At 42.0% G+C, this 143,698-nt stretch overlaps 7 protein-coding genes across 13 annotated transcripts; 3 read left to right on the forward strand and 4 right to left on the reverse strand.

Annotated features, from left to right (window-relative positions):
• Positions 1-3,510: 3,510 nt before the first annotated feature.
• On the reverse strand, positions 3,511-26,499 carry znfx1 (zinc finger, NFX1-type containing 1). 4 transcript variants are annotated; one of them, XM_041225287.1, is made up of 14 exons: positions 26,484-26,499; positions 21,298-21,452; positions 19,277-20,813; positions 16,842-17,080; positions 16,094-16,225; positions 15,488-15,636; positions 15,083-15,226; positions 14,615-14,723; positions 13,343-13,587; positions 12,802-12,941; positions 12,307-12,607; positions 8,991-9,101; positions 8,500-8,595; positions 3,511-8,004 (listed from the first exon to the last, which is right to left on the reverse strand). In XM_041225287.1, the coding sequence occupies exons 2-14, from the start codon at positions 21,368-21,370 to the stop codon at positions 5,545-5,547; spliced, it is 5,736 nt and encodes a 1,911-aa protein (XP_041081221.1). In that variant the 5' UTR covers positions 21,371-21,452; positions 26,484-26,499; the 3' UTR covers positions 3,511-5,544. The 4 variants fall into 4 exon arrangements, with proteins under 4 accessions (XP_041081221.1, XP_041081218.1, XP_041081217.1 ...); XM_041225284.1 differs by lacking the exon at positions 26,484-26,499 and adding an exon at positions 23,919-24,185; XM_041225283.1 differs by lacking the exon at positions 26,484-26,499 and adding an exon at positions 23,899-24,185.
• Positions 26,500-26,594: 95 nt separating this feature from the next.
• ddx27 (DEAD (Asp-Glu-Ala-Asp) box polypeptide 27) lies at positions 26,595-45,343 on the forward strand. 2 transcript variants are annotated; one of them, XM_041225289.1, is made up of 20 exons: positions 26,595-26,969; positions 29,087-29,233; positions 30,176-30,235; positions 30,346-30,565; positions 30,678-30,724; positions 31,586-31,672; positions 32,148-32,253; positions 32,921-33,094; positions 35,016-35,166; positions 36,367-36,466; positions 37,233-37,374; positions 37,598-37,751; positions 37,882-37,963; positions 38,812-38,989; positions 39,616-39,722; positions 40,965-41,061; positions 41,430-41,521; positions 41,954-42,074; positions 42,798-42,894; positions 45,265-45,343. In XM_041225289.1, exons 1-20 carry the CDS (start codon positions 26,883-26,885, stop codon positions 45,341-45,343), a joined length of 2,328 nt encoding a protein of 775 aa, XP_041081223.1. In that variant the 5' UTR covers positions 26,595-26,882. The 2 variants fall into 2 exon arrangements, with proteins under 2 accessions (XP_041081223.1, XP_041081222.1); XM_041225288.1 differs by lacking the exon at positions 45,265-45,343 and having other exon boundaries at positions 42,798-42,979.
• A 4,274-nt stretch (positions 45,344-49,617) lies between these two features.
• LOC121298269 (small nuclear ribonucleoprotein-associated protein B') lies at positions 49,618-54,882 on the reverse strand. Its single transcript, XM_041225300.1, has 7 exons — positions 54,766-54,882; positions 53,532-53,683; positions 53,046-53,157; positions 52,294-52,446; positions 51,297-51,426; positions 50,648-50,773; positions 49,618-49,850 (listed from the first exon to the last, which is right to left on the reverse strand). Exons 1-7 carry the CDS (start codon positions 54,766-54,768, stop codon positions 49,813-49,815), a joined length of 714 nt encoding a protein of 237 aa, XP_041081234.1. The 5' UTR covers positions 54,769-54,882; the 3' UTR covers positions 49,618-49,812.
• A 3,016-nt stretch (positions 54,883-57,898) lies between these two features.
• On the reverse strand, positions 57,899-101,778 carry LOC121298070 (engulfment and cell motility protein 2-like). Of its 2 annotated transcripts, XM_041224853.1 has the most exons (23): positions 101,696-101,778; positions 97,569-97,624; positions 81,985-82,106; positions 80,967-81,007; positions 77,778-77,850; positions 77,368-77,418; positions 75,511-75,680; positions 74,977-75,076; positions 72,569-72,720; positions 72,043-72,121; positions 71,141-71,176; positions 70,212-70,262; positions 69,235-69,357; positions 68,360-68,485; positions 67,177-67,281; positions 66,843-66,951; positions 66,424-66,560; positions 65,117-65,280; positions 64,525-64,637; positions 63,717-63,824; positions 63,099-63,181; positions 62,647-62,724; positions 57,899-60,097 (listed from the first exon to the last, which is right to left on the reverse strand). In XM_041224853.1, exons 3-23 carry the CDS (start codon positions 82,060-82,062, stop codon positions 59,897-59,899), a joined length of 2,178 nt encoding a protein of 725 aa, XP_041080787.1. In that variant the 5' UTR covers positions 82,063-82,106; positions 97,569-97,624; positions 101,696-101,778; the 3' UTR covers positions 57,899-59,896. The 2 variants fall into 2 exon arrangements, with proteins under 2 accessions (XP_041080787.1, XP_041080788.1); XM_041224854.1 differs by lacking the exon at positions 71,141-71,176.
• A 3,028-nt stretch (positions 101,779-104,806) lies between these two features.
• Positions 104,807-108,010, reverse strand: LOC121298079 (heat shock 70 kDa protein-like). Its single transcript, XM_041224881.1, has 2 exons — positions 107,907-108,010; positions 104,807-106,936 (listed from the first exon to the last, which is right to left on the reverse strand). Exon 2 carries the CDS (start codon positions 106,907-106,909, stop codon positions 104,972-104,974), a length of 1,938 nt encoding a protein of 645 aa, XP_041080815.1. The 5' UTR covers positions 106,910-106,936; positions 107,907-108,010; the 3' UTR covers positions 104,807-104,971.
• A 2,558-nt stretch (positions 108,011-110,568) lies between these two features.
• LOC121298099 (heat shock 70 kDa protein) lies at positions 110,569-114,008 on the forward strand. 2 transcript variants are annotated; one of them, XM_041224907.1, is made up of 2 exons: positions 110,569-110,672; positions 111,360-114,008. In XM_041224907.1, exon 2 carries the CDS (start codon positions 111,387-111,389, stop codon positions 113,310-113,312), a length of 1,926 nt encoding a protein of 641 aa, XP_041080841.1. In that variant the 5' UTR covers positions 110,569-110,672; positions 111,360-111,386; the 3' UTR covers positions 113,313-114,008. The 2 variants fall into 2 exon arrangements, with proteins under 2 accessions (XP_041080841.1, XP_041080842.1); XM_041224908.1 differs by having other exon boundaries at positions 110,585-110,676.
• Positions 114,009-125,248: 11,240 nt separating this feature from the next.
• On the forward strand, positions 125,249-131,409 carry LOC121298011 (protein SYS1 homolog). Its single transcript, XM_041224696.1, has 4 exons — positions 125,249-125,444; positions 126,470-126,763; positions 128,337-128,404; positions 128,696-131,409. Exons 2-4 carry the CDS (start codon positions 126,602-126,604, stop codon positions 128,934-128,936), a joined length of 471 nt encoding a protein of 156 aa, XP_041080630.1. The 5' UTR covers positions 125,249-125,444; positions 126,470-126,601; the 3' UTR covers positions 128,937-131,409.
• The last annotated feature ends 12,289 nt before the right edge of the window (positions 131,410-143,698 follow it).

Genomic DNA, 143,698 nt, shown 5'->3' on the forward strand with positions numbered 1-143,698 from the left:
TTTTTTTGTTTCTCGTTCAATTGTAATTCCTGTACTCACAATGTACCATCTATGAGAAGATTTAGTTTTGGTTTCTCTTGCAGAGAAATTAAAAACAGGAAGTTACTGTGAGAAAAGAAATAACCAAGTAGGATATATTGTAGTTTTTACAGAAATCAAGCTGATATTCTGAGGTCATTTTTGGTGCCGAAAAACATCTACGTCACACTCTTGGATTTAACTGCCACACCAGCATTGCCCCGCCCCTTAACAACCAATACACACTCCTGATTCGCTGGCACAGTACTCCCCTGACCTTCCAATATTTCCAGAGCTTTGTGGAGATGTTATAGTAATAAAATAATGACTTGCATCGCATTATTGAGATGTTTGGTGATGAAACAAGTGATCAGGAAAGTATCTACGTCTATAAAGAGGTATGTGAAAAATACAGCGAACAAGGGGTGGGGCTTGGCTGGAGATGGACTGGCCTTTTGCGATTCAATACCTTTTAACTTGCTTTACTCTGGAACAAAAATATTTAAAACAGTGCGTGTGAAAATAAATTTGAACTGACACGCCTGACAAGCCCTGAATAAATGGACTGCTAGGGGTTCATTTCTGCATCATCCCAGCTGCTACACCTTAAAACTCATTGTTTTGATCTACTACGCTCGACCTAGTAGGGGAGTGGTTTGAGCTATGTCAACGCACTGACGCGTTAAGGCCGGCCCAGGGCCTGCGTTGGGTTCACACAGGCAGATAGGCCGGCCCTGAGGCGGCACTGGTACTTTAGGCCGCATCAAAAAGCTGGTCTAAATTTCACCCGGCCCAGGGACGCCTTTTCATTTTTCGAGCGTTCACACATGAGATAAGGCAGCCCTGAGCCGGCCTAAACCGCAAATGTGAACGGGGTGTATGATGTCAAATGATGTAACTTTTTAACTCTGCTAGCTACACTACACTACACATACTGTATAGAGACAGAGAGTAGATGGGGCTCCATCTGCCACTGGGATTAACTTGAAAACGATTTGAAATCAGAGTTGTTCATTTCCATCAGCAGCAGATTGAGATCAAATCCATTTAAACTGGGACCCAGTTAGGTGGTCTGGCAGAACTCGATCTTGTGCTGATGGTGATCCAATATTTCTGGATTCTGTTGCTCCAGTGTTGAGTTATTATTAAGAACTCAACATTGGACTAAAAGAAGCAAGGTTCACTCAGAGTGCAAGCACCAAACAATAGTAATGGAAATACAAGTAACGAACCCTTTACAATGGAATGATAATGCTTTCTGTGAGCTGGCATCACTGCCTGTCGGAGTCCCTTCATTTATTTATTAACGTGATCAATGCACCTGATAAAGTGTTCCTTTATCACTTTACAACACCTTCATTCCTCATGGAATTCCCTCACCAGCTTTGCCTCGTAAAAGTAAGGATTTTCAATTGGTAGAATCTCAAGGTTCATCATTAGGACTGGTGGAAAATCTATCCGATCAATCCCTATTCACAGTGCATGGATTTGTAAAAAATGGGAATATATTTAAATATTGATTATGCATTTCTCAAATACACAAGTAACTCAAACATAATGCCATCTCAGCCTATTGAATTGCATGGACTGGCAAGGGCGGGATGAGAACCGTAAACCTCATGATTGATTGTCAGATGTCTTACCATTAAATTAAATGTATACAGAATCTAAAGTAAAACACGTAAAAAGTATGTAATATATAACATCTATATATTCTTCAAAGTGCATCTGCTACACCAGTGTGGTTATTCACCTAGTCCGCTGCAACACTGCCCCTAGTGGGTGTAAAAATACACATCATATATCACAGAGAGCACATGTGATACTTCTTAAATCTACTAACCTTTCAACCCATCCAGCCCCAACTACTCTCTAGGCGTGGTCACATGATCAGAATGAAATGAAGACAAGCTCAAAGCAGACAGACGGAAACCAACCACTCACAATTGCAAACACAATCAAATACTGTAAATGTTAAAATAAATTAAAATGACATTTGAAGCACTTTACACTTCAACATCAATTGAGTAATTCGTTCTGTCTAAATTATGTCTTGCAATTTGGTAATGTTCCTGTTTTTTTTTTTTTTTTTTTTTTTATTGTACATGATGCATTGTTTGTGAAAACAGTATAAAAACATAAAATGCCATTAGCCATTTCTGTCCTGAGGTTAGCTGTTTGGAGGATTGCTGCTTGGAGGATGGCTGACACCTCTGGGTTAGTGTTTTTACATTCTCCTTGTCCAATGGTGCCATCTAGTGTTAAATTATGAGAATAGCAGACAAGCAACATGTAAGGATGCGAAAAAATGCACAAAACTCGAAATCACTTGTAATTGTGGGGTTCTGTATTTTTGGATTAAATTAATACAACATTTTATTTAAAAAAAAAAAAAAAAAAAAAAGTTTTAATCTGGTCAAACTAGGTTCTGTTTTACGCTTAACAATTAAACGGCAGAAGCTTTACATTTGAATTTGACTTCTATTTAGTATACCTTTTCACAAATACAAAAGACATTTTCTGGACATTTGCAATCCTTCCGAGTGCTTTTTATTGCAATGTTTAAGGTGCTTTGGCTGGAAGTTTAGGAACTGCTTTTCAACTGTAGTTGCCTACCACATATATAGGTAATGCAGGATCAGCCAAGGATAAGAGTGAGCCTCACTTCCTCCCAATCAGCCGTGAGGAGTCTTTTCAGAAGCATGTTTTGCAGGAATAGTTTGTAAGCTTGGCAATTGAGGCAGCAATTTCATCAGACGATCACACGGAGCACACACAACAGGATATTAAACAGGTCAGATACTGAACTGTTTAAACACTGCAAAGCCCATTTTAGCTGCAGACTCATTTTTAAAGGATGTCAAAGTTTAATTTTATGAAAGAAGCAAGCAGAGGTATGCAAAGCTTGTATTGTTTAATTAACAGTACAATGCAGTTAGCAGTCATTAAACAGACATTGCAAGATTAGCACTAGGGGAGCAGAGTCATCTATGCTCGTGTATTTTTCTTGATAGTTTCACCTTCTGTTTCAGTCCCATGCTGGCGACTTTTTTACAGCAACCTTATGACCTCAATAGAGCTCTCAGAATCGTGTCTAACCTCCCAGTACATCTGGTACACCAAGGTGTAACCATTAATCTGCCCTCCCCCATAGTGTAAACAGCCCATTTGTTCAGCATGGTACTTCTTACATCCAGTGGGGCCAGTGTTGCAGGGGGACAGATTAAGAGTTGCACTCCAGTGTAGCAGCTGAATTTAAAGAGTAGTTTTAGTGCCTGTTGGAGACCACAGGGTGCCAAGTTTAAACACTTCCTGTCTTTTCTTTATAATACATCCTGCTCAGATGTACTTGGAGATTAGATATGATGCTGAGAGCTCTATATTTGACTGAATAAGAAAATGATACTATTTAAGTTAAGGTAAAGGAATACTTTGGTTATGGATATTTCACCTCCACATCAAGTTGCTCTATAAATAAATGTTCAGCAAAGTTTTTTTTTTCTTTTTTTTACTTTTATTGAAATTGTTACATCTGTCCACATACAGTAGTTAAGTGCACCATAGAATATATAAATGTACTGTGCGTGAGGAAGGATATTAAATAATGTCAAAATTGACATCGTTTGGCAAAAAAACAACAACTTTTAAACATTTACTGCTTTGGCAATAGACAAAAAGGCAGTTAGTTTTATAAATTACTATTTTAAGGTACAAACACATTTATGTTGTCAATAACCTTAGATTGCAGAGTTTTGTAGCACAATCCAGTATGTGTACTGTTTGAATCAATAGTGCTATAGCCATAAATATGTATTTAAAATAAATTAAAATATTGTGCTTGCTGAGATAAAGCCATATCATTTCCAAGGGCTGCAGGCAGTCCAATACCACACTACAGTACTGCAGAAACAATAGCACTATAAACCCTCTTAGGAGCATGCTTATCTAGAGAGCAGAATCTCAGAATGTTACCTACAGATCTTAATGCCATTGAACTCTTCTTCCATGGCATTATTGCTGAAGAGATGGCATATGTTTTTAATGCCCCCCTTTATATTTGCGATCAGTCTGAGTGGTTTTATTTAAATGATTTCCATGCTGTGCTTGTGGTGCTTTCAAGATTAGCTCAGGAGCTGCTCCTCGGTTCTCCTTGCCTGCTATAGGTGTATGCCAAAGAGCCAGTGCCATCTAGTGATCTGACACTTTGGCTCAAGTTTCATTTTGTTTTGCTGGCAATACACTGCAGTGCTCTAGATGCCGCTGGCTATTACTTCTGTTAAGAAGACACTTTGCACTATGCACACGTCTATGGCAGGCAAGTACAACTGAAAAGCAGCTCCTAAACTGATAGTCAAAGCCAACTAAATATGTAAGTAATTTGTAAATCTCAGAATGACTGCAAACATCATGCAGATGTAAGGGTACAGCATTTGAAGCTGTATATTTTGACACTGAATGCATGATTTGCTCATTATCCTTGTAGGTGTGTTTTGTGTGATTCTGTATTGTTGTCTGCACATCATTATTTGCTAACATGCTTGAATCAGACTAGCAATGGGGAAACCCCAGCAGGATTGCTATTTAAAGGGCAGTGATATTTCAATTCACTGCTGCATAGATAATTGTAATAGAGCCCTAGTATTAATCTCACAGCTCAGGCACTGACAATGAGAAATGGACTGATATCCACATTACACTTGTAAAACCACTGCACATGTGCACAGCATTTTAGAATTTTAAGACAGAGTCCATCTGATTGGCTTTCTGTAGATAAGAAGTAGGCAGGGCAGCCCAACAGTGTGATCCGATTGGAGGAAAGTGCCACTGGTTATTAACTGAAACACACAAGTTCCTTCACAAATAAAAACTTATGTTTAATTTTAAATAAAAGCAAAATCATTATTATCTAAAACCATGTGTTTAAATAATGCAATTATTGTATCTTCTTTTGACAAATACGCACAAGTTAAAACAAGAAAGTAATTTTTCTAGAAATATATTAAAATGTGTTTGTATAAATGTTCTTGTTACTTTTCTTCTTCATTAGTGGTTGATTTCATTTTTATTAGAGGGCACACCGCTTACAGAAATGTTCCACTAAATACTTACTTAATTTCAATTACCATCAGTTGTTTGGTCTCAAATGTTCCTACATGAAAGCCATTTTATGAGAAACTTACTTTACTATAGTTTACATGCTTTACCAGACCTGGGATTGAAAATGCTTACCCTGCTTATATTGTAATACCATGTATTTGAAGGCTTTCATGAATAAGTTTTCTTGACTTCTTGCTTTTTAATAATAAAGTTTTCATATGAATGACTATACTAACAGAAACTAAAATACAGAAACTTTTGTCACTGAATTATAATTCCTTCAGTATTTCATTTTTTTTTTTTTTTTGGCAATTGCAGTACATTAAAGAAAATGCAGTGCCAGCAAATCGAAGGTTATTCCTGTTAGGTCAGATCTAGTGGAATTATTTATCTAGCTCTGCACTTTAATATTTGTATTATGTCCCTGATTTAATCATCCCAAGCGACTCCCAAGCCTCCGAAGTTCAGGAGGTTGTTGGCTTCAGACCAGGCTGCATGTTGTGCCCCGTCCATTTCTGATGCCACCTGATTACCGCTGACCAGCGTATGGTTGGTACCTCCTATGGCTTCATTGCATTCTGGGCAGGGCCGTCTCTCCATAGCACCACCACAATCTCCTATGGCGTACACATGATTGTTGGGGCATTTGTACCAGTGCCCCTTTGGGAAATTCATTGCTTTGATGATCATCACTCTTTCGGCTTCTGAAATTCCCAGCCCGCTGCGAGGCAGTGCAGACTCTAGCTCCTTCAGCTTCTCCCCGACCCTCTGCTCATCCTGTTTCGTGAATCTCTCTGTGCCCTCCAGGATGCCCCGGAGCCCTACTAGCTCTGCCCTCACCTCGGGGCCCAGCTGCTTGTACGATGCTTTCTTGCACCGCATGTTGAAATCAGCCAGGAAGGTCAGCCGCTGGATCTCGCTTTGAAGATCAGACAGCTGCTGCTCAGAGAACCTCAGGTGAGGCTGGTCAAGCCACTCCAGGACCTCCCCTACCCGAACCCTGAACCGCCTGTACGCCTCCTCTTCCATGTCTCTCTCACCCCCTATCAGCTTTGCCAGGCGCTCATAGAAGACCATCTTGTTCTCAAGGATCCCTAAGGCCCTGAGTGAAAGTTCAGAGTTCCCCAGCCCTGATTTCAGGTTCTCGTTCTCCTTGGGCAGGTGTAGATGGATGGCCACCTTCTCCTTCAACTGCCTTTTAAGCATCTTCTGCTTATTCTCAATCTCCAGAGGGGATCCTAAGATCCGGGCTTTCACCTTCTCGATCTCTTCCAGGCTGCGGTTGATGGAGGTCCCGTATCGCTGGTTTCTGCGGATGGGCGTCCGGCACTTCGGGCAGACCTTGAGCTTGATCACCACATCTTCATCCTCGTTGCCCCCTAGGCTCATGTAGTGGTCCATGGCCGTAACCTCCAGCAGATGCCCGCATTCCTCCAGTTGCACATAGCGGGCATCTGGCTCATCTTCAGTGCCAAAGAAGATCTCAGTGACTTCCTCTTGGTGGCAGACACGACACCTAGTCGGGCAGGGTTCGCCACACAATCCAATGCAGGCGTGCCCGCACTTCAAGGGCTTGTCGCAGGGCTGGTTACATGGAGGTCTGTCACAGGGCTCGTGGCACAGTTTCCCACAGCGCAGATGGCGGCAGCGCCACTGGCAGGGCTCCATGCAGGGTGGGCAGAGCTCGCCGCAGGTTTTCTTGCAGGCGCTGTGCATGCAGCGGTTCTGGCACGGCAGGCTGCAAGGAGGGCACTCACTGGTGCAAGGCTCCTTGCACTTGTGGGAGCAGATGAGTGAGCGTCCGCAGGGCTGGCAGCAACCCTTGTGGAAGCGACCCTGGCTGCAGCTGTGGCACGTGCCAGGGCAGGGGTGACTGCACATTAGCTGAGTGTCGCACTTCAGCTTGCACGCCGGCTGTTGTTCGCCCAAGCCTGAGGCCTTGTTCTTATAGTGGCACTCCTCCTCTTGCACATGTCCGCACTGTAAAGTCATCCTGACCTGAGCTGGGCAGCGATCTGTACAGGTCTCTCCACAGACATTGCCACACGGATGCCCACAGCCCAGTGTTTTCAGGCAGGGCTCCTGGCAGATGAAATCCAGGGGGTCTATGTGGCAGGGAACCTTCTGATTGTGCCCACAGTAGGGGATCTCTTTCTCCACCAGCACCTTGCAGTCCTTGCACTTCTTGAAGCAGAGCCCTGGGCAACGGTGGCCCTGATTGCACAGCACTTTCTGGCAGGGCTTCAGGCACTGGAAGGCCTTGTGGTCGGCGTCGTACGGGTGACAGGCTCGGGTGCAGACGTGGCCACAGCTCAAGCGGAACTCGCAGGGCCGGCTGCAGCCTCCTTCAGGGGCCTGCTGGAAGTCCTGGGCTTGGGAGACCAAGGCCCGTGTGTCTGGGTGGTTCTGACAGCTCAGCATCAAGGCACGTCCCACCTGGCCCTTCTCCCTTAAAGTGTGGAGGATGTTGCTCCACAGCTGGACTTTCCCAAACAAAGCCATGTTGCCTATGCAGTAGAGGCCCTTCTTGGCGCGAGACAGAGCTACACAGACCCGGTTGGCGATCTGAAGGAAGCCCACTTTGCCGTGGCTGTTGCTACGGACCAGGGAGAGCAGGATAATGTCATTCTCCTCGCCTTGGTACTTATCGACTACGTGTACCTTCACCCCCTGGAACTGCTGCTGGGGCAGGAGCTTGCGCAGGCAGTACAGCTGCCCGGTATAAGTGGTGAGGATGGTGATCTGGGAGGGTTTGTAGCCCTGGCAGATGAGGTAGAGGCACAGGGCCACCACAAACTGGGCCTCGTGTTTGTTCTGGTGGCTTCGTCCATCCTGGATCTCCTGTTCGAGGACGTCATGCTCAACAAAGAAGAGGTTCGACGAAACCCCCTGTAGAATGAAATCATAAAGCAATCAGAAATCCTCACCTCATGGTGGACAGGAACACATGCAGTGTTGCTGAACGAGTCAGTTACTGATTTGACCCTGGGGTCATGGTAGCTTCTGAGTGCATGCTAATAACAAACAGTTTCAACTTCTGAAAATAACTCAAAACATATCAATATAGTTTCACTATTTGTTTCTTAACTTACAACTTAATACAAATAGTTACACCAGAAATCCTCCTCAATAACTTGGCACTAGGTGGGAAATTCCCACCAATCTTAAATGTGAGTTTGTTTCAGGAACCACAGAGTCAGGTCAGGATTAAGGTGTGTGCTCTCTCACTGGTAGAGCAATAGTATTGTTCACAAGAAATACATTCTCCACCAATTTCGTTAAGATCCACTGAATATAGCAGAATGAGGTGACTCGGAACTCAGTTGTCAATAAAATCTGCATCTCTTGTTCAAGAAGGATTTCAAACCAGTTAATGTGACTGACCTTGATGTTCTCGTACTCCAGGACAGAGGGGTGGTTCTCCAGCTCCGAGTAGATGTGGGGTGTCAGGAGACAGGCGATCTCGGGGCGCATGCGGTGCTGAGGGAAAACGGTGTCAGGTTACCATTAGAGACAATTCCCACAGTAAAAGCATAGCAAGGTGTAATAAAGCACAGTGAAAGCATGGTACAGCAGAGGTTGGCACTGTAAAGCACAGAGAGGTATGGTAAAGTATACTAAAAAACATTGCAAGCCTTGGTAAATCTTGGCAAATGTGTAGCAATAAACTTTTAAAAGGGGAACGGTAATGCTAATAACAACTGATGCACACAATACATACTGCTACTGTCCAGCATTGGTCAATTCACCAAGCCAAGCAAACGTGCATGGCAGGCTCCCTCACCCCACCACCAGCAAGAAAGCAAGACGTCTTTTTATTTTCACCTTTTCGCTGCCTCTGGTATTTCAAACAGGAAGGACTTGCTCGGACTCACCTGGTAGTTGAGCCTGACGTAGGGGAAGCCTACGTTGACCAGCCTCTCAAACAGGGACACTTCCAGGTTAAAGTTCTTGGCCAGCTCATAGACTGTGGCGCTGGGACGGAGCTTCACAAAATCAAAAATTTATCAGATTATAATCCAGTGCAACGTTAAAGGTCTACAGTAGGTTAGGCATCTATGTAAAAATTTGGAGGAAATGAACATTCACGGCATGTTGATGCTGATTTAAGCATTAGGGGAAACTATACATAATATACAAAACCGAATTATAATCCGGCAAGAAACATAAATAATTCCTTTAAAACAAAAGTCCAAGGATCTTAGTACACAAATCTGTGTACCAAATCAATTCTTTTGATGAGGAATTAGCGCAATAAAAGCTACTGCAATTTGCTGCTGTGGGTTCTGTTAAATCGTCTTTAACGATTTCCCATTTTTTTCTAGTTATGTGAATAACAATGGGATAAACATCCATACCCAAACTCAAGAGTAAACAGCTCACATCTCAGGCTACTGCAATTGTGAATTGATTTCCCAGATGATGCACTGCATTGTCTCCCAGAATGCACACTTGTAATTGTATTCATCTTGTTGCTGTAATCAACGCGCTGCGTTTGTGTGCCTATCTGCTTTACATGAGGCCGTGCATTATTTTAGAAACGCATTTCAATAAATAAATGCATTCAATAAATGAGCATTTCATTACTCAAGTGAATATTCAGTTTACCAGGAGTAGCAGAGCACATCTTCTGCAATTACTGGACTTGTCAGTGTGTATGTATCAATCTTCTGCAATTATTGGACTTGTCAGTGTGTGTGTGTGTCTGTGTGTATATCAACACAGGTGTGTATGGGAGTCATTGCTCCTCAGCATTGAGAATGTGCATGGTTTTATTTTCTCTGTTTGTGACTTTGTGTGTCAGTGTCTCAGTGTGTGTTTCTGTGTCTCACAGTACATTTCATTGTGTCAGTGTCACAATGTGGGTGTGTGTGTATTTCAGTGTGTCAGTGCATCTCAGTGTGTGTCAGTGTATCTCACTATGTCTCTGTGTGTCAGTGTATCTCACTGTATCTCAGTGTGTGTCAGTGTATCTCACTGTATCTCAGTGTGTGTCAGTGTATCTCACTGTGTCTCAGTGTGTCTCAGTGTGTCTCACTGTGTCTCAGTGTATCTCACTGTGTTTCAGTGTGTCTCAGTGTCTGTATCTCAGTGTGTGTATCTCAGTGTATCTCACTGTATCTCACTGTGTCTCAGTGTGTCTCAGTGTGTCTCAGTGTATCTCAGTGTATCTCACTATGTCTCAGTGTGTGTCAGTGTATCTCACTGTATCTCAGTGTGTGTCAGTGTATCTCACTGTATCTCAGTGTGTGTCAGTGTATCTCACTGTGTCTCAGTGTGTGTCAGTGTGTCTCAGTGTGTCAGTGTGTGTCAGTGTGTCTTAGTGTGTCAGTGTATCTGTCTGTGTCAGTGTGTCTCAGTGTGCGTGTGTGTGTGTATCTCACTGTGCTTCTGTGAATCTCAGTGTGTGTATCTCAGTGTGTGTATCTCAGTGTATCTCACTCTGTGTCAGTGTGTCTCAGTGTATCTCACTGTATCTCACTGTGTCTCAGTGTGTGTCAGTGTATCTCACTGTGTCTCAGTGTATCTCACTGTGTCTCAGTGTGTGTCAGTGTGTCTCAGTGTGTCAGTGTATCTCAGTGTGCGTGTATTTCACTGTGCGTCAGTGAATCTCAGTGTGTGTATCTCGGTGTGTGTCAGTGTATCTCAGTGTGTGTATCTCAGTGTATCTCACTGTGTCAGTGTGTGTCAGTGTATCTCACTGTATCTCACTGTGTCTCACTGTGTGTCAGTGTATCTCAGTGTATCTCACTGTGTCTCAGTGTGTGTCAGTGTGTCTCAGTGTATCTCACTGTGTCTCGGTGTATACTCACTGTGTCTCAGTGTATCTCACTGTGTCTCAGTGTATCTCACTGTGTCTCAGTGCATCTCACTGTGTCTCAGTGTGTCTCGGTGTATCTCACTGTGTCTCAGTGTATCTCAGTGTATCTCAGTGTATCTCAGTGTATGTCAGTGTATGTCGCTGTGTGTCAGTGTATCTGTGTATCTCGGTGTATCTCACTGTATCTCACTGTGTCTCAGTGTATCTCACTGTGTCTCAGTGTGTGTCAGTGTATCTCAGTGTATCTCACTCTGTGTCAGTGTGTGTCAGTGTATCTCACTGTATCTCACTATGTCTCGGTGTACCTCACTGTATCTCAGTGTATCTCACTGTGTCTCAGTGTGTGTCAGTGTATCTCACTGTATGTCAGTGTGTGTCAGTGCATCTCACTGTATCAGTGTGTGTCAGTGTATCTCATTGTATCTCTGTGCGTGTCAGTGTATCTCACTGTGTTTCAGTGTGTGTCAGTGTGTCTGTTTGTGTCAGTGTATCTCAGTGTGCGTGTGTGTGTGTGTATCTCACTGTGCGTCAGTGAATCTCAGCGTGTGTATCTCAGTGTGTGTCAGTGTATCTCAGTGTGTGTATCTCAGTGTATCTCACTCTGTGTCAGTGTGTGTCAGTGTATCTCACTGTATCTCACTGTGTCTCGGTGTATCTCACTGTGTCTCAGTGTATCTCACTGTGTCTCAGTGTGTGTCAGTGTATCTCACTGTGTCTCAGCGTATCTCACTGTGTGTCAGTGTATCTCACTGTGTCTCAGTGTATCTCAGTGTATCTCAGTGTGTGTCAGTGTATCTCAGTGTGTGTATCTCAGTGTATCTCACTCTGTGTCAGTGTGTGTCAGTGTATCTCACTGTATCTCACTGTGTCTCGGTGTATCTCACTGTGTCTCAGTGTATCTCACTGTGTCTCAGTGTGTGTCAGTGTATCTCACTGTGTCTCACTGTGTCTCACTGTGTGTCAGTGTATCTCACTGTGTCTCAGTGTGTCTCAGTGTGTGTCAGTGTATCTCAGTGTGTGTATCTCAGTGTATCTCACTCTGTGTCAGTGTGTGTCAGTGTATCTCACTGTATCTCACTGTGTCTCAGTGTATCTCACTGTGTCTCAGTGTATCTCACTGTGTCTCAGTGTGTGTCAGTGTATCTCACTGTATCTCACTGTGTCTCAGTGTGTGTCAGTGCATCTCACTGTGTCTCAGTGTATCTCACTGTGTGTCAGTGTATCTCACTGTGTCTCAGTGTGTGTCAGTGTATCTCACTGTATCTCACTGTGTCTCAGTGTGTGTCAGTGTATCTCACTGTGTCTCAGTGTGTGTGTGTGTGTATCTCACTGTGTCTCAGTGTGTGTCATTGTGTGCCACTGTGTCTCACCTGCTGGTGGTCTCCTATGAGTATAAGGTGCTGACAGGCTCTGCTCAGGGTAGTGATGGTGTGTGCCTCCAGCACCTCGGCTGCCTCTTCCACGATGACAAGGCGCGGCCGCACCTCCTGCAGCACACGCCGGAACTTGGCGGCCCCGGTGGTTGTCATGCCAATGACGCGGGCCTCCTTGAGGATACACAGGTCCTCCCGAAGCCGGATCTCTGCCAGCCGATCCGCTGCGTTCTGATAGGCCTGCTCCGACTGCAGGGCCCTGCGGCGCATCTCAATCTGGTAACGCAGGAGCCATAGCCTGCCCGGGGGAGAACAGCACACAGTCTGGCACAGGGCATGAACTTACAAGCTTGAACACTGAGAAAGGAGGCTACTGTCTTACTGGTGGGAATGGAGGGCACACAAGATAAGCATGGGAAGAGCATGGTGAAATACCAGTGCAGATATACACTGAGCTCTGAGCTCCAACTACAGCACACCCTGCAGTCTGACCTGTAAAGTCTCCAGCGGTCTCTCAGCTCCAGTCTCCAGATGTCCCGCGTGTCCTTCTCTTCTTCCTCGCTCATCACTGAGCTTTTCCCCAGCTCCTTCTTCACACGCTTCTTCATCTTCTGCTTCTGCTTTTTCTGCATCTGTGAATCCATCACAAGAGAAACCCGTGTGACGGAGGTACAGACACAACACCACAGAAAATACACTGCCCAAACTCCTTTACATCTCCTCTCTCCCCTCACTTTCTCCCCCCACATCCTAACCCTCCACTGCTTCTCTACTTGCTCTGTACATCCTAACCCTCCTCTCCTTGCCTCACTCCTCTCCTTCTCCCCCTCCTCCTCTCCCTCTCCATCTCCTCACCCCTCAGGACCACCCAGACCTCCCTTCCCTCTCCCTCTCGCTCCTCACCCTCCCCCCTCTCTCCTCAGTACCTCCCAGTCCTCCTTTCCCTGCCTCTCTCCTCTCCCTCTCTCTCACCTCAGTACCTCCCAGCCCTCCTTTCCCTGCCTCTCCCCTCCCCCTCTTCTCCCTGCAGTACCTGCCAGCCCTCCTCGCTCCGTCCATCTCTCTCTTCCTTGCTGTTAATACTCATAGCGAGCAGTAGCCCCTCGAGGTCCCTGACGGCTCTGTCCGCCTTCCTCTTCCTGGAGTCGTGACCCCGAGGCTCCACCCCCTCAATGACACGCTCGGCCTCCATCAGAGCCGCCTCCTCCTCCACCTCCACCAGCTCCTCCTCCTCCTCCTCTTCCTCATCCTCCTCTTCTTCAGCTTCATTCTCCCCCTCTGAGAGAGTGAGAGAGAGGGTTTACTTTTCTCTTTTTCACTGCAGAGCCCTAAACTGATGTCACACGCAATGACAATGTTGCTGTTTAGATGATGCAGCATTAAGAGGCTCTGTATTTTAATTGAGAATAGCAGATCCAGAGGTATATAACTGAAATGCAATGACGGGCTGATTGCACAAAGAGGAGAAGAACGTTTCTCAGATAGTGTTTGTTAAAAAAGGTAAAGTTATCGATTTCTCACGCTTGCAAGGCAATATGAAAATGTTGAGGAGTAATCCTTGTCAGCATCCCAAGGTTGTACTATTCCCTCCTCCCATTCACCACACTATCGTTGTTCGCCTTCCACGAGTGTACTGACTGACGCAACTTAATGAAGAAAATCATTAGCCCAGCCGCACTGTGTTGTGAGATAAGAGTTTCAGTTTGGTTCTCACTTGGCTCGACAAGCAGCCAGTGAAAATACTGCAGACATTTCAAACCAGTGGACGCACACACAGAGAGTCCTTATAATCGCGTAATAAGTACACAGTACCTGGAAATATAAACATATGTGTCTATAGGAGGCTTGGAGTGTATGAAAGTCTTGTCAAAATCAATTACCATACAGAACATGACAGACAGACAGACAAATATGATCAGAGTATAATGATCCTCAGTTTTTTCACCAAAAAAATACAAACTCAATTTGTTAACCCTTTTGTCCTGTCTTTATAAAGTAAGTATAAGAGAACTGTGAAGTGATTTCCAAAACGCACCCACTTGCCCACTCTCTGCATTAATTCTGTGGGAATTCAGATACGGACAATACCTGCCAGGTTCCTAAACCCAGACTGATAATCTTTTTACAAGACGCTGTCATTGTTACATTCATATATAACAATCATATGAATTGCTTTGCCTGTGCTTTTTATTGAGTTATATACTGGACTGAGCAAGTTTGTGCTGCTAGTATTCATAGCAAGTGACTAAATATTCCTCAGTAGTTTGTCAGGAATTCAGAATTGGGGCTTCTGTCTTTTGCATACCTGCCTGTAGGGGGTCTCCTCCTCTCCTCTGGAATTCAGAATTCCCCAGTCCCAGCCACTCTAGAATCAGAGATTGCTTCTGTCCGTACATCAGGAAGCCATCTGAAAACTGCAGACACACAGATGACACCAAGGCAAACATCAAACGTCTTTCCAAATAATTGGAAACATATGGATCAGACTTCTATTTTATTCAATACTGTATTACAACTAACTGAATTTGAATTGAGAACAACTGCAGAAATTTAAGCCAAAATGTTTACTGATTTTAAAATATGTTAGGCTAGAAAAGTCAACGGCAAAGAGGGTCCAATGTTGCAGATATCCACGATAATGAAAGCTGGGGTTTAAATACTCCTGTGTGGTCATTCCATTCAAGGATGATTCTCCAGTGCTGTAATATGCTCTTAAAAAAACCCAGCTTTGGGTTCCAGCCACACAGACACACAGGCAGGCTCCCGCACTCACAGGCTGGTGGCAGAGGCCGCTCCAGTGTTCCTGGTGGATGAAGCGCTCTAGGTATTGCTCGTGCAGGACCCCTCGCAGCGTGCACTCCAAGTGCCCCGCTTCCTCCTCAATTCGCTGCCCTGCCTGGGCCAGCTCGCTCGTTATCTGAGGGCGAGAGAGAGAGAAGGTTGTGAGTGAGGAGGAGATGGAGAGGATGGGAGAGTAAGAGGGGAGAAGAGAGGGTGGGTGTGTGTGTGTGGGGGGGGGGTGGCAGGGTGGAGTGTGTGTGTGTAGGTTTGCAGGGTAGGGTGTGTGTTACTCTGGGTAACACTTGGTGTGAGTGGCAGGGTGGGGTGTGTGTGTTACTCTTGGTAATGTTTCGTGTGGGTGGCATGGTGGGGGTGGTAGGGTGAGGGGTGGGCTCACCTCGAAGTAGGCTCGGCGGAGGTGGTTCGGAAGGGTCTTGCGGAAGTTACTGCCCCCCCTCAGCTCTCTCAGAGTGAAGCGTTTGAGGATCTCACTGTTGCTGCGACCGCCCACTCGCACAATCCCAGAGTCCAGGAAAGTGTGGATACCTAAGGAATGGAAACAAAACCACAATAACAACATTAACAACAGCGATTATCACAGTTATTATTAGGATTGTGCAGATATTTCCAAATAATTCCCTTTAACATGTTAATGCGGGCAGGCATTAAATGAAGCCAAAGAAAACCTTTTAAAAATGTGTTAATTTCACACAGAAGAAAAACTGCCTTTCTCACCATTGTCCTCATCTATAGAACTGAGTACCAATCAATGGCAATCTGACTGAATTATCTACCGGGATTGTACAATGGGAGATGTGTTTGTTTGTTTTGTTTAATCAGAGGGACTACAATCCCAAAACCATACCTGTATTTATGGCACTTGGAAACAAAACATACAATAACCAAAGTTCAAAAACCAATGCAATATGCTCTAACCAGAACATTGGTTTGAACTGTCCTGGTATTACCGCACTGACTGCTATTGACCACTGGAGGCACTCACCCTCTAGGAACTGGTCGAGCGCGTGGTTGGTGTAGCAGACCACCAGCACTGGAACCCTGTTGAGACCAGGCTGCCACACTCCCATGTTCATCAGGAGCGCCTGGGCAATCTTCAACCCTACGTACGTCTTTCCTGTCAGAACAGCAAGACACAGAACATTCAACAATCAGCAATTATATCCCAGCATGCAATGTTCCACATACAACTGTCTTTAAAGTGACTGTAGCGAACAAAAGAATGCCATCACTACATGACTCCTGTCATAACCAACCAGCTGCTTCCCCTAATAACTGAGTACATCAGTGTGCATCTCTGTGCCTCACTGCCAGTGTGTGTGCATAGTTTGTGTTTCTGTGTCTGTGTCAGTATATATTTAGATTTATTTTGCCAATAACAGTTAATTAGAAAATTTGTTAAACTGGTAAGGTTAAAAAATAAATAAGATACTTAAGCAAAACGTACATGCACACAGATGCACAATTTCCAATTGAAGTAACAAAAAGTAATCTCATACTTTTGGACGTGAAAAGTAATCTCATTACTTCTAACTCGTTACTGAAACTATTTACTTAACAACCCTCAGTGTCAGTGTGTGTGTGCCTGGTTATATCTATGTATGTGCGTGTGTGTGTATATATGTGTGTGTGTCAGTGTGTGTGTTTGTCAGTGTTTATATGTGTGTCATTGTGTATATATATGTGTGTGTGTGTGTGTGTGTCAGTATATATGCTGGACGGCCCTCTCTTACCTGTGCCAGGCGGGCCCTGGATGATAGCCAGCTCCTTGGTGAGTGCCAGCTTCAGGGCCCTCAGCTGAGACTCATCCACACCCAACTCCTCTTTGCTGGGCCAGGCATTGGGGTCCAGCACATTGCAGGGAGCCTGCAGTCCTCCGGGGGGTGCTGCAATGGCAGACAGGTCATAGGCACCAGGCCCAGCACGCAGGTAGGCTGGCTCTGCCACATCCTTCTGGCACTGCACAATGTACCTGCGGCAGGGGAGCAAATACAACCCCTAATAAACCATTTATAAAATACAACCCCTAATAAACCATTTTTAAAATGCAACCCCTAATAAACCATTTTTAAAATACAACCCCTAATAAACCATTTTTAAAATGGATTTTATTCACGCATCAGAGCGACTTCAACAATAAGTGAAAATCCACAATAAATATTCAACAACCTTTTATATAAAAATAGTGTTTGTATCATCTACATTTTGGTGTTAAACATTTTCAAGTTTAAAGGAAATTGTCTAATTTCAGCAATGCAGCCATTAGGAATCTTTTGAGAAGCAGACCCAGAGGTCAAGAGAAAGGACATTTTTGTTGGAAGTTAGTAAGTCTGGCAAATAGCAATCTTAGCAGAAAAACATCAGAGAATGAGACCCACAACAGGATATTACATTCCTCTGAAACATACTCTGAAAATGCCCATTGCTTTCCCCACGTCATTTAACATTTTAAACTTCTTTTTCCAACGGCTCTTTGTTACCTGACGCAATGCTAATATAAAAACCATCTTCGAAATCCTAACATCGAAACATACAAAACATTAAGGGTATCGTGCACAATGGCTTCATTTTCCCTCCTTGAAGAAGTGTTCTGTAGCTGACCATTGTGAAATGCTGTGTCAGTAACAAGGACACCAGTGCAGCCAGCTCCCACTGAAGAATTATTTATCCCGGTCTTGCCCTCTTTGTACCCTCAGATCTGTGTTTTCTTTAGTGCTTAATCATTGTGAAAACATTGCACAGGTGTATCATTGATAAAGGTACTATACTGAGCACCAAAAGAAACTTATCACTACTATAACACATTTATTAAAAAAAAAAGGTATATAAATGATGGACATTGACAAAATGTTTCTGGTTTCTTTTTAGTCACTCAATCATTCATCCCTGACCATGACGCATTTGACTGACTGTGACTGAAGCAAATGCACTTAATCACCTAATTAGTGAGACAGTTGATTGGACACTGGATATGGAGTGATTTCAGCTACTGAATTGCAAGCTTGAATAAAAGCAATAAAGAAAATCACACAAATAAAAACAATATGCCACAACTGTCAAGAGAGCAGCGCCTTTGTGCAATTGGCATGTTGGAGGCTGGACTAGGGTACTGTGGCGTACTGTGGCTCGCCACATCCAGCAATTTCAAACCTGGCGAGATGGTATAACCAGACACACTCTGTCAATGACAGGCCACGAATTGGGAGACCAAGAGTCACAACACCTGCCCAAGATCGACTGATCATTTTGCAGCATCTTCGTGATGTCAGTTGTTAATCAGCACGTTAAAAAGTCACTGTACCTGCTCTAAAACAGATTCACATCCAGTGAATTTTATCCAAATATAAGTGATCACTTTCTTTTGGTACTCAAATATAAGTGATACGTTTCTTTTGATGGTCAAATATAAGTGATAAGTTTATTTTGATGCTCAGTACATACTCAGTAATAGGGATCCTTAATGAATCTGGCTTTCAAGCATCACCGTCTGCTAAAATAACAGTTATAAACACTCATTACACTGTTCTGTATGCTGTATATTGTGCTACTTGTATGTCAAATCTCAATGCTGTACAGGAACTGCCAAGTTAACTACCTAATCTTCAGCCTTCATTAAACGGGGTGGAGATTAGTTGCAAAGTGATACTATAAGAATCCCTGTGGACGCCCGTTACATTTTGACATTCAGGACATTTCAGCATGTTGATGATAAACATTTAAACAGTCACTGTAGTGCTATCAAACTGTTATGAGTGTATATAGTGTGTATCTGGTATCTCTAGTGTATAGGAGTGTGTATCTGGTATCTCTAGCGTATAGGAGTGTGTATCTGTTATCTCTAGTGTATAGGAATGTGTATCTGGTATCTCTAATGTATAGGAGTCTGTATCTGGTATCTCTAGTGTATAAGAGTGTGTATCTGGTATCTCTAGTGTATAAGAGTGTGTATCTGGTATCTAGTGTATAGGAGTGTGTATCTGGTATCTCTAGTGTATAGGAGTGTGTATCTGGTATCTAGTGTATAGGAGAGTGTATCTGGTATCTCTAGTGTATAGGAGTCTGTATCTGGTATCTCTAGTGTATAGGAGTGTGTATCTGGTATCTCTAGTGTATAAGAGTGTGTATCTGGTATCTCTAGTGTATATGAGTCTGTATCTGGTATCTCTACCTCTGGAAGGGTAGGTCCTCTTCTTCCTCCTCTTGCAGACCCTCCAGCACGTGCCGATAGGCCTCAAAGTAGGCCGTGGTCTCCACCATGAGGAAGGCGTGCGAGGCCTGCACCTCGGCCAGGGCAGGGCGACTCTCCTGCGTGAAGGTGAGCAACACAATCCCCTTCTTGAGCTCCGCTGGGTCTCTGTCCGCCACTGTGGCAAAAAGGAACGTCTCAAAGTTATCCCGGGACAAGCAGACCAGAGACCCATAAATAAGACGCTTAGAATTCTCCCAGCGGACGAACTTGAGGGGCTGGGTGTCAAAATGCACCTTGTAGGCCGTGCCCGAGTGGGTGCAGGTTGGGGTCAGCAAGTGGGTATCGAAATACACCCGGATATCGTCAAAGCGCTTCTTCCTAAGGTTTCCTTCCGGTCCTTCTGCCGGTGAGAGGTAGGTCTGCAAGATCTCCCGGATTCCCTCCCGCAGTGGCCTGACGAAGTCCTCCCTGAGCAGGCGGAAGTGTGTGTCCAGGTAGACTTGTGTGCTGGGGTAGCTGCGAGAGACGATGTTGGGCCTCAGAAAGGGCTTGTCGTTCAGGTGGATCTCTTCCCATTTGGGGTAGATGGGCATGGTCTTGTAGCCTGCTTCCCCAGCAGGTGCATCTTCCTCGGGTCCCAGGAAAGTGTAGGTGTCGCTGCGCAGGGTCCCGTCTCTCCGCTTCTCCTGTAGATGGGTCACAAGCTCATTGATCTTCTCCAGGTCCTGTTGGGTCTGATCTGTGATGGCCACTCCCAAAGCTCGAAGTGCATTGACTGCGGGCTGCAAGATCGTCACTAGCATGGAGACCACCTGGATAGAGCTGGCTGGGAAGATGCTGACCAGGTCCGATAACAGTGTGATGATGTTGTCCAGGTGTTCAGGGTATTGGTGTCTACGAGCAGGGATAGGATCCATCACCATGCCCATAATGTATTGAGGTAGGACCGTCTTGAGGAACCCAGAATCCTTCAGAGCCCTCACCAGGTGCTGCACGATCTGCCTGTCGAGACGGGACCCCACTGCCTTACTGAGAACCTTGCAGAGCAGCTGGACCATGTTATGCCTCATCTCCGGCTCCTCTAGGAGCTCCCGTAACCCCGCGCTGGAGGACAGAGTGATGGCCACTTCTGAGGGCTCCTTCCCAGCCAGTTCTTCTAGCGCGTGGTACCCCAGTTTCCAGACTCGCGGGGCTCCTCCATCACCAGCAGCACGCCCTCCTCTGGGACCCTCCTGCCGTCCAGCCTGGGTCCTGCCTCCTCTCTCTCTCCTCCAGGCTCCGTCTTCATTCCTCCCCTCAAACCCACCTCCCGCACCCGGGTTTCTTCCTTCAGCATTCCCCCTGTTTCCTCGGTTCCCCCGGTTTCCTCCCCCCCTGCCCTGGTGCTCAGGCTGCAGACCCCCTCCTCCTCCTCGTCCTCCTCCACCTCCTCCTCCTCCTCCTCCTCGTCCTCGTCCTCGTCCTCCTCCTCCTCTTGGGTTGTTGTGATACCCATCCCTCCGTGGGGCCCCCGCACCTGACAAAATCCAATCAAAAGAGGAACCAGTTGGGTTTTTAATACCTATAAAACATGCAAACTGTATCTCTCCAGAAACTATACAGCCAGTGCAGTCCCCAGCCTTGATTGGCACACAGGACTTAAACTAGAAAGCTTCCAAATACATGACTAGCCCTGCATTCTACAAGCTAGTGCCTTCACAAGGTAAGCAACTGGGAACGACCTGATTTATAATATGCTGATAATATGGTCAGTAGACTGTCCTCTCCTTTTATCTCTGTGGAAAAACTCTCCTCGCCCAGCCCTAAGTAGAAAACTCATATGCGACAGACAGGACTTAAAATGACCTTTTAAACAACCTATTACTCTTACATGTCACTTGTGTGTTGTATTATTATTATTATTATTATTATTATTATTATTATTATTAGAATTTTGAATGCTTGAATTAGGTCGCCACTAGTCTTCCCAGTTGGTAACATTCTGTTGAATTGCGACTTACCTCTCCTGTGGTCTGCATTTCCTCTGCCTCTCCCCCTCGCCCCGCCTCTCCTGTTAGGATCGTTTCCATCCATTTCAAGACTGTCCCTTACGATGATCACCACAGATAAATCCACTTGGAGATGCTTCCTAAGTGTAGATCACCCCAGACAGTCACTAGAGAGAGAGAGAGAGAGAGAGAGAGAGAGAGAGAGAGAGACTCGAAGGTAGCTGTAGTGCACCGCTAGACATGTATTTACACTTGGACCGTTCAGTCAGTTTGAAATGTCTGAAGCACCAGACAGACACTGTTGCTAGCAAAAAAAAAGGAAACTTGATCCTAGATGGCAGATCACTAGATGGCACTGGCTCTTACTTCTATAGACACGTTAACAGATCTAGCCTATATTACATATGTCTATGGCAGGCAACTGGAATTGGAAAGCACATTAACACAATAACAAAAAACACAACATTTGGGTACAGAACCACTTAGAATGACAGCAAACATCATAAAAAGGTAACTGGACAGTAAAAAAAAACACTAGAAAATGAAAGTTCTACTGAAAACAATACTTTGATTACAAGTATTCAAAGGAAATATAAAACAAGGGGTTTTATCTTCAAAAATGGGTTAAAAATACGTTGTTATATTTGGCAACAGTTCTATTCGGTTCAACTCGTTTTCCTAGCACCCCCTACGTTTCCTGTAACTAACACATTAGTTTAACTTTCCAGTTACAAGACTTTGCATCACTTCTATACTCAAACCACGTCTCTGTGTTTTAAAAAGGAACAGAAACAATGGTAGCCATTGTGTTGTTTTTTTTTTAAGAGAATATAATTCGACCTGAAAGATTTCACTACTGGAAATGCCTCTGCACTCTTCTAATATTGAGTCAATATTTATTATTTTATTATTTTATTTTATAGTTGCAATGCACAAGTTAATAACAGATTGTTTTTGTTGTGTTTGCTTTGATGTATTATGTTTACAATATCATATAGAGAGCAGTAAAATCTACCCACTGAGTGAAGTGAGAATCAGCTTGTATCTGACACAAGCCTTTATTATAGATTTAAATATGTTTAAAGTCGATCATGTACCGTTTAATGCATATTAAATTATAGTACTGTGGTAGTACCAGCTTCTAGGAACAATGTTAAAAGCTCCTGACTGCAGACTTCAACAACCCAACCAAACTGTCCGGAGTACTAACCAAACCTACAACGGCACTGCACAACAGAACCATGCTTTTTGTTACAGGTATTTGCACAAGCGAACACTGCTCTCCTATTGATCTCTGTGGAGGTTCAGTCTTTGTTATTACTCAGTAACGAAACAGCAAATAAAGCACTCAGTAAGTTTTGATTTACTTTACATTTGTGTAATACTAAAAATAAAATTTTAAAAAAATGTATAATGTTGGATACATTAACTTTTCAGGAGATCAAATAACTAATAAGAAATTGAAATTTTGCCAAATGTGTGGTGGGGCCTATAAACATATTTAACAACCTAAGGCATGACTAAGAACATTAGTTACAGTAAATACTGGAGCCTACTAGGCAACTGTTGCCAGGCGTGTCATCATTCCGTGACTTAACTTGTTCTGTATTAAATTACAACAAAGCAATAAACAGCACACTCACACACAAGGACGTTATTATTATTATTATTATTATTATTATTATTATTATTATTATTATTATTATATTATTATTTAGGGTTATAATAAAATATATTATTGTATGTTATTATGTGGCTTTGAGTACAGTAACTATAGTGTGAATTCCGATCATGTCGTTGATATTAGTTTGAAAATAAGTTATGTGAACTATATTACATTATTTTAGTTCTGCTATGTATTTTGTAGAATCTTTTCTACTCTCTAAATAACCGCCAAGACGAATTGTCGGATTGTTTTGACTAACAAATAAATAAATAAATAAAGTTTTTAGCTACAGGTGACATTTTGGTACAGGTAGCAGGTTTTGACAAAGTAGCAAAATCTGACGCTTATACATGTCATATTTCGCTAAGGTAGCAAATTTAGATAAAGTAGCAAACATTGACGTTACACCAGTACTGTGCATGTATTGCAAAGTGTAACATATTTGGCCTACTGTTTACATACAAGTACAATATACAAAGCACGCCATTGAATGAAAAAGGTTTCATTATTTACAGTATGCACCGGAATCTACCTGTGTATTTATTATCCCTATTTTGTATTATTTTGCCGATTCTCGTTTGCAAAGATGCTTTGTTACTACAAGCTAACCCCCTTGCCTGCGTTGCTATACAAACTGAAAGAAAATCATTGGCTAGCATTTCTAAGAACTTTAGCAGACGGTGCCATTGTGATTATACAGATCACTTCCGCGGAATTAACCATTAACCGATAATAACACTGCCCGTGCACCTGTGATACACGACAGACACGGCGTGACACAATACAGAACCCACTACAAAAAATACAATTCAAAAGAAACACGATCTTACCCCGTTTAATAAACTGTACATTACGTGTCAATCAGCTTGGTGTGGAGTGTATGCGATTTCAGCACCCGACGAAGGCGGAAGTACAGCTGAACTAGACAATACACAAACCGTACTTACGTGATTTAACAGTAACTCACAGTCATGTTGATTTCCACGCGTTTTTATTTTTTTCTGGAAGTTCAGGTACCACAATCTGTCTCCAGCGTCCAAGGAATATGATAAAATAGTTCGTTATATGTAATTAGAACTACACAATAGAGGTTACAGCGCTGTATACATTATGTATTATATTTTTTTAAATACTCTGTATCTCTGTGTCCAGGCAGTGTATTTTCCCAAATCACTGAGTTTACCTTCTAGTACCAGAGTTTTATAAGCTGGTAGTCCTGCCCCTTATCTCCGATTGCTCTGTCTCTTCGTCAGTTTCGGTTTTCTTTTTCAAGAATTGCGTCAGACTAAGCTATACCGTTACTTTCCGTTTCAAATGGACGAATTTATTGTTTGTTGCGTTTTTCTTTTTTTTTCCGTTTTTATCTGCATGGCGTCTTAATATTATTACCGTCACTTTGTTTTGTGTTATAGCTGTCAAAAACATACATGTTTTTAAAACAAAGTTCATGCTCTTTTGTGAAATGTAACTGGAATTCAAACACATAGTACTGTCAAAATAAAAATAAAAAACTATACTAAAATACTAAATCACAAGGTAAATAAGGTTAATACCTCGTAAACGAAACCCCTCGATAAACTGAAAAATTCTGAAAAACATTATATTGTGTGCCTGCCTGCAGCTGTCTGTAATTAATAGTTTTTATTTACAACCTATTTGTTCTAGCCTAAAAATAATAATAATAATAATAATAATAATAATAATAAAATAAATTTAGATAATAATAATAATAATAATAATAATAATAATAATAATAATAAATAATAATAATAATAGATTATAGTTATTTGTGGAGTTTCATGTTTTGGCTTTTTTTTTTTAAATACCACAAGATGGCGATTGCGTTCACAAATTGTGATCGCTCTGACTCAAGTGAAAATCCCAGCGGTCCCTCATGGACATTTCAGAAGTTTTTGTCGTTAACTGGAACGCATTGAGCGCACAGACAGACAGACAGACAGACCAGACACACACACAGACACACACAAAACCGTATCAGTGTTTTAAAGTTATATCGCACATACCAAATTAATTTAAAATGATACAGTAAAGGTATGGTACACTTGTTGAATTTATTTCCGAGTTCATAATAATAATAATAATAATATAATAATAATAATAATAATAATAATAATCCAACAAATTGGAATTCCTTTTTCTAAACCTTAAGAGATGTCAAGTGGCGCACTTTAAAATCAACTTCTGCACTGTAACAGATTTATAGATGCACATATTTTGGTGATAAAAAAAAATTTAAAAAAAATGTATAACAAATATTAAAGGTTGATGTTGTTTCCTGGCAGCTAATCACTTCCTGTGCTGTAGGTCTGATTCACAAAATAAACAAATAAATAAATAAATAAACAAACTACAACAGGTCCAAAAGGCTACGTCACAGTGAGGTACAGTACTAGTGGACGAGGCTGAAGTAGAAGATTTGTGTACAGATTGCATTTGGAAAATCTACATATTTCTAAACAAAGCAAAAAAAAAAAAAAAAAAAAAAAGCGATGAAACGAGAGATCTTGATGTGATTAGTACAGCTAGCCATTCACCCTATGCAATTGTATAACCCTCGGCAACCTATAAAATTGAACATTGTCTCGTCCTTGCCTAGTGCAACAGCCAGTGACTATCATTTTGTCATAAAAGCAAACTAAACTTTAGGTCTGAAACCAAGTGAGTCAGAGATACGCCTGCCCACCAGCTCGAGACACATGATAGGGATCACGTGACTCGAAACGTCATTGGAAAACTCCCTATAGTCGTAGTGTATTAGTGGTGGTGTTGTTGTAACCTCAGCTAATTGGGGTTTATTTCACTTTCTTGTCAGGATAGTGGCAATGTTTGTTTTCTTAAAATTGTGTGTGCTTGGTTCGTATTCTATGTATATACATATGCCCACCGCCCCCGTGAATGAAATCCAACCGAATAATTGAATATAACTGCGTAATGCTGTGGTTTAACTGAAGCGCAGGCGGGTCCCTTATAAATGTTTACCATAAAAACTGTGAATGATACAATGAAGCACTGTGAGAAAGCGTGGTGCATAGGTAAGCATTGTAAAACCTATAGAGGAATGGTAAAGCATAGTTAAAACCATGGCAACCCATGATAAACTACAGTGAATGCATAGCAGTATAACCATGGGACTAGCATGGGAAAATTGCCGTGCAGATTTACCGTGATACACTCAAGGGATAGTGAGAAGATGTGACAACAAAGGCTAATATATATATATATATATAGAGAGAGAGAGAGAGAGAGAGAGAGAGAGAGAGAGAGAGAGAGAGAGGGGGGGGGGGGTAAATTTAATTTAATACTGCACAAAAACGTCATTATTAAGGGTTTCTCACGGCAATTAAAGAGGTCTGTTTTTGTTGAAGAAAAAATAATGAGCACAAAGTTGTATAACATGGTTTGAGTCTTACATAGATTAGTTTATTATCCAGTATTGTAAGAATGTGTTACATAGTATTTTCCTCAAATATGACAGCGTTATTAATATTCATTATAATTATTTCATACTTACAAACATTGGCATCGCTGCACTAGAAATTTTGGGGTTGTTGTGACCCATTTTGACGAGCGGAACCGTTTGTTCGATGCTTGTGTTTCCGTATAGTTGGAAGGGACGGTAGCGAATAGTACCTACTTCCGGTGTGGTGGACACACGTGTGTAATAAGAAGCATGCAAAGTTGTCCGTCAGAGGACTTCAAATGTGGAACTGAAACGAAATCCATTATAGAACCGGGTCAGTGAGCTGCAGAAACCCTTGCACTGTGGAAAAGTAGAGAATCTACAAGTCTGTAGACTGAATCTAGTGGAATCTGAGACCTGGGCGAGGGCGGTACTCAGCCAGAGAGAAGCACTGAAAAGCAGGGAGAAAGGTCGTAACATCTCGCTGTTGTATCACAGCCCAGAAACATCATGTTTTCTGATTTGGATCTTATCGGAACCATCCGGGATGAAGACGCGGTTCCGGAGGAGCCCGATTCAGAGTCGGATGACGAGGATGTAGGTTTGCTCCGCTTTGTTTTATTTTTCACGGGACCGTGGTTATATTGCAGAATTATTAGGCTTCGCTTCAGTTTTAAGTTTGCACCTTTTTTTTTTTCAAAATGATAATTAAATAAACATTTGTTAAAACTATTTACAATTCAGAATGTTAGGACAATGGCTGCTTTGTGTATACGTCCAAACAAAATACTTGTTTTTCTTGGAACGGTGTGGTGTTTTTTGTTGGGGGGGGGGTCGGTTGTGTAGGTAGGACCAAAATATTAAAAATGATAGGTAATTAACGTTAAAATAAGTGTTATGTTCTTAACGACACTGATTAAAACCATGGTCAACATAGAACATGCATGAAACTAAATTACAAAAATATCATAATTTGTTAACAAGTGACCCCCCCGTAATGTTTAATGCTGATAAACAAAGGAATTCCACAAGTATCATTACCACGAAAAAGGAAGTCACCATGACCCGCATCCTTGAAGAAGCGTCTTAAGCTGCCATAGCGGCATCAAAACAGGACAGGCACTTTGTATGAAATATAGCCTTCACGGGCGTTAGTTATACCAGCATTGTCAAGCTCAATACATTTAACATACGCATGTCCCAGTAATAATAATAAAACATTGTTTTGTACATGTAAACAATTACAGATAAGCAGGAGTTCGGTAATAGGGCGGTTCTCATATGCGGACCGTCAGAAATGTTGTAATCTGCATTGAGGTTAAGATAATAATTAGATGGAAAACCGTGTCATAGGACTACACGATCTTACGTTTAAGGTTACAATAATGGTTTTGCAGGATTGTATATAAACCAGACACGAAAAATAACAGCAAGAACACCAATTAAGCGTTATTTACTTAAAAAAAAAATACCCTGCAATATGCCTCTCTTATGCTGCTAATGTGGCTCTGTGTTATTTTACACCGGTGTTGGCAAGACGCGAGTTTTTTTTACTCAAAATATTTCCTCAACTGTGGCATTCCACAAGTGATAAAAGTGTGCAAGTGATTTGAATATGATAAACAAACAAGTTACCTTTTTTCTGCTGGTGATTTGTTTAGTTGTAAGCTGAGCTCAGTCTTGCACAATCTCGTCGTGCCTAACCAATGTGATAGCTATTGCTGTGCTATGGCTGCGAGGCAGTCATGGAATTCAGTGACGTATGGGAGTGCCAGGTTATTGTCATGATTTCCTTTTGGAACACTTTAAAGGCCCATTTTCATTCAATATAATTTAGATTTAAATATCTGTTTCATTTTTTCAACAATTTACAGTCCACATTTATCAGTGCAATGTTATTTGCAACACCACTTCAAGCTTGCACTAAACATGTATGAACAATGTAAGTCAGTGGGTAAGGTTCATATTTATTCAACAAGACTTAGTCATTATGCTGGAAATTTCTGGCATCTGTCGTTCTCCATTTTCTATTGATGGTAAATATGTGCATGCATATGTGGCAGGGCCATGTTGGATCTATGCAGAAGTGTAAACGATAAGAATCTTTTAATCTGATCGATTGTACACCAGCTCAGGTCCAAATTGTAAATGTAAATTCACTAAGTAATGTGATAACCAGTGCACTTCATTCAAAGGCCTGATTCATCATGCATGCAATTTTTAAACAGTGCTTTAGATTAAACAGTGGCTGGAAAAATGAGAATACATTTCTAATCCTCTCTAAAATAGTTGAAAACAGGTTTCATGATCTACAACCTTGATTTAATTAATTGAAAAGCTTGAAAAAAAGCCGTAATTGTCAAGTTTTTTTTTAAAATAATGTCCATTATCACTGGTTCCCTCAATTTGCGCTGAAGATCTTTTTGTCTGATTGATTATAAAGTACAAAAGCAGCTTTCTAAATCTTGAGTGTCGTTGGAAAATCTGTGTGTGCCTCACTAAAGTAAAAAAAATCTGAAATACATTTTTATTATTGCAGCATCATAACAATAAAGCACATACAGGTAGTTATTAGGAACCCGGAAGTCTGCAACTTTTCAGTTTAAAGGGTTAACGGCGTCTGTCTTTTGCAATACCTGATTCTGCATGCTTGAAAGTGAAGGCTATGACATGAATGAACACCTCCCAAGATAACTCTTTTCTTCTCAATCCAGGAGCAGCCAATCGTGCTGGGTAAGAAGCGGCGGGCGCTGAAAAGTCGCAGTGCCGAGTTCAACCCAGATTTTGAGTTCGGGGAGCGGGATGGGTTGTACAGTGAGGACTGGGCTATGGCAGACGTCCTGTCACAGCTCAAAAAGAGGGTAAGGGATAGTGCTGGATGAACCAATTATTGGGATTGAGCACTTTACAGAAATCAAGAGCTGGCAATCGGGTGAGGGGCACTGGTGTCCATCAGGCTGATGTAACATGAAAAGAGAGACAAATGAATAAACGGCTGCGTGGATTTGTTTTGATCGCTGCTTTTCTTTGACTCTGTGGAGAACAGCAATCCACACAAATCCAAGCAGCTGTTTCTCCAGTTGTTTCACTTTGAAAATGAGTTCAATCAACTGTTCTGCGGAGAGCTCAAGTCGCATAATCGCTTGGTGCTGCTCTAATAAGTGATGGAGGTTCGCTTTTCAACCTGGAAACCCTGCTTCCCTGTATAGGCATTTCATAGAGGTCCTGCAAGAATCGAGGATCGAAAATCTATTAGTTGAAGCGTTTGTAGCTAACAAAGTAATCCCATATGTCTTAACTGTTTTTCAGCTGACCACATAGCAGTTTTGAAAGAAACACGTTCTATCAAACGTCTTTTCATTTAAAAGCATGTCCGATGGTTAAAGAAAGCTCTGTTTCTAGGCCTTATTCTCAGGATATCGGTTACATTTGCACTTCCTGGGTCATCTCAGGATTGTCTGGAAGTATGTGAAATTGCTCAACACTTGTAATTTACACAAATACCTGTTTAAAACATCTGAATTAGAAAATATGCAGTGAAATAAGAAACAATAAAATTAGGAAGGATTGAAAGAAAATACACTAATGATTTGTTTATAAAATGTAGTGGTTTTTTTCTTTGTATTTGGTTTCAAAGTTTGTGATGTTTAGCGTTAAAGTACTTGGCGTAATTTTAAAGTATTTACAAGGTTAAAAATAATATATTTGTGTTTGTTTAAACTTTCTCCCCAGCACTTACCTAGTTACAGTATATGCCATATAAAAAAATAAAGTACATCAAAAATCTCTCCTTTTCTCCACAGAAAGCTCCGACAACGCTGGATGACAAAATCGACAAGATCCGGAAGAAACGCAAAACAGAGGTTAGTCGAGATCTGTTCTCTTGTGGGTTTCCAATCACAGATCAATGGTGGATTGAAATAAACAATTGACATGTCTTTGTTTCACCCTCCTTTCTCTTGGGTCCCTGCAGCAGAAGGAAAGCAAAGAGGGAAAGAAAACAAAGACAGACTCTGGGGAGGAGGTGAAGGAAGAGGAGGAAGAGGGGGGAGAAGAGGAGGAGGAGGAGGAGGAAGAAGAGGGAGAGGGAGAGGGTGTGGAGGAGGAGGAGGACGGCAGTGACAATGACCAAGACGAAGACGAAGAGCTGGATGAGTTCTCCTCGGCCGATGAAGAAGTTCTGACCAAAGCAGGTAGTGTTTCCCATCTGAAAAGAAGGATCACAATTACAATTGCATTGTAAGGTATTGTATCGCTCCTATGCTGGTTGTGATTGTGAAACGTCGGTTTTTCCTACTCCTGCAGACACGCTGAAGGTGAAAGATAGGAAAAGAAAGAAGAAAAAGGAAGAGGTGAGTGCTGTTCAATCTGACGTTAGGCAAAGAAACTGGCCAGTGTGCATGCAAATACTGTGAACTGTTAATGCACATTTCACTCCCTCAGTCATGTGCTTTCCTGGCATCGGAGCAGTAGGTGCTTAGTGATAGTAGGTCGGCAAGGGTGTCCTCTGCGCACCAGCGACCCCTGTAGTCTGGCCGGGTGCCAGAGTGCTTGCCTGTAAGCTGCCTGGAGCTGCATTGTCCTCCAACGCTGTAGCTCTGAGGTGGCTGCATGGTGAGTCTGCAGTGTGAAAAACGGTCGGCTACCACTCCTACTCCTTGCAGGGGACACGCTGCAAAGGGTGGGGAAAAGATAGGGGAAAAAAGGAAAAGGAAGAATAAAAGGGAAGAGGTGTTTTTTGTTTTTTGAGTTGCGGGTTTGTTCAAATCTGGGGACGTTAGGCAAAGAAATGGGTCCACAGTGTTGCATGGCAGTCTCACGCTTCGGAGGACATCTGGTGTGTAGGGGTGAGCTGAGCCTAAAATTAATTGGATATTCTAAATTGGGATAAAATAGTTGGCGACTACTAAATAAAAAAAAAAAAAAAAAAGTAGAGTTAAAGTTATTGTGATGCTTTTTGGCTCATAGTAAGTGAGAAGGTCATCATTGTCCAGCCTTGCCTCGCATTAACAGCTGTCTAGTAGCCCATTTTGCTATAGCTAGTTTTCCCACAATGTGCTCTTGCTGCCACATTGTAGATTCACTAAGACAGTATGTGCAGCAAGAGGAGTGCAAAGCTTCAGGTGGGGTCCCATTAAGTGAATCCAGTGAACTCTGGATATCTAAACGATCCAATGAAAAGTATTGAGAGTGTTTTTTGTCTTTCTCTGTAGGTGCCGGAAGTGTTTTTTGAAGACGCATCACAGTATGATGACAGTCTGAACTTCCAGGATATGAACCTGTCTCGCCCGTTGCTAAAGGTACTGGAACAAACACACAGGCACACACACTGAACCGGGCACATGCGCATTAAAATAAAATAGATTGTGCCGAATCTGAAATCTACTTGGATCTAGGATTATTTGAACTCTGAAGTGTCAGTGATGTCATTTTCATGACAATACATATTTTTTTACCGTTTTAATAATGCATTAATTAAAAATAAACAATAATGCGTCACGTTAATTCCCACAGTTCATCCACATACCTACTGGAAATACAGAACCGTAGCATCCAAAATGTCAACCAATGGAACATTTAGATTGAAATCTTTGGACAGAGAACCTTAATGTGTTTCATGCTCCTCAGGGTAACAGCATTGCAATGGACAGTGTGTTTTTATGCTCCTCGTGGTAGTAGCATTGCAATGGACAGTGTGCGCACTCTAGACTTGAGTGTTTTATCTTTGAACTCTGCTCCTGGTATGAAGGCCTGATCTCTGTGTCGTGTTCCCAGGCAATCACAACGCTGGGATTCAAGCAGCCCACACCCATCCAGAAAGCCTGCATCCCTGTGGGGCTCATGGGGAAGGACATCTGTGCCTGTGCTGCCACTGGGACGGGTGAGTGAGGACAGTAGAACTGCTTCAGTCTGGGACAGTATGCCCGTAGCAGAGCAAACTGGAATATCCCCCAAATAATCCACTGGCATCCCCCCACTTCAAAACCAGTAACACGGCTCTTCTGAAATAATTCCATTAGAGCTACACAAGCCAATGACAGAAATCAGGTGAGAGTCATTGGTGTTGATTGGGCTAATTTCACCTTCCAAGTGAAACAGCTGCTTGTTTGTGGATTGTTGTAAGAAAAGCAGTTCACACATCCAAGCAGTTGTTTCTACACTGGTTTCATTGTGATTGGTAAATCAACACCAAATGACCCTCGCCCGATTGTCCGCACCTGATTTCTGTGCAAAGCTCAATCTGAATAATTTGCATGCATTTTCACTGAGGCTGTGCTGTTTTCGAACAAGTTCATGTTCTAGCAACCAAGTGTTTTCACTGGAAAAATGCGGTATCATGTTGTTGTGTCACTTCATTGGTCATTTGATTTCGTTAGTGTTTCCCTTGAATTCCAGAGCTGCTCTTCAGTTCTAGTTGTCTGCTCGGTGTCTCTTCCCCTGTATTCCGGAGCTGCTCTTCAGTTCTAGTTGTCTGCTCGGTGTCTTTTCGAATGACCTCCTGTCGCTCGTAACGGTCTTGTATAACAAAGTCTCTCTCTGTCTCTCAGGTAAGACAGCTGCCTTCATGCTCCCTGTCCTGGAGCGTCTGATCTACAAGCCCCGGCAGGCTCCAGTGACCCGGGTGCTGGTTCTGGTACCAACTCGTGAACTGGGGATCCAGGTACACACTGTGGCCAGACAGCTAGCCCAGTTCACCAGCATCACAACCTGCTTGACTGTGGGTGAGTTCAGTACCAATGAAGTGGTTCATTAGACTTGTCTATCACTACAAATTTGAGTACTTGATTATTGCTTGTATTTGGTAATTTTGCTGGGATGAATTGGGCTATAATAAAGAAAGCTACTCTAAATACAAACTAATGACACCCTGGGGTATGCAGTAAGAATGGTCTTAACGCACTTTGAAATCTGCCTTGCATCTGAATTCAGCTAAAATGATTGCATAATTTGAACTTTACAGACTTTTTAAATACAGTGGCTCTCAAAAGTATTCACCCCCCTTGGACTTTTCCACATATTATTATTACAATAGGGAATCAAAATGGATTTAATTAGGAGTTTTTGCCACTGATCAGCACAAAAAAAGTTCATAATGTCAAAGTGAAAAATAAAATCTACAAATTGTTCTAAATTAATTACAAATATAAAACAGAAAATAGTTATTGCATAAGTATTCACCCCCTTTACTGTGACACACCTAAATAAGCTCTGGTGCAACCAGTTGTCTTTAGAAGTCACATAATTAGTTTAATGGCGTCCACCTGTGTGCAATTAAGGTGTTTCACATGATTTCATGTTAAATACACCTGTCTCTGGGAGGTTCCAAGGTTGGTTGGTACATTTCCTAACAAAAACTACATCATGAAGACAAAGGAACATTCAGAGCAAATCCAGAATAAGGTTCTTCAAAAGCACCAATTGGTAGGATATAAGAACATTTCCAAGGCATTGAATATCCCCCGGAGCACAGTAAAGTCCACTATTAAGAAATGGAGAGAATATGGCACAACTGTGAATCTGTCTAAAACAGACCGTCCTCAAAAACTGAGTATCCAGGCGAGAATGGCACTAGTTAGGGAGGCCACCAAGAGCCTATTGCAACTCTAAAGGAGTTACAGTCTTCCACAGCTGAGCTGGGAGACACTGTGCATATGGCAACAATAGCCAGGGTGCTTCACAAAACAGGCCTTTATGGGAGAGTGGCAAAAAGAAAGCCATTGTTCAAAAAAACTGACATCAGATCTCGGCTAGAGTTTGCCAGAAGGCATGTGGGAGACTCTGAGACCAAGTGGAAGAAGATTCTATGGTCTGATGAGACCAAAATAGAGCTTTTTGGCCTCAACGCTAAGCGCTATGTTTGGCGCAAGCCTAACACTGCATATCATCCTGAGAACACCATCCTTACCGTGAAGCATGGTGGTGGCAGCATCATGCTATGGGGATGCTTCTCTGTGTCAGGGCCTGGAAAGCTCATGAAGATAGAGGGCAAAATGGTTGCAGCAAAGTACAGAGAAATCCTGGAGGCAAACCTGCTGAAGTCTGCAAGAGACCTGGGACTTTGGAGAAGATTCATTTTCCAGCAGGACAATGACTCCAAACATATAGCCAAAGTCACACTGGAGTGGCTTATAAACAAAAAGGTCAATGTCCTGGAGTGGCCCAGTCAAAGCCCGGACCTCAATCCAATTGAGAATATGTGGAAAGAGTTGAAAACTGCTGTTCACCAAAGGTCCCCATCCAACTTGACAGAGCTTGAGCAATTTTTTGCAAAGAAGAATGGTCATAAATTGCAGTGTCTAGATGTGCAAAGCTGGTAGAGACTTATCCAAATAGACTCATGGCTGTAATTGCTGCCAAAGGTGCCTCTACCAAATATTGACTCAAGGGGGTGAATACTTATACAGTCAGTTATTTTCTGTTTTGTATTTGTAATTAATTTAGAACAATTTGTAGATTTTTTCACTTTGACATTATGGACTTTTTTTGTGTTAATCAGTGCCAAAACTCCTAATTAAACCCATTTTGATTCCATGTTGTAACACAACAAAATGGGGAAAAGTCCAAGGGGGGTGAATACTTTTGAGAGCCACTGTATGAAGTCTTAATGTACTTTTCTATTTCCCCCTCCTCTCCTCCCCTCAGGCGGTCTGGATCTTAAGTCCCAGGAGGCTGCCCTGCGTGCTGGCCCTGATGTATTGATTGCCACCCCAGGTCGGCTAATCGACCATCTCCACAACACACCCTCCTTCGAACTGAGCAGCATCGAGATCCTCATTCTGGACGAGGCAGACAGGTCAGAGAGCGTCATCTTACCTGCCGCGCTGTTCCATTCACTGGATACTTCTGAAACGCTTATGTCATAGAAGCATTTCCATTTGTCAACATGCTTTCTGGTACTACAGTAGATTGAAGAATTCTCTGGTTTGCAAGTCTGTTTTTAGTTAGTCTTGGTCACCTAGAAAGTGATATTATTCCCACCCCTTCAACGCATTCTTTCCTGTCTTTACCAACCAGCTGCCTCCTATTGACTGACATTCTTTGCAGCCACTTGGAGACTTTGACTTTAATCACAGCTTTCTAGGTGCATCTGCTATTTTAACACACCCACCCCTCGTTATATCGCCCCTCGCTATACTGCGGATTCGGATATATTGAGGTCCTGGAGTTGGCTTCCCATTTTTACAGTCTAACTGTGCATGCCTTTGCTGCAATATATATATAAGCACTTAGAATTACTGTTCATTTTATTTCGTACTGCACATCACAAAGGCAAATGTACAAAACGATTAATAACAAAGCATTAATATCATACTATTATACACACACATTGCACAATAACACAAAGCAAATTAAATATCTATGCTGAAGTGGTTTTTATTTTAGCCAATGAGGTGTTCACTTGTGGCAGCAATGCACTAGCAAAAGTCACAGGGGATTGATTTCATCTCCCTAGCAACAAGCCTCCTATGTTGGCAATAGATTCTTTCAATGCAGCGGGTTTATGCATTTAAGAAAGGAGAGGAAGATTCATGAAATGAATTGGAGACTGAAGTAGATGAGAAGCAATTGCCCTCCGCAGTATGAATTACAACGGTGTGCTGTTTTTTTTTTTTAATGAAAAATGAGAAAGTGGGTTGCGTAGAGGATTTATATTGGACCTTGACGCCCCCGATAAAACGAGTGAGTGGTTGTACAGTATTTGTTAGCCTATTTGTTTTTATCGGTCTCTCGCTGTATTGTGGCCCTCAATATAGCAGATTTATATTGAACCCCGACACCCGCAATATATCGAGTGGGTACTGTATTTTGAAAACTATTCAAATTCACTTATTAAAAATCAACCGCAGTTATGGGTTTGCAAAAATGTCAGTCCATCCGATTTTGTGTGCGGTGGTGATGTGTCCCTGAATAGAAAGATATATTATTCAGCTGAGAGCAAGTAGTGTCCTTGCTGCTGTGTCTCCTCTGAGCTAAGTTTCTTGTCATTTTGCAGGATGCTGGATGAGTATTTCGAGGAGCAGATGAAAGAGATCATCCGACTCTGTGCCCACCAGAGACAGACCATGCTGTACTCCGCCACCATGAGTGAAGAGGTGAGGGGGTCCGAGTACTCGGAGATATTACGCCATTCACCAGAACCTCGCTTTACCCTCCCAAAACAAAATATTTCATTTTCCGTCGGACGCTTTCTAAGTGATGCGCATGCCTTTTTTTCTTTCTTCTTGATACTGCTGCAGTTGTTACGATGTTACCACCCCTTCCTGTGACTATACCCCCGTTTCTGTGCCCTGGTTGCAGATACGTCTATAGATTTGTCACCTCTTTGCACTTCTCTGCCACTGTAGCTGAAAGACCTGCTGCAGCCATGAGAACATATGTACAGAGAAAGTAAAAGCTGTTTCAGCATAACATTTGCAATAACCGTTGTGTCAAGAGATCTGATGTTTAATAACTTTTCTGCGGAGTGAATATTTTTGTTTTACTGGGTCACATTTTGGAATCCGTTTTGCTTCTCTTAGTTTAGTTATAAACAGACATTACTTTCTATACATTGTTATGTAAACAGACTACTCCATGAATGTCCATTGATCATCGTGGGGATAGCCATAGTTCTGGTTATTCGTCTCTCCTCCTTTGTGGAATTAGCACTACAGCACACCAGGAATGTGCAGGGTGTATGCTCTATTTATATTTATTAAAGCTGCTGCAAGATTTACATTTAATCCCAGCCTGTCTTGTCTGTTTTACTGCAGGTTACTTTAAGGAGTCCTGCAAAGTTAGCTGCTGCTATTAAATGTTTTGGAAGTAAAGCCCTGTGTTACTGTCTCTCACTCTTTCACTCTCTCCTCACCATTGCAGGTTAAAGACCTGGCCTCTGTGTCACTGAAGCAGCCGGTCCGGATCTTTGTGAACAGCAACACCGACGTGGCGCCGTACCTCCGGCAGGAGTTTGTGCGGGTCAGGCCAGCCCGAGAGGGGGATCGCGAGGCCATTGTCTCGGGTAAGGGGCATGGCTGCATTGTGATCTGATCTCAAAGGTCAGGTCTGGTCAGTACTTCTAGGATTGTGATCTGCTCAGCTCTCAGTAAGCGAAGTAGCAGCAGGGTTAAGCCAGATGAATACTACTTCTGTTTTCCTCTGTAGTTGCTGAGGATGCGTTAAAGACGTGATTGATTTGTCATTGACCTCATTTGGCATGCACTAACGTCTCTCTTCCTCCCCAGCTTTGCTGACCCGCACCTTCCCTGATCATGTGATGCTCTTCACTCAGACCAAGAAGCAGGCTCACCGCATGCACATCCTGCTGGGGCTGATGGGATTGAAGGTGGGGGAGCTCCATGGCAACCTGTCCCAGACTCAGCGACTCGAGTCACTCAGGTACCCCAGCCCCCACCCCCACACAGCCATGCTTCGATGCTGATAAGGAGCAATGGTAGACTAGCCAGCCTTGTACTGTATATAAAGAAACATTGTACTTCATATTGTAAATATATTGTTTCTTCCCCAGGCGATTCAAAGATGAACAGATCGACATTCTCGTGGCCACCGACGTGGCAGCCAGAGGTCTGGATATCGACGGTGTGAAAACGGTGAGAGGCGGGGAGCAGGGCTAGGTCCTTGGTGACTACTTTCCAGTTGTCAGTCGTGTATTCTGTTTAAAAATGATATTGGAGACTACTTTAGCTTAATGATAGCTCAGTGTCTCTTCAGGTAGTCTGTTACTGTGCAAGATTAAAGTAAGACGTGCAAACAGAACTGTCTAAAGCTATCTATTTTAAATGAAAAAGAAATTTCTTTCAAAACTGCAAATGTGAAATGTATAGGATGATTTAATTAGCTAGAACCTTTAAATTTTTGCCATCCCTGTAAAATATATAGATGTATGTAATGTAAAAATAGATGCCAAAAGAACATGCCATGCTGAACAATTGATATTGTGAGTGCACTAATGAACACACCACAGGTATTGCTGCTTATTGATTCTATTGGAGCCCCTCCTGTGTGCTTTTCAGTGACAAGCAGGTTACACTAGGCACAAGGGGAAGCAGTATAGGCGCACTGTTGTCTTATGGAGGCATTTTTTAAAAATAGCTTAATATTGATTATCTAAGAATTGAGGTAACTGCAGTGTGGGTGGGGAGGGGTGGTGGGGGTGGGGTATTAAAGTACAAATCCCAGGTTCTGTTTTTACCAGGTGTCGGAAAGCTAAAGTAGGAACAGGTTCTACTTCTGTCATCACATGGATCGGATTGCACAGGGTCTGGTTCCAGTGTTGATCCTAGTGTTAGGGGGCTGTGTTTTATATGACCTATCTAAGGCCAGTCAAGCTAAACTATTCTAATAATTCAGATTCTTTATTGAGTATTTAAGCCAAGTGAAGGGTGCCAGTACCTGTGTCTGCGACCTGTATGTATAATATTGTTCTGTCTCGGCCCAGGTGATTAACTTCACGATGCCCAATACAGTGAAGCACTATGTGCACAGGGTGGGACGCACAGCCCGCGCAGGGAAGGTAGGCCGATCTGTCTCGCTGGTGGGGGAGCAAGAGAGGAAGATGCTGAAAGATATCGTCAAGCAAGCCAAGACCCCCGTCAAGGCCCGCGTCCTCCCTCAGGGTAAGCCAGATGCAGGCACTACACGGGGGGGGGGGAACACTACACTGAGGAAGAGGAGGCCCTGTGCTGCACAGAGACACAGACACTACACTGAGGGAGAGGGGCCCTGTGCTGCACAGAGACACAGACACTACACTGAGGGAGAGGGGCCCTGTGCTGCACAGAGACACAGACACTACACTGAGGGAGAGGGGCCCTGTGCTGCACAGAGACACAGACACTACACTGAGGGAGAGGGGCCCTGTGCTGCACAGAGACACAGACACTACACTAAGATAAAGGTTAAAGGAGGCTAAAACAAGGCACGCTGCACTTGTGGGTTTCAATTTAAGTCATCCCATTCCTGAAATCAGTCATTCCAGATTTGAATATGTGCTTAGTTAGACACACCACACTCATTCTGCACCAGTACCAATTAAGAGTACCTGGTATGACTCAAAACTAAAGTGTTTCTTTTCTGTGTTTTATCAGAGATGCTACCCCGATGAAGGCAGCAGTAGAATGAGAGAAAGCAGTGTCAGATAGGAATGAAATATAAGGGCTGCAGTTCCAGTCCTGTGATTTTATCCCCCTATCTCTCTCTCTCACTGTCTCTCTCTCTCTCTCTCTCTCTCTCTCTCTCTCAGAGGTGATCCTGAAGTTCCGGGACCGAATTGAGAAGCTTGAGCAGGATATTTACGCAGTGATGCGATTGGAGAGGGAGGAGAGAGAAATGACTCGATCAGAGGCCCAGGTATTGGAGAGAAGTCTTTGAGAGCCACCGTGATTGGAGCCGCCTTCCTTATTTAATAATGTCTCCAACACTTCAGATGCTTAACAATAAAGGTCTTTAGAATGTGCAGTCACAAAGGACCTGCTCACTTTCATCATTCCGATATTGCACATTTAGGGTTGTGTTGTATTGGGGTTGAGTTGCTGATTCCTGGTACCTGTTCACTTCCTTTTCTGTTGGTCAGTCTTACTGCTAATGGTCTGCTAGCCGCAGTGGTCTTCGGGTGCCAGGAGGGGCAGCAGAGGCAGTGTTTCATTTGAAAGATCAGATTTACCTACAAATCTAAATGCTAATGTATTTGTGTGCAGACTGGGCATATTCACGGAACATTTATCACTGTGCTAATTAACACTAGTCTCGTTTCTAAAAAGAAGACAATGTTGATGTGGGTAAGCTTCAAGTGAATAACTCAGAAATGTACTTTAGGTGCAAACAACGGTGCAAACTTAGCCAGGTGGTTTATGATTTATGAATGTATGACTATTCTGAAAGATTGTATGTTTGGGACAGTGTGCCCTCCTTCAACTAGGTGTTGATTTTTCCAATTTGAATTTTACAAATTATGGCATCAGAATGTTTTGGTTACAACAGTGAAACCATCTTCCCTGTCATCCTGTGCAGAGGACACATGACACCATTACAGCAATGTGCAAATGTATTCAAACACCTCAAGATTTGTTATTTTATATCCTTTATATACCTACCTGCATGAAAACCTCAGGGTTTGAGAATTTCAATGTTCGGTCAGTAATAGAAACAGTTGGCACTCGTGTGAAAATGTTAGACCACGTTGTGCTCTAATTAGGCATCTGAAACGACTTCTAAAAAGTCTCCTGCATTTTACCGTATGTGGCTCTGTGTTCCTTTACTTTTAGTATTAGACTATCACTAATTTGCCTATTTTGACAATCTTCCAAGATTCAATTCCAGTGGTTGGATTCCATCCACAATAAATTAAAAGCGAAGCAATGGGGTGTTCTAATAAATTTCACAATACTGTGTAAAGTTAAAAAAAAAAAAAAAAACACAGTATTTTAATGTTTAACAGTAATCCCTGAGTGTATTTACAAGTTCATAAGTTGTTCAGTCACACAGTTTGAGTCCTCAAACTGCACGATAAGAGATGCCCTCCACACAACTCACTCACTGTGTTCCTAGCTCCTGCTGTGTATGTTTCTAATCAGCCTGTGCTTTGGGTTTCAGATCAGCTCTGCTCAGAAGAGGCTGGGGCCGCGGGAGGAGGAGAGCAGGCTGGAGAGGACCTGGTTTCAAAGCAATGAGGAGCGCAAGAGGGACAAGAGTGAGTCGGGTGGGGGGGGTGGGGTGTGTAGAGACTGGGCTGGGCACACACTGAGGGGGTAGAGAATGGGCTGGGCACACACTGAGGGGGTAGAGACTGGGCTGGGCACACACTGAGGGGGTAGAGACTGGGCTGTGCTCACACTGAGGGTCCCAGCAATCTTTCTTATTTAAAACTGAGAGAAACCTGTCAAAGATGGTCTTATTCTCTTTGATTGGTTCTTAATATGTGAATTGCAAATTAATTGCACGTGTCATGTTTAAAGGAAGGGCTTGCCCAGTTGTGATGAAACTTGCCATCACTGTTTTTGTCATTTAGCAGGAGTGATTTATTTTTATTTATTTATTTTTTTGCTTCCTCTCTTCCAGTGGCCAAGGCTCTGCAGGACTTTGATCTGGCCTTGAGAGGGAAAAAGAAGAGACAGAAGTTCCTACAGGACCGCAAGAAGAAAGAGCTGAGTGTGAGTATGCCCCCTACAGGCCTGGCAGACTATTGATGGCTTTAACCATGAGACAACATTGCTCTCCCTCCCTCCCAGTTCTTCGGCTACTGTCACTGGGCCTCACTGCTTACCTCCCAGTCCCTCAGCCCTAAACACTAGGCCTCAGTATGCCCCTCTCTCCCAGGCCCTGTGCTACCACTAGGCCACACCCTCCCTCCTTCCCTACCCAGTACACAGCTTGACTACTTGGCCACACTGTTTCCCTCCCTCATTGTATACCAAGTTATTCCGCGCTAACCATGAGCTCATACTGTTTGACTCTCTCAGAGTCCCTCCACTCTAACTACTGGCTCACACTGCCTACCTCCCAGCCCCTTGTAAAGCAGGGAAGAATGCATTGTAAATGCTGGCTGTATAAGAAGTGATGCCAATGTTGTCTCCCTCTCCCAGGCGGAAGACCGGGCCCAGTTTGAGATGCTCAAGTCTCAGATGTACGCCGAGCGAGCAGCTAAGAGGAGTCGCAAACCCAAGCGAGCTCGCGCCATGCCAGAGGACGAACCAGTGACAAAGGGTGGGTATTAACAGGGCGTCCTGGGATAGATAATGTTGAGGCGTACCCATCATTAAACACCCAATCAGAAAACGCATAAGTACAGTAGAACTGATCTAATGCCCTCCATTAGCCAGTGGACCTCTGGTATCAACCGATCGGTTCGGATGGATCAGTGTTTTAGACCCATTGTGCAGATTATGGGTCTAAAACAGTATGTTCATCTCTTAGCAGAATGGGCCAGACAATAGAAAATAATTACACTGTTTACATGCTGGCTCTGCATGTAAAACAAGCTTCTCAGATTAACCATGTTCAGTAAAAGAAAGCAGTGTAGTTGCTGTACTGTTTAAAATCTGAGACAACTTTTGTGACCTCCATTGTGTGATGAGCGCCTGAAAACACTGCCAGCTTTGTGCTGTGACTGACCACGCTTTTTCATTGGACAAAAACATTCTGCTTCGGTTTGGGTTCTCTCTGGAACTTTAGGTAAGTTTTGGTTTGATTTGGGTAAATCATGACCGTTGCATCCCTAGAACAGGGGTATGGCTTTTTAAAAAGCCCACAATCAACAGAAAGAGTGTGTGAGTGTGAATTACTAGCCAGAAAGAAAGTTTCAGTGAATGGGAGTTAACGCAGGATTATAGATAACCCTGCTCATCGCTCAGCCCTGTCACTCGCACTCCCTGTACACTGCTCCGGGGGGCGCTGCTCATAGAACATGCTGCTGTTTTGCTCTCGCAGGTAAACCAAAGAAAGGCCAGTCTGGGATGAAGAAGTCAGTGTTTGATAAGGAGCTGACCAACACCAGCAAGCGGGCCCTCAAGCAGTATCGTGCAGGGTATGTACACCAGCAGTGTTTAGAAGCAGTTACAATATATAAAGTATCCCAGGAATTTACCCGGGTTTAATTATCTGTAATGGTTTTCACCTAGTTTTGTGTAAATATTTTGGATTCATTTCGGGTGAAAAAAATAAATACCTGTAATTTTAAAAAACCTGGTAAATTCTCTGTAAAAAATAAAGGTAATTATGTGTGTGTGTGTATATATATATATATAATTTTTTTTGTCTGCATTTTTGCATATTTTTGACACTGACTGTTATCAGATCTTCAGCCAAAATCTAATATTGGATAAAAGGGATCCTGAGTGAATAAATAACACAAAATTGATGCTTATTTCATTTATTTATTAAAGAAAGTTATGCAACACCCAATGCCCCTGTGTGAAAAAGTAATCACCCCTTGGATTCAATAACTAGTTAAGCCACCTTTTAACTGCAACCAAACACTTTTTGTAGTTTGTCAGTCTGTCACAGCGCTGTGGAGGAATTTTGGCCCACTCCTTCATGCAGAGCTGCTTCAACTCAGTGACATTTGTGGGTTTTCAAGCATAAACTTCTCATTTCAGGGCCTGGCACAACATGTCAATGGGGTTTAGGTCTGGACTTTGACTAGGCCATTCCAAATCTTTAAATTTCTTGTTTTTAAACCATTCTGATGCAGACATGCTTATGTGTTTCGGATGATTGTCTTGTTGCATGACTCGGTTGCACTTCAGCTTCAGCTCATGGACGTATGGCCTGACATTCTCCTGTAGAATTCTCTGATACAGAGCAGAATTCATGGTTCCTTCAATGATGGCAAGTTGTCCAGGTCCTGATGCAGCAAAGCATCCCCAAATCATGACATTACCACCACCATGCTTGACCGTTGGTATGAGGTTCTTACTGTGGAATGCAGTGTTTGGTTTTCGCCAGACATGACGGAGCCCATGTTGGCCAAAAAGCTCCACTTTTGACTTATCTGTCCATAGAACATTGTTCCAGAACTCTTGAGGATCATCCAGGTGCTTTTTGGCAAACTTGAGATGAGCATTCATGTTCTTCTTAGTGAGCAGTGGTTTCTGCCTTGCTACTCTGCCATGAATCCCATTTTTGCCCAGTGTCTTTCTGATGGTGGAATCATGAACTCTGGCCTTAGCCAAGGCTAGAGGCCTGCAGATGCCTGGATGTTGTTCTAGGGTTCTTTATGACTTCCTGGACGATTTTACGCCTTGCTCTTGGAGAGATTTTGGCAGGATGGCCACTCCTGGGAAGATTCACTACTGTCCCAACCTTTCTCCATTTGGACAGTATGGCTCTGACTGTGGTTTGGTGGAGCCCCAGAGCCTTAGAAATGGCTTTGTAACCCTTTCCAGACTGATAGGCATCAACAACTTTTTTTCCGGAGGTCTTCGGGAATTTCTTTTGATCGTGGCATGATGTGCCTCTAGAACCTGTGTGCTGACAACTTCACTCTGATGGTAAGGGCCAAAGTTAGTCAGGTTTATATTGGGCAGAGCTGGCCCAAATCAGGCCTGATTGTTAACCAAAGTATTCAAACAGCTGACCCTAATTATCCCTGTAATTGGGTTGAGTTAACTAGGGGGGGGGGGGGCATAACTTTTTCACACCTGAAGATTGCATGTTTGATTACCTTCCACACCAAACAAATAAGATGCACCAAACTTTGGTGTCATTTTTTCTTTGACTCCTCTATACTGCTACAACCCACAAAAAGATCTGACCATTAAATGTGAAAAATGTGCAAATATGCAGAAAATCAAACGGGCAAATACTTTCACGGCACTGTGTGTGTGTGTGTGTGTGTGTGTGTGTGTGTATATATATACATATATACAGTATTGTGTATATTAGTGTTATAATACTATTATTATTAGTGTTTTTCTTGCCCAAGAATCTGCCTTTGCAAATAGGCAATTCATTCAGCTGAGACTAGTGCAAGTAGAATATTGTGTACTTTTTTGTCTTCAATATTGGCTAAATATTTTTTTCAAAGAGTTGTTTAGGTAGCTTAATTAACTTTACTGGGAACTTAACCTACATAGAACATAGAACCTGACTATTGACATTTACAGCAACTGAATATTTTATAGCCACATAGATGAGCACTGTAAACTTTTTCATTAGAAGTCTGTCGATGTCTTCAGATGTTGAAGTAGTTTTGGATTCACTGCTTCTGTCAGTCAGGAGTATGCCGCCCCCCCCCCTCTCCATTTGAAGACATTGAAACCTGCTTCCAGTTTGCATTGAATTGATGAAGTGTTTATTTTGTAGTTCTGTGTTCAGCACAATTTGAGTGTTTTTAATAGTTGCAGTACAGTAAGCCTGTTCGTACCCCCACTCGGTTTTCAATCCCCCCCCCCCCCCCCCCCATTGAGGATAAGAAGAGACTTGGGCTGCCAGCGCACAAGAAGGGAGGCCGTTTCAAATCCCAAGCCAAGTAAGTCAACAGGCTTCACCAAGAACATGCTGGGGATTGCATTGCTGTGTTACTGTTACAGGCCACCAGGGCTAGTGCATGGAAAAATGCACTGACCACAATCTCATTCTACTGGCCCTGCACCCACCCCCCACTCCCATTCTACTGGTCCGGTATGTATGTATGTGTGTTTGAGTGATAGCTATATTCACAAACTGAACAGTTGTGTAACTGACACAGTGTTACAATGTAGGACTAGCTACAGGCAGTAGTCATTGGAATTTTAAATGAGTAGTGTTACATACAAATTAAAAAAGAAAGAAAAACTGCATTCATGTTAAATAAGCCAAGAAAATCAGCTAAATATCCTGGATCCGTTCTCAATCGCACCTGGCTTATACAACAAAAACAACTGAAGGAAATACTTCTACAAAATGTGACCCAAGCACAAAACATTTCATTCTTGATAGACTGGATTTTATTCACACTTCTCCAAATCCAGTTTTCTTTCTCGTGATGGAAAACTTTTCTGTTTTAAGTTCATTTTAATAGCTGAAATGCACACTCTTGTCTGATCTTCAGCTTGTTTGTATTTCAGAGAATTTTGTCTTAAATGCCATTTATGCTTCTGCCAATCGTTTTAAATCCATCCTCATTTTTGTTTTAAGGTTCAAGAGAAAATGAAAAAATCAACAGAAGACGTTTTAATGCAACACACATGTGGATTACTAGGAGCATGTTCAACCACACCAGATACATCCTTAAAAGAAAATTCTGAACTCGGATCTAAATCAGACTGTTTAGTGTTTTATACCAAATGTTTAGATGAGTATGTACCAGCTGTATGAGATGCTCGTTGTTTAGCAAGGAAAACTCGAGCTACAGCTCAGTTCTTGGGGGACTCGTTCTCCGGACTTGAAACGTTGTAAAAGAAATTGTATTTAAAAAAAAAAAAAATGTGTGTTTAACGACATTAAAAAAAATACAATTTAAAATGGATTTGATTAATTGATGTACAAATGAAAAAGAACTGTCTTACCCTCTGTGGCTTTAAAATACCAAAATGTTAAAACTTCTCTGTAAACTATGAGCATGTATAGTACCTAGTTAGAGTAAGAACCAGACTTTATTATACATACATGATGTGGCACATCCACCAGGCTAAATACTGAATCAGAGCCATTAGTAACATGGAGAAATGTTTGTCTGGCAATATGCCTCCATACAGCCCTCTGCAAGTTTCATCACAATTGCAGTACTCTACAAGACCCTCACAGCAGAGTTCATGTGTGTACGCAGCACTACAACATGCTTGTCTGGACTTCCTTCTGTTGCCTATTTAGAAACCAACACTGATAATCTGCATGCAGAATAAAATTGAAAATGTGCTAAAGCCTGCTAAATATGAATAATTTAGCTTGACTGGACTTAAAAAGGCTTTGCTGTAAATAATGTGGCATGTAAATCACTGCCCTACATGTTGGTATCAAAATTCAAACCAAAACCACTAGATTTTTTATAAAAGTAAAACCGGTTTCTACTTGAGCTTACTGACATCTGCTAGATATCATTTAAATATCCTTCAGCAGTATTTTTTTTTTTCAAAAGTGCTTCTGGAAGTTGACAATACATCTATACTGCGTCCCCTTGGGGTCTAGTTTACCCTGCTTGTCACTGAAAAGCACACAGGTGGGGCTCTAACAGAATCAGTAAGCAGGCATACCTGTGGTCTGTTCCTTAGTGCACTTGCAATATCATGTTTGTTCAGCATGCCTTGTTCTTTTGGCATCTTAACCAGGTAACTACAGACCAGTAAGCCTGACTTCTATTATATGCAAACTTATGGAAACTATAATAAGATCCAAAATGGAAAATTACCTATATGGTAACAGGGTCCTGGGAGACAGTCAACATGGTTTTAGGAAAGGGAGATCGTGTCTAACTAACTTGCTTGATTTTTTTGAGGATGCAACATCGATAATGGATAATTGCAAAGCATATGACATGGTTTATTTAAATTTCCAGAAAGCTTTTGACAAAGTCTCGCACAAAAGATTAATTCTCAAACTGAACGCAGTTGGAATTCAAGGAAGCACGTGTACATGGATTAGGGAGTGGTTAACATGTAGAAAACAGAAAGTACTTATTAGAGGAAAAACCTCAGAATGGAGTGTGGTAACCAGTGGTGTACCACAGGGATCAGTATTAGGTCCTCTGCTATTCCTAATCTACATTAATGATTTAGATTCTGGTATAGTAAGCAAACTTGTTAAATTTGCAGACGACACAAAAGTAGGAGTGGCAAACACTGTTGCAGCAGCAAAGGTCATTCAAAATGATCTAGACAAGATTCAGAACTGGGCAGACACACGGCAAATTACATTTAATAGAGAAAAGTGTAAGGTACTGCACGCAGGAAATAAAAATGTACATTATAAATATCATATGGGAGATACTGAAATTGGAGAAGGAATCTATGAAAAAGACCTAGGAGTTTTTGTTGACTCAGAAATGTCTTCATCTAGACAATGTGGGGAAGCTATAAAAAAGGCTAACAAGATGCTTGGATACATTGTGAAAAGTGTTGAATTTAAATCAAGGGAAGTAATGTTAAAACTGTACAATGCACTAGTAAGACCTCATCTTGAATATTGTGTGCAGTTCTGGTCACCTCGCTATAAAAAAGAATTATTCCGAGCTTAAAAGGCATGTCATATGCAGACAGGCTAAAAGAATTGAATCTGTTCAGTCTTGAAGAAGACTACGTGGCGACCTAATTCAAGCATTCGAAATTCTAAAAGGTATTGACAGTGTCGACCCAAGGGACTTTTTCAGCCTGAAAAAAGAAACAAGGACCAGCGGTCACAAATGGAGATTAGACAAAGGGGCATTCAGAACAGAAAGTAGGAGGCACTTTTTTACACAGAGAATTGTGAGGGTCTGGAATCAACTCCCCAGTAATGTTGTTGAAGCTGACACCCTGGGATCCTTCAAGAAGCTGCTTGAAGAGATTTGGGGGTCATTAAGCTACTAACAACCAAACGAGCAAGATGGGCCGAATGGCCTCCTTGTTTGTAAAGTTTCTTATGTTCTTTCACATGGCATTAAATAAACAATTCTGGCCTGGTTTTATTCTGTAGCGCTAAGGACTACTTTACCTAAACTAACATGAGGTAGCTCAGGATTAGCATGGCATGGTTAACATGAAATACTTGCAATGGTAACAATATGACTGCAGACACCTTGTTTGTGAGCTGGAGGGGAGGGGGGGAGAGCTGATTGGAAAACTAACACTATCAATAAGTTTGCTTGCATTTATATATTTTGTGATGACTATGTACAAAGCAAGGGTGACTTAATTCCCCAAACTCTCTAGTACCTGCTACTTTCACCATGAAAACACAATGCTGCAACATTAACCGCAAAAGATAAAAGGCGCTAGCGGCCTCGATTTGCTATGGCAAAATACTTTAATACAAATAAACAAATCTACACCAACTATACTTCATTTTGTTACATAGAAGAAAAGTGGCTGACTTGGAAGATTAACCCTTTGCAGTCTTACGTTGGACTAGGTCTGACATTACAATTTTTCCCACGTCATCAAAAAGATGCTAAGCATGGGTCCTTAGTCGTTTTTTCCTCCAGAAAAAGCAGAGAACAGCTTTCAATGGCCAAGTGAGACCCCCCAAAAAAAAAAGCTAGAGGCAGATCTCAGCAATACACAAAGTCCCTTCACCACAGACACGAGATAAATAAGACAACTGCTTCCTCATCCAGTGCTCAGAAGATTGAGGACATTTGCCAAGCTTTTTTATGTTATAGTAATAATGACTTGTACAGCATTATTGGAGGAGTTCTGGTGATAAAACAAGTGATCACAAGATCCAGTGCGGTGTCCTGGTGATATGCAGTGCATTTTAAAACATGTTTTACTGTGAATAAAATTTAAACAGTGCTTGTAAAACAGCATGTGAAAAAAAAGTTAGACCCAACACATCTGACAGGCACTGAATAAATGGACCGCAAATTGTTAAAACATTGAAATAATGGGGGAGCGCTTATTAAGCTAGGTGTCAGTATAGTTGAGACTGGGCACAATAGAGCACACACACTAATCTGGGGCTGGGGATCCTTTGGTAAATGTATTTCCCTATATAGCATGCTGCTTACTGTGTATAGTGGACCACACAAACCTGTGAAAGAAATATAACTGGTAATATCTCAGTGCAAAACAGGACACTTACAAACCATCACAAATGGGGGGGGAGGGGGAACAAAAACAAAAAAACACAGCAATAGGTTAAACAATTTTATTAAAAAATTCAAACAAAACAATCACAATATAAAAATTTCACTATACAGCTGGATGTGGGTAGCCCAGAGGCTGTGAAGCCAGTTCCAGGCACAGGCAAGAATTTGAGTCCAGAGTCTTTAAGGGGAAACATCACCCCCATTTCAGCTCACAACGCATCACTACAGGCCTACTGGAGTTCAGGGTCTGGGGGGACGCATTCCAGGGGGAGGGGGACCTGAGACACAAGAATACAGGTATGAGTGTCAGCAACATGCGTCTGCAGCCAGGACCGTGAATACAAGATTATAACCATCAGCATGTGGTGGATTAGACCAAGATCTACCTCATACATGTGTAAATGAAGTGGAACTTTAGACATGCATAGACCACCAGTCTAATAACTTAAATTCACTCGGCAATCTGCACTACAATGCTATCTCTACTTCACAGTAATTAAGACCTGGGCAATTCAGTTTGGTCATGTTGATAGCAAATTGTGTAACTGCCCTTCAGTAGTTAATCGTTGTCAAATTTACATAGACATGCACAAGTCACATAGCAAAATATAGATGGATCACAGTACTTTGTGCAACATACAGGCAGGTGCCTCCTTATAGATACTTTCAACTTGCGCTGAAGAATGTCCTTACCAAGTTCCATCAAAATCAGATAAACTTTAGGAGCTATATGTGAGATACACTTCCCACACTTTTCTGATATTAAACTTGTAATTCACTGTAAAGTTTGATATTCCTAATCAGTTGTAAGGAGGGGAACGAACCAGCCTCTGCTTTCTCTTTGAAGTTGGACAGAATCCTCCTGCTTTACTCTCGGGTAGTGATCACAACAGACACACCCATGGGAAAGGGGAGCCTGCTTACTCACATCAACCACCCATACCGCTCATTCCAGGAATGGAAATCAGTAGCCCTAGCGTTGCACAAAGGCAGACCTGTACCAACTTTTCATAATCTGAGGGGCAGTCTAGTGAATAAAATGCAGCTGCAGCAGAGTCACACCATGGCTCCTTACCTCTCATTCCAGGGGGTGGGGGTCTCATTCCAGGAGGGAGCATTCCCATGGGAGCACCGCGGCCGGGAAGCATGCCCATCGGGGGACCCATGGGCGGCCTCATTCCTGGGGGAGGACCCATCATTCCTGAGGGACAGCAAGGTGCGGTTAACAGCTAGTATGCACTACAAGGGGCAGGGTCAATAAGGGAATGGACCTGGTCTTTGGCGTACAACCGCATTATACCAAGAGGCCGAGTAATCCTCATCAAACAAAACTAGGCATTAGCGCAACTGAATTCATCACTGATAGAACTAAACCTCAAGTAGCATAGATGCCTGGGTCACTTAACACTGTTCATGCACCTTATTGTAGCTACAGTAATAGTTTAAAAATTATACTGCCTACATTTTAACATGACCAATCCAGAATCCCTGAAGCTTTACTGCACACTGGGCAAGTGATATGGTACAGTCCTGCAACAGGAATAGCTTTTCAAATCTGCCGCTCAACACCAATGCTCTTACCTGTGGAGAGACAGATCCCAATACATCAGAGTGCAGCACTACCCAGATCAGAAAACCTTTAATGATCAACTAAAAACAAAATCACACCATGCCTAGACTACATGAATTGGTTAACTGTCAGTGAAGGCTGATCAAGATCATACCTGGTGGTGGCGCTCCTCTACCCATGGGCGGGGGTCCCCCTCTTCCAGGTGGATACTGGGTGGGGGCTCCAGCGATGCTGGCACCTGCTGCTGCGGCCGCTGCTGCACCCCGACCCTGGGGGGTCATGACCTAAAAGATAACCAGGAGTCAGTACACAAAGCCAAGATACACAGCACCACTGCCAACCATCCTTCAACAGGCTGCAAGGCATTCAGCGAAGGGAGCAATTTAGTCTTTTCAGACAATCCCTTCATTTTGTGGTAACGGTTTGATTGCACTTGCATACACACTATAAATAAGGCAGAGTGTAAGCACTGGTATTAAAAACATGAAGTGTTAACATAAAAGATCTTCATTTGCATATTTAGTTGAGGCGAGCAATAATGTTGCTTTCACAAGGCACTTCGCAATTTCCACTACAATTGGATAAGCAATGGTTTAGATTTATTGCTACCACAATATTTCAGTACTCGGACTTAGGCAATCCAGTTGGGTCATGTTGCTAGTAAATTTTGCGCAAGTTGAGTGAAATAAAGTACAGTACTTTGTGCAACAGACAGGTGCCTCCAGATACTTTCAAACTTATGCCGAAAAAAGTATTTTCCAATTTAAATCAACCGCACGTCAAGTCTGCTAGAACTATGTGACAGACACTTATGCACATCCCCATATTCAGATACTCAACTTGCAATAAACTAAAACAGTTCCCTAGAGAAGTGCAGAAGTAGCTCAGCAAGGATATTCCTAATCAGTTGTAAGGAGGGGAACGAACCAGCCTCTGCTTTCTCTTTGAAGTTGGACAGAATCCTCCTGCTTTACTCTTGGGTAGTGATTGCTGCAGACACACTCATGGGAAAGGGGGACTGCTTACTCGCATCAAACCACCCACACGGTTCATTCCAGTCCCACACAAGCCAGACAAAAGGACATCACAGCACCTCACCACGCATGTATTCCAAGCAGAACCAGACAGTTTCAAAATTCAGACCAGTTTACCTGCTGTGAAGGGCCACCCACTCCCCGCACAGGGCCCGCTAGTCCTGCTGGGGCCTGGGGCATAGGCGCTCCTGCTGGGACTCCTCTGCCAGCAGCCCTGCCCACGCCAGGGCCTCCTGCAACACCAGCCAAGGGTACTCGGGCAATGCCAGTCTGTGGACAGAGAGGAATGGGTTAGAAGACTTTCACAATGTACCAGAAAAGTTGCTTTGACAAAGCATGTGGAACTGAACTAGTATGTACCAGTTTACTAGATAACTTAAAATACCCAGGTAACCAGAGTAATCCTGCTTATGTAGTGCAGCTTTGCAAATGGGAGTCTGGGGTCAACGTTCAGTTGCAAACTGGAATAGTTCTGTCTTGAAGTTTAAATCTTACGTACTTCAAAAAGCAGCATAGTTATATTAAAATTGATACTAGTTTAAGGATTTACATTAACTTAAAATGAGGGTCTTTTGTGCCTGAGGCCTATATACAAAGCTATAGTTCATTTCATGTATAAAACCCATTGGCAGTATTAAATTGTGAATCCCAGCCTGTAAAAAGCAAGAGGTTGATGGATTAAAGGTTCATCACTACAGACCAACAACCTTTGTAATTAGGGCTGTTTGAATTAGTCATACCATCTTTTGACTAACTTAAGACCAGGTTCTCTGAGCATATAAAGGGGTTGTATTCAGGCACTGGAGAATGTGGTGTGTCAATGTATAGTGATAGAGGTGTGCTCGTGTATGAAGCAGGCAGACACTCACATCTTTGGGGGGAGGTCCCTCCACAGTCATGGAAACCAGGTTCTCTCCACGCAGAAGCACCAGGCCCAGCACGCGCTTCTCCTCTCGCTCCGGCTGCTTCGAGTTCTTGGGCCTGCGGGTGAGGGGGAGCGGCATCAACACAAAAACACAACAGGAGCAGTCTCACAATCCTAGATCCATCTTTGATTTTCTACTCCGATCAATCTCTGAGGAGTCATGTTGCAAGAGGCCAGCTGGATCTCACTTTAATCCTGCAAACAGAACTCCTTATCAGATTCAGCTCCATTGAATTAACTGGGAGGGAATGCCCCACACAAGACTAATAGCAGAGAACTTACTCTAATGACCAACATTTAAAATTTAAGTTTGCTTTTTGGCATATGAATAAGCTCTGGGTTATCCAAGACACTCTTGCAACTAGAGTTGTACATGAGATGAGCTATGAGCTAAGTGCAGCCTGTGGCGTTGTGGGGTTTATGGTCTTACTTGATCTTCCTGAACTCGTCACAGTCACACAGGATGAGGTTCATGTGCTTGTCGAAAGCTTTGAAGGTGCCGATGAAGATTCTGCCATCCTGGAGAATGCAGCGCATCCTGAAGTCGATGTGCTGCAGCATCTTGCTGCTCTTCCCCACAGTCTGCCCAGCAAAAGGAACACACCAAGTGATTGAATACCTGTGCTAGCGTCTTCAATTGTTTGGGAAGATCATGGATTACATACAAGCTCAGGCAAGAGAAGAGACTGGATCTCAGAGTAATCCTGCTTAATAATGGAGTTCAGCATTAGGAATCAGCATTATTAGGTGTCATCATTGATCCAGTACACAGATAATACCATATAACATGGTTAAAGAGACTAGGGTGCACAGCAGAAATGTTACATGTGCTCCACAACGGCGTACCTTTATTACAGCTGAACTTTATGTAAAGTGGCCATTTTAAGAGGCTCTTCATAAGCAAACAATGGCTGCTTAACAAGATCTGCACGATAATTTAACGACTCCGTGTTGGAGTCTCATTGTCCAGTGCTGTTCTGGCGCGATTTAAACAACGCGGCTAGACTGCACCGTGTACTAGAATACATCTGGGTATCTCAATTGGCGGAAAGGACAAAAGGCGACCTACCAGTACGCAATGTTTAGCAGAGGGACGATATTACATGCATTTAAAAATGCATGTTAAAAGCTAAACAAGGCTACCTACCTACCGATCTTTGAGAATTCACTGCGCATTTCACCGCTTGCATTACAAACTTACAACCAGTCTACAGACCAATCACAAACAATGCCCTATTCAACAAGAAACCAAAGTTCTCAAGCAAAATCTGCAGTTGCTATGGTAGCGATATCTAGAGATTATTTTCCCATGTGCCAGTCCTACATACATGTTTCAGAAAATAGTAATGTTAAAGTTTGAGTGAATACCGCCGCAAACAACAGCTCTCAGCACGAACTATGGCCCGGATAAAAGGTAAACTTCACGCTAAAAACGCCTACTTATATCTAGGCTGGAGTCCCCTAGACCTCGTCCCCCGCTGTCCAGTCTTCACTGCTATAATCATTCTCCGCGTTGCTCCAGCCACTCCAGACCCCGGTCCACGCAGGGCCCGGTTTCAACAGTCCTGCAAACGGGATTCGGAGCCCCTCTACATCCCCGCAGCTCAAATAGCCGTCGATTCCACGACCCCGACGCTCAGAGAAGACAGATCAGCGGTTCTTACCATGGTTGCGGTTCTGATGTAGCCGATCCGGAACGGATTCTGCCAAACGAAAAAATTGATCCGCGGAGCTAACGCGCCGCCTGGACCTTCTTATAGCGGAAGTGGGTGTGCTGAGAAAGAGTGCCCACATGAAACAAAGCGCACACTGACTCCCGCACACTCAATACAATATCAATATCGGGCGTATTTAAAAATAATATCAAAACTATTAGCATCAGTACAAACAAATGTATCACACAATTCCACACTAACAACACTTTTACTGTATTTGTATAGTGCACGGCAGTCCTTGTTTCCGGGGGGACTATTGTGGTGCGAAGCAGGAAGTTGTTAGCCGGGGTGTGACGTTTGAAACAAAGCAGAGCGAAGTTTAAATAAAATACAAGTTTTGTTTTTAGGTGAATATAACATTACACTCTGCGATAGTAAAATAAAATATATTACTTGTAGAGGCTCAACGGACTTAGCTACCAAGCTCCGACTGCAGCCAAGTGTACCGGTACACTGAAAATAAGAATTAAATTAATATAAATTTCGGAGGTTTCTCGTTTCAACACGTGGGTTAATGCTGAGGGCGAATAGGCCAACATGTCAATCATTCAAAACGATATCAATATTATATTATATTATTACTTCCAGTACGCAGCCTTGTGTACAATAATTTAGTAGAATTGAGTTCAGTTTATGAATTAATAGTAAATGCATCCGGCAGGGGGCGCTATAACCTGTTTATTGGAGTAATCTGTGCTTTTGCTGTATAAATCTACTGCAGACAAGGATCTGACGGTATGATGAAAGGAAAATAACACCCTCGAGGAGTAGGCCTACGTATTGCTTTGCACAGTCTGGCGCATACAAATGAAACCACGATACAGTAAAAGGAGAACATACGTAAATGCCCAAGTGCTCTTTGTACGTTACCAAAATGTGGAGCAAATAAACAATCGAGTTACATATTGAATAATAGAGTAGTACAAGATTTCAGCAGATATTTGCAATGCATTGCCAGTTCTGAGGTGTCGTCCATAATTAGTGCTTTACACTGGTCAGTTTCATCCGGCTCTACTACAAGAACGCTGACCCCATACAACGTGCTGTATCCACCCAGAAAATGTGCTTGCATTATCTGGAACTTCTTTTTTTTTCCTTTTCGGTTAAATACTTTTGTATTCTACGCTGTTCCTCCTCTGTCAGAAAATTGTTTTAAGGATGTTATTTTAAAAGCATAGACAATTTTAAATAGGGAACATGCGTTCAATGTTCCTGTGCAAACGTTGTCTTTGACCACTAGATGTCACTGTTATCCCAATAAAACATTATAATTAGATGACATTGCACTATTTCTAAAGTCTGCACCTAGGGGCTGTGTTACATTTGTGGCTGTGGTCTTTTTTACTATTGGACATCAAAAGGGGCATTTCTCGATTTAAAACAATTGTTTAAAATATCTCAATTTTTTTAAAGTGCAAAAATATTTGAGGATTTTACAGCCCTTCTTACCTCATACAATACATAGAATGTGCTTGGGTGTCAATAGTATCCTATCCAACACAATAACTCAGGGCCTGAGGGTGCATTCACTAATGACTGAGTCAACACCCCCACCTTGACGGTGATTATTAACCCCTCTCCACACTCGCTCAGACCGAGCCCAGGGCGATTTGTCTTTGTTGCGGTTCACCCCGAGGCTCACTGTCCATTTGAATTCAACACCTTCTACACCATTATAACCCCACGGATTAATTTAATCCAAGCTCTGCAGTAGTTAAAAACAAAAGCACTTTTTATACACAATATTCAGCATCTACAGTTTATTAGCTCAAGCTGTAGCATTCGTCTTTAAAATGAATCCTAGATAATGCATTTGTATTGGCAATATATATGTGCTTAAATAAGGAGAAACTTTTCAGTATTCTTTATAAAAACTAATGACTGGTTTCACAGCCCCTCACCCCTATTGTATAGTCCAATACGAATGCTAATCAGGGACTGTGAAACCAACCCCAGGTCTTGATTAGTAAGTGGCAGCACTCTAGTGCACAGCAGTGTATCAGCAACACAAAAGGAAACTGATGGCGCTGGCCTTTATTGATCGAGCTGGTTACATATATATCAGTGGCAAGCAGCCGGAACTGAAGAGCTGTCCCTGCCAAAGTGAAACACAATAGCAGAGTAATTGCTAGAAGAAGAAATCTTATAAAAAAAAGGTTACACTTCAATGAAAGACACAAGCCAGTACAACACAGCATCAACCCTGAATTTATTCAGACAATTCTTAATAGTCTCAGTAAAGCAACGTAAACTATACAGATATGAATCACTTTTATATATGTATATATTTGTATTACAACAGTTCACTCACTATCATCACTAGGGTTACATGTTAGAGTCTACTCAGTAACATAATTAAAATAAGAACTCAAAGTTAAAAATAAAACAATATCCACACTCCGTACCATTGCCCTCCCAAAGAAAAACACACCCTTAGTATCCTGTTCTGCAAACCATGGTCAAATAATAATAATAAAATGGTACTGGAAACGTTAATTTCTGTAACTATACCCCTTGGCAGGTCATTTTTAGTCATCAAAATTTCCATCTTATAAACCCTTGTCCCTTAGAGACAGTTATATTATGGAAAAACTGTTAATAGCAGGTTAGTTTAATGGTGTAATGTATGGAACCCATATTTACAGCAGACTAGTGTAATGTATTGATTGGGTTAACGGGTGTACCCACAAGTGAAAACTGGATGATGCTGTTTAGTAAACTTTTTGATTGCTATCCGAGCAAATCATGTATGTTTATTATTGTTCATTAAAGACTTGGCACCACAGACAGACCTCCTGTGCCCCAAAATTCAAACTGTATAGTCCTTTACAAAAAATACATTTTAATTAGCAACAATACAATGAATACTTCATCACACAAGAGCAACAGCACACTGTTACTTGCAGTGCTTTTTCAATGGCATGTGAAAATGAACGTCACGAAATGTTAAAAGACTCGTGGAGGTTGTTGAATGGGTTTTGACTTTCCACACTTACTATTTAAGTGGGGTCAAATGATACATTCGCCCTGGCATAAGACAGTCACTCGAAATTCTGCCTTTGCACGGAGCTAATTGTTTCGATTTTTAAAAGTCAATAAAGAGTTTAAAATGAAACCCCCCCCCCAGGCTATTGCACAGCCCCTCACTGGCTTGTTATGTGCCAGCACTCGGCATTGGCTAGATAGCAGGAGGCCAGCTTTGCATTAGAGTATGTCTTGGGTGGCATCTGCTTGTCACTGCCCATTTAAAGTGTGTGCTACAGATGGCAGGTATTTTTTGTATTGTATTTGGTCAGGACCTATAGTTTACAGGTTAAGGACACATATTGTCAATGAGACTTCTATGGTTATTTTTAAGCACAGTGGGATCTTGCATGTCAATTCAATTGGACAGAAGTCTTTATCCTCCTTACACTACATGATTGTGTATGTTTTAAAACACATTGCGGTATTGTAACTAATAACATCCTGTGCTGACAATTACAGTAAACCTGACCTACAGAACAGGAAGTCCTTGGGTAACCGGGAGCAACAGCAACTTTTGACTCTATTGTGTTGTATTTAACCAGCATTACAGTAAAACAAAGCAGTACTCGGAGATCACCAGTACGGGGTAATGCTGCCAGTGATAAGAAGTAGGACGAAAATAGATTTAAAAACCTCAGCACTCCTTTCAATCAGGTTTGAACAATACACATACACAGTTAGCGTTACTAATCGTCTGGCTGGTATAAGAAATAGGAACAGGGTTTTGTATTCTGCTGTTCAGACCTCTTATACCTCTTTGAAATAGCATAATTGTTGTGCACGGCAGCTCCAGGTGATTGTATACAATAGCAGTCAAGCTACATTCAAGCAACACCAAGGCTAATCTGGAGCAGTCGTACCAGCTTATAACAGCAACTAAACACAGAAGAAAGAAATTAATACTGCATTTCAATTTGGATCCAAGAAATTCACCAAGTATTTGTTTGTCAATGCAAGTTCACCGCTTGTGCAATAGGGGGTGCCAACTGGTCCTGTCCTGCCAACCTGATCTCTGTGCTCTGTCAGTTGTGTTGCTCCTTCATTAAACCGAGCTAATTTTACACTTCAAACTGCACATTTCCAGTCATACAGTAAAATACAACAGTGATGGCTACTTTTTTTATCCATAGTTCAGCCGCCTTATTTTATTACACTTTACAATCCAGTTTGTTTACATTCCCCAAAGGGAATTTTGTGTCTAGGCACAGAAACATCCACCCCAAATCTTCTCGTCGAGTCAGACAGGCACACGGCTGGTACTACCTGCAGCAGCTGGAGGTTATAAACAACATCTTTTAAGAAGTTATCTTCATTATGTAATTTTTTTTAAAAAAGCACTTGCAATGAATGGCAGTTCATCTTAATAAAAGATTATTAGGAATGAAGGTCTAAGTCATTTAATTTGAAAGCAAAATCATAGTTCTAGTAATTACTGTAAAGTAATCAGGGTGTTTGTAAAATTGATTTCTTCAGATAAATCCCATTATTACAGTAAACATGTCAATCTGATATCCCAAGTAGGCTGGGTTAGTGCCTTCATAGCTCAGCTAGTCTTGAAGCTTTACCTTAGAATCTATGCTTGAGTTTTTATGAGAAACGGAACATCACCTCCTGAAAAACATTACAACCCAAATCTAAATACACACAACGTACAGTACCAGGCACAGGGGAGGCCAGCTTGCTGTCTCCATGACAACAGGGCAAGAGAGATCTGCACACAACAGGACCAGTTGAAAAATTGTACTTTGGAAGAAAAAAAAAAAGGGTTTACTTTTTTTTTTTTCATTAAAAAATGGGACCCTGGCAAGTGAGCTAAAATTCCCTCAAAGTGGGTCCTAAAAAGGGTCCACCCAATCTTCCCTTGCACCCCAGAAGTCTAATTTTGAGAACACCTTTTATTAAGAGACCTTAATAGAGAGTTTCCCTTTTCAAACTGAGCCTGTTAAAAGGTGTTCCCACCACAAGAGTGTGCCCTTTCCAGCGTGAGCCCTGTCTGCCCCCTCCTCAGCCCTAGGGGGCACTCTCTCTCTCTCTCTCTCTCTCTCTCTCTCTCTCAGCCGTAGTGGTAGACAAAGTTGTAGCTGCTGGGCTCTTTGGGGATGGGGGGCGGGGCCTCTGGAATCTGGATGTTCTCCAGGTCGAGGAGGCGGAGTTTCATCTCCATGCTGAGCAGCGTGTCCAGGTCACTGCGGGTCAACTCACTGCCCATCTCCCGTCCAATCAGAGCGCACAGGCCGTCTGTCCAGATACAGTACTGCCAGAGACAGGGGGCAAGCACGAGTTAAGGGAAGGGATCAATCATCATTATTATCCACATTTCGTATGGCACTGTCTCTTACTCCTAGGAAGACAAATGCTGATCTACTGATGTTACATATATCTAGTAAGACAACAAGAGCTGAAGAGCAGCTCCTGAACCATCTTAACACAGACAGAGACACCACAATAAATACACCAAGAATCACGCAAACATCACAAGGGGGCAGCACAAAGAAAGAAGAAAAATATAGCCCTTTACTCCATTCAACTGCAACCAACCCCTAACCCAGTGGTCCTCAAAGTCATGCCCGCGAAGCCAGGCCATCATGCCCGCGGCAGCTGTTTTTAAATTATGGGTCATGAACACATTTCTGGCGGGTTGTAGCATGGTAAAATAAATAAAGCTTTAAACACATTTTCCAACAAAAAGCACCACAGCAGTCTGTTGACAGTGCTGTTCGCTTATGCTGTGCTTGTACGTACTAGATTTTTTTTTTTTCTGAATGTCTTTTGCAATACAATCAACCAATTGAATATCTGCATTGTCTCTGCGGTAGCCCAAGTCATAAGTTAGCTGGGTGGGACATAAACTGTGCCTGCTTCAGGTACAGGTACCAACTGTAAGTTTAACCAATAGGAGAGTCAAATATCTGCCAAGTTTTACCCAGCTGTCCAATCATAAGCAAGCAGAGACCGTTCACGGTATTCTGCATGAAAATTGAAGGCGAATGAGTAGCCAATGGGAAAGTGAAAGATCTGACAGCTGTCCAATCATTTGTGAGCAGAGACGGGTGTTAATATGCCGGGTTAGCACTGAATTTCGCACACTGTTATTGAGAACAATACAGTAATACATTTCACTATTTAGAATTTAATTTTCAATCTCTATTTTTTATTTTATTTCACCAGACAAGGGAAACACTGTAGTATATTTAGTTACGAATTCACTTTCTCTGAATAATTGTACTGGAGATGAGCGATCTTTAAAACAGAGTAGTGATGACAAATTTGTCAAATTGAAACAAAGCGAGACGCTATCTATCCTCTTATTTTAGTTTATTCATGGTTATCTGTGTAAACATGCTATTTAAAAAATATTTGCATTGCATATTTTATGTAAATTATTTAAAGAATAAGAGCAGCACGCACAATTACTGCCTGAGACTTGGCCTTATCAGAGTGAGCCAAGAATAACTCCCACTAAAACTATACTAAAACGTTTAAAATTATATATATATATATATATATATATATATATATATATATATATATATATATATATATATATATATATATATAACACCGTGTAACAATGTTTTTTTTTTTTTTTTTTTTTTTGTTCCGGGGTAGTAAGTGTTATTTCCTAATTGCTTATGCCTCAAAAGTATAGAACATGGCTATTATTCCCCACAAACTTTGCTTTTTTATATTTCAAAATATCACGATTTCCAATGGGAAAACGGGCAAATGTGTGTCTTTTCGTTCACATAAAGTCAGAAAAAAACAACATATGAATCCAAATTAACATATATTTATACTAAAGTAATACAAAAATGACTACAAAAGATTTAGAAGTGAGTAGTTTTTCGAGATTTATGATTATACTGTAAATACAGTATAATCATGAGGTTCTTCTGTTCGAACGCAGTGTTTGGTTTTCGCCAAACATAAAGTTTCTCATTGAGGCCAAAAAGTTCTACCTTTGACTCGTCTGTCCAGAGAACATTGTTCCAAAAGTCTTGTGGATCACCTATGTGCTCTTTGGCGAACTTCAGACAGGCAGCAATGTTCTTTTTAGAGAGCAGTGGTTTCCTCCCGGCTATCCTTCCATGAACAATTCTTGTTCAGTCTTTTTCTGATATTTGAGTCATGAACACTCACATTAGCCAAGGCGAGAGTGGCCTGCAGATCCTTGGATGTTACTCTGGGGTTCTTTGTGACTTTCTTGATGATTTTCCAGTTTGTTCTTGGAGAGATTTTGGTAGGACGACTGCTCCTGGGTAGAGTGACTGTGGTCTGAACTTTCTCATCTGTCTGACAGTGGATTAGTGAAGCCCCAAATCCTTAGAAATGGTTTTGTAACTATTTCTAGACTGATAAGCATACATAACTGTTTTTCTGAGGTCCTCAGAGATTTCTTTTGATCTTGGCATGATGTGTTTCCACACACCTGTATGGTGAAGACCAAACTCACAAAGTTTCTGATCTTTATATAGGGTGGGGCCTCCAAACTCACCCCTGAAGATCTACCCAATTATTTAAACTAATTGTCCCCTTAGTTGAGCTGATAAAAACAGGGGTTCACTTACTTTTTCACATACCCTGAATCTTAATTACTCATTGTTTGTCTAATTCATACATCATTTTGTTTCAAAAGACATGGACTTGGTTAATATAAACCCTATTGGATATTTAAGAACAGTTTTCATTCAAGAAGGCTATCATGGTAAAACTATGGAATTTCCACAGTTATCATTGGGGTTCACAAACTTTTTCTTGGCATTGTATTTGCAATACATTTTACTCTCTGGCCAGCTCTCTCACCTCATATTTGTTTGGTGCCACGAAGTTCAGGGCCTCGTCAGGATCATGAAGGATTGAAAAGGCGAGCTCCAGCACCTCCTGTGTGAGACAGCAAGGAGTCAAAAAGCTCTGCAAAGACATTCAAGACCTTTTTTCACTGAATTTATTCCGTTTCATATGATTTGTTGGATTTGATTCTGAGAGCTCTACTGAAGCCACAGGGGCGTTTTTATAAGTCAGCAGGACACATTACTTCAGATAACTGGGATATTTCAAACCTTTATCAAAACTAGAACCAAACAACTAAGTTGTGTATTCCCAGTTCTCTTAAGGACTGTCAAAGTGTTTTGTGTCTCATGTTGTAGCACTAGCATGATTTTATTTCCCTTTCAAAAAACAGGAGTTAATTAAAGAATGAAGGATGTGTTTTGACAAGAAGATGTGCTGTACTGTATTGAAGGTGTTTTTAGGACCTTGTTCTGCTTGAGGGCGCTCTTCTCTTTCATGTGAGGACAGTCCTTCCCAGTCACCACAGACTTGATATCAGCCACTGGGACTGGGGGGAGAGAGTGAGTGAGGGAGGGAGCGGGAGCAAGAGGGGGAGGGAGGGAGGGAGGGGCGTGTTAAATTAATTCCCCAACACATGTAAGCACTGAAATACTTGGTTCTGTATCCAGCAGACAAAGAATGAATCATGTACTGTACATTTGTTTTTTGTTTTTATATAAACTAAGATCCTTCAAATAAGGCCTTACATTGGGTATTAACTTTTTTTTTCTCCCACCACTTCCCATACAGTTCAAGATTTATATGAACTTATCCTTGCTAAAGGTGGTTGAAGCATTGTAGTTTACTATTAAAATAGAGATTTGTTTTTCAATTACTCCTTCCTTCTCTATCAAGATATACATATTGTATGTCCTCTGTTATATGTATTGCTTTTCAATTGCTCTTATACAGGAATATTGAATTTCCGCTTGGATACTGCACTGTTAAATAGTGCGCAGCTGCCGGATTGAGGAAAGTGAATAATAATAGTGCTGCGGCTCGCCCCCTGGTGGCAGCCTGTGAAGCCCCTCCCTCACACTCACTCTTGTCAGTCAAGGACTCAAAGGGCACCTCCCCCTGTGGCGGCTCCTCCAGATCTCCATAGTGAAGGACCTTGTGGTTCAGAGAGAGGCGGCAGAACCAGAACTTCTCTGTGAAGAGAGGGGGAGGAGGGAGAGAGAAGAGGATAAACCACAGGACTTCACTCCTATCTGGCACACTCTCTCATTCATTATTCTACTGCTGCCTCATGAGGGGAGAGAGAGAGAGAGGGCTGACCTTAGTGTAGGTGGTCTGTATCCATGACTACAGAGATTCTATTCTGTAGGTGTGTCCGTATCCATGACTACAGAGATTCTATTCTGTAGGTGTGTCCGCATGTGTGTCCTGTCACAAAGGAGTGCTAACCCAGTCTTTAAAAGTTCTGACACTTGGTTATTTTTATTTATTTTTTTACCTCAGTTCATTCTAGATGTTACTAATATTACCCTGTGGGTCTGATTGCAGTGAAACCATTGGAGTGATCCACTCCTGCAGGAATTACCTCATAGCATTGTATGTCTGCATATCTTCAACTAAAACAAGTCAAGATTCTCAGCACACGGTACATTTTACAATGCTTGCATATGCTTTCACTAAGTTTTACTGCACTTAGCTTTACTGCTACTATGGGAAACCTGTATAAGGAGATGGAGCAGTAATGAGATAATAAAGATTAGAGGTAAGAAACATGACATAGGTGGGTAAGGCAATCTATGTTTTTTTAAATCCTCTCCATTCACCCTTTAACTTGCTGTGGCTCTCCTCTCTCAGCTCTGCAGCGTGCAGCTGGAGAAGCCTCTGGGGCCCTACCTTGCCGTCGGCGGTTCCCGATCTTGCGGAAGCAGCTCCCCTCGCACAGCCGGTTGAAACGCTGCTGTTTGATCAGCTCTAGGATCTCGGGCTGGATGCGTTCCCGCAGCTCACTGGAGGGACACAGCGGAAACGAGGATAACCATCACAGATCTCATGAACAAGACTGGGGCGATGTCTCATTGCATCACACAGATCTCATGAACAAGACTGTGTCGATGCATCACACAAATCTCATGAACAAGACCAGTGCGATGCCTCATTATATCACAAGTACCCTTATACCAGTCTGCAGAACTCTATCAAATCTTGTTTCAGTTTTTGTAAATAGTTTAAACATTTTGATTTTTTTCTAAATTGAAGAAGCATGTCAAATATTAGCTGTAACGTATACACAGCAGGATGAGTGCAGTGCAGCATTATTTCATTAATTCTTCTTAATCTCCATATACATGTAAATGTTGTGCACATGTAGTCTCATCCACATTGTTTGTTGTAGTCTATCAGAATTAAGTTTAAACATTTCAAATCTAACCCTCCCAGTTTGAATATGACAGCGTCGGAGGCGTTCTGAAGTCAGGGTGTGACTCACATGATGGGAGGAGACTGGAAGTCATCCTGGCTCATTCTCTCTGACTGCCTCAGTCTCAGGACCTCAGAGTAGCTCAGCCCGCGCAGTTTAACCTTGAACTGGTCCAGAGAGTTGGGCTTCATCCCCAGAGCACGAGTGATCTGCTCCCGCACCACCTGCATCACCTGTACAGAGAACACACACACACACACAAACAGATCAATACACAGACACAAACACAAATCAATACACATACACACACAGATCAACAAACACACACAGATCAGTACACACACACACAGATCAACACACACAGATAGTGATCTGCTCCCGCACCACCTGCATCACCTGTACAGAGAACACACACACACAGAGAGATCAATACACACACAAACAGATCAATACACACACACAGATCAATATACACAGACAGAAACACACACAGAGATCAATACACACACAGATCAACAAACACACACAGATCAATACACACACACAGATCAATATACATACACATAGTGATCTGCTCCCACACCACCTGCATCACCTGTACAGAGAACACACACATACAGAGATCAATACACACACAAACAGATCAATACACACACACAGATCAATACACACACACAGAGATCAATACACACAGACACAAACACACACAGAGATCAATACACACACAGATCAACAAACACACACAGATCAATACACACACACATATCAATATACATACACAGTGATCTGCTCCCACACCACCTGCATCACCTGTACAGAGAACACACACATACAGAGATAAATACACACACACACAGATCAATACACACACACAGAGATCAATACACACAGATACAAACACACACACAGATCAACACATACACACAGATCAATATACACACACATAGTGATCTGCTCCCGCACCACCTGCAGAGAGCACACACACACACAGAGATCAACTCACAAAGATCAATACACACACACACACAGATCAACTCAACACAAGCTTCCACAATAGCGACAGCTCATATTCCAGACTTCTCACTGTACTATCGGCTTGACTGATTCGGTTCAATTCTATGTCAACATAACCTTTTTTTTTTTTCTTCAAAATGAGTATTATTTTTTTTTCCATTAAAATTGACAGGACTATTAATATTCATCAGAAAGGTACCCAACCAACCGTTTCCTTTGCTGCACAGTCTCCAGGATTTCAGGTGGCATCAAATCTACAGTGCTGTGGCAGGAGATGGGGACACTACCCAATTCAATGTGTACATAAACGGGCACTCAAGTAGCCTGTCAGTCTGTGATGAAGTCTCCTCTTTCACTCTCACCTTGTTGAAGTCCTCGGCTGTGGCTCTCATCTCTTTCCAGGTTTTGTTGAGCAGCTGGATGCAGACACAGAAGAACTCCTCCCAGGCGCGATCGTGAGTGAAGAACATGGGGTGATAGTCATTGCAGCCCTCGTTAGCTAGGGAGAGAGAGCATGGGGTGATAGTCTTTGCAGCCCTAGTTAGCTAGGGACAGAGAGCATGGGGTGATAGTCATTGTAGCCCTTCTTATTGTGTTTTATGTTTGCTGTGGTGGTGTGAGCCTCTTGCCAGCTCGTCATTGTAAATAAGAATTTGTTCTCAATTGACTCATCTGGATAAATAAAGGTTTTGATTGACTGATGACTTATGGAATTATTCCACTGATAGAAGCCCTTCCTGCAGTAACCTCGCCCCTCTCTCTCTCTCTCTCTGACACTCACGCAGCTCGCCGACTTGCAGGATCTCGCACAGCATTCTTGTCAGCTCGATGGCGCAGCGCCCAAACGGACACTCGTGTTTATCTTCGCGGCTGCTGTTCTCCAGCACGATCTGGGAGGGCAGAAAATAGAAAGAGCCGCTGAATCATGACCTCATGATACGACATATGTATCGTAATGACGGATCACCTATATAGGGCAGAGTTAGTTCTTATTCAGGTCAGCTTGGTTAGCTAGATCCTTTGATAGCAAACTCCTCAGCTAGGTTATCTTGTTGCGAGTGAGCAGCACCGTGAGGTTCAGCCCCAGTTCTCAAGCTGGTTTCCTGGATGCTTACCCGGATGTAGGTGTCCTGGTGTCCCTTGGCCAGGTACAGCATGTTGTCCAGGGCCAGCATGCCTGGGGGAGTCTGGGTGAAATCCATAGCAGGGTTCACATGATTCTGAGGAGGGAGAAGACTCATCAGACTCGCTCCACAGAGCAGCTACAGCACAGACTGCTACTGCTGACGACAAGCAATTGGATTGGTCTAAAAATATAGATAAGATTTGAGTTGCTAAAAAAAAAAAAAAAAAAAAAGAGAGAGACTCAATCATCTGAAAGTACAACAGGGGATATATATTTATAGAGACAGAAGGAGTAATTGAAAAACAACTCAGTTTAATAATAATCTATAATACTCAGCAATGTAACAGATCATAAAAACACTTAAGCTTAAATGTGAAGGACAGCGTGCGGCTCTCCACAAGACATTGTGAAAGAGACATTTGTCTCAACATTTGTCTGCTTGATTTTGACCACCTTCTACCCTGATAAACCACAGCTGTATTATTAGAGCATTTTACAGCACCAAGGATTCACATGTGTTGCAGCAGCCACTCATCTGTGGTTATCCTGAGATTATCTGGTACCAACAAATGTTTGATGAAACCTTTTTTTGGTGGCTTTTAGCTTACAATTGACTGTTTAAAGTATAAATGTGTACATCATTTCTAAAGAACTTAGTTTACTGCCATGTAGATGCGTAACAAAACGTGATCAGTTCTGAAAAAGAAAAAAAATAGGTAAAAGTTTCAGTGTCTTATATTGAAAAAGATCAAGATATGCAGCTGTTTTGAGGGATCGTTCCTTTATTACTAGAGTGTTCTGTAGTGCTGAGTGGAGTTCTCTTTCTTATACTACTAGAGCCCTGCACTGCCTAGTAGAGTTCTCTTTCCTATACTACTAGAGCGCTTTGCAGTGTTGAGTGGAGTACTCTTTCCTATACTACTAGAGCGCTTTGCAGTGTTGAGTGGAGTTCTCTTTCCTATACTACTAGAGCACTCTGCAGTGTTGAGTGGAGTACTCTTTCCTATACTACTAGAGCGCTTTGCAGTGTTGAGTGGAGTACTCTTTCCTATACTACTAGAGCGCTTTGCAGTGTTGAGTGGAGTACTCTTTCCTATACTACCAGTGCCCCAGATGGGGCACATATTTGTAAGCTTCAATCTGGAAGGAGCCCTCGTATTCAGCACACTCACAGTGAAGCCCAGCATCTTGTAGTCCTTTGTGTACATGGTCTTGCGCTTCTCTGCACTGCTGCTGTTGGGGTCAGACTCTGCGTCGAAGACTACCCTGCGCAGCTCGAAGATGATGTCTCTCTGAGTCTGAGGGAACCGAAGAGCGAGATGCTCAATCATCGCAACCATTCAGACTAAAAAACACTTCAAGTTAAACAGTATTGCTTCTGCAAAACATTTGCATAACACCAAGACAGTGGCCTATTCAAATTCTGTAAAAGCAGCATCAAAGTGCCATTGAAGATTGCACTGTTCCCATACGCACGCCCAAACTGCTTTTCACTTGACTTGACACAGAATAACTCCACTACAGCAGGGGGATGTCGTTTTCATATATGAGGCTTGTGAACAATATCAAATTGTTCACATTTTTGTATAGGTTTTTCCCTAAAGTAATGTCACCCTCCACTTAATACATTGCAATGTTCTGGCTATAATATAATGTGATAAAGTCTCTTTGGTTCATCTCACACTCTGGGTAACAGCAATCACTATCAGTTACACAACGGACATTTACCCCACTGAATACCACTTTGCAATTAAAATATAACACACTTTAAATGTAAGTAGGTTGCTGCACAGTATTTAAAATGTTCCAAATATAAAGATTGGTATACAGTCAAATGTGTCAGTTTAAAGATTTCTTATGTTATTAAATATAGCGTGTTGTACATTTACTGTATAGCAGACTGCATATTGAAAATGTTGGTATTAATATCCTTGTTGTTTATGCTCCGGCTCTTTCAAAAGTTTGTGTCATCCATCATTGCTTGCTCAGCTCCTATTGGTCACTCATTTGGCCGGCTTCAGTCTGGTTCGGCCCAGGTCTGGCTTACCTGGTCACTGGGGTCCATCTTGGTCATCATGCGCTCCTCCAGAAGGTTAAAGGTCAGCACCTGCAGCACATACAGCTGGTGTGCCATCTCCGCCTTGATTGGACGATTCCCACGGATGATGTGCTAGAGAGAGAGAGAGAGAGAGAGAGAGAGAGAGAGAGAGAGAGAGAGAGAGAGAGAGAGAGAGAGAGAGAGAGAGAGAAGCAGAAATCTATATTTTGAGATGATTATTGGAGAGGCCAGTGCCCCTGCTTGCCCCCCGTTATGCATGCCCCTGGGGTTTGCAGTGCTTCACTGTCATTGAGATAACGGCACTTGCACGCTATGAGTCTTGATTCTGGTGAAAAGAGCACAGCCTTCAAGTTGAGTTCTAAAGATTTCCTACAAACATATGCAAAATGCTATTGCAAGGGGGCTAGAAGCTGTAATAAATACACTACAAGACACCAAAAGACACACTAAAGGGAGGTCAAGTTGCTGCTAGATAAGATATATGCAACACAGGCTAGACTTGACAAAGTGTTTATAGAAGCAAGAGCTGGCGCCATCTAATGATCTGCCCCTTTGGATCAAGTTTCCTTGTTTTGTTTTTTTTTGTTGTTGGTTGATAATATATTGCTGTGCACTAGATGGCACTGGCTTTTACTTTGGCTTTCTAGCCTAGGTTCCACTTGCTTGAGGCAGGCATCTAGAACAAAAGAAAAGCTCCTGAACTCTGCAACGCACTGCAACACAGAAAATGGATCAAAACACCAATTGCAATATGAAGCATCACAGGTCTTTTTTTTAATAATGGTAATTAAAATAAGTGATTGTGATTAAAAGTTGTGTCACAGAGGTAAAGGTAATTAGGTATTTAACCATTCCAGTACAATCAGAAATCAAAGGGCAAGCACACTGTAACTGTAACTGTGTTCAAAGAGAAGCGCTTTATTCAGCTCGGTCACTTGCGGTTACGCACAGCGTGCCGTACTTACATTCAATATGATGGACCTCAGATGTTTCTGCACAAGAGTGCTGGCCATTTCCTGCAGAGAAAACACAAACACTGGAGTGAGACAACCATGCTGAATGGCATCCTGGGAGATGTAGTTCAGTCACTGTTCCTGTTATCCTCAGAGACAGGTGGACTACTGTATTTGGAGATTGTGTTTTTACTATAGGTATACTGTTTATGAGCTTTTTTTCTCATTAAAAACGTTGTGAAAGTACAGTAAAAACTGCAGAACATTTAGAAAAAATACTTTTCTTCTATATGCAAAAAATAACGTCAAGCACAGGAGCTGCAGTGCTGCCTCCTGCCACCAGAGGGGGCAAATGCTATCTCTGAGCAACAGTGAAGTCTCCGGATCTGACAACAGCATCCAATGTTCACTGTATGTCATAACCATTTCTCCCACTGTGAAAGAAAAAATGCTCTGGGACCAGGGCTTTAATCAGTGGATACGGATCAGTATGCTGCATCTTTCTTTCTATAACAGCATTTATAAGGAAGTATAACAAGACTATTAGTGTAAAAGCTGCATTACCCAAGTACACAAATATCTGACAGCTCAGTAGAACTGAAGGTCAGTGGGTGTCCTCAGATCCCCAAGCCAATCTCCTCTTTACAGCCATCAGCTCCAGATGAGAGCTACAGACCCCTGGAGGACAAAGGGCAGCCTGGCAGGTGACCACAAAAGTCCACACTGGTGGCTGGCCAGTAGGGTCCACTGTAGCCCGTTGAGGAGAAACACTGCCAGCTGGTTTTGCCTCCCTAACCCTTGGCAGCACCACAGCCGATGCATTCCCCAATGAAAATCAGCAGCTTGGCACAGCCAGGAATCAGGTAACAGCTCCTTTTCAAAGCATATGGTGCTCAGTGAGCGCACAGCAGAAGAGTGGTGAATGGAGAAAGGCTACTTACAGTCAGCGGCAGGTCTAGAGGATTAGTGTGCTCCTCCTGCATGTGTTGGGTGTGCAGTGTAGAGACAGAGTTAGTCCGGAGGGCAGGACAGCAATGGAAACAAAGAATGCACACTTATACACAAGCACAGTGATACACACACCCTGCAATGCAATGTGAAGCTGACAGAGCCACTAACACCAAGACTACACTGCCAGGATTGCATACCAGCTGGGAAGCAAGCAGCCTGGAAAGAAAGAACTGCTGTATAACAGAAACAGAACTTCAAGACACAATGTGTGCAGGGTGGGTTTAAAACCATTAAGGTAAGCAGCTTCAATGCCATTCAGACTGCTTTGCTTACACCCGCTGTTGTGTGGTGTTTGCAATCGTTCCGAGCAGTTCAGGGTCCTCTGAATCTGCTTCCACCTGCCTTTGAGCTTGCCCGTAAAACCCTAAGTGCTGGGACCCCTCCTTCATTCCATTCAAATCGTTTGACCTTTCACAGTTCCAGGCCCACCTACTCTACGTTTAAAACAGAGACAGAGGGCGGGGCTACAGAGGTGAACGGTCACATGATTTCAATGGAACGAGGAAGGATTCTCCAGACAAGCTCATAGCAAGCAGATTGATAGAAAAATAAGAACTCAATATTACAAGAGAACTCAGAACTAGTCAGTCAGTGCAAACAATAAACTAGAAATGAGCGTGAGAATGACATGTGATGTCCATTATTTATGTCTTCATAATAGTTTGTTTTAGTGCAACAGTATACTCTGTTTACACTTCTAGCATTATCCGTGTACATGCAGAGACAAGCAGAGACACACAGGACCACAGCGAGACAGAAACACACAGACCCATGCAGAGACACAGACCCACCCACCCCCCCCCCCCCCCCCCCCCAGTGGCAGTGCACTGACCTGTCTCCTGTCCTCTGGTGCTTTGAGGAAGAGTGCGTTGATGAGTGCGATGGCGTAGGTCTGAATCTCCTGGTTTGAGCTGCAATTCCACACAGAGTTACCAAACACAACTGCTGCTAACAGTAATACTTTCAATAAAATGTAATGCTAGCATTGCTTCACACCTTTAGAAGACAGGGGAATTATATAACTAGTCTGGTATAAGTGTAAGTACCACCAATAACTGCAAAAACACTCTGCCGTGCTACATTTAGAAATACTTCAGTTCACTTAAACGTTTACCACGGCATTTTTGCCCAGTATTTTTGCAGTTTTCCCATGTTACACTATGTATTTACCATAGCTTATCCTGGTTTGCCACGTTTATTAATATGCTTGTCCATACCTTGCTATTCTTTACAATGCTTACCTATGGTTTCACATGCTTAATTATGCGTTGCTATGCTTTTATTAGGTAATCTTTTATAAAGAGCTATTGCCCTGTTTGGGTGCAATACCCCTTTCAATGAAACAGAGCAATGCTCACACTTGGAGGTGTCCGATGAGCTGGCCGACCGTGATCTCGTGCGCTACTCTCTGGTACAGGCTCTGACTGTTCAGCACCATGCTCTCCAGGATAGCCAGCGAGCGCTGCAGGATCGACACATCCACCATGGGCTGGTTCACATAGCCAGCGATCTGACAGACAGAGGGGTGATGATAGGCACTGACACCATGGGTTGACACTGTCAGTCTGCAAAACCCTAATAAGTAGGCACACAGTAGCTAAAAGCCCCATCGCTTTCACACTGCCCCGGTCTAGGCACATAGTAAGCCCAAATTCCAGGACCCCAGAGAGCTGGTAGCGTACCACAAGGTCACAAATGTGTGAAGGGGCCTATACAGCCTTGCATGTTAAAAGCTTAACTTTAAATTCTAGATTGCACTGCCAGCCAGTGAACTGATGTCAAGGTGGGGAGAGGTACTGGTGATTATGTACAGTAGAAAGGCATTCAAATTATGGCATTATTTCAACAATAAAACATATACAACTGCACCAGCAGGGAGAGGGTTAAAGTTTCTGAATGCTGGCCTCTCTGCAGAGATGGAGGAGAGCAGCAGCAGGTCTACAGGAAAGGCCCAGGATGATCTAAAGCACTTTTACAAGATTTGTTTTCTTAGACTGCGGTTTGCCAGGTTTTTATTCCATGTGGGTGTTCCTCTTGCATCTGGTTTATTTCTCTTTAATAGTTATTTTCCCACAAAAAAGTCGAGTGAGAAAACGCTGTCAGCTTCAGACTACCTGCTCACTAAATCTCTTGCTACCCCAGAATAGATAATATATGCAAAGAATTTTAATGAGCCGTCTGTCCCACAACTGCAGTGGTACCTCAAATATGATGCACCTACTACCAATGCAGAATGACTGGGTATGAAAAATAGGTTTTTGATTAAAGGTTTTAAAGGACAATACTTCATTGAATGCTGTACCAGTCTTGGCAGTCACAATTCAGCACATTTTTTTGGGGGATAAAATGAAGAGGAAATGTCATTAACAGAAAAATGTTTGAAATGTAGTTTTGTTTGCTTTTCTTTCTTTTTACAGCCTACATATTCAACCACTCTGGAAAGTAAAACTACATTTTATTTTGCAACTGGAGTTTTACTGCCAGTGCCCTTTCTTTCCCGTTCCCCAGATCTGCTTTGATATGAAATGATTTCTAGGTGAAGCAGGGTTAATGCTTTCATTGTGTGTGAGCACAGAGCTGTGTGTTTGTCTCTTCCTGTTCTGAGCGCATAGCCTCTCCATTATTCATCAAAGAGTGTGAGCTGCAGGTCCTCAGCACCCGCAGAGCTGAGGGGATATGAGCACACCCTGTCTATAATGTACTGCTCTTACACTGCATTACTATATAATGCATTCATTATACAAGGGCTACTGTATGTTCCATTGAGACTGATTTCAAACCTTTTTCAATGCAAGTTGGTAACTAGGCAACTGGCACAGTAACCATTTTAAATTGAAAAATTAAACCTGGGGGGCAATTAAAATGGAGCCACTTTGTTTAATATTGATAACAAAACTATAACCGTAATATAAAAAGAGGCTCGGGCACTTCCTGCTGCTGGGGGTTAAGTGGCCTGTGGGAGCTTCAGGAATCTGTGAGGGTTGTAAGCCGCCCCTCCCCTCTCTTCACGCTCTCTTAAAACAAGTAAACATTGCCCCCCCAGACAGAGGCCTTTCAAGCCTGCATTCCGTAACCCCTCTCAGGCTGCGTTCCTGTAACTAGGCCGGGGTCAAGGTTCACAGAGACTGTGGGAAAGCAAGCGGCTGCCAAAAACACTTCCGACCTAAAATTAGAGGACAGACCACTGCGCTGGAGAACTCAGACAGAGAGGACGTTTGTGTTAACTTCTTGGAATAGTTGATTTGAAATCTTTTGTTTTGCTTGGTGATTCACAGCATACTTGAGATATTATCTCATTCTTTTTTTAGGTGTCCAGGGCAGGGTAGCAACCTCCCCACAGAGCTCGACTTAAAATAAATACATTGGAAACACTTCACATATGTTGCACACTTGCATGTACATGTGCATTTGATTACAGATATTATATTTCTAAATCAATTTGACCCCTGTTTTATCATCAAATCTGGAATGTCCAATTCTGAAGTCACAGGACTTTTGATCTATAGGAAATGATGTATAGTTTTTGATTGTGGACTATTGAGATCTCTTTGTATTAGTTCTTGCACTAGTGAGATGTAACAGTGCTGGCCCTGTGAGCACAAAGTGAATAAATTGAATTAAGCTAAGCTAAACCCAATTGCTTTTCAACCGCTGAACCTGAGCAACAGATTTTTACAAAGTTAACCAGCGAGAATGGGATTGGTTAACCCTGCTCACATGATCCCCTGCACTCCCAGCAGAAGAGCCCCATGTGAACCCCACTCACCTGTTTGATGAAGGGCACAGACAGCAGCTCCCAGGACACAATCCCGTGGTCCATCAGCTCCAGGAAAGCAGTCAGAGTGAAGGCCAGCATCTCCCCGAAACTGCAACAAGCCAATCAAAACACGCCGCTGAGAATCGCAGCCATCCATCTGAGCCTACAATGAACAGCTTGGAGCTTTTGTAGAAGCTACGACGGGACAAAACCGTTTCTGGGGATTCAAATAAAATCCTCTTCTTCCTTCAGTTAAATAAGATTAATACAGGTGTCAAACTTCAGCTTATTACTTAGCCCTTTCCTGAACTAAATTATGTTTTTTTTTTTTTTTTTTCAATTGCAATACTTTTAGTAAGGACAGTAATTCATGACATCCATAATTAATACACACTGAATAGTGCTAAACTTATAAACAGCAAAGGAAATGTAATAAATACAGTGACAAACATTTGGTCTCTCTCTCTCTCTCTCTCTATTCTCCAATACACAACAAGACACGGCACGTGCAGATTCTCTGATAAAAAATGAATTGTCACTCACTTGGTGCCACTCTCCACCAGTCTTGCCAGCACAGTGATGCCCTCCATGTTGATGAATTCGGTGGCGAAGGTGATGTCAGCCGACAGCTTGGCCAGTTCCTTCAGAGCCTCCAAGCGGGCATCGATCCCATGGGACTGTATCCTCTCGAGGAGCTGGCGGGCAGCACGGCCCTGCAGGGGGGGGAGCGAGGGGTATGAATACATGCTTTGCCTGTCTCATTGATCCATGTTTACTGTAGATATCATGGTAGCCCTGCAGGACTATTACATAAGCAGTGGCAAGCAGCGCTCCTGGTACGAGTTATGCATGATATTTAAATTGAATGCGTAATAAATACATAGTATTGCTGCACAGCTTGAGTTCACATGTTGTCAATGGTCAATTGTGAATATACTACATTCGATTACTAGAGAATAGATCATAGAAATGTCCGGACAGCTAATTGTAGCATGCCTGGGAATTGTCAAAACTGACCAATAATGTGATAAAAAAAAAATTTAAAAAACGCATGGTTAAATCCATTCACTTCAAAGTACAGTAGTTCAAAGTAGCATTACAGTTAAGATGTAAAGCTGTAATTAACACATACTCCATAAATTTGCATTACAGTATGTCTAGTATTTATTGAAAGCAGTCATGACGTGGCAGTTTGCTCACCCAAAACACATTTTACTCACTTAGTGTCTGAATTGGCAGGTAAATTACTCAATGACCCAAAACCTTCTCTGGGATGCTGGTTACAGCACAGTGTCACAACAAACAGCGAGACACCATCACTGGACCTGCTTTCTGAAACATTTTCATTTGGGTTCTGCTTTTCTGTAGTGTTACCTTTTGAAATCAGGCCTTTGCAAAAACACTCAGAGGTCTGCCATAGTAAACACATAGCAAAGTGTATTAAAAGCATAGTGAAAGCCCTGCAAAGCCCAGTGAGGTATGGTAAAGCATATTAAAAAAGACGGCAAAATGCGGTAAAATATCATAAATGCACAGTATAACCAAGGGAAAGGCAGGGGTACACTTTCAGAAGGGTACTTCCTGGATCTTTTCCAACATATAAGAAAGTATAAAAAAATATACTGTACAGCACGGCAGCTTTAAAATAACAAACCCAAACAAAACATCATTTATTATTAAAACAGGGTCATATTTTTAGGCTGTGAGTCTACAGAGGGTAACATTAAACATGCAGCTTCCACTCTTGTGTCAGACAGATTAAAAGCCTTACATCTCAGCCTTAAAAAATATGCACTTCAGCTGGAGGGCAGGGGTTTGCTAAGCTGTATAAAGCACTTAGCAGATACACGCCAGGTCACTGACTTTAACTATATTTCAGTGGGGCACAGAAGACTATTGCACCAGCTTGCTAGTCGAACCAGTGATGCAAGAATGTTATTGTCATTTAAATTTACACCGTTGGCTGGAACTTTTAAAATTAGAGCCACTGCTACCACATATATAATGACCTATATCCACTGTTCCTACATCTTTGCCAGGCAGGCCTGTTGTTCCCAGTTCCCTATTTTCTTGTAGATATTTCTCCTGACTTTTTTTATGCAGGTAAAGCCTATTTAAACTGTCAGAACACACTCTGTTTCCTGTCCAGGTTCACTTCCTGTGCAGCATATGTTAGGATCCCCAGCATTAAATGTGGGTGTGGTTCAGATGGGACCCTAATGTCTGCTGCGCAGAAAGTGAACTTTGGTGTTTATGCTCAAACTTATAGCGTTGTAGCAGGAGAAATGGGAGTCAAGGTAAAGTCTGGAAAGCACCACCCAACAAGGAATTATGTGAAGAAGAGGTAAGAAAGAGTGTTTGTTGAACATTAGGTAATTATAAGCGTGAAAGTGGACTCACAGGAGATATTGCCAAGCGTAGGATGGTTCCATTCTTGATCTCGCTGCGACTCTGAAAAACAAATTCACAGCAGTGTCACGGAGCGGAGGAGACTTTCTGAAGAGCAGTTTCTGTCCCCTTGGGAGAGGCAAACTCAATTACTATGACACCACAAAATATTTACAGTTACTTAACTGGCCTTAAAGGACACACTGCACTAAAAGTGTAGCTCTGTAAGGCAAACTACCCCCAGTCTATTTTCCTCTCAACCCTAGGAGAGCACAAAGACCAATGCAGTGCTCGCTGTGGGTACCGAGCCAGGATCAGCAACTCGGCACAACCCGGATTCGGACCAGCCAGCCCCTGAACACATGAATCATCCTACTACTGTGGGAAAAAATTAAAAAAAAAAAAAAAAAAAAAAAACTTACCAGCTCTGTGATATACAATTGCGGGCCGTCAGCATAGCGCAGGGCAAACTGCTCCGAACCTGACAGGGACCAACTACAAAAAAACACAAATAGAATGCCATTGAAATTAACCCTGGTTTTACCAAACTGCACCCTTATAACAGTATGCAGCGTTCTTCTGCCCTGTGTTTCCAGTATGGTACAGTTCAGTACATATACATTGAAATATACAGGCGTTGTAATGCATTGTGGTGGTGATTGGGCATGACTAAGGAGGTCACAGAGGTCATGGAAATCATGATTAGGAGAATGGCGAATACAAATCTGTGAGTATGTGTAAATTGTCTGGTTGATGCACGCAGCACTTATGTGCAGCTATGTAGGTCAGCGAATACGAGAAGCAAGCATGTAAATCTGTGACAGCTAAAATGCAAAACAAATTGTGAGTGAGCTGGTTTCTGTAGACAGAAGGACAAATGCATCAGAGAACAGAAATTTACCAGCTTACAAAGGCTTTCTTTACAACATGCTGCTTGTTTCAGAATCGTGGAAAACTATTAAATCCTGGTTCATACAGCTCTTCTGGCAGATGAATGTGATACATCAGGCGAAGACATCTAAAAGCTGTGCAGCTTCACTATTTGCAGTATGGGACGCATTGTGTCACAGGCCTTTATACTGCGCAAAGTGATTGCAGCTTTTGCTCATACTTTCAATACAGACTCCATTTGAGTCACTGGATAAGTTTACATTTGAGATGACGCACGTAATTTATACCTCTATACAAAATCAAAAGCGACAGTACATCTGTGCTCTCAACAAACAGTGAACCCAAAAGGGAGAATTTCAAACATTATTCAGAGACATGCGGGTGTGTGACCGTGAGAGATATTTTAGCTATTTTAGAATGACAGATGAAAGGTTTGACCATCTGTTAAGGCTGTACACCGTTCCAAAAAAGCGGCACGTCACAAGCAGTGTTGCCAAATCTCACGAGAAAAAAAAGCAGCACTGCCTTTCAAAACAAGCCCGAAATAAGGAGGGGAGTGGGGGTGTTCACACAAATTCCATACTTCTTTCCAAGGACGTGCACAAGTATTGACACGCCAATCACCAAAACCACTCCTACTACCAGTTTTAACTGTGAGTCATGTCACCTATATTACAAAAAAACCTGCGACTCTCAAAAAATTAAAGCGATGTCCTCTCTAAAAAAACAAGCCCAATTCCGCCTACTATAAGCAGGTTTGGCAACTGTGGTAGTAAGACTGTAGATTACATAATTCCAAGACCCTCAACTCCGACTAGAAATGATATCAGATTCTGAAGTATGCACTGCAAGTTTTGTACTCAATAGTCACCAAGATTGAAAACACTTAGGGCTGTATTCTAATCACAGCGCAAATGCGAGTGCAAACCCAAACTGAGCTTGCCCTCGATTATGTGGCGCAAAAATGGAGGGGAGACTTAAAAAAAAACCACTGCGCTGAAATGGTATTCTGAAGACACGTCCTGCACCTTTATATACTTATCGCCACATGTCGGCATAAATGTGTCCTACTCAGCATTGATTGGCTGGGTGCTGTCACCACACCACTAAACACGCTTGTGCTGGGTTTTTATTTTGATCAGAATCACACTTTTGGAGAAGCCACGCAATACGGGGCAGACGAGTTTGACTTTAACCACTGTGTCTGCGACTGCACTCGTTTCATCAGAATCAAGCCATTAGTTTTTTATATTACCTGGAAAACAAAAAAACACAAACAGAAATAAGACTCCCATTGCTGAGCAGATTGATCCACTCCTGCTATTACTATGATTTTAATAAGACACCACTGAGCTTGTTACCTATACACTGGGGCTAATTAAAACCTGGAATGGGTTCAAACTGCCTTGCAGTCTGAGTCTTGTTTCCATCCTTGAAAAGTAGAATTCATACACACTTCAGTAAAGAAAGAGACACTCTTCTGTACAGTGAATGCATTGTTTTCTTCGTGTAATATCTTGTTGATTCAGTGATTCTATTATATAAATGAATACAAACACGGTCATTGTTGCCACCCATCCATTTCAAGTTGGAATATTAAAATGTGTCCCAGTGAGACTTCCCCTTTAAATGAAGGGATTTTCAGCACAACTTCGTTCCAAAAATAACAGCCGGCCAAAATTCCTATTCAATAACCACAGAATGGGAAATTCACTTTAAAAAGGACTCCTGCGAAGTACCCCCTGGCCACTGTGCAAAAGAGGCTAGCAGGAACAGAGTCTGGCAGGCAGGCAGTCAGAGGCTCTGCAATCACAGTGTTTATGTAACCAACACACACAGTGCCAGAGACAGCATCCATCTGGCAGCCATTAGCGTGCTTTCACTGGAAGACAATGGGGGGGCAGAGCTGCTTTTGACAGCCGCGCTGCTGCAACGGGGAGCCTTGAAAGGGAATGTAATCAGGGCTGATGAAAATCTCCATTGACGGTATGAAGTGTGTCTGTCTGCATGTCACGCTACGTTCTTTTTAATACTTTAGAGTGCGTAATTATTTTACCTCTGATATCTTCCCCTGTTTAAAATGTTCAATTGCGTATCCTCACCCCAATAATTCCCCAGGTCAGGATTTCGCAGGTCAGGAGAACTAAAGGTCAGTGGGCATCCTCTGATCCCACGACCAAGCCAACTGCCTCTTTACAACTCAGGATCTCAAGGGTGGATGTCAGCGAGCACTGCCTCTGGAGGACAAAGGCAAGCCCACTTAAGATCACCAGGCACCTGGCCAGTAGGGTGAGCTGTAGCACGATAAGGAGAAACTGTCCCTGCTGGTTTCGCCTCCCTAACCAACAGGAGTGCCAGTGGCAATGTGACACTTCCTCTGTAATGGCACAGCCAGGACCTGGCTGTATGACACACCCTGCACACCACACAGCCGTGCTTTTTCAATCCTGTCCTCAACACGCCCCTCCTGAGCCTCTCTCAAGCAGAGACTGTTCTGCTTCTTCCACCATGTTGATTATATGGAGGTCCAGTTTAGACCACCAAGCTAATTTACTACTCATTTAACCTTAGTGTTTTTTCAGAAGTTCATTTAGTTACGCAGTACCCGTATAACTTATGGGTAATCACAAAATGAAAAAGTTTCATTTGCCTTCTGTGCACAGAAATTCACAAGGCAACAGACCTTGTTTGCATTCCAGTTTGTTAATAAGGTTCCTTACCCATCGCAGACCTCCCTGATGATCGAGGAGAGGGGCTTTTTCTGTGAACAAAACAAACAAATACATCTACTTTAACACTGTGTCCCTGGCTGAAGATTACACCTGCCGTGGCGGCAGGGTATAACAGCAAAGACAGAGATGTGTGTGTGTGTGTGTGTGTGCTCCATGTGTCTGTACCTCTGTGCGTGTGTGTGTGTGTGTGTGTGCGCGTGCGCGCTATGTGCCTGTACTCAGTAGATGCATTTCTGTGAAGAAACACATGGTTTTAGTCTGTTTAACACTCTGAGGTACTGATGCAGGTTCACTTCACAGCTTTATATGGCTTGCATTCACAAAGAACAAGCAGACAAGCTGCTTTTCCAGCTGGCCCTGAATATTACTTTACTAATTATTTTTAACAATTTTCTCCTTTTTGATGAACTCCCAGGAACGTATGTATAAAATAAAAAAAAAAAAACTAAAATGAAGAGCCCATGTGAGTCTTACTCTTTGTATATGCCATTGGTTAGCACTGCTTTACACTTGCTGTCTGCTATTTTCTGCATTAACTTGCTAACATGCTGGATGCAGTCAGCCCCTCACACAAACAGTGTTAGGACGGTTCAGGGAAACCCCACTAAAACCCAAATAAAACAAACCCTTTATATCTGGCATCCTACATTTGTACTGTAGTTACTGAAGTAATTAAATACATAGAAATGTCAATAGAAATAGTCAGGGGCTGGAAAACTAGCAGTTATATTGGTTAACTAGCTTCACAGCCTGTATTAGAATGCGTTATTTTTTAATACTGTAGTTATTCATTGATGGATAACTGCAGCTCCTAATAGCAGTGCTGTTTATTTTACTAGAACCCTTTTTCTCATAGAATCTGAGAGGCGAGGGGGGACAGGAAGAGATCTGGGTGAGGAAACCAAGGACACCTGTTAAATGTACAGTGTTGTGGAAAATAAAGAAGTCTGAAAAGTGCCTGAAGAAACTCCCCATCAGGCATCCCATTAAAAATGCATTAACTGACCTGGTCGATCTCAGTGAGCTGAGCGTTGGCTCCTGGCCACTCGATAGCCACCTTCACAATGTCCGATGGGGGGGGCATCGCTGCACGGATATCGTCAGGTAGGGGAGTCACTCACAGCCTACCTGTAGGGGGCAGCAAAGACACACTATCAGACACATCCCAATGTCCTTGTTACAGATACAGAAAGAGAGAAGCTGCAATGTGGAGGGCAGTGGGTTTGAGGAGCTCGCTGCTTAGAGAAAGCACTGGGCTGCAGTGTGAAATGTACAGGGTGTTTGAGTAGCTCAGTGGTTAGAGAAGAAAAGAGCTGGGCTGCAGGGTGGAATGTGTGTTTGAGTAGCTCAGTGGTTAGAGAAAGAAAGCACTGGGTTGCAGTGTGGAAAGTGTGATTGAGTAGCTCAGTGGTTAGAGAAGGAAAGCGCTGGGCTGCAGGATGGAATGTGTGTTTGAGTAGCTCAGTGGTTAGAGAAGGAAAGCGCTGGGTTGGAGGGTGGAATGTGTGTTTGAGTAGCTCAGTGGTTAAAGAAGGAAAGCGCTGGGCTGGAGGGTGGAATGTGTGTTTGAGTAGCTCAGTGGTTAGAGAAGGAAAGCGCTGGGCTGCAGGGTGGAATGTGTGTTTGAGTAGCTCAGTGGTTAGAGAAGGAAAGCGCTGGGTTGCAGGGTGGAATGTGTGTTTGAGTAGCTCAGTTACAGAAGGAAAGCGCTGGGCTGCAGGGTGGAATGTGTGTTTGAGTAGCTCAGTGGTTAAAGAAGGAAAGCGCTGGGCTGCAGGGTGGAATGTGTGTTTGAGTAGCTCAGTGGTTAGAGAAGGAAAGCGCTGGGCTGCAGGTGGAATGTGTGTTTGAGTAGCTCAGTGGTTAGAGAAGGAAAGCGCTGGGCTGGAGGGTGGAATGTGTGTTTGAGTAGCTCAGTGGTTAGAGAAGGAAAGCGCTGGGCTGGAGGGTGGAATGTGTGTTTGAGTAGCTCAGTGGTTAGAGAAGGAAAGCGCTGGGTTGGAGGGTGGAATGTGTGTTTGAGTAGCTCAGTGGTTAGAGAAGGAAAGCGCTGGGCTGCAGGATGGAATGTGCAGTCCTATTTTAGGAGCTTGTTATTTTAAAGTGCCAGGGTTTAAGAGCACAGCTGACAGCCTATGGGGTCTATGGGGCCACAGCAGATTGCTCTGCACTGTTTGAGACACTCTGGTCTGAGACAGTAATGCAGAGCAGATGCCCTCACTGTGACACAGCTGAGCCGAATACATACAGCAACAGACAGGCTGTTCTCACCCAGCATGCCTCTTAACAAGCAGTAACTGAGCCAGATCAAGCACATGCACTTTTTCTGGCTATTTATGCCTTTGTTTCTAAGCCCAAGAAGGCTTCAGCAGAAACGTTACTTTTTTTCAAAACGTTTATTGCAGTTTTAGATTCCTATTTTTTTTTTTTTTTATGTTATGCTACAAAATGAGAAACAAACCATGTGACATTTTGTTTCTCTTCTCAAACAACAAGAATATATTGGAAACGATGCCCAGAGGACACAATGTAAGCAGCACATCAAAGTGAATGTCTTAACATGACCAGAGGTAAATCTCTGTGGCAGGGAAACCATTTATTTTCACAGGACAACACTGGTAATGGAACTTGAGTGAAAGAATCATAGAACACAGCAGTGTAACAACAGTAAGCACGTGATCTGTATCACTGACAGAGCACAAGGTTACAACAATGTGGCAGTGAAACAGTTCACAGAATACAGCTATGTGCAAAAAAAGTCAAGCCTACAATTTTGCATTTAACAAGTTAATGTGTGCTGTTAGATTTCTACGATTTCCATATGAAAATACTCATAATAGTCCCTAATAACTAACACTGAGGAGGAAGCTGAAGCTGAAATTTTTCTTAAAACTAATTAATTAAAAGTAACTGTTGGAAAACCTTCAAGCAAGCTGAGGAGAAACAGATACTGACACAATACTCAAACCCACTGGACTGGAGCCTCTTCAGGTTGTCTTTTGCATTACTGAGACACTGGCACACAGCTCTTCCAGCAGTGTGTGCATTGTTTAGACAGGACGTCTTGGGAGTGCAAGACCACAGGGTGTGCTACACAGGTGAATGCCTGCTGTCAAATGACGCAGCTGTTTCAGAAAGCTTCATTCCCGGAAAAGAAGTACACGGTGCTAAAAGTGTACAGCCTGGACCTGAGGATGACTCCAATGAAGTGTCTTGAGAAAATACACTCTCAATTAGAAGTAGCCGCCACACACGAACATATAAGTGATTAAATCTGAATAAAAAACAGCTGAAGAGCTGTAACGTATTTAATCTGTTCCAATAGATTTAAGCGTTTTGAATGCTTTGGCATTCACATTCTGAGTGCAAGATCAGTGTAGTGATGAGTCTTGTAAGGTAAGTAGTTTAGATTGGTATTGTAATGTTCCCTGGCTATTGCATGGAGGTTGCAATCATTCCAAGTGGTTAGAAGCTCTGTTGCGCCAATATTACGTTTCCATTTCTCTCTAAATCTGTCTTTACCTGGCTCTGAACTTGCTTGACAGGACTGAACAAAATTCCTCATACCTGCGAGCCACTGTACACCACATGGTGACCAGCCCAAGAGCTGAACAAACCAATTATCAGAATCCAGGTGAGGGTCATTAGGGTTGATCGGGCTGATGTGCCATTGAAAATGAAACAAGAGAAGAAACAGCTGCTTGGGTTTGTGTGGATCGCGGTTCTCCACAGAGTCAAAGAAAAGCAGTGAGCAGTGATCATAAACCAAAGCATATATCTTAAGACTGAAAGACAGGTGGATGCAGTTTGTTAATGCTACTACAGAACACTGAAAATAAAACGTTATGCTTGTGGAAAACATGGAACACTGCACGTATTATTTGGGGTAGCACTGAAGGATGTGTAAAATGCGTTCATGTATTTTTGAAGATGACATCATTAGGGGGTCTAAGGTTGTTAGTTTCCCTTTCATTTCCAAAACGTTCGTAATCACGTCCATTAAGCATGATATCTAGGTCCTTACTGGACAATTGTGCTGATAAGATGGGCCATACCGTATGATCGACATCCCGTCTTTGCACATCCAGCATTGCTTGTCTCCGCTCACTCAGTGTGGTGGTGTTTAATGCAGCTGATCAACAGCAAACAGAAAGTGAGCACCTGAAATGGGAACGCCTCTGAAACATGCTTGACAGTTAACAGCTGTATAAAAACAACGTATGTAGTAACTAGAGTATGTGCATGTGAGAGAGGGCTCCACCTCCAGCTCCACCTCCTTCGCTGGGTTTTGTAGAAGGGGAACAGCATCCTCACATCTGCAATTGAACAATTTCTGGAATTTATCCAAAATACATTCAAAGGGTTTTGTTCTCACAATTAGCCTATCCCTGAAGGACTGGGTTTTGCTTCAGCCCCTGTCAGCAGTTCAAAAAAAATCTCAATCTCTCTCTCTCTTAATCTCTCTCTCAACGAGGATAAGGAAAAAACAAAATAATTTTCTTTTTAAATGACTGCACAGGGTTTTATAGGTTGTTTTCTTCTCCGTGTCTATTTTTTATTAAATCCTTCAATATGGAGAAGTTTCAAGTAGTGACTCTTAACATGAACTGTGGCAGGAGTATTAATAAGAGAGCTCAGCTGTTTGATTTTCTGAGTTTAAAAAGAGCGAGTGTTTCTGCAAGAGACCCACACTGACGATATGAATGAGAGCGAGTGGCGGAGCGAGTGGAAAGGGGGTGGGGCTTTCAGCCATTTTATTAATGTGTATGCACCATATGAATATAGAGAAAAAAAATATGTCCTTCCATAAACTAAATCAGGTGTTATCTCAGTGTAATGGTAATCAGATGGTTCTAATGGGGGGTGATTTTAACTGTACTGAGAATTTTATGTTAGATAGGAATCATGAGGAGCCACACCCACAGTCTTCTAAAAAATTGTCAGATATTTTAAAGTTTAAATTATCTGGTTGATGTTTGGAGGGTTTTTAACCCCATACTCCAGCAATATACATGGATTAAAATTAATGCAAATCAGATTTCAAAAGCAAGACTGGATAGGATATACTGCTCTAAACAGCACCTTAAATTAGGTAATAAAAAGTGATATTTTTCCCTACCATGTTTTCAGACTACCATTGTGTGTTGTCTACTGTCTGTTTGCCTGTTGCCGTCCGCTTACCATCTTTCTGGCATTTTAAAACCAGTTTATTGGAAGATGTGGTTTTTAAGAGTTTATTTAAAGCTTGCTGGATCTCTTGGAGACATCAGAAAGGGAGTTTTGATAGTTTGAGACAGTCATGGGATTATGGCAAAATACAAATTAAACTTGTCAGCAGTACACTGCCAATTCAACCAGACTATTAAATAAGACAACTGGAGAGCTTGAGAGAGAGAAGTATTGAGCAAAATATCAGTATGGATAGCAATGAAAACGTCTTGCAGTGTCTAAAGGACAAGAAGGTTCTAAGCTGCTTGCTGGAGGAGAGCGTGCAGGGCGCTCTCATACGATCAAGTTTCCTTCAACTCAGAGATATGGACGCCCCTACAAAGTTATTTTTGAACCTACAGCACAGTGAGGCTACAAATAAGCAGCTGCAGTCTGTACGTCTGGCCAATGGGAAGGAAGTGTACAGCCAAGAGGGAATTAATAGTGAACCTGTATCTTTTTATAGTCAACTCTTCACAGCGGAGCTCTGTGATGAAGAGAAGACCGCCCAACTGCTCAGAGATCTGCCCAAGTTGCCTCCGGAGGAAGGATGCCCCATGGAGGCTCCTTTGACAATAAAATAATTAACAGAGGCTGTGACTCAATTGTCAACAGGGAAGGCTCTCAGAATTGATGGGCTGCAAGGAGAGTTTTATAAGGAAATGTGGCCAGGGATTTGTTTCAAGTGTCTAAAGAAAGTCTTTGAGAGAAGAAATTGCCCCTGAGTTGTCGTAGAGCTGTGGTAACTCTGTTACCCAAAAAAGGGGATCTAAGAGATCTAAAGAACTGGTGCCCTGTCGCTCTTCTCTGTTCCGATTACAACATTTTGTCAAAAGTTTACCAAACAGGTTGAAGGCATACATTGGAATGATTATACAGGGTGACCAGTCATATTGCATTCCAGAAAGGATCATTTTTGATCCGGGATGCTTTACCAGTAAGCAACTTTTTCAATGTAGATCTAGGGGTCATTTCCCTGGATCAACAAAAAGCTTTTTACAGGGTGGATCATACATATCTTTTTAAAAGGATGGAATATTTTGGTTTTAGACCAAAGTTTATCTCTTTTATAAGACTTTTATATAAGAATGTCTTTAGTATTTTAAAAATCAACAACAGTCTGAGCCGTCCTTTCCCTGTACAGAGGGCATTCGGCAAGGCTGTCCACTGTCTGGGATGTTGTACACCTTGTCTATTGAGCCCCTGCTCTGTCGGCTTAGGAGCAGGTTGGCTGTCCTGAAAGTCCCTCTAGTGGCGAGTGCTCCTCCAATCAGACTGTCTGCTTACGCTGATGACGTCACCGTCTTCATTACTTCTCAAGCCGACGTCCTGGTGCTGGAGGACAGCCTGAGTGTTTTCCAGACAGCCTCCTCTGCTACGGTAAACTGGGGAATAATGTAGTACTTTCCTGTCTGGGGAATGGAGTGGGACTGCCCCCCCCCCCCACCTTGCTTCCACAATCACTGTGATGGGAGAGGACAGGATTCAAAGCGTTGGGAGTGCAATTGGGGGATAGCAGTATAGAGGGCTTAACTTGGAAGGTCTGCTTGTTAAATTGAAGAAGAAATGACAACGCTGGAGATGGCTGCTCCCTCAGCTTTCTTATAGGAGGACGGTGCTGATAATAAACAACCTGGTGGCCTCCATGTTGTGGCATAAACTGGTGTTGTCTGAGATACAAAAAGAACTTTTGAATTTCTTTTGGAATGGACACCAATGGCTCCGCCCTGCTGTGTTATATTTACCACCAGGAGAAGGGGGGCAGGGACTGGTTGATGTTCATAGTCGTGTTGCTGCGTTTGGGCTGCAGGCAGCACAGCGGCAGCTGTTCTTTCAGCAGTTGAATTGGAGACACACTGTCTTTTCTTTTCATCACAGTGTGGGAAGGCTGGGGTGAGATTGGCAGCTGTTCCTAGTAAATGTATCCAGAGTAGACATCTCTGGAATCCCAGAGTTCTAAAAGAACGTACCAAAGGCCTGGCAGATGGTTCGAGTGGAGAGGCAGGAGGAACACTTGACTGAAAGCTTGATATTGGAGGAGCCGCTGCTCTTTAACCTGTTTCCCTGTGGAAGGTTTCCAGTCAGGAGTGCTTTGCTCTGTCTTCATGTCTGGGGGAGTCACTAAACTAAAACATCTGCTGCAGGTGACCACTGGGCAGCGGAGGGAGGTGGAGAGCCTTGCCAGGCAACTGGGGGTCCACTCCCTCCAACTCCTCAACAGGATACTAAATTAACTCAAGGACTCTTTCTCTCCTCGGGTGAGAGAAGTTCTGGGTCAGGCTTTGGCTGCAAAGCATGTGGTTGAAGAGGTGGCCTGCCCTGGGTTTCTAATTTCCACAGCTGTACCTGAGGACTTACAGGGGAGCTGGTGTAACACACTGCAGAACTGTCCTGCTCATTCCGTTGGGAAAAAGCAACTATACCAGATCTGTGTGAAAGTACGCCACGTGGGTGTTTTGCGGGCTCTGCCTGAGAACAGGTGGCTAGCCCACATGGACTGTGAAGGGAAAATATTTCCAGCTTGGAGGACTCTGTATCAGTTGCCTCTGGCCAAGCGCTCAGGGGATCTGCAGTGGCGTGTTCTGCATGGCATCATAGCCACAGAGTGTTATATCCACCATGTGGATCCCTTAGTCAGTGCAGCATGTGCAAGAGACTGCTTTCCACCTCTTTACAGACTGTAATCGGCTTGATCCTTTGTTTAGTTATATTTCACAATTATTTAACTCTTGTAATGTAGTTTTTACAAAGGAAATGTTTATTTTAAATTATCCCTATTGTCAGGAAAAAAGGTTTAAATGCTGTTCAATTAATTATATACTTGGGCAAGGAAATCTTGCAATTTGGAGAACAAGAAAAAATAAATTATAAAATGAAGCCTCAAGTGATGATGTCAGTTTAATGTTTAGATTCTTGTTGAAAGTTAGAATCAAAATCAACTTTGCACATTTTCCCTCAGTTCATGACCTGTTTAGTTTTGAGCAGCGCTGGTGTGTGGGTGAGGGGCTGTGTGCGCTGGGGAAGGAGGGGGAACTGCAGTATTTATATAATCTATGTTTTATAATACTATAAAAAATGTTTTTTTTGTTATTTGTTTTTTTCAATTAAAGTTTTTTTAAAAAGTCAAAAAAAAAGTCAGCCCATCAGCAGTTCAAAAATCTCTCTCTCTCTCTCTCTCTCTCTCTAACTCTCTCTCAATTATTCAAGCTGTACTAATTATCATACTGAATCAATAAAATGACCTCAATTTTAGAGGAACCACATCCTGAATACATTTCACTGGGTCTCTTACAAGAGTCAAGAGTTGAAGACCCCCGGAGACAGTGTGAATTGAACACAAAACAGGACACCTGGGAGTCCATTTACTGTATTCCCTCACAGTCTTACTTGCACTTTACTTGATCAGATAACAGTCGTCAGTCCAGTTGAGTTACCCTCACAAGTAGCAATAAGGACACAAGCTTCCTCTATGAGACTAAATGAACCGCTAGTATCTACAGTCAGTGCTGGTGGTTATGTTGTGGTTCTGCTATAAACAGTGCATTCAGCACAATTTCTGCGGCTAAGCTTGAACAATGCCAGTTTTATACAATGAATAAAACAAGGAATGCTAGCCAAGTTTTTAAACTCCATTTGTAAAAGCATATTAGCTGGAATGTGCATTCAAAGAAAGTCACTCCTGAGTCCTAGGGGCTCTACGTTTATCCTGACTGACTAAACCATCCCTTGCACAATAAAAGGGACCATCTAGAGGACAGCAGGGTACTGCTAGCAAAGCAAAAGGAAACATTATCCAAAGAGGCAGACCACTAGGTGGCGCTGGTTTTTTGCCTCTATGAAGATTTTTTGGCTACACTACTGATGTCTGTGTAAGGCTGCCAGAACCGAAGAGCAGCTCTGAACTCGCAGTTAAGGCTGTATTTTTAATTCAGTAATTAGAATTGTGTAAATATACAATTTTTGATCACTTAAAAATAAATGCTATTTTTTTTCTGCTTTAATACATATCAAGTTTAATCGTGAAATATCTTGATATACTTATTTTTAGACTGTGAAATAAGAAATTTGTTACCATGCAGACAGTCAAAGAACCTTAACACAAATTTAAGGTGTTAAGGTCGGTCGGCCAGGTGTCCAGCGACCCTTGCAGTCTGGCCGGGCACCTGTGGGCTTGCTTGTTAGCTGCCCGGGAGCTGCGTTGTCCTCCTACGTTGTAGCTCCTGGGCGTCTGCACTGTGAATCCGCAGTGTGTAAAGAAGTGGTCGGCTGATGGCACACGCTTCGGAGGACAGCATGTGTTTGTCTTCGCCGCTCCCGAGTCAGCACAGGGGTGGTAGCGGTGAGCCGAGCATAAATAAATAATTGGCCATTTCAAATTGGGAGAAAATAAAAAATAATTGGCAACGACTAAATTAAAAAAAAAAAAAAGATTAAGGGGCCCTGTTTATATAGCACCCCTTAGAAACACATACTGTAAATGTGCTTTTCAAGCTTTTGGCAGCAATAGAGTATGGACAAAGGGTTAGCATCAGCCTATAGAACTAACTCATTTTGCTTCACAAAGTCGATTGAAACCTGCTGAATAATGTTATGTTGACATATTGAATTATACACTGCTTTGCAGTTTTCCTTATACTTGAAAATTGTAAAAAATGCGACATTTTGAAATCTAACATAGAAATAATGTTATTACTATTATGGCTTCCAGTAGACTTTTGCAATATCATTTTGTAGTTACTTTGATTACAAAAAAAAAAATCTAAATTATCCTGATATATATATATATATATATATATATATATATATATATATATATATATATATATATATATATATATATATATATTAATGATCCTAAAATTCTAGCTAATTCAAAATGTTGGACATAGCTGTACACCCATGCAAATTTGAGTTAAGTGCGATAATTGGGTTTTCCTAAAAAGGTTTAGTTTTGTTCATTCAAAGTCCTGTTTCTACATGTTCACTTTGGGAAGCAAACAGTCTGGTCCCACTCATTTAGGGTATGTGTCTAAGTGGGGTGCAATCAATTTGAGAGGGTTTTTCTCAAGTACTATTTGCTGCGTCGGGTCTATCAAAAGTGCAAGAGAAAGTACACTCTCACCTCGATTATAGGAAGCCCGCGAACATTTAAAACAAGTCATGGAACCTAAATAAAAAAGGCAAAACCTGATGTTGACGCATTTAACCTGTTTATGGAGATTAAGTTGTGGTTTAAACTTTGAGAAGTCTGTGGCCTTGACATTCTGAGTGGGTGATCTACACTACAGCAATATTAGAAGTGTAGTTGCTGCCAACAGGTTTCAATGGGGACGTGACTTCAAACGGGAAATACATTGGTTAAATAAACAAATAAGGAATGAGTGGTCCTGAACTTGGAGCTGAGCCACACACACACAGAGTGAAAGTCAACTTGATCAAACTCTTAACAAATGAAGCTTTAAATATCCTATTTAAAACATGCATCAAATTAAATCATTTTACTTCACAACAATAAGACCTTAAGAAAGTAGCACTGGTATTTACAACAGCAACACAAAACTAGTGACGGCGTCTGTCAGGTTAGCACCGGTCCACCTTTACCACAGACATGCTGAGCTCTGTTCTCTACTCAAACCCCAGGCTCTGCCTCTCTCCTGCCACGCTGCCTGCTGCCCATGCAGACTGGCCTGTGAAAGGTGATAATCGGCTGAGTATTCACTCACTGCAGTGTAGCCAAGCTGCTTCTTCCAAACGCTATCCGTCTGAACAGCACAGCCGTGCTTTATCAGTACTGAGGCCTTCGTTCACAGCCATGCTTTATCAGTACTGAGGCCTTCGTTCACAGCCATGCTTTATCAGTACTGAGGCCTTCGTTCACAGCCATGCTTTATCAGTACTGAGGCCTTCGTTCACAGCCATGCTTTTATCAGTACTGAGGCCTTCGTTCACAGCCATGCTTTATCAGTACTGAGGCCTTCGTTCACAGCCATGCTTTATCAGTACTGAGGCCTTCGTTCACAGCCATGCTTTATCAGTACTGAGGCCTTCGTTCACAGCTATGCTTTATCAGTACTGAGGCCTTCGTTCTCATGCCTCCAGTGCACACGCAGACACAATGCTATTCATGGCTTATAAAACAAATTCAAAATCAAAAATAAAAGCTGTTTGCTGTATTTGTAACCAGCCCATTTATCACCAATGAGAAGCTGTAGGTGAGATCAACCTTGATAAATAGACCTTCATCAATGACTGGTGATTAAGGCTGTATTTTTTCAGTTATCATGGATTCCACAATTTCTGTAAAATGTACCCATTGCCGTGTAATATGCAGTTCCCTGTGACATTTCCCAGTTCTGAAAGAGTTGTGTAACATAAACTGACGCACTACCTTTTACAATGCATTCAGTAACCTGGCAGACGGTATATTTTGAATCGGGTAAATGACTGAACACTGCATAGAGCTGCACCATTTCTTTATAACGTCTTCAATAAAAAAGAAACCAGTTGCATCAAAAATGGGAAATATTCCTGCAAAAGACCTCTCTCTCCAGCACAAGAAGGAGACAGTTCGTTTACAGGCATCTATGGTTTGTACTTGGTTTGATAATTCACTGACAGGGAAAATAGACTGTCTTTAAAAGGTGGACATAAAAAAAAACTAAATATTCCACAATTTACCATTTCCTGTTCACAAGCAAGCATTTCAATATTTAGGAACACTTGTTGTATAATAACTCTAGTTATCCTTTTTGAAAGTGACAAAGCTTTCATTTTCTGCTTTAATAAATATTATGTTTATTCGTACCTATTTATGGACTGTGAAATAAATCATTTTTTACTGTTATAAAAAATACATCCCTACTGATGATCAACCATTTGTGTCTATCTAGCTGTTCGGTATTATTTCGACTTACTGCGCTGGAAAGCAATGAGGAGAAACATCCTTTCAGTTTTCCTCCCTAACCATCAGAAGGACTAGAGCCAATGCTCTCTGTGGGATCTCCAATGAAGCTTTGCACAGGAAGGATGCAAACCTACACCCCCTAACTGTGTGACTCACCCTGCATATCATGCAGCTGTGCCTTTACCAGCTGAGCAACTACGCGATCCAATAGTCCACTTCTTAAAATCACCTCAATGCTATTGTGCATGAACTACTGGGTACAACTAAAATGGACTAAATGGGTGTGGCAGGCTGGCGAGTGGAAAGAGGCCCAGAGACAGGCTGCAGTTCAAAAAATCCTAATTTTATTATAAAAAAAAAAAAAAAAAAAAAACACAAAGATAAAGTGCATAAGGGCAAAACAAAGATCTTTAGACACAAATAAAGCAAAAACAAAACTTACAAAAAAAATAACGTTTCCAGGCTGGGCAATGCCTTCACTGGATTCAAAAACTTTCAAACTAACAAACAAACCACAACAAACCAACCTGCTTCCTCAACTCCCTCCTCCTAAATGAGAAGCAGAGGCCTCCTTTTATGTCAGGTGGCTGGGTGCCGATTGATCATTAATTAACCTAATCAACCCCAGCCACCTGAACATAATAAACCCAGGCAGGTAGGGGAAATTAACCCCATCCCTGCCAATTTAAAAAGGGTAGAGCGTTGCTCTGCCACACACCTCCCCCCATGTACAACGTACACCGGCCGCAATCAGACAACTCCCCCCTTCCCCCCCACCCCCCTCGAGTCCAGTTATGTCCCTGGGGTGGGCTGTTATGGTAGGTGGTGGGCGGGCTCTCTGGCTCTGGGCACGACGGCGGCTCCTCCTCCCTCTCTGGCTCTGGGGACGACGGCGGCTCACCCCTCTTTATTGGAGTGACCGGGGCATCTCCCATGTCTACCGCCAGGTAATTAACCACCATGAGGGCAACCTCTGGGAAGGACGCCGGGTGGTGTTGTTCCTCCCACTGTTCCCACCTCTTCCCATCTCGACGCCACAGCGTGTTGATAACTATGGGGAGATCGTGGATGAGGTCTGCCTCAGGGTGCATCAACCAGTCCCAGATCTCCTGGGACGGTGGTGAAGGTAGTGGTGCTGGAGGTAGTGGGGTGGCCCCTGATGCCCGGGGTGAACACGGCACCTCAGTTGTGGCCGTCCTCCTCACACCGGCCACACCAGTTTGCCGGTGGCATGTCTGGGCAGGACCGCCAACGATGGTCCTCCTTCCCGCACCAGGAACACCAGGGAAAGAGGCTGGCCGGGTCCTCCAGCGGTGGCTGCAGCAGCTTACATTTCTTCAGCTGCTGCTTTTCCTGCCTTTGCCGCTGTATGCTCTTCTTTCCCACAATCCAAAAAAAAAAAATAATTCTCCCAAAAATTAAAAAAAAAAAAAAAAAAAAAAAAAATACTGCTCTGAGCCTCTAGGTGGCGCTATCCCACTCTGACACCAAATGTGGTAGGCTGGCGAGTGGAAAGAGGCCCAGAGACAGGCTGCAGTTCAAAAAATCCTAATTTTATTATAAAAAAAAAAAAAAACACTAAAATAAAGTGCATAAGGGCAAAACAAAGATCTTTAGACACAAATAAATAAAGCAAAAACAAAACTTACAAAAAATAAGGTTTCCAGGATGGGCAATGCCTTCACTGGATTCAAAACTTTCAAACTAACAAACAACCACAAACACCAACCTGCTTCCTCAACTCCCTCCTCCTAAATGAGAAGCAGAGGCCTCCTTTTATGTCAGGTGGCTGGGCGCTGATTGATCGTTAATTAACCTAATCAACTAATCAACCCCAGCCACCTGAATACAATAAACCCAGGCAGGTAGGGGAAATTAACCCCATCCCTGCCAATTTAAAAAAGGCAGAGCTTTGCTCTGCCACAATGGGTTTGATTTATTCTTGCACATTTTTGAGCTGCAGCTTGTGCCCGAACCTCTGTGCAGTCTGCTGTGCTGAATCTATCTTGCTGGCACTTCTCTCTGTGCAGTCAGACTGTGCTGATTCTATCTTGCTGGCACCTCTCTGTGCAGTCAGGCTGTGCTGATTCTATCTTGCTGGCACCTCTCTGTGCAGTCAGGCTGTGCCGAATCTATCTTACTGGCACGTCTGTGAAGTCAGGCTGTGCTGAATCTATCTTACTGGCACGTCTGTGAAGTCAGGCTGTGCTGAATCTATCTTGCTGGCACATCTCTCTGTGCAGTCAGGCTGTGCTGAATCTATCTTGCTGGCACACCTCTCTGTGCAGTCATGCTGTGCTGAACCTATCTTGCTGGCATCTCTCTCCAAGCCTTCTATTTGATATGACAGCTGGAGACTCATTTCCAGAGGTCAAACAATTATTGCTGACCCTGAGGCAATCTGCTGTAACACTTCTTATAGGAACAGCACTGCAATGTAAAGCTGCATGTTCTAGAAATGCTCCGGTCCTAACGCTCTCCTAACTGAAGGGCAGGTTTTTTAAGATTATGCTACAATATTTAGTTGTTCCACCAAACTTTGCAGCAGAGTTTCACATTCATTTTCAGAGAAAGTTATTTTGCCCTACTCAAACATTTGTTTGTATTTTCTGCAAGTGAAGCACTGAACACCATTAAGCTCTGTGGTGTTCTTGTTTTTTTGAAAAGAGGAATATATTAGAATTTAATAGACCATCCTTGTCAATGAGGCAGCAGTGCCTGCTCTACCTCTCCGCCCCGATAGCACTAAATATAAATAACTGAATAGATTAACATCCCTTAAGACCCCGTGTGGAGTCTGACACGTCGTGTCAAGGCTGTGATCAGAGTAGACTTTCATTTAACCAGTACTTAAACTTGACTGATAACTGAGTACAGTTTACAGGTTAATAATGCTGCACATACCAGTTTAAAAAAAATAAACCATAGGGCTGCATTCTTAGCTGCCCATACAACAGTAATATGAAATAACAGTTCTACATGTGGTTAGTTTTAGCATATAGATTTATCTTGCAAATGCTGTGTTACCACAAGCTTACATGGAAAACTGCATTCAGGTTTAGTAGCCTACATTTTGGTTTTGCTGAGAATGAACTTAATTAGAAAACGATTCGGTGCCATCAGCCAATCAGCTTCCAGCTCTAGCAGGTTTCTATCAGTCAGTAAATGTCCACTGGAACATCACGGCATCAAAAACTCAAAATCAAGCCGCTCAAGTGCCAGCTCTTTAATTTTGATTTGCTGCAATGAAAGGTCAGATCACATCTATTGGACACAAATGCTAAACAAAGAGACAAATGGTCCAAATTAATTTTATTATCCACCAAAACAGCCAATCAATACTTTGCACCGACGAAAGAAGCCAGTCCAGTACCTGCAACTGCCGAGTCAGCCAATCACAGCCTGTCAGCTCAATTGGAGCTCAGACAGCATCTTTCAACAACAAACTGAGACACAGACCGTGCAGTCACATTGCTTCATTCAGATATCTGGCACTGCTCAGATAAACTACAAACAGCTCTGACAAGTAAAAAGTTTTTTTTTTTTTTTTTGTCTTTACGAACATTTTTGGGACTATTTTTTTAAAGCTTTACTCAGCGTAAGGGTACCCAACGAATCATTACAAACGCAAGGAAAATCCAGAATTTAAATGTTTTTTTTTAAAGAAACTAATGAGAAAAATTGTTTTCTAATAGCGATAGTGCCCTCTCGCCTTCGTCCGGGTCACATAACTCCACTCTCGGTCAACTACCGCATGGCAGAGCCTTACTTGACAGGTACTATCACTTAAATATATATCCTTTCTTCACGATAAGCTTACACAACACAGTTGATGCTACAAACAGTTCCTGCAAAAAGCTGTTCTTTGAAAACATAATCAGATTCGTGAAACATTTTAGCTCAAAAAGTCAACCAATAAAATGTATTGCATGTTACAACAAAACAATGAATTCTGTCTCCAATTCTTATTTTGTTTCTGGTTTTCACTACATCCTGAAACTTGTCTTTAGATAGTTTGAGTTCAGCACAGTTCATGTCAACACATCATTACAAGATAGTCTGTTCCCCACCAGGGTTTTTTGTGTCATCGGTGAGAGACTAAAGGGAACAGAGCGAGAGGAATCAGATTATTAGTCCTCTACACTTGTGCAAGCTTCTCTGCTGCATTGTGATCGGCTGGCCCAGTTATTTGCAGCTGCAATGAGTCTGGTGTGTTTCTTTCATAACAGGGAATCTCGCACAGTTGTGAAGAAGAGAAAAATAAACAAATGAGACTCACTACCTCTCTCTCTTGCCTTAACTTACTTGTAACAGGCTTTAGAAGAGAAAATATGATTAGTCACACAATACTGCCTGTTACTGTATACTGCCGCCAGCAATCCGGAAACAATACTGGTTATGTACATTTTATATTCCAGTAACCTTACTTAGTTTTCCGATTTGTTTTCTATGTGGAAATTCAGAAGACAGAATCTTACCTCTGAGCGTCAGGTAGTGGGCCAAAGTCCCACTCTCCACTCAAACCATACTGCGCCTGTGAGAGAGAATACAGAAACACGTTAGAGAGGGGAACTTACATTCAGCACCCGTCTTCCTGGGGTCCTAGTATCTGAAACATAGGATGTGACTTGCCCAATATTGAAGGAAAGGCCAATGTAACGATATTAAAACAAAACACGTTTTATTTCCAAGGAAGTGAAGCTCAATTATTGTTGGGGGCAGCTTGCTAGCTTTAAGCTGTAATTCCTCGCTGAGTATTCCTCACAAACCCACAGTAACCAGTCTGAAGAGCACCTTCGTGCAGGTCTGATGTCACAGTTATCTTAACTCACGTATTCTTCTTGTAGTTTAGATTGGGGTTAGATTTCATTTTCTGTTTCAGTCACCACTCTGCTAACTGAGAAACACACCAGTAAGCAAATCCCACAGATAAACTGTGCTTTCTTTCACTTCCACAGGGGGGCGTGTTGAAGGAGGCACGCTCAGTGGTGTGACAGCAGTACTTAGAAGACATGTCTGAGAGCTCTAGAGAGGCCATAGGGACTGAAACAACAACAACATGAGAATGTAACAGATATTTCGTGCCAAGCTCTTAAATAGTGTCTGAAAATCACAAAAGATTTGTGTGAATGCAGTTATGCAAATGAGAGACAACACCCTTTTAAAGCGCTACACCATTACGAGGAGAAATTGGTATTGGGACAGAGCCGTTTCCATGGTTACGAGTGGTGCCAACATTGTCTTAGCAACACAGCTGTCAACTAGACTTCAAAACAGCTGAAAATGTAAAACACTCGATACTACCACAATGACATCTGCAGTGTTTACAGAAAACACATCACTCTCTTTGGCTGTATTTACTGTTGTCCAAATCGCAGCGATTGTTTTCAACATATTCCCGCTAGGTTTCATGTTTTTGTATTAAGAATTTGGCCCATCTTGCTTATTTGGTTGTTAGTAGCTTATTGATCCCAGAATCTCATCAAGCAGCTTCTTGTGTCAGCTTCAACAACATTACTGGGGAGTTGGTTTCAGACTGCCACAATTCTCTGTGCCTCCTATTTTCTGTTCTGAATGCCCCTTTATTTAATCTCCATTTGTGACCCCTGGTCCTTGTTTCTTTTTTCAGGTTGAAAAAGTCCCATGGGTCGACATTGTCAACACCTTTTAGAATTCTGACTGTTTGAATCAGACCGCTGCATAGTCTTTGTTCAAGACTGAATAGATTCAATTATTTTAGCCTGTCTGCATATGACAAAGTGATCCGGATACACTGTGATCCCAAGAAGAGAATAACATTGTAACATAATCCTTTAATGCTGAGAAATATATTACCAAGTTGATTTATGACCAATGACAAGCGATTAACAAATTCAAAAAAGAGCTGTCAATATATTTAAAAATATGGACAACAGGGGACACGGTAAAGGTAAGGTAATGCGTTTGTTGTAACTTTGCAGGGTGTCCTGTAGCACCTTACCCTACTGTACTCCATCATGGTGCTGCTACAACCAGCTAAAATCTCAGGTGAGATGCTGAGAACAGCTGAGCCAGCACACTTAGGGCCAGTGAGGAGGGGAGACAGCTGTCGGTGTCTGCTGGCTGAGTGTTGAGAAATGGAATGATCCACAGGTGGGGGGCACCAGCCTTGTTGCATGATAATCATGGAGGAGTGCAGATGTGAGGAATTGATTTCTTTAGAGGTACCCTTGTCTGGCCTCCCCCATGGATATATGTCTCAGTGTGGGATTCCTTTTGTGTGCAGAGTGAAGCTGACCACATAAGTGATGAGACCACTGGAGAGATTTTGGACTACATGAACTGAATCGAGGACTTTCGTGCACAGTAAAAAAAAAAAATATATATAAGTACAAGATCTTCAACCGAGTGATACACAGAAGATGAAGACAAAGACTATTCCAAACACTCTTCCTGTGTGTCATTTATTCTGAACAAATATGAAAACGGCTATTGGTAACTGCCACCGAAGACAGTTCAGTATCTGTTTAATTATTCAAATATTTGTCCCAGCAGTCAATGTATTGCTTTATTTTATTTTGATGATTTACTTTTCCCTATAAAAACTGCCCACATTATTTAAAAAAAACAAAAACATGATCTTTTTTACTGCAGACGACAATATTCCGTTTTTATTTCAATTGTTTTTTAGCTTGTGTTTCACCATCATAGTTGTGCTGCTTACACCCACATTCTGCACTGAAATCTGAAGAGTTCTGAGCTGTTGCACGGTTACCATAGTAACTACATCACAAGACACAACCAGTAGAAAAGGAACACATGAAATAGGCAATGTTAACTGTGACTAATACTGACTGTCAAATTTCATGCACACGGGCCTAAACAAGATTTGATACACATGGAAAAAATAAGAAAGTGGCAATAGACAAGTTAATTTCTGCAAATATACCCTGTGGTAATTCCACTACAGCAAAGCAAATGGGATTCATTTCACTTGTAGGCAGAATTCACATCTTTGAGATCCTAAGAACTGATCCAAGAATCTGATCATTGATGTTTCACATCTTGTTGAACTGCTGTGCTTGCAATGGCTTTTGTTTTGGTCTGTAATCACGTTGGGTCAATTGCAATGTAACTCTGACTCTAATATGGATCTGAAGACTAAACAGCATGCTAGCTGGTACAATACTATCTGAGGAACCCAGCAGCACTGAAACACTGAACTGAGAGTCAGATAACAAGCTGTCAATAACTCCAGCAAGCTCTAATCCAGCAGCAATAAAACACTGAACTGAGACAGATAACAATCTGTCAATAATTCCAGCAACATTGAAACACTGACCTGCGAGTCAGATAACAAGCTGTCAATATCTCCAGCGAGCTCTAATCCAGCAGCATTGAATCTCCAAAGCTGCTCACTGCATTCCGAAAGCAGGCGATTGAATATTACCCATGTGCAGCACAATGCAATACATGCTTCTTGTTCCTGTGTCACGTTCTCAAAAGGCAAAGATACATTTTGTACTATTTGGGTTTGAATTTCATTATGACAACTAAATGTGTTCCGAATTACACAATGGAGCAAAAACGTGTGTTTTGTTGAATGCATGATGGATTGCGTTGCAACGGACAACTACATTTGGTGGTGCTGCTAGTATGATTTAGTAGTAGAACCGAGTCTAAAGGATTGCTGGACTTTATACCCGTTTACACGACTCCACAGGGCAGGGCTGCTGCATCGTGTTCATTGCAATTCAGCCTGTAACACCCGCCTGGAGAGGTTTAGTTCGTTATAGGTGGTTCTATCTTACAGACTATTGTGAACCTTGTCCTTTGTACTCACCAGGAGATGATCTCCAATTAGAACGCAACATTTGTAGTTTTCTTTTAGCCCTGAACATAAAATGTGATGGAATATCGGTTGGAAGTCAAACAATTTCTGGTTCGGTTATAGCAAATTACGTGTTGTTAGTGTATGTTAACACAGCTATAACACCTATAGTTTGAAGCCATGGGCTACAACGAATTCATTTAAACTACAGTAAAGCCTGGACTGGACTCAATACAGAGCGCAAAGGGAGTCTTGCCTTACCCAATGTAATCTTCCATACACGGTCTATCAACAACGCATTCACAAAACACACAGCCATCACTCACAGCATGACTGCACTGACATGTGATCAATTTGATAGGAAAATATGAAATATTAAGACATCGGGAAAAGGCGTGATGATAAAGCGACCAGCTTTGAAAGCAGTGATGAGAACACACACAAATACCTTTCATTGACTCAGTAACAGCAGCTGCTGGACGCACTGCATTATAAATACATTACTGTATACACAGCCAAGGAATTTCAAACCCAGAAATTACAAACAAATAACTCGGTGGAAATGCGTTACCCGGTACAGTATGTAGAAAAAGCACGCTGAAAACGTACAGTAAAGTATTGGATTAACGAATGCATCGATAAGATTTAAAAAAAAAAAAAAAACTATTGTTGACTGCAATAGTTGTAGCTCGCACACACACCTTAGACATGGTATGGGCACAGGCAATACAAACAATTTAATCAGTACATCATTATTAAATAACAATTAACAGATATATTTATCTGAACGCCTACCCCATCACAGCTCGCCCGTATTCTTCTCTTTTTTCTTGTACCCTGTTAAATGAGCAGTGCAGCCGCGCGATGCAGTGCTAGTCCAGGACTGTCCCTCCCTGGGGCGGGGCTAACGGATTCAGACGCTGCTGATTGCCTCTTTCGGCTGTCGATTTCCAAGAACTACCGCCCACTGGGTATGTTTTCATCCCAACAAAAAAGTAGGCTGCGTCATATCCACGCTAAAATGTGCTGAGGACAGGCAACTCTAAACTTAAATCGTGAGACGTTGTAGCCTTACATTATGAGTCGTATTCTTAATACTGAAACATTTCAGCATCAGAACATGCCATTCATATTATTATTTTTTTTATTTTATTTTATTTATTTATTTATTTATTTATTGCTAATAATTAGTTTTACTATCGCTTGTAGTTTATAAGCCCTGCTTGCCTCACTGAGACAGGTTGCAAAGACAAGTGTGCCACCCGCAGGACATTATGTGAAAATACTATCAAAAATTAAACTCTGGTCGGATCATAAACTTGCATGATACCGTCCACCCTCAATAATACGAATTTAATCGGACGGGAGGGGGTGGTGGTCTCATCAGTAATTCTTATTATCAGGAGTCGAAGTCTCTAAGCCAGCACACTACAGTAACGCTGAAATCCATCTTCAATTGCAGTATGTCAAGAGAATTCATATTGTAGAAGTCATTTATAGTGGCTCTCAAAAGTATTTAACCCCTTAGACTTTTCCACATTTTATTGTGGAAAATATGGAATCAAAATGGAGTTAAAACAAAACTGATCAACACAAAAAAAGTCCATAATGTCAAAGTGAAAAATAAAATCTACAAATTGTTCTAAATTAATTACAAATACAAAACAGAAAATAATTGATTGCATAAGTATTCACCCCTTGAGTCAATATTTGGTAGAGGCACTTTTGGCAATAATTACAGCCATGAGTCTATTTGGATAAGTCTCTACCAGCTTTGCACATCAGGACACTAACATTTTTGCCCATTCTTCTTTGCAAAATTGCTCAAGCTCTGTCAAGTTGGATGGGGACCTTTGGTGAACAGCAATTTTCAACTCTTTCCACCTATTCTCAATTGGATTGAGGTCCGGTTTTTGACTAGGCCACTCCAGAACATTGTCCTTTTTGTTTTTAAGACACTCCAGTGTGACTTTAGCTATATGTTTGGGGTCATTGTCCTGTTGGAAGATGAATCTTCTCCCAAGTCCTAGGTCTCTTGTAGAGGTTTTCCTCCAGGATTTCTCTGTACTTTGCTGCATCCATTTTGCCCTCCTTCTTCACAAGCTTTCCAGGCCCTGGTGCAGAGAAGCATCCCCATAGCATGATGCTGCCACCACCATGCTTCACAGTAGGGATGGTCTTCTCAGAATGATGTGTTGTGTTAGGCTTGCGCCAAACATAGCACTTAGTGTTTAGGCCAAAAAGTTATATTTTAGAATATTCTTCCACTTGGTCTCAGAGTCTTCCACAGCCTTCTGGCAAACTCTAGCCGAGATTTGATGTGAGTTTTTTTCAACAAAGTTTTTTTCATGAGCACTGGATCAGTGTTGTTATGTAATTGGGAGAGTCAATGTCAATCAGGGCTATATATTACTAATTAATAGTATATAAATAGCATCTTTTAAATATTGAGAACTGAAATATCATTTTGTACAAAATAAAAATAAGTATCTTAAATAAACCTATACACATTTATTCAAGATGCTTTTTTTATTTTGTAAGATTTGTATTACCACAATGACTCGGATAATTAAGAAGAAGTATAAATTAAGCAAGTGCTTAGTGTTCAGTTCATGTGTTTATTGCTTTCAGTTTAAGGGCAACTGAAAAATCATGTCCCGTTCTGGAATTATGGGGCCAGGTGGCCACAGGCCTCTTGGTGGCCTCCCTGACTAGTGTCCTTCTTGCTCGGATACTCAGTCTTTGAGGATGGCCTGTTCTAGACAGATTCACAGTTGTGCCATATTCTCTCCATTTCTTAATAATGGACTTTACTGTGCTCTGGGGGATGTTCAATGCCTTGGAAATGTTCTTATGTCCTACCCTTGATGGGTGCCTCTGAAGAACCTTATTCCGGATTTGCTTTGAATGTCCCTGTCTTCATGATGTAGTTTTTGTTAGGAAATGTACTAACCGACTGTGGGATATCCCGGAGACAGGTGTATTTAACCTGAAATCATGTGAAACACCTTAATTGCACACAAGTGGACTCCATTCAACTAATTATGTGACTTTTGTGACAATTGGTTGCACCAGAGCTTGTTTAGGTGTGTCAAAGCAAAGGGGGTGAATACTTATATCATCAATTTATTTTTCACTTTGACATTATGAACTTTCCTTGTGTTGCTCAGTGGCAAAAACTAATTAAATCCATATTGATTTCATGTTGTAACACAGTAAAACGTGGAAAAGTCCAAGGAGGGTGAATACTTTTGACAGCCACTGAATAATAAGCAACTGCTCAATTTGGACCATGTAAAAAATTTAGTCAGGACATGTGTGTAATGGGGTTTGTTTTAATAAGGATGGACTGTATCTGCAAGGTTACCATGGAAACAATGCATAGTGATACTAAAGAGTATGGAATTGGATTCTTGAAAAGTTACTACACTACAAACCCCAGTCATTACTTTCAAATGACATTTTCTTCACTGTTCTATCATCTACTTATGATGCTTGCAATAATTCAGAGTGATTATTTATTACAGTTGCACAGAAGTGTATTTTATGAATAGCTGTTAAGGTGACTGAATCCAAGAGCTGCTCTTCAGTTGTAGAATGCCTGCCTTGTAGGTAATGCAGCACCATCTAGTGCACTGCACTGTATTGCAAGATAACAGGAAAGCCTATCTATATAAACTGAATGAAAGTAGAATAAAAAGTATTTATTACATTCAAATATCTTTAGAAAGTTACTCCCTTGCACTTGCTGTTACTGCATACCTTTCCGTTTCTAGAAAATAGATTTTCACAGTAAATGTTAAATAATTTCACTTAACAGACAATTCAAAACAATTCTCGAATGCTTTTTATTTAGTAAAAAAAGAGTTCAACAAGTTTGATAAAAAAAAAAAAAAAAACTTTCCATTGGCAGTATCACAGAATTTTATTTCTTTTACATTCATTACAAGTCTAAACCTATAGCATGACACAATATATCTTTAGGAAACAGTATTTATATTCAATAGTGCTTAATGTTTGCCATTTTATTTGCATTCAGTTCAAGGTCTTTTATGGCCAGATTCTGTCCTCTTAATCCACCTCTTCAATGGTGGGCCCCTGGGAGGCAGATCCTGACTGTGCCTGGGACCCACAGCTTCCTCCTGGCATCCCTCCTGGCATCCCTCCCTGGTACAGCTTGCTGATGATGGGGTTACACACTTTCTCTAGCTCTTTCAGCTGGTGCTCATACTCCTCCTTGTCTGCCATCTGATTTTTGTCCAGCCAGGAGATGGCCTGGTTGCACTTGTCAATGATCTGCTTCTTGTCATCCTCGCTGATCTTGGCTTTCATGTTCTCCTCCTCCACGCTGCTCTTCATGTTGAAGGCATAGGACTCCAGGGAATTCTTGGCCGCTATCTTCTCCCTCTGGGCCTCGTCCTGGGCTCTGTACTTGTCTGCGTCTTGCACCATCCTCTCGATCTCCTCTTTGCTCAGCCGGCCCTTGTCGTTGGTGATGGTGATCTTGTTCTCTTTGCCGGTGCTCTTGTCCACTGCAGACACGTTCAGGATGCCGTTGGCGTCGATGTCAAAGGTCACCTCAATCTGTGGCACACCTCGCGGGGCAGGGGGGATGCCCGACAGCTCAAACTTGCCCAAAAGGTTGTTGTCCTTCGTCATGGCCCTCTCTCCCTCATACACCTGGATGAGAACGCCTGGCTGGTTGTCCGAGTAGGTGGTGAAGGTCTGGGTTTGCTTGGTGGGGATGGTGGTGTTGCGCTTGATCAAGGCGGTCATAACTCCTCCTGCAGTCTCGATTCCCAAAGACAGCGGGGCCACGTCTAGCAGCAACAAGTCCTGCACGTTTTCAGAAGTGTCGCCCATCAAGATGGCTGCCTGCACAGCGGCACCGTAGGCCACCGCTTCATCAGGGTTGATGCTCTTGTTCAGCTCCCTGCCGTTGAAGAAGTCCTGGAGGAGTTTCTGGATCTTGGGGATGCGAGTGGAGCCTCCCACCAGAACTATGTCTTGGATCTTAGACTTGTCCATCTTGGCATCCCTTAGTGCCTTCTCCACGGGCTCCAGCGTCCCTCTGAAAAGGTCAGAGTTCATCTCCTCAAAGCGAGCCCTCGTGATGGAGCTGTAGAAGTCAATGCCTTCATATAGAGAGTCAATCTCAATGCTGGCCTGAGTGCTGGAGGACAGGGTTCTCTTGGCTCTCTCACACGCTGTCCTCAGCCTCCTGACCGCCCTCTTGTTCTGGCTGAGGTCCTTCTTGTATTTCCTCTTGAACTCCTCAATGAAGTGGTTGACCATGCGGTTGTCAAAGTCCTCCCCGCCCAGGTGGGTGTCCCCTGCTGTGGCCTTCACCTCAAAGATCCCGTCCTCGATGGTCAGGATGGACACGTCAAAGGTGCCGCCGCCCAGGTCAAAGATCAGGACGTTGCGCTCTCCTCTGCTACCCTTGTCCAGCCCGTAAGCGATGGCAGCTGCTGTGGGCTCATTGATAATTCTCAGCACGTTCAGTCCTGCGATCACGCCAGCATCCTTGGTAGCCTGGCGCTGGGAGTCGTTGAAGTAAGCGGGAACAGTGATGACGGCGTTGGATACTTTCTGGCCCAGGTAGGCCTCGGCAATCTCTTTCATCTTGATCAGCACCATGGAGGAGATCTCCTCTGGATTGAAGGTCTTGTTCTCTCCTTTGTATTCCACTTTTACCTTGGGTTTCCCTCCTTCACTCACCACCATGAACGGCCAGTGCTTCATATCAGCCTGTACAACAGAGTCTTCGTATTTCCTTCCGATCAGTCGCTTGGCGTCGAAAACAGTGTTGCTGGGGTTCATGGCCACCTGGTTCTTGGCAGCATCTCCAATGAGCCTCTCTGTGTCCGTGAAGGCCACGTAGCTGGGGGTGGTCCTGTTGCCCTGGTCATTGGCGATGATCTCCACTTTGCCATGCTGGAACACCCCCACGCAGGAGTAGGTGGTGCCAAGATCAATGCCAATAGACACTCCCTTGGGTGCAGACATCTTTACAGGGGCTTGGTCTTGTAGTCTCTGCAGCAAACATGCGCAACAGCAGGTTTAGTACACAATACGAAATCGTAGGATCTCATAATCCAATTAATGTACAATAACAAGCTTGAGCATTTGAAAAACAAAGTTTAAAACATGCTTTTTATTAATTTAGTGTCTAGTGATTTGTATTCAAATATAGTTTAAAAAAAGAAAATCCAGTAAAAAAAAAAAAAAAAAAAAAAAAAAAAAAAGTTGACATAAATGTAAGCACAGTACAGGTTATGATTAAATACAAAAAGCCATTAATAATGAATGCATGTATTCAAATGCTTTACACCGGACCCCTAAGAATTTAGCTTATATTTAATATTGGCAAAAACAAAACATCTCAAACAGCACAAACCCATTTAATCATGACTTTGTAAAGAATTGCTTAGTACAGTAAGGTCATATTCTACTCCTTCCATACATGTCCTTATAGGACAGAAGAAATGCACTGATTCTGGAAAAGTCGAATGTATCCATTCAATTTACTGCAAGACACGTTTAATTCGTTCTCTCCTGCACCCAACAGTTATTTCAATCACACCTTTTTTTGATTTTCACAAACCTATAATCATATGTACGAGTACACTATTATATTAGTGTATTAACAACACTTCAATCAATTATTTGTAATTTCATGGCTGAAAGGGCAACGCCGCAATTCAGCGATTCTAGAAAATTCGAATGCTCCCACATACTTTATGCGCACAGTTATTTTAATTGCAGGTTTTATTAGATTTTTTTTTTTTAATTTTCAAATATTTCATATTTTTAAAGGACATTTGATTAACCATAAAAAGCGACATAAAGTGTAGAACTGATATTTCAGAATAAACATTAAGAAATCAATATTACTACCGGTAACTCAAATAAAGCGGCTAAACAATCTTTCCTGCCCGTTTTGTCGGTACAGTAGTGTGCTATAAAACGAAAGCTTCGCTAAAAAAATCTTATAATGACTTACGGTTTATTTGTTCGGGTTTTTGTCAGCGTGTTACGGGTTGACCCGCTGCTGTCTCTCACTCCACCGGTTTCTTGCTGCTCCTGTCTTCTGTCTGGCTTGCTGCTGCTGCTTTTTATTCAGTGCAGCTGCCCTTCTGGAACACTCGAGTGAAATCTAAGCCAATCAGTGGGCTGCTTTCTATTTACCATAGAAACTGTTTCTCCTGAGGCTCTGAAGACACAGAGCGAAGCTTGGAGAAGTTTCTGGATCGTACCTGACGTCTTGCGCATTGGAATGCACGGTGCTTGCTGATACTGTGGCACATTTTCTATTATCTTTTATTTATGTGGTTCTTTGACTGGGACAACGTACAATTTGTAACTTTTATGATACATAATATGTACTGAACTCAGATTTAGCTATGAACTAATTTTCATTGGCAGTCCCGGGACAAACACAAAAACAGAACAAGAAAATAATACAAATAAACATTTACAGAAGGGAATATGATCGAGCATCAGATAAGTAACCCAAGAGACAGCAGGAACCTCACATCCCCGAAAACAACATCACTCCAAAAGACAATCTCATCACACACCTAATCCCGGATCAAAAACATCCACACCTCGGCAATTTATAATGACTATATATATATAGCAGATGTGCTGAACATGATCAATGTAGTTTTAGAAAACAGTTATTTTACATTTGTTGATAAAAATTACAAATAAAACGATGGTACAGCAATAGGATCTAAATTAGGAATGCATTTTGCCAGTTCATGCATGGGGAAATGGGAAGAACAATGATTTAGAAAATCTGAAAGAGAACCTTTAGAATACATTCGGTTTGTAGATTATATTTTTGGGGTTTGGACACATGGAGAAGAATCTCTTTTCCAGTTTCATAAAATGGCAAACGAAATACACAGTAATATTAAGGTGGACCTTCGATAGACAAAAAAATAAATATAATTTTTAGATACCATAGTAAAACTTGAAGGTGGTTCAATTGAGACTGACCTCTTCTATAAACCTACTGACATGCACCAGTATTTACACATGTCCTCTGCACATCCAATACACACTAAAAGGGCAATCCCAAAAGGGCTAGGAATAAGAATACGAAGAATATGCTCTAAAGAAATTGACTATGTAAAACAAAGACATGTATTAAAAACAAATCTTAAAAAAAAGGATACAAAGAAAGAATTATAGAGACAGAGTTAAGAAAAGTGGATAAACTAAAAAGAGATGATCTACTAGATTATAAAAATAGAGATACAAAGATCAAGAGAGTCCCATTAATAATGATGTACTCTAAACTTTTGCCCAATATTTCTAAGATAGTTTGGAAACACTTGCGTATTCTACATAATTCAGAAAAATTGAAAAAAGTGTTTCTTAAGGCCCCAGTTGTAGCATTCAAAAGAGAAGCTAATTTAGGTGATATTCTAGTTCACAGTAAACATAAAAGAATAATTGACAAAATAGGTTATACAAATACTTGCACTAGTACATGTAAAGTTTGTAAATACACAGACAAAAGTAGAAATATAATTAAACATAAGAACACCACATATCCACTAAAAACTAATACCTACTGTAAAAATAGCAATGTTGTTTATGGAATAGCCTGTGAAAATGTGATGAAATTAAATATGTTAGAGAGACTGGAACAACTTTTATAAAAGAATTCAGAACCACCTTTCATTAATTAGAAATAAAAAAAAAAAAAATGAACCAATAGTACAGCACTTCACCAGTCAAGGACATGACATAAATGATGTAAAGTTTGTAGTATTAGAACAGCTAAAATTAGATAATACGACAAAGAGAATAATAAAAGAAAGTAAATGGATAAATAGACTGAACACAATTGTGCCAGCGGGACTCAACAGAAAAGAATGAACTAATTAATTCCAATAAATATATCAAAGTTAAAAATAATTAAATAAACAAAATTAATTCAAAAGTTGTGCATGCTGATATGCTGGGGAGACCATATCAAGGCTGATCCTCAGAGCCAGCATTGCATGATAATATAAATATACGTTTATATAAACTAATGTTAATTAGAATTAATATAGATTTAAAGATATAAGTAAAAATGATGTCACAATATAGAACACCATTACATCATGTAAGAATAAATCATGGATTTGAATATAAACAATAACAAGTAGTTGTCATGCCGTCAAACACCTATAAATACCTCCAATGTTTTGATTCAAACACAGGCTCCCTTGAGAAAGATATGTACAACATATCGAAACGTTGGGCAGCTGGCTCTTTGAGCTTATATATATATATATATATATATATATATATATATATATATATATATATATATATATATATATATATATATATATATATATCACAGTCTTATTTTTCGTGTAACCTAATTTAAATGCCAGAAAGTAGAAATAATCCCTTTCTCCAACATTACTACACTAAATGGTTATCCATGTAAGATTTTCCATGTAAAACCCCGTGTGCTCTGGTTCGCTGATTCGAGAAGTTGCCAGAATCTTCTCGAACCTTCGCTCTGATCTATTCTCAGAGCCTCGCTAGAAGCCGCGTCTGTGGTGGTAAACAGAAAGCAGCGCATTGATTGGCTTAGACTTCGCTCCAGAGTTCCAGAAGAGTCGCTGCGCTGAATAAAAGAACCGGCAGCTGCACAAGTCAGTAAGAAGCACCTGTCAGAGAGAAGAAGCGAGCAACAAGAAGACATACAAGAGAGAGCGCAGGGCGTCATCTCGATAAAAACTCAAACAAGATAACTGTAAGTAAGTCACTGCACAGCCTTTATTGAAGGGCTCGTTTCATAGCATGCTCCTGTATTGCTTTTCTTAATATTTATTTTCAAATATCACTAAGCTTTTTAACGTGTGTTTATCTGTGTTCGTTAGAAAATACACGGTAGAAAATTCAAAAAATAAAAATAAAAGTGTGATTGGAATAACCGTTGGGCGCAGCAGAGAACGAATTAAACATGTCTTGCAGTAAATTGAATGGATACGTTCGACTTTTCCAGAATCAGTGCATTTCGTCCGGCCCTTTTAATCATGAAGTTGTAAAGAATTACTTAATAGAGTAATGTCATATTCTACTCTCTTCATACATCCATATACATTTGTAATGTTTGTGATATTTAACTTTTTCTAATATTAAATATGAGCTAATTCCTTAGGGGGTCCAGTCTAAAACATTTGAATACACGCATGGATTTTTGTACCTGTGCTGTACCTACATTTGTATGGCAACTGATTATTATTATTATTTATTTTTTTTGCTGGATTTTCTTTTTTAAACTATATTTGAATACAAATCACTAGACATTAAATGAATAAAAAGCGTGTTTTAAACTTGTTTTTCAAATTCTCAGCTTGTTGTTGTAAATTAATTGGATTATGAGATCCTACGATTTCGTATTGTGTACTAAACCTGCTGTTGCGCATGTTTGCTGCAGAGACTACAAGACCAAGCCCCTGTAAAGATGTCTGCACCCAAGGGAGTGTCTATTGGCATTGATCTTGGCACCACCTACTCCTGCGTGGGGGTGTTCCAGCATGGCAAAGTGGAGATCATCGCCAATGACCAGGGCAACAGGACCACCCCCAGCTACGTGGCCTTCACGGACACAGAGAGGCTCATTGGAGATGCTGCCAAGAACCAGGTGGCCATGAACCCCAGCAACACTGTTTTCGACGCCAAGCGACTGATCGGAAGGAAATACGAAGACTCTGTTGTACAGGCTGATATGAAGCACTGGCCGTTCATGGTGGTGAGTGAAGGAGGGAAACCCAAGGTAAAAGTGGAATACAAAGGAGAGAACAAGACCTTCAATCCAGAGGAGATCTCCTCCATGGTGCTGATCAAGATGAAAGAGATTGCCGAGGCCTACCTGGGCCAGAAAGTATCCAACGCCGTCATCACTGTTCCCGCTTACTTCAACGACTCCCAGCGCCAGGCTACCAAGGATGCTGGCGTGATCGCAGGACTGAACGTGCTGAGAATTATCAATGAGCCCACAGCAGCTGCCATCGCTTACGGGCTGGACAAGGGTAGCAGAGGAGAGCGCAACGTCCTGATCTTTGACCTGGGCGGCGGCACCTTTGACGTGTCCATCCTGACCATCGAGGACGGGATCTTTGAGGTGAAGGCCACAGCAGGGGACACCCACCTGGGCGGGGAGGACTTTGACAACCGCATGGTCAACCACTTCATTGAGGAGTTCAAGAGGAAATACAAGAAGGACCTCAGCCAGAACAAGAGGGCGGTCAGGAGGCTGAGGACAGCGTGTGAGAGAGCCAAGAGAACCCTGTCCTCCAGCACTCAGGCCAGCATTGAGATTGACTCTCTATATGAAGGCATTGACTTCTACAGCTCCATCACGAGGGCTCGCTTTGAGGAGATGAACTCTGACCTTTTCAGAGGGACGCTGGAGCCCGTGGAGAAGGCACTAAGGGATGCCAAGATGGACAAGTCTAAGATCCAAGACATAGTTCTGGTGGGAGGCTCCACTCGCATCCCCAAGATCCAGAAACTCCTCCAGGACTTCTTCAACGGCAGGGAGCTGAACAAGAGCATCAACCCTGATGAAGCGGTGGCCTACGGTGCTGCTGTACAGGCAGCCATCCTGATGGGCGACACCTCTGAAAACGTGCAGGACTTGCTGCTGCTAGACGTGGCCCCGCTGTCTTTGGGAATCGAGACCGCAGGAGGAGTTATGACCGCCTTGATCAAGCGCAACACCACCATCCCCACCAAGCAAACCCAGATCTTCACCACCTACTCGGACAACCAGCCAGGCGTCCTCATCCAGGTGTACGAGGGAGAGAGGGCCATGACGAAGGACAACAACCTTTTGGGCAAGTTTGAGCTGTCGGGCATCCCCCCTGCCCCGCAAGGTGTGCCACAGATTGAGGTGACCTTTGACATCGACGCCAACGGCATCCTGAACGTGTCTGCAGTGGACAAGAGCACCGGCAAAGAGAACAAGATCACCATCACCAACGACAAGGGCCGGCTGAGCAAAGAGGAGATCGAGAGGATGGTGCAAGACGCAGACAAGTACAGAGCCCAGGACGAGGCCCAGAGGGAGAAGATAGCGGCCAAGAATTCCTTGGAGTCCTATGCCTTCAACATGAAGAGCAGCGTGGAGGAGGAGAACATGAAAGCCAAGATCAGCGAGGATGACAAGAAGCAGATCATTGACAAGTGCAACCAGGCCATCTCCTGGCTGGACAAAAATCAGATGGCAGACAAGGAGGAGTATGAGCACCAGCTGAAAGAGCTAGAGAAAGTGTGTAACCCCATCATCAGCAAGCTGTACCAGGGAGGGATGCCAGGAGGAAGCTGTGGGTCCCAGGCACAGTCAGGATCTGCCTCCCAGGGGCCCACCATTGAGGAGGTGGATTAAGAGGACAGAGATCAGGGACTGGGCACAGTGGAGTGCCAGTATTGATCAGCATTACATAAAACATTGTTTCAATGTAAAAACTGCTTCCATGTTGGTTTAGGGTTAGGTTTTAGGTTAATGTGTTATACCGTATGTATAGAATGTTAATAAAATGTGTGGAATTCTATAATCCAAAAAAACAATGTACAGGGGTGCTATATAAATAAGTGAAATGTTTTCACAACACAATTTTTAATGGTGAAAAAACTTAAATTTTTACTTAAATAGCTTTCAATAATGATCTGGATGCAGTTTTAAATTGTTAGTATTAAAGTGTAGATATGATAAATAACAGTTTTAATATTGGTTAATATTTATTAGCATATACTGTATAAACTCTGGTAAAACATTGTTTATTGTCAACGTGTCAGACAGTTACGCAAGGTAACTACATGGTTGCTGTGGCTGTGACTTTTTTGTACTGCTGACCGACATGCCACTCTTTATACCACGTTTCCACTTAGTGGTCAAAGTTTTGAATGACTTTTCATGAATGTTGCTAAGCTGTAAAATTGATTTAACTTCTATTTTGTAACCAAACGTTGTATTTATAATTAAACTTATTGTTTGCTTTAAGGTTTTGTTAAACCTGTAAACCGCATGAAATAAATGGAATGAGGTTATTGGTGAGATCTTAATAAAATGTGTAATCACTTAGCCTGTGTTGCAGCTGCAGTGAAGATCTTCTTGAGCAGGGAGATTTTTATAACGTGTACTGCAAGGACAAACAGAAAACTGTCAAAGCCACCATTTCTCAGAGTTTTTAGAATTAAAACACATTAAATAAACACAGTGAAACCTCAGTTAGTAAAGGGACCCTCAGTGTGTGGCCTCACTCCTGAAGCTACATGGAACACATAGGATTGTAATAATTTCAAACAAGTTAATTTAACCAATTTATTTAACTGATTATCTGTCATGTACAGTGGTTCATTAAAGGGGGGGGGGGGGGGGGGGGTGGGTGAAATGAGTTATGAGATCAGAAGATAAATAAATGTATTAAATAGTTGAGAAAATTGTGTTTTTAAAAAGGCTGTAACATCAGTAAACATTAGACCAATTAACATTTTACTGCCATATACTGTACATTTCAAATGGTAAATTAACTTTTTTTTAAATAAACACAAAACAAATATGAAGTCTTTAAAAACAAAAATCACTCAAATGTAACAGGCTTGTCCCTTCTCTCACAAGATTCTAATTAGGTGTTCTGTTCCAGTGACTTAGAAAGGCACAGTGTAGCTCCTCCTGTTTAACTCTTTATATCTCCTACAATCATTGTAAAGATTCCTGGCATTGACCATTGCTTCAGCATCTGAGATATAAGCCCCCCTGTGGCTGAAGAAAAATGCAAAAAATACAAATCAAAAACAAAAAATAGCTATCCAATGGACATTCTGGATCTGGCATTCTGTGGTTATGCGTTAATTCGTTTTAATACATTTCAACGTTCAAAGATGTCACATTTGGAACCAAGTGACAAAGTTTAGCTTTCCTTTTTGTCTTGTACAAGTAATGGTTTATTATTCTTGCTGAATAAAAGGGTTGATTTTCAGGTAGAGAAACGCAGACCAAGAAAACTTCTCCACACACCCACAGAACAAGCAGAGTTTCAAATGCTGAAATTAAGTGGGTATGTGGGTGAAGACTGAAAACCTTTGTCAAAACGTATGTCTAAATCTCTTACTACTTCTATGTAACTTCTGATTGTGTGTGGCTGGGCTAGCAACAGAGACTTCAAGAGTAATAGTCTCCCCACCTGGATTATAATAAAGCCAGTATTAGTTATCAGGCTAACTGATTACTTTATCCAAAGTTCATTATAAGGCAGGGGGGGTGTGCTACTCCAGGCACAGCAGACAACTGCAGACACTATTCAAACACTGGTCTTCTGGATGCACAGTATGAAATGTCTTGCATGTGATAAATGACGGAACGGATCAAGGGCTCAGTTTTTACAAGGAGCAGATTATTATATGAAGATTGATTTTAGAAAGTGATTTCCCTTTGTGTTTCTTCAAATGTTAAATAACGTTCTGTATTGCACAAAATGTGATCTGCCTTGTTAGTTGGAGAACTATTAACAGAGACTTGATGAATGCAAGTTAACAGGCCTTAAAAGCTATGGATGAGTAGCCCTACCCCATTCTTAAACCCGGGCTGCTCCTTGTCCAGCTATGTTCATTATTGCTGAGAAAGGGAGGCAATGCCACAGCAGGAAGGTTATTGTGAACAGCGTTTTTAGAGAGAGAAAAAGAGAAGCAAGTCAAATGCAGTACACCTCCCTTCCCAGAGTGTCCAATCCTCCACTCTCAGTGGCTCAGAGGCTGTGTCTGCACACAGGGGCCCTCGTCGTGATCCTCCTCCTCAGAACATCCATCTCTCCGCAGCAAAGGGAGAATGTCTGAGCTGGAGTTCTTCAAGGACTGCACCCGTACCTGGCCTGCTTTACCTGCGAGACAAACAAACACATTAATAACACTGCATGTACAACATGACAATTACGACAGACCGAACCAAATTTGAGCAAACGAGGGGCATTGATAGTTTAAACGTTTAACGCCAAGTGTACGAATTCTGATAAACCTTTAACTTATCAAAAAATGTGCAAGCCAATCTATTTCCTATTCAGTTTCTCTTTTCTATATACAACAAAATAACAGTCTTCTACACAAATACATCTTGCAGTACTTTATAAGAAGTGATGTCTGGCTTCTTCTGACGGCTTTTCTGTTTCCAGTACTGGATGTTAAAGCTCAAGAGTATTTAATCCTAATAATGACACTATGAATGAAAGCAGGTTGCAATTAAGAAAATGAACAGCCCTACACCTCCCACACTGTTTCCTAGGTGGCCTTCCTGCCTGCCTGCACTGTGAAGATGCTGGCAGCTGAGCCAGCCTGTTCACGTTCTAAAACACCTGCTTGACATCCGTGCTCCCCTACCTCTGGAGCGACAGGCTTTGAGACCCACATGCAGAGAGATTCGTGACAGAGATACAGCGAAGCCCAGCCAGTTCCGTGCACTCATCTCACCCCCCCTCAAATGAGCAGCCAGGAGCTAGGTGCTAGGTGCACACTTCCTGCAATGAGAAACACTGTCAGCACCCATCCAGCACTGCACCTGGCTGTCCTTGGACATTCACACTTCAAAAATGCAGACACTGATGGCATCATCAGCCTTGAAACCAAATGGTTGGGGGTGGGCCATATACTGCCCATTCTATCCCACTTGGACCCCTTAGATAGAGTCTTAAAAAATGCAAAGGATTTTAATGATCAATCCATCTCTCAGTGCAATGACAACCCAAAATGCAGAGTGGCTGAGGGTTATTATACTTATTGTCCAGTTGTTCCCATTCAAGCCCCCTGCTCACTAAACATCTTGGTATCCCGGAATATATAATTATCTCCTCTTAAATAAAAAAATCTATCCCACAGGTGCAGTGGTACCCCAGGTATTATCAATGTGCTGCCAATGCAGAACAACCGAGTGGGGCAATTTTTCTTTTTACTGCAAAATATGTTTCTGCCAAGAATTACATCACACAAAAAAGGGAACTGTTAACAAATCTAAATCTAGTTTTCTCTTACGAGCGTATAATTCATGTTATTTCGTTTCCAATTCTTGTCTTGTTTTCATCACATCACTGAAAGGTTAATAGCCATAAGCCTAGTTGCTGAAGACCTTTTCAGCTAGCCTAGTTCAGAATCCCACAGGGGCTGTTTGCATCAGCGATGTGGGGCTGCAGGTTAGAGAGCGAGACTGATCAATGACCAGGATCATTACAAGCTACGAGCTTGATTAGCCCCAGCGTCTAGGCAACAAGCTCAGGTGTGTTTTATTTAACTTCCAGTAAAACCAGGAATAGATGAAACTGCTATACAATGTGAGCCTTATTTCCATCAATGCAAGATTACAAAAACCAAACTTACAGTGGCTGGCCTGACTTTCTGTCTGTAAAGAACCAACAATTACAGCAGTGTGCAAATGTACTAGAACATCTCAAGTCATATATCCTTTATATACCTACCTGCAAGAAAACCTCTGGGTGTGAGAAATCAAGTTTTCGGTCAGTAATTAGTGCTATAGAACAAATAAGCACGTGTGTCAAAGTGTTAGACCGCTTTGTGCTTTAATTAGGCATCTTAAACAATTTCTAAAAAGTCTCCTGCATTTTATCATGTGTGGCCTATTACAGTTGTCAGTTAAATCAGCCAATCACTAACCTGCAATGGCGTGTTGTAATAAATGTGCACACTGCTGTATCTATGAACACAAGTCTCTATATAGCATGACAAACAAGAGTATATCAGCTCAGATAAACACTTTTTCCTCCAATTTGAAGACCAATGAAAAGAGAACAAATAAAACCGCTGACGATTTGGTCATCGTGTACCTGAAACAAGCAGACAAAGGGTTAACTCACAACTAGTGAAACAATTCCATCCGGGTTCTACTCCACTCCTAGTCTTTATTCCAACCCTGTCCTAAACTATTTAGTTGACACAGTTAACCCTCAATCCAGACCCTGAAAAAGCACTTTATTATATCATTGCATCTGTTAAACCTGGCGTGGAATAGCCCTCCAGGACCAGGACTGGACACCCCTGAATTACATTATAGATTTATACAAGTATCTACAATTGTATTATTTTCCTATCTAAAATCTAACAATGCACTATAGCTTATAGATGTACTGATCTTATAAAAAAACAACATTATGAAAAACAAGCTGCCTTCAATAATGTGTCATCTGTTTAATAATAAATAAGAATGGCATAGCATTTGTGCCAAACAGTATCATTGATCTTTCTAATATGATCAGACTTTCAAATAATACTCCTTTGGAACACTCCCATTAATGTATACATATTTCATAACAAGTCATACACAGATATACAGACCGATAGGTAGAGGCAGTCCAAATCAGAGGAAAATAAGCAAAAAAGTGCGAAGATTTTCAGTGGATATCTGTGGAGGGCTCTGCGAAGCATCTTATACGTTTAGTATTTGTATTATTAATGGTTTATAACGTGTATATCAAGTATTAGCAGTCAGCAATTATGATGATGATGTAGCTGCAGAATATGGTGAATCTGTGGAAGACTGAATTCAGAGGGAGCTGCAAAACCGTGATTTCCGAGGAATTCCGTTATCTGCAGACTTGGACAGACTCTACTTACATGCATCCCCAGCAGAGACAATGATCCAGGAGCAATGCCTGGTAACCTCAGGAATGGTTGCACTTGGCCAGCAGCACTCGTTTACTGTGCTGACCTGGCGAAACATTCCCTCGGTAACTAGGCGCTGCTCCTGGATTCTTTTACAGTGAAGTAAAGAGCCGTGGTGGCTGGTCCTTTGAGAGATGGTGATGAACAGGAAGCTTCAGTTGGACAGGCCGATATCCAGGGCAGTGGCCAGGGCTGTAAGAGACAGAGAGAGACTGAGCTGACAGTGAGAGGGGAGAGTCAGGGCTCTAAGAGACAGAGACAGACTGAGCTGACAGTGAGAGCGGAGAGTCAGGGCTCTAAGAGACAGAGACAGACTGAGCTGTCTGAGGGAGAGGGGAGTCAGGGCTATAAGAGACAAAGAGACTGAGCTGACAGTTAGAGGGGAGAGTCAGGGCTCTAAGAGACAGAGAGAGACTGAGCTGTCTGAGGGAGAGGGGAGTCAGGGCTGTAAGAGACAGAGAGACTGAGCTGACAGTGAGAGGGGAGTCAGGGCTGTAAGAGACAGAGAGAGACTGAGCTGACAGTAAGAGGGGAGTCAGGGCTGTAAGAGTCAGAGAGAGACTGAGTTGACAGTAAGAGGGGAGTCAGGGCTGTAAGAGACAGAGAGAGACTGAGCTGACAGTGAGAGGGGAGTCAGGGCTGTAAGAGACAGAGAGAGACTGAGCTGACAGTAAGAGGGGAGTCAGGGCTGTAAGAGACAGAGAGAGACTGAGCTGTCTGAGGGAGAGGAGAGTCAGGGCTGTAAGAGACAGAGAGAGACTGAGCTGTCTGAGGGATTGGGAGGACACAGATGTGCAGTGTTACTCACACCCATTGAATCAATGAGAACCCAACATTCAGAGTACACGGCAAAGGGAAAGGGGTCGTACACTTCATGATCAATGTTAGGGGTCTAACGATGAGTTAGTGACACATTCTTTATATGACATATCAAATTATATGTGGCAAAGAAATATATTGTCTGAATCGCGATACAAAACCAAAAGCACAACATAGCTCATTGTAGTTCACTGAACAGTTCTTGAATGAAGAATAATTGAGTTTAAGAAACTAAACAGAATCTTACATCCCTAAACTCAGTCTTGTTTTCTATTTAACCTACACAAAAAACTATTCCAGTTTTAAGATGGGGCATTTTCAGCAGGGCTTACACTGCTACTATTGTGTATTATACAGTACTGTGCAAAAGTTTTAGGCAGGTATGAAAAAATGCTGTAAAGTAAGAATGCTTTCAAAAATAGACATGTTAATAAATTATAATTTATCAATTAACAAAATGCAAAGTGAGTGAACTGAAGAAAAATCTATATCAAATCAATATTTGGTGTGACCACCGTTTGCCTTCAAAATAGCATCAATTCTTCTAGGTACACTAGCACACAGTTTTTAAAGGAACTCGGCAGGTAGGTTGGCCCAAACATCTTGGAGAACTAACCACAGTTCTTCTGTGGATTTAGGCAGCCTCAGTTGCTTCTCTCTTCATGTAATCCCAGACAGACTCGATGATGTTGAGATCAGGGCTCTGTGGGGGCCATACCATCACTTCCAGGACTCCTTGTTCTGCTTTACGCTGAATATAGTTCTTAATGACTTTCACTGTATGTTTGGGGTCGTTGTTATGCTGCAGAATAAATTTGGGCCAATCAGATGCCTCCCTGATGGTATTGCAAGATGGATAAGTATCTGCCTGTACTTCTCAGCATTGAGGAAACCATTAATTCTGACCAAATCCCCAAATCCATTTGCAGAAATGCAGCCCCAAACTTGCAAGGAACCTCCACCATGCTTCACTGTTGCCTGCAGACACTCGTTCGTGTACCGCTCTCCAGCCCTTCGGCGAACAAACTGCCTTCTGCTACAGCCAAATATTTCTAATTTTGATTCATCAGTCCAGAGCACCTGCTGCCATTTTTCTGCACCCCAGTTCCTGTGTTTTCGTGCATAGTTGAGTCGCTTGGCCTTGTTTCCACGTCGGAGGTATGGCTTTTTGGCCGCAAGTCTTCCATGAAGGCCACTTCTGACCAGACTTCTCCGGACAGTAGATGGGTGTACCAGGGTCCCACTGTTTTCTACCAATTCTGAGCTGATGGCACTGCTGGACATCTTCCGATTGAGAAGGGAAGTAAGCATGATGTGTTTTTCCCATCTGTTGCAGTAAGTTTCCTTGGCTGACCACTGCGTCCTCAACGTTGCCCGTTTCTTTGTGCTTCTTCAAAAGAGCTTGGACAGCACATTTGGAAACCCCTGTCTGCCTTGAAATTTCTGCCTGGGAGAGACCTTGCTGATGCAATATAACTTCCTTGTATCTTGTTGCTGTGCTCAGTCTTGCCATGGTGTATGACTTTTGACAATAAACTGTCTTCAGCAACCTCATCTTGTTAGCTGAGTTTGCCTGTTCCTCACCCAGTTTTATTCCTCTTACACAACTGTTTCTGTTTCAGTTAAGGATTGTGTTTCAACCTACATATTGAATTGATGATCATTACCACCTGTTTGGTATAATTGTTTAATCATACACCTAACTATATGCCTACGAAATCCCTGACTTTTTGCAAGTGTACCTAGAAGAATTGATGCTGTTTTGAAGGCAAACGGTGGTCACACCAAGTATGGATTTGATTTAGATTTTTCTTCTGTTCACTCACTTTGCATTTAATTGATAAATATAAACTATTAACATGTCTATTTTTGAAAGCATTCTTACTTTACAGCATTTTTTCACACCTGCCTAAAACTTTTGCACAGTACTGTATACTTTCCACTGGTTAATATATTATGCATTGTGTTTTACTGTATATCATGTATTATGCATTTCTCTGTATTTGAAGTATTATGGATTTTCTTGTTGTTACTGCATCTTGTAAAGCGCTTTGTGATGGTGGTCCACTATGAAAGGCGTTATATAAAATAAAGACTGATTGATTGAAGACATTAGCAGCTGAGGGTCAATGGTGTTGATTTGGCTATTTAACCCATTTGCAGGCCGGCTCTGTCTCGGAGTTCAGGGAATCCCAAAGTGTTTGGTAAACGAATTCCTGACATGATCCAGCGGAGCATGATGGAATCTCAGAGTTTGGTAAAAGAAGTTCATAATACATGAGCACTAGCTTTAGGCAATGTAACATAAGTCTTTGGACTTTCACCTGCTGGAATGCAGGTCCTTATCTTTGCAAACTGCCACTAATGTAACCTTTGAGACACAGTTTTCCAACGCTGGACCTTCTCAGATGTGTTTGTATTAAACTGCCTTTTCTATACTAAAACAAACAGAGTTACATTGATCACGGCACCTCGAAATGCAATTTGCCAGGTTTGTTACACACTGAGCTTCGCTGGTTCCAATGCTAGGAATAATCCACCTTGTATTTACAGCACTCCCCTCAGAGCATGCTCAGTAGTAGCACACTGCTGACCTGTAGGAGCAGCCTTGGTGAGATACTGTGACCAGCCAAGCACAACCCTGGGCTTTCCTGTCCAGCACTGCATCAGGGTTCAAGTGACAGCAGCCAGGATGAAGATGATCATCAAGTGGACCAGTGTCATGAACAGAGGAAAGTGGAACTCTTGCAGAGAGACCAAAAGAGGGATTTACACCAGCCTGCCCCTCACTAACGCTGGCAATAACTCTGGCCCCGATTTCTTCCGGAGATTGCTTTTCACTTGTATTTTATGCTGCAATTTGGAATCTGCACATAGTTCAACGGCAGAACTCCAGAAAGTTTTGCTGCTTCCTAGTACTGAATCATTTCCTGTGTGGTAGCGTTATTGTACGATGGAACCTGAGAGATCAGGTATCACATCACTGTAAACGCAAGCAGACAAAGATGACATCGGCTGCAGTTCTACCTATAAAACCCCCCCTACTGGACTCATCTTTAACAATGTGGCAATGCGTTAGACTATATAACACTATTGTTAGAGCCCACATCCATGGAAGCACAGTAAAAGTTTAGTATAGAATGCAAGAAGCACTGTGCACAGAGGGTTCTGCATGTATGAAACAGCCTACCACACCAGAATAAAACAAATAAGAGATTCTGTCCTATTGAATAAGATTGCCGCTCAGTAATCACATGGTGTGCCAACAAGAGGTGAACCTTGGTGGTGCTGAACAGACTCTTCTCCGGTTTATGTGCCTATGCCAAGTTCATATAAAAGTTACTGCAAACAGGGCCCTGCCTTCAGAAGCCATTTGTTGTAGAAGGTGATCCCAAAGGAGAAGCAGTAATACAGGAGGACCAGCTCCACAGTGCGCAGGCCTCTGCACAGGAACTGCAGTGGGTACTCCATGGGCCTCTCAACGCACCCCGCTCGCTGGGGCACCATTCACACACAGCTCCATGGCAGAGAAGAAACGCTCCACTGGCTTTCACAGCATGTCTCTGAGCTCCAGTGCCATTGCTGACTAGAAGTTTCAATGCAGTGTCAGTCCTGAAGCATAGAACAGCAGTGGGGGTGTCCCATGTTAATAACACATACAAGGATTATATAGAACAGTATGTAAACTTAACGCTTCTCCCCGTTATGGGATGTGCAGCGTGTAACTTAACCAGTGCATGAATAGCGAGGGGCTTCATTATCACCTTATAATCAGACAGTACCTGAAAGCTTAAACTGCATTAAAAACTGAGAGTTCATCACATTATACCCAAATACAACCGAAACACCTGCATGGGCTAGGAGTGGAAACGCTTGGTGAAGAGTGGTACAAAACCAAGGGAGTTAGTGTTCCCCATGTAGACAGACAGAGGGCTAGACGGACATTATTTGAATGGGGATCCTTAAAACAGATGCTTTGTGAACTAAATGACCCTGTTAAATCCTGACCACATCACCAGTTTAAAAGCTTTGTGATGCCATAGAAACAACCAACTTGACAAAGTTTTGAGATCAATCAGATACTATGAACCAGAGGCACTTAGATGGGCTGAATGGCTTTTATGTTTCAGTGAATTTTAAAGTTATTATGTTCGAAAGTCAACACCTCTTTGGTAATACAAAGCGATGGAAATACCAGTTTTCTGTACACAGCCAAGCGCTTGTCTGTCACGTGACTGAGACGGTTACGTAAATGCAAGAGCACGTATTCTGTAATACAGTCAAATATACAGTTTCAGTTCCACAATGATTATAGTAAGCATTTTATTTGAGCAAATTAAAATCGAGTTGAAATAATGAACAGCGTCGTCTCGCCAGACCTACACAACAGCTGCCTGATCTGAGATCCAGTGAAAAACTCGCAATAACACTTTTCAATTCAAAAGCAATAGAAACACCTAAAACATACGGCAAGCTCTGCAGACAGCGATACGTGTTCAATTAAAATGCAATTCACCAACAAGGAAAGCAACCCTGCCCACGTGTGCACTGCAAAAGTAATCATACTGATCAACCAACAATAGATTTTTGAAAGTTATAAATACTATCAGTAAAGCTATCAAACATTAGTGCAGTAAAGCCGTGTGCAGCATATATCACACTGTGACAACCGCGCAGCCACTTCTGAAATAACACAGTATTACTCTCTTCAGCTGACGCGCATAAAGCAGGGTTGTGTCACACTGTCCCTTAATCGATCCATATGGTATAACTGTAAAACTTGGAACACACACGCGTAAATAAATGCCATTGATTATTATATTAACATGCGCAGATCGCCGACTGCTTCCAATCGCGACGTTACAAAGCTGTCGGCTTCAGTATAATGACGAGTGTGGTCAATATCAAAACGCAAACTTGCTTACCGTTTTACCTGATTGGTTTATCCCGTTTTACAGGCCTCTACCGGTTCTCATGAGGTGGCTCTGCAGCTTCCCCACAAAACACTCCGGGAGGTAGGTCGTAATTAAATAGCCATTAGTAATATTAGATATATGTTGGTAAGGTCCCAACAAATTAAAAAAGGACACGTTAATACACAGCTGAAAAAGTGTGTATACACACACACACACACACACACACACACACACACACACATATATATATATATATATATATATATATATATATATATATATATATATATATATATATATATATTGTGTGTGTGTGTGTGTGTGTGTATATATATATATATATATATATATATATATATATATATATATGTGTGTGTGTGTGTGTGTGTGTGTGTGTGTGTGTGTGTGTGTGTGTGGTTAAATGGTTAAATCAATCAAATTTACCAACTACGTCAAATATTGAAGCAGGTTATATAGTTATAATCTGCTAATTATTTACAGTTTGCAACAACACTACTAATGCACTAGTAGGATGACAACGACTAATACTGAGCTTGTTATCTGAATGTTGGGTAGTGAGTGGTATGCCCGTTCACTGACTGGCCAATACACTCAATATCTGTCGAAATCCCAACAGTAGTTTGGTCACCCGCTCACCAGCAAGCCTTGTTTTGTTTAAGATTACCCTCCCTACCAATAGTTGGCGTCACATTTAATTATTTTCTCAATTTCGACCTTGTGCCAATATCCACGTAGGTTGTGTTTTTCCCTACAATCTAACGTCATTGTACATTTCTGTAAACAATGACGACAGTTCTGGTATGTCACTTGAACTTGAAAGCCAACGTTATCAACTACCATAAGTCCGGATGTATTCTCTGTCCAATCACATATCTTATCCTGCCAGTACCGTGACGCCATAGCACGCCCACTCTTGCCCTAACGCTTCTGTTTCCGATCTAGTTGTGTGTTTGGGAAGTTGACGTTGTGTATCTCGGGTGTCGATTGTAATACATGTTAAGTATTTGTTAAAATTAATTTCATGGACCAACTGCTGGTTTAGAAGTTACGGACGTGTCGATATTGTTGTTGTTAATTTGAGTATTTTCGCCCAGAGAGAAACGGTGAGTTGGAACCGGGGTAGCGGGTCGTGGGGCCTGGACTGGAGAGACCTACAGTCTGTCTTAATCATACGAATTAACGGGGTTACCTGTGCAGACCAGTCACCTTTCTGGTTTCAAATACTTATATGTGTGTTTTTTTGATTATTGTAAATAGCCACCGGAAAAGACGGCCTTAGTTTAGTTTATTATAATCTAGACTTACACAAATGTGTAAGAGGGCGGTCTAACAGCGATGAACAATACACTGTTGGCAAATATGAAAACAAAGATTGAAATAAGAAGTTATGTTTTGCACGTATAAACGTTAAAAAACCGTTTAGTTATTTCAGGGGGGTGGCAGTATGGTATGACGGTTCATGACGTAATCGTCAAGTTCAACACTAAGTTGCGTCAGTTTATTGTTTTCAATGACTCTGTTAACAAGTGTAATCACTCTGTCCATAGTGTATTTTACACATCTAGAAACCTGCTCTCCTGAAACATTTCAGGCGTTTCCACCTGCTTTTATAACCACTTTGTCTTGCAAGCAGAGGGAAGATTCAGTGATTTCCTTTAACAAGAAACTAAAAACTACATTTTAGGGCATAAATATGGTCATATGCTTTGTAAAAATATGGCAGATTTTAACACACTACAACTGGTGCTGGTAAGCCCTTATCTAGTGCAATAACATCTCAAAGTACTCAGCTGTGTTACTTAAAACCCTACCCTGTACGCCGGAATCGCTATTCTCAAGCAGGCACAGAAGTGTATAATATGACAAATAGGTTGAGACATCATATGTCATGTGCTTAACCCATGTTCATTTTTGAAAATATCTATTTTTACACACACGTGTAAATCAGTATAAAGTTATTAAGTCACTGCTACAAAGCATGGAGAGAGATGCTCTTGTAAGTTGGAGGATTATGGCCAGAAAAGTGCACTTTGTGAAGGTAGGGTTTACACTGAGCCACAGCCCAAGAGTAGCTCTAGACTGAACTAGAGATCAGAGAGCTGTGAATGTTTTTCTGTTTTCTTTTCAGCTTCTCTGCAGTGAAGAGCCTGTCTAGATATTCCAGTCTGAGAAGTAGAGGGCCCCACAACTCCCCCTCCTGGCTGCTTTGCTCTCTGCTCTTTCAGGAGTGAGCGTGTTAACTCAAACCCTTTGTGTGGGGATGGCGGGCCACTTTCGCAGCTATGTTTGGGACCCGGTCCTGATTGTGTCCCAGATCATACTTATGCAGTGTATTTACTATAGCTTCCTGGGGCTGTGGCTGGCTGGAGTTGACAGCCTTGTGCAGAACAGCCGATCCCTTGATCAGATCTTCAGTTACGAGGTGAGGAGTGTCTATGATTAAATAAATCCCCAAATAGACCCGTGTACTCTGGGATCAGCAGCTGTAACCTTATACAGAAACACCATCACAGCATCTGCATTAAGTACTTCGTTTCAATGGATTTCCTTGAAAGTGAGAAGGGACAAAGTTTGTACCTAACTTTATATCTATACAAATCAGATCTTTGACAAAGGTAAAAACCAATTACACAATAACGTATTGACTGCCTTTAATGCCAAGCATTATATATTCTCGCTATACAAGGCTCTTGTGTTACGTGTGCATTCTTTAAAATGGTTCGATATTTTAAGCCAGTTGGAGCAAATGAGAGCCTGTCGTCTGCTACATGCCCACCTTCCTGGGCTCTGGCTCCACTGGGTTTGGAAGTGATTTCACTTATTCCTCCATCAGATGAATACACAGGACTGTAGTGGCTTGATGTCTCTTCATACTTTTGCATAATCAACAACAGTTTAGTGGTGTGACTACCCTAGCGTACGGTTCATTCATTTTTTACTGACAAAGTATTAAATGCACAGGACTGTGCAGTGCTTTGGTTTGAGTTTGGACTTGTTCAGTAATTCACTACTTCAGCATATTGACTCATATTTACTTGAAATCTAAACATGTTAATAGAAATCAAGACAGACTGCAAGTTGCAGTTCACATTTCTTACTTGCAAGCATATACAGCGTGTTGTATTGATTTTAGTATAGCCACATTAATTTGGCACAGTCTGTGCTATTTTTTCACTTAAACATGGTTTTATCTGCATCCATGGAAGAACAGTTAATACAGAATTGATGCTTGCCATCTGTCCCTCCTTCACACAGCATTCAATGTAAGTAGGTCACGGATAGAGGCAGTCCTGATCTGCAGGAAAATATGTAAAAAAAACAAATAAAAAAAAAAAAAACAGTGGAAATTAAGTAGATATGTGCAGAGTATCTGCATTTGTATAATAATGGTTTATAAAAATGTACATCTAGTAAATCAACATTCACACAATAGGAGCAGAACTGATGATTCATTATGTGTAGAGTTGGGTACAAACTTGGCTCTTGTTGCTTTTGAAGTGAATCTGTGAGGCAGGTCCTGACAGCTGTCAGAAATAGCCTCTGTTTCCCCTTTCTCATTTTTGTCATTATGTAACTACACAAATGTCTCTAACTGAAGCAAGCATAATACCACATTAAATATCTTTTGAGATCTAGTACCTTCTGCGTACAAAGGGGAAAACTGACCATCAGAACCACAAGCAAGGTCTGGTTTGTGTTGCATATTCTTAGTGTGATAGTCCTGTGGTTGATATAAAGTTACATATTTGAGTTGGAGGAATATTCTAGTCCTAGGATTGTATAGTTTAATAACTATATAAAGTTACAAAATATTGCTTCAGTGTTAATATCTGCATTAATCTTGCCGCACAAAGCTAAACTCAAGATTTAAGCCAATTAATTTATGGCACAACACTGCAAAATGTCAAGTGAAATAGACATCTACAGGCATTCCCCAGCACTGAAGTCTCTGTCCACAGTGTGACAGTAATGATCTTGGATCAATGTGTTTGCAGGTTCTAGGCTTCTCCACACCCCAGGGCAGACTGTCAATGATGGCGTTTATTCTGAACTCACTCACATGGTAAGTGCGACTGTGTCTCTGAAAATCCAGGTCATTTTGTTTCTACATCAGATTGTACAAGCTGTTCAACACTGCAGGACTATATTTAAGTCTTGGGAACTGCAGACCAGTATGTTAATAATGTTTCTGCCCATATGTGCCTGTTTTTATTTGTTTTTCAAATTACTTAATGTTGCCTATTTTTCTTAAATTAACCTATTTCCTGCCCTCAAACCAGCTGTTTCCCCTTGACAACTGCTTCTTCAAGCCTTGATTTCTAAACAGTCTTTTTGTTTGATCTCCTGACCGCAGTGCTCTTGGCTTGTGGTTTTTTGTGCGTCGAGGGAAGAAGTGCTTAGATTTCACCGTGACGATCCACTTCTTCCACCTGATTGGCTGCTGGATCTACAATGCTCGCTTCCCCGGCGCCCTCTCCTGGTGGCTGGTCAATGTGGTGTGCATGGCCCTGATGGCTGTGATCGGGGAGTACCTGTGCATGCGGACTGAACTGAGGGCCATTCCTGTCAACACTGGACCCAAATCCACCCTCTGAGCCCCTGTGTGTGGGGGCTGAGGGCGTGGCCTCTGTAGACATTGCTGTGACTGGCAGAGAGAGGGGATTGGGGCTGAACCACTTTTCTTGAATGCCAATCTCCATTTTTGTGATCTTCTTGTTTGGAGATGATTCAATTCGTGTGTCCTTCGTACAGACCTTTTTTTTTTTTTTTCATGCTGTGTGGGATTACTCCTCCTCACAAGACTTTCAGTAACTTCTGAAGGATGGAGACCGGTAGCTGGAAGTGTTTTCCCTTACCCCAGCTGCTCTTGTGCTTGGATGTGGATCGTTAAAGTTGATCTGTCCCCCAAGCAGGATGTGAAGTTGATCTGGATTGAGCTGTCTGCTACATTCTATCAAAATCCCAAGATAATTAGCTTAGGATCGCTATGCTTCAATTTGGTTATGTCACGATCGCAAGATAATTCTCAGGATTTTAACTTGGTTTATATTCACCTTCTAAATTTGATCTGCTACTGTATGTATTTCTGAATGGTATTTTAACCTTCAGAAATTGATTTCCCTTTATTGCAGTTGACTGTCCAATTGGGGTTATCAAATCACTTGGTTAGGTTGTGCTGCTGCTGTTAATCCTAACGGTTAATTGACTCTCTACCCTCCCTGGTTATAGAGAGGGTGTTTTAAAGGTGCATGCCATGGGATTTTACAATTCACTTCCCTTTCTTATCATCATGGAGCATGTTCACTACTACCCTCATTTTCATTCACCATAGAGCAGCCCTTTCCTCCATGCTAGTTCCTGCTTTCTAACCCTTTCTTCTCAAGGGACACAATTATTATACAGGGAGCTCACTAAGTGGGTGGGGATTGAGTTTGCCTTATTTCCCAAGCTGTTGTTTTAAACTCAGAAATATAGTATTTAAATACTACCCACTCCAATTAGTTTCTCCCACCTGAATGTGATGGCATCTGTTTTTTTAGCAGCCTCAAACAGGATTCCTCACACCTGGGGCACAAGGCAACACACTAGACAATGTTGGAGACGGTGCGAGCAGATTGCTTTCTAAAATGATTTTCTCAGCTCACACACACACACAGACAGACAGTGGGTACATTCACTTGTACAGGGACAATGCCAGTCTGTATTTATTAACTGTTGACTTTTCTGTATAAAAAGTGTTTTACCAGCAAAGTATTTGGCTATTTCTGCACCATTTCCGGTTTACCTCAAAGCAAGTGGATGAAACACCTGGTAGGGTCTTCTCTGAACTAAATAAGGTAGCTACAAGGTTGTGCTCTCCTATCTTTCCTTGTATGCAACTCCACAACTGAGCAATACGGACAATGTGCGTGCAATATTTGAGAAAGTAAATTCTAACAACTGACGGCAGCATGTTATTTTTGTATAAATACTGTGGAAGTGCTGGCTGATTTCAGAAACCTTGGTTATCTTCACATTTTTAGTTCCAGTTGCCTGCCATAGATATAACATAGGCTAGCTCAGCCAAACTGTTTTGAGTTTCCTTTGGTATTGCTGGAAATACACAGTGTAGCAATATCAAGAATGAACTTCTAGTTAAATCACCTTAACACAGGCATAAAAAACCACAATGTTGGACAACAACTTTACAGTGTCTGGATCTGGAGGTATGTGGATTCCTGCCTGTGTGAAAGTAAAGATGCACATGTATACACTAGCCAAGCTCATGGGGATTTACTGCTTTATTAATAACTTGGCAGAGAATGTGCTTCACTGCCCTAGAAATGTAAGCCTTTGATTTCATGTCCTTCTCTCGCTTTGTTCAAGTAATGTGACCAGCCTGCTCTGTATGGATTGCTAGCAGCACAGGTGGGGTTCTTTTGCTTGAGTCACTAGTCTGGACGACCAAAACGACAAACGCACAACAATAAGGAACTTGGGTTTTACACTTAAAGGACTAATGTAATACGGGTTAACTCTCAAAGGAGTGCAGTGTTTCTGCCCTTTGAAAAATAAATGGGTACCCGATTGTGCCCCCTAAACTTGCTGAGCCCAAAACATGCTGTACAACTCCGCCTTCCCAGTATTTCACAGAGCAGGCAGCGAGAGAGATTAGATATGTGTTGGTTAGCTGCACCCCCTCTTTAAAAGTTTACCATAGTGAGAGTGTAGCAGTACAAGTGTAATATATCACAGTGAAATATGGAAAGCATAGGTATTCTAGAATGGTTAACTGTGGTAAATGCATTGTATAACATAGAGAAAAGAATGAAAAAAACTGCAAAATGATACAGTGGAAGATTTTTATAAGGGCTGCCCTACCTATCATTTCATTTTGTGCACTCAAGCCTCTTCATATTCAGTTTACTTTTCAGTTCAGTATATGTATCTACCCAATGCTAGAAACCTGAGCCAAGTTACAGCTAACAAATAGGTTTTTAAACATGGCCAGAGAGCAGATTTTTCTTTCTTGGGAACAACATTTTGTACAAAGAAGTTCTTAGAAACATTAAATATATTTCAAAGTTCTGTATTTGACTCTGCTTTGTTTTAGATTCTTCCAGAACTCTCATCCTATCGGAATAAAACATACAGAAAATGACAGGCAGTTGACATGTTTAGACAAAGGGTCTCATTCTTGTTAGAATGTTTTTAGTTGTTAGTAATTGCAAGGCATGCTAGTGAAAGCTTTAAACCCATTTCTGTTTTGTTGAATACGTTGTGCTGTACGTTTGACAAGTACAGCATTATAAATGAAGTGTTTAAGATTGAAGTTGCATCTTGCTGCTCCTGATCACTTCCAGTGCTATAGGGCTCATTTTCAGTGTAGTTAGGGCAGTGGTGAATCTAGTGTTGCTAGTACTAAAATATATGGCTATACTGGAGGAAAACTGCAACTGCATATCAGTTAGCTGGCTGTATGATTCCTGTGGTACTCTGGGAAAGTGCTTCTTGGAAAGCCAACCTGTGTTGCAAAGTGCTGCCTCAGCTGCTGTCTGTGTAAAACAGTTAGAGCAGAGGATGCTGCATTGAACTGGGCATGGATAATAAGATTAAGCAAGAGAATCAAACACATACAGTCAGTTCATTCCTCCCTGTCCATTGAGCTTCGCAGAGTGAAGAGGCAGATTCCAGATTCTGCAGCTGTTGGGATTTTGACTCTTGCAAAGACCTAACAACTTGTAGCTCCTAACACAGAGCTATCTGTGTGCTTTTAATATCTGTGTACAAATGTGCAGTGCAAAGAACCATTAGTTAGAACTAACTAATGAGACATCTCAAGTTCTGAAAACTGCCATGCATGAGATTATCCAAGTAGGCTATTAAATAAGTGATGTCCTATTTAATATAAACCACCCTACTAAACAATGATCACTAGCAAATATGATTGTCAGTAAATGAAACACAAATACTTGAAAATATCAACAACAACAAAGCATTGTAACTTTTCACCACCTTCCTATTAATTTATCAAACCAAATTGTAACAGTAGCTATTATCTGTCGTATCGGTCAAGAGAAACCCTGTAAGCACACACCAATGCAGATAATTAAAAACTCGGTATTTACTACTATATAATTAATTCTAAGATGCTACATGCATTTGTATTATTTTTTTTTTTATTTTGAACTGTAAAAAAATGTATTCCCATTTAAAAAAAAAAAAAGTGTCTCCTAGATACCATTTAACTTTGCAACAGTGTCATACCCACCTTAACTTTTCTTCTTTCCTTTGTGTTCGTTGCTGTTAACACGCAGTCCAGGGCACTGCATGTCTTAAAATGCACTCGATTGGCTATTGCTAGGTAACACTTTGCTTCTCCTAACTAATGGGATGTCGTCCAATCTGATAAAAAGGGTATTCAGTTGCAGTGGTCACATCCTTACCCCCTGTCGTTCCAGACTGAGCCCAGAAAATAACTATATTTTGGCATTTCTCCACAGTAATTTGAAATAAAAAAGCAGCATTATTTTGCTGAGCCTGAGTGAGTTGGAGTGAACCCTACTTCCAGTTAGGTAGTGCCTGATAGAGCTGTAGCACCAGTGTGTTGTATTTGTTTTAAAACTTTAAATTAAAGTTATTTTTCTTGTTAAAAAATGACCTGACTTGAGTGTATTTCTTTAAATTCTTTAAATTACAAAAAATATGACGACATACTGCAGTATGACGATAACCGTGGTATATTTTTTGATGGTTACCATACTGACAAAATTTGATACAGTGACATCCCTAGCATGGAGGCATCCAGTCCAGCGGTCTGCATGTCACACATGTATCCAGAGATGCTCTTCTCTACTTGAGAGGGGAGTGCACTAGTCTTGGGCTATGGAGGCACTGTGTCTGTATGTCACACTTACATTTTTACACCCAAAAAAATGGGATGAAACTTGTTTTTCAGTTCTCTGGTTGATTCAAATAGAAGGCATGTTCATTGTTTGAAGAAATAAGATCCAACTGCATGTTCAGGTGATGCAGGTCAAGTTACTATTGCTAGTGTCCTGTAAAATCAATAAACTATTATTCAGTTGCTAAAGTAAGCTGTGCTTTAAAGAAACACACAGGGTGACAAACTTATCACAGTAAGAAGTTTGTGTTCATTCAATAAAGAGGGCATGCTTTGAGGTGTTGCTCATGCCAGCGTCCTTGCTGCTATTGGCACTTATGTATTGATATGGAACCGTGGCACCGCAATGGACTACCAGCTAGTACGGAGTGTTGTTTTTTTTTTCCCAGTATGTTGTGTGTTGAAATATGAGACCAATGTGGTACAATTCTAGCAATGGCATCCTGTTTCAGCAGCCCTTGTAGTACAATTGGGCCACAAGAACTTTGCACATAAAAAAATGAAACAAAAGGAATCCATTCTGTCCATCGGTGCTAGCCCATTTCCTAGGAGCTGGCTGCTCTGTCTTTTTCAAGTCGGACCCCAATGATTTAGCATCAACAACATGGCTAGGTAACCCATCCCATACCGTAGCCACTCTGCAAATAAGTGTTTCCTACCTACTACTGTATTTCCTTTGAAGATCATTTGTGAAGGGAAGCAGTGAGCATTAGCACAATATGCTTCACTACCCAGCATGTAAAAAAGTTTGTGTAGAAAAGCAGACGAGCCTTATTGAGTGATCGTTCTCTCATGTGGCTGATATTTTTTAGTTAGTTTTGCACACAGCACCAGCATGTGAAAAGTGAGCTCTGCAGAGGTTACTGCCCTAGTTCTGTTGCTGTGGTTACAGCAATTATTCCCTCCCGATTCTTTGAAGTCTGCTCTGCTTATTTATAGTTTCTCTTGCTTACTGTTCGTTTTGCTCCCTTCACTGTTCATTTCTGCAGGGTAGCACAGAAAGCAGGTAATAACTGATAGGTACATGAAACCGAAGCTCCAAATGTTTTTTTGGTGGGGGGGAATCTTGTAACAAAATGACTGCATGACATTTTATTTTAAATCTTGTAGTTTTTCACTTCTGCCATCAGAGGTCTCTCTTTCTCAATAATAACACTTGTATGCTGCTTGGTGGTGGGTTGTCTGTGTGTGTGTGCGAGAGAGAGAGCGAGCGAACGCAAGGTGTCTGTCCTTGCACAGTTTGTAGCTGGTCCTGTTTTAAATAGAAATAAATAAATGAATTTGTTTTTAATTATGTGCTCACAAAAGGTGAGGGATAATGGCTCTGGCTGCTGTCAAGTACCATAAGCACTTGGAGCAGCTCAAGCTTGACCTGAACACTCCCTGCCTGCCATTCAGTCCTGGGCCTCTCTCAAGCAGAGACTGACACGTCTGACACAGTGCATGGAGCCTGTCTAGTGAATGGCTGGTGAACCACCAAAGACATTGAACTTAGACCCCAGAAAATATCCAATGGGGTACAATTCTAGCAGTGACAGCCTGGTCCCATTATAGCTGGTCCCAAAGTGGATTTCCACAGCCTTGCTGCTGTAAAAAGTCACACGATAATAAGTTCTTGTAAAGGAAGGTGTTTCTGACTAGCTTTTTAGTGTGAGTTGTTAATTACTGTGCTGTCAGGTAGAAGGCTGTGGGACTGTGCTGAGTCGCTTGCTGATTAGTGCCTGGCAGAAAAAGGGCTCACGGTTATACAGCAGAGGGATGGCTCCACCCAGTTTCAGGAACGATTTGAAACCCCTTCATAAACCAGCTTCCCAAATGATCAGCAATGGTACAGCTTTGCAATGCAGCACAGCGACACTGATGCGACATTCTAATACATTCCAGGCTTAAACAAATGGGCACATGGTGTTGGACCCAGTGTGCTACCATATCAGGACCATTGTACAGAGAATTAAAAATCAACCCAGCACTGTTAAGATTTGATTAAAACTCCAGTCTTGTGTGTGCACTGAACATGGCTTTAAAGTCTAAAAGACTAGAGCACTCTTTGTGATTAGTAGCAGTTCCTGATATAGTCATCATTACTGGGATTTTTAATAAGGCAATACATTGTGTGTCGTGGTGTCTCTACAGAATCTGATCTTCTCAGAGGTTATGCAGAAACTGCACATGAGTGAAGCTTAAAAAATGTACAAACAACCACCACCACTATATCCTCTTACCAAGGGGTTTCAAAATCCATTGTGTGGATCACAAATTCCTCATAGAATATGAAAATGAATGCATTTTTGGGTCCTTTTGGGGAGGGGGCTAGACCAGGGTACTTGGCCTCATGGCAGTATTATGGACCCCTGAAGTGTTTTTATAGCAATGAATCTTTTCCATTTTAAGGGATGGTAAAATTTTGACATGACCATGGTATGAACAAATAAATACTGCAAACCCATTCCAGGTCATAGCAGTACCAGACAGTCCGCTACCATATCAAGACTCTTGTGGAATATTGGTTCCAGATCCATGGTGTTGCCCTGCTGGTAAAGCTGTGGTCCGCTAATGGTTCTGCTCGGGTTTCTTCAGGGTGAGACACCAGGATTATAATGAGATCAAGATTGTTCTACCTTTTCTGTAAGGGTTTTCTTCCTTTGTATGCCACAAAGTAGGAATATAACTTGCTCCTGATTTGCCCTTGACAGCGTGGGAGTGTGATTATTGTGTGGGTGACTGCTGCTATCTATTCTAATAAAAAAAAAAAAAAAACTTTCTCTGAGTGATGAGTTTTTATTTAAAGGTAAAGGACGTGAATCGAAAAACCCCCCTCTTTAACCCTACGGCCTGCTTGAAAAATGAAATTTCTCGATTTTTATGTCACTCGATAGAAAATAATAATTTGATGAAAATCCATTACAGTGCTACAGTGCCCCCGGCAATTGAAGTCCGTCTCTCTAAAAACTCAAAGGCGTGACCTTCTGACTTCGTGGCTATGTTTTTACTTCTCACAGTTGTTTAAAGTAATTGATAGAAATTAAATATTGGCTCCGCTGGGGAACCTGAGAGACACGTCTGTCGAGCTTTTGGGATGGAGTCTTGATTACTTTTATTTTATTTTTCCACGCCTGAGCTGTGAATCAGAAGAAATGGCTCTGTGTATCTTTGATGGAAAGTGATCATGCTTTATAATGATCTAGCTCACAAAACAACTCCATACATTCCACAGCCCTATATAGATCTCAAATATGTCATTGTGAAAGAAATATGCTTTAACAGATGTATTTTTTTATTATAAAACATCTGCTACTACAGTGGGTTAGGTAATCTCTGTTAGCAAGCCCTGCTTTAACATTGACATCCTTGGTCACCTGGAGCTCACAATTCCCGCCTCCCCTTCAATGGATTCAACCAACCAGCTGCTTCCCTTATAGATTGACATGCTTTCCACCAGTAACACGACTCAGAAGACAGTGCTAGGATAAAACCCCCTAGGAAGTGCACGCGTAACAGATTTCCTGAAAAGAAGACATGAAATCGAAGAGCTTGATCGAAAGGACTTCACATGAAATACAATGATCTTTTTTGATGTTTGCAATCATTCTGAAGGACTCTGATTGAACTCTGATTCTACTTTCAGCACTGGAATATTCTTTCATTTTGATTGAGCTAGAAAACAGAAGCATAATTACAAAGATCAATCAGGAGTGAAATACGCGTGGCAGCCCATGCCATTCCCTCTCACAGAAAAGAGAGCGACACTGCTGTGCATTGTTAATTCCAGACGTCATGCATTGGTTTCTATTGGCATCTTTTTGATCCAGTCATTTCTGTTCTAGGAAAACATTTGAACATAGCTGTTGTTGCCACTGAAAACATTTCAAGCAGTGCTTGTCTGAATATTAGAATACTTGCTTTAAAGTGACAGTCTGAGTGCAGATAATGTGTCCCTTCTAAAAGTTCCCCACAGTAAAAGTACAGCAAAGTGGAAACATGGCAGAGTATAGGGAAGCATTGTAAAGCACAGAGAGGTATGGCACACCACAGCAAACCACAATCAACTGTAGTAAATGCACAGTATAACCAGGGGAAAAGCTTGGGAAAATCTGAAAAATGAAAAGGGTTACACCGTACAAAACACGCTTAACCTGACTTGTTCTGTTTCCTGTTATAAAGAGCTCAGAAATAAAGATGTTTTTTTTCTGCTTAGAGAACATTGATTTTGCAGAAAAATTAAGAACGCAGGGCTGTACTGCCGGCCAAATATAAATAAATAAATCAATGCAAATTAAATCAGTCAGAACAAATAAAACACAGTGTGGGTTCCTCAGAGACCCCTTGTGAGCTCAAATCCATTTTCCATGAGCCGAGGGTTGGCTGGCTGCAGCAGATGGGGGTGGATTAATTTGACTCTGATTGTGCTGCTATTGCTAGGGGCTTTATTGTGTGTCCTTGTTCTAAAAACACCTGGGCCCAGTGAACTGGAGCTGAGGGCCGTAGGGAGAGAGTTAACCAGGGGATGTGTGTTACAACTGAGTGACAGAAGGTGGTAGAGAGACAAAGCAGAGAGCTGAGGGTCTGGGAGGGAAGGGAAGCAGTAAGGCCTAGCAGTGAGAGCTGAGGGACTGGGAGGGAGGGAAGCAGTGTGGCTCTAGTGGTTATAGCTGAGGGATTGGGAGGGAGGGAAGCAGTGTGGCTCCAGTGGTTATAGCTGAGGGACTGGGAGGGAGGGAAGAAGTGTGGTCCAGTGGTTATAGCTGAGGAACTGGAAGGGAGGGAAGCAGTGTAGCCCAGTGGTTAGAGATGAGAGACTGGGAGGGGGGAGCTATGTGGCTTATGGTTAGAGATGGGGGACTGGGGTGGAGGGGGTAAGCAGTTTGGCCTAGTGGCCTGTGGATAAACTTTTAGGCTGGCGTCAGTATTGTGGCATGTCTCTCTGTGAAAATTACACAAGCTCTGTAAATTAGCTGGCAGTCACAGTATTAGTTGCTTTTTTCCCTTTTAAATGAATGAATTATCTGTCCATCGGAACAAGCCTTCTAACAGATTCAATTAGCACTCGTTAAAACCACAATAGGCTGTGCTAGATCAGTGAAAGCATGTTTCTTTGGTATAGTTTGAGGAAACAGGCTGGCCAAGGTAGGAATGGAAGCAGTAATATGAAAAGGCACTTTGAGTGTCTGCTGGATTTGCCATAGACCATAACTGAAAACATCCAACCACCAAGAACTTAGTTTGTACTGTTGTACCCGGAAGCGTTTTGAAACACAGTTAACATTGCCTTTGGGAAAATGGAAATTGCAAATGGCTCTGTTAAATAAAGATGGATGAATGTTGTCCTGAGAAACATTTCAATCTCTGGAGTATAACTGGTTAGCTGCTGTGATGTTGTTAGGAGTCACAGGTGCTGCAAAAAGTGTGCCTGCAGATTCCACTCTAAACAGATGGTTTGAAATGCAAATGTTAAGAGTCTTCGAGAAGCGTATTTATGTCGATTACAAAGCCAACAGGCAAACTGGAACACAAACGGACGCAGTTAGAACAGCTTAAAAAGGGTTTTTATTTCCCCAGGCCATGTGTGAAACTTCAGATATAGAAAACTGTGGATATTGAAAATGAGGGTGTCTGAATAAGTAGCACACTGTATTCCTTTACTGAAGTAACTATAGTAAAAGGGTAGTCAAAATATGGGGAAAGCACAGCAGACCCCGAATGATCGTTTCTTATTGCAATATTTAATATTATCCTTAACTATTATTATATTATTCCAACATATAAAAAAGATCTGGGGAAAATTACAGTGCTGATATATTACGGCAAATTCTTAAGGGAAGTATTCGGAAATCTGATTAACCCCTTCCCTGCTGCTTGTGAAGGACAGTTCTGTAGCAAGGCTCTTGGGAGCTGCTGTGTTTGTGTGAACGCTGCTCAAATAAACACTATACTTGTGCTTACTCAGCTCTGACGAATTCACGGACCCAAGACAAGAAATTGATCAGCAGAAGCACTTCTCTAATCCAGGTCTTTAAGTCTTTGAGCAAAAAGAAATTGAACAGACTTTGTTCAATTATTTAAGAGTGATGCTTGCTGTAATCTGTTTTCTTTGCATATTTATTGCTCTTCCTAAATGATCTTCGATGACAATCCAATAGTTCTTTACTAAGGGGCAATGTTGGCTCAGCTATAGTGGTATGAGAATGGTACCACACTGGTACCATACTTTCATATATCAATGAATTACAGTAGTACATCGATACATACTGGTGCATTGCAGTACTATGGTACCATATCAGTACCAGACTGTGTGCTACTGTATAGTGCACAATACTTCAAATCCATTGTGTTGCGATTGCTGCTAGTGCAGTGATTGCTAATGGTTTCTTCAGGGTAATGCTGTGACTTTACCGTGACCAAGCTGAATTACATAATGGAAACTTCATGGTTTGTTTGCAGTTAATAACTGTATCTCTAGGAATTGATCAGATTACACTGGGCCAAACTCATTATGATTAAAATCCATTTAGCATGATCAGAATTGTCATGTGTGCATTCCCTTGTGTTAAGATTGTTTGATTCTTGTTTGTATTCTTCAGAGCTGTGTAGATACTCTGATTTCCCAAGTAATGCCATTTAAACTCAACAAGTATTAATAAAAAAAGAAAGAAACTTGTTACAAATGCTGCTTTTTCGATTATGTGCAATCTACACAATCAGTGATAACACTGTGTAACACGATTTTTGTTCCTGGGTAGTAAGTGTTATTTTCTAATTGCTTATGCCTCAAAAGTATAGAAAATGGCTATTATTCCCCACAAACTTTGCTTTTGTGACCAGGACAGTGATATTTCAAAATTAATTTATTTATTACTATAAATACAGTATAATCGTAACTCTCGAAAAACTGCTCACTTCTAAATCTTTTGTAGTCATTTTTGTATTACTTTAGTATAAATACATGTTAATTTGGAGTCATATGTTGTTTTTTTCTGACTTTATGTGAACGAAAAGACACAAATTCACCCATTTTCTCATTGGAAATAGGGATATTTTTAAATTTACCTGGCCTGGTCACAAAAGCAAAGTTTGTGGGGAATAATAGCCATTTTCTATACTTTTGAGGCATAAGCAATTAGGAAATAACACTTACTACCCAGGAACAAAAAATAAATAATAATTGTTACACGGTGTAATGTGATCGCGTCTTCTGGCAGTGTGAACTAATATTAAATGATCTAACAGCTTTTCACAACTAAAACTGTATTGGATATGCAATTGCCTTTTTCTTCTGTTTGATATGGAATCCATTTCCTTTCCATTTCCTAATAACATTTCACTGAGGCCCGACTCTTCTATGGAGTGTCCAATGATAAGTTTGGTGAGTCATATTTAACAATGGCGTCCAATGAACTTGGAAGTTCATTGGACACAAGCATTGAGCCACTTAACCATTGAATTTTCAGATGCTCCTAAAGCCTGGAGTTTATACAAACAGATGAAGCAAAGGTAAGAAGTAACGTCACCTGGAAATAACAAGTGACAATGTCGGTGGAATATCAGTGTGCGCCAAACTGAGCTATAACCTTCAACAGAATAAAATGTAGCAATAGCAAAAATCTTAGAACTCCTTTAACCGATCTGAAACAAGGTGACTGTATCCCAGAGGTGAGAGACAGAGAGAGAGGACTCCTCCACAGGAGCTCCAGCTGGATCCAGGTTATATTACACTGCTCCCAGCTTGTGTCTGTTGTGTGCTGCAACTCTCAGGCATGAAGAATGAAGTGTGAGAGCGAGCGCGCTGGCCTGTGTGCGTCTGCACATGCGAGGTCTGCTGTCAGTGATGAAGGTGTGTTAATGAAGTCAGTGCGCACGAGTGTGCACCAATCTGCGCAGCTAAGTGCCAACCTCACTACAAATCACATGGAAGTGTAACCTTTGAACTCTGCCATCCCACCTACTCTTTGTCGCTATAAGCACTGTGTGTAACTGTTCTTTTGTGGTTTAGAGGTGAGTTAATAAACCTGCCCTGTCTTGAGATTATGGAGCCAGGTGGCAGCCCAATTTCAATGCCTCTTATGTTCTGTGTACAGCTGTAATCAGCCACTCGTGGTGTATCTATAGTAAGTAGGCCAAAGGGCCCATTGAAGTTTTGACACTTGAGTCATCTGCTGCAGAGCCATTTGGAAACCCCACACTGGCCCTGCATCACCAGCATAACAACTAGGGAGCAACACTGCTTTACCTTCCAGTCAGAAAGTGAGAATTCTCCTCCTGACTACCTGTGTAACCCACGCAGACCCTGGAGTGAGAGACAGCTCCAGACAGTGCTTCAATGCAGGACGATTCGGTTTGCAATGACTCAGGGGAGGGGGGGGGAATCAAATCCCCCCCCCCCCAAAAAAAACACAGAACATTTTAACAAATGTCACAATTTCCTTTTGGGAAAATGGGAACAGTATAGATATCACAGTGGTACAAGGAAGCATTACACACTTAATGTGCTGCAGTCTCATGGTACCTTATCAGTAACATGCAGTGTGTTATAGTGGCTGGACATGCAGTGTGTTACAGTCTCAGTACATGCAGTGCGTTACAGTGTCAGGACATGCAGTGTGTTACAGTGTCTGGACCACTGCACTGCGCACTGTTTGTTCAAAATCCATTGTGTTGCAATTGTTCTTTCTGCTGTGGCCCGCTAATATTTCTTTTGTTTTTTGCTTTTTTTTTTCAGGGTGATGCGACGAGAAAGTTAAAATGCATAGTTTAGCTCTCAGAGACACGACAGAGCTAAAGAGCTTGAAATGACATGCTGTATGTTTGTGTTTACTTCTCTCTTCTCTCTTCCTGCTGTTTGTAATCGTTCTAAGTGGTTCTTAATGGTTTTGACTCAAGTCTGTGTTTGACTGGGAGTTCACTCTGCTCTTCAGTTCTTGGTGCCAGTCATAGACGTCTGTGTTGTAGGCTAGATCTGCCAATGCTTCTACATATTTTCAAGCGCCAGTGCCATCTGGCGAGGCTGAAATGAGGTGGAGGTAAACTCCAAGCACGGCACAGGCTGCAAAGTGAGCTCGGGTTAACAGGGCTTCAGTGCTATTGGTAGCTGCCACTGATTGAAACTTTAATGCCTACTAAGTCTGCTTGACTTTTGAGGAAGGATTACACAGATTTTCAATCTGTTTTTCAATTATTTTTTTGCAGGAGTATATAGAGTTTCCTGTCTGAAACCACACAGCTTTATATTCTTTTTTTCTCCTGATAGTACCACCATTTAACATTTAAAGAGAGACAGGATTTTGCGCTTTTAAACACTGTAGGATAGCACATTCCACAGTAAGCGTCGTACTTGTGTGCAATACATTTATTATAATCCCATGTGCTCCTTTACAGCCATACTGAAGCAAAGCAAGCGCACGCCAATGATCAATTCACCTCTTCCCCTCTAGGCTTCAGAGGGTTTGATTCATCAAGCCTGGCCCCCTCTGCGCCACACAGCTCAGTAATCACCCCCAGCACTGCCCTCTGCATGCATCCATACCGGTGGAAGTGAAATGAGGTGGGAAGCGTATTAGCGTTGCGCTGTGCACTGACACCCATAGATCAGCCTTAAAGTTAGAACAAATAGGGTGTGCAACATTGACTCATTCTCTCACCCACCTATCAGTCATATTACTTGCTTTTCCAATTTTTTTTCATCACATCCCTGAAACGTTTGTTTGTGCTCAGCAAGGTTATAGCAACATGTTTTTCTTCTAGCCCACAAGGGCTTTTTTGCATCCTCAACGTGAGATATTAAAGGTAAGATAGCAAGCCTAATTTGATTATTAGTCTCCCTAGACCTGTGTGTACTCCCCTGCTTTAATTGAGTCGGGCTAATTGTGAGTTAATTGCCGTTGCTGATGAGATGCAATGTCTGATCTCTGTTCTCATTACAGGGAGTCTTGCACAGGTGTTGAAAGTGAATAATCAAATTAGACTCTCTCTTACCTTTAGTCTCACAGTGATGATGCAAAAAGCACTTGTGGGGAACCAACTAGAAGCATCTTATAATTAGCAGAGAACATATTGCTTTAAACCAGGCGTCTGCAACCCTGGTCCTGGAGAGCCCCTATCCAGCAGGTTTTCTAGGTGTCTTTTCATCATCTGTGGCTAAAGATCTGGAACACCTGTTAATCTTGACTAACTAAGCCAATAATTGGTTCAATTAAGTAACAGAGATTGGTTGAAATGAAAACCAGCAGCCACAGTAGCTCTCCAGGACCAGGGTTGGAGACTTTAAACCATGCTGAAACAAAACTACATGACTGTAGAGGGAAACGAAAGAAAACTAACGGGGATGACACCTTGGCGAGAGATTTATCTTATTTTCTTCACCCTTTTTATTCTACCCTAAAGGAATATGTTGCATGATGCTTTAAGCTGATAAACCAGTACCAAATCACAAAGGACATGAATACAGTATTAAACAGGTAAGAAATATAATGGAAATTAAAT

Source organism: Polyodon spathula, chromosome 23, assembly GCF_017654505.1.
Source record: "Polyodon spathula isolate WHYD16114869_AA chromosome 23, ASM1765450v1, whole genome shotgun sequence".
Classification (NCBI taxonomy): domain Eukaryota; kingdom Metazoa; phylum Chordata; class Actinopteri; order Acipenseriformes; family Polyodontidae; genus Polyodon; species Polyodon spathula.

Coding starts and splice junctions, on each gene's coding strand:
- LOC121298070 (XM_041224853.1), bottom strand. CDS start 82,062: ATGCCCCCCCCATCGGACATTGTGAAGGTGGCTATCGAGTGGCCAGGA. Junction 71,177..72,042: donor CACCAGAGGACAGGAGACAG/GTCAGTGCACTG, acceptor CAACACATGCAG/GAGGAGCACACTAATCCTCT. Junction 63,825..64,524: donor CGGGAACCGCCGACGGCAAG/GTAGGGCCCCAG, acceptor CTCTCTTCACAG/AGAAGTTCTGGTTCTGCCGC.
- LOC121298011 (XM_041224696.1), top strand. CDS start 126,602: ATGGCGGGCCACTTTCGCAGCTATGTTTGGGACCCGGTCCTGATTGTG. Junction 126,764..128,336: donor ATCAGATCTTCAGTTACGAG/GTGAGGAGTGTC, acceptor ATGTGTTTGCAG/GTTCTAGGCTTCTCCACACC. Junction 128,405..128,695: donor ATTCTGAACTCACTCACATG/GTAAGTGCGACT, acceptor TCCTGACCGCAG/TGCTCTTGGCTTGTGGTTTT.
- znfx1 (XM_041225287.1), bottom strand. CDS start 21,370: ATGGATGGAAACGATCCTAACAGGAGAGGCGGGGCGAGGGGGAGAGGC. Junction 15,637..16,093: donor GCTCGACCAGTTCCTAGAGG/GTGAGTGCCTCC, acceptor TCCATTCCTTAG/GTATCCACACTTTCCTGGAC. Junction 12,942..13,342: donor GGAGCGAGGAGGGCTGGCAG/GTACTGCAGGGA, acceptor ATGGATTCACAG/ATGCAGAAAAAGCAGAAGCA.
- LOC121298099 (XM_041224907.1), top strand. CDS start 111,387: ATGTCTGCACCCAAGGGAGTGTCTATTGGCATTGATCTTGGCACCACC.
- ddx27 (XM_041225289.1), top strand. CDS start 26,883: ATGTTTTCTGATTTGGATCTTATCGGAACCATCCGGGATGAAGACGCG. Junction 30,566..30,677: donor AGAAGTTCTGACCAAAGCAG/GTAGTGTTTCCC, acceptor CTACTCCTGCAG/ACACGCTGAAGGTGAAAGAT. Junction 32,254..32,920: donor CTGTGCTGCCACTGGGACGG/GTGAGTGAGGAC, acceptor TCTGTCTCTCAG/GTAAGACAGCTGCCTTCATG.
- LOC121298269 (XM_041225300.1), bottom strand. Junction 52,447..53,045: donor AGGGACCTCCCCCCAAAGAT/GTGAGTGTCTGC, acceptor CTCTGTCCACAG/ACTGGCATTGCCCGAGTACC. Junction 50,774..51,296: donor TAGAGGAGCGCCACCACCAG/GTATGATCTTGA, acceptor GCTGTCCCTCAG/GAATGATGGGTCCTCCCCCA.
- LOC121298079 (XM_041224881.1), bottom strand. CDS start 106,909: ATGTCTGCACCCAAGGGAGTGTCTATTGGCATTGATCTTGGCACCACC.